The sequence below is a fragment of the Coregonus clupeaformis genome, unplaced genomic scaffold (genome assembly GCF_020615455.1).
Source record: "Coregonus clupeaformis isolate EN_2021a unplaced genomic scaffold, ASM2061545v1 scaf1660, whole genome shotgun sequence".
In the NCBI taxonomy this organism is placed as follows: Eukaryota; Metazoa; Chordata; class Actinopteri; order Salmoniformes; family Salmonidae; genus Coregonus; species Coregonus clupeaformis.
This window is the reverse complement of record NW_025535114.1, coordinates 1-107,132: the sequence shown is the minus strand read 5'-3', so window position 1 is coordinate 107,132 and position 107,132 is coordinate 1. Positions and strand designations below refer to the sequence as shown.

General features: G+C 45.8%; 2 protein-coding genes, 1 long non-coding RNA gene and 1 pseudogene across 6 annotated transcripts; all 4 read left to right on the top strand.

Moving 5' to 3' along the window:
• The first annotated feature begins 24,399 nt into the window (after positions 1–24,399).
• On the top strand, positions 24,400–43,597 carry LOC121565798 (annotated as a pseudogene).
• An 11,582-nt stretch (positions 43,598–55,179) lies between these two features.
• On the top strand, positions 55,180–57,674 carry LOC121565797. Of its 2 annotated transcripts, none has more exons than XM_045218549.1 (4): positions 55,180–56,113; positions 56,396–56,604; positions 56,923–57,010; positions 57,420–57,674. In XM_045218549.1, exons 1-4 carry the CDS (start codon positions 55,285–55,287, stop codon positions 57,602–57,604), a joined length of 1,311 nt encoding a protein of 436 aa, XP_045074484.1. In that variant the 5' UTR covers positions 55,180–55,284; the 3' UTR covers positions 57,605–57,674. The 2 variants fall into 2 exon arrangements, with proteins under 2 accessions (XP_045074484.1, XP_041732150.2); XM_041876216.2 differs by having other exon boundaries at positions 56,351–56,604.
• A 1,972-nt stretch (positions 57,675–59,646) lies between these two features.
• LOC121565799 lies at positions 59,647–64,392 on the top strand. 3 transcript variants are annotated; one of them, XR_006000679.2, is made up of 5 exons: positions 59,647–59,906; positions 60,206–60,318; positions 60,923–61,057; positions 61,407–61,484; positions 64,351–64,392. It is a non-coding gene; the product is annotated as an uncharacterized LOC121565799 (long non-coding RNA). The 3 variants fall into 3 exon arrangements; XR_006000677.2 differs by lacking the exon at positions 64,351–64,392 and adding an exon at positions 63,276–63,470; XR_006000678.2 differs by lacking the exon at positions 64,351–64,392 and having other exon boundaries at positions 61,407–61,697.
• A 4,032-nt stretch (positions 64,393–68,424) lies between these two features.
• LOC121565796 (serine/threonine-protein phosphatase 6 regulatory ankyrin repeat subunit A-like) lies at positions 68,425–71,857 on the top strand. Its single transcript, XM_045218550.1, has 8 exons — positions 68,425–68,460; positions 70,236–70,453; positions 70,636–70,781; positions 70,908–70,990; positions 71,085–71,167; positions 71,293–71,372; positions 71,566–71,645; positions 71,708–71,857. Exons 1-8 carry the CDS (start codon positions 68,425–68,427, stop codon positions 71,855–71,857), a joined length of 876 nt encoding a protein of 291 aa, XP_045074485.1.
• The last annotated feature ends 35,275 nt before the right edge of the window (positions 71,858–107,132 follow it).

Here is a 107,132-nt window from a genome sequence, read left to right as displayed (position 1 = left end):
TATATTTTTTATTTTTTAAGGGGGCGGGGGTAGAAGGATTACTTTATCCTATCCCAGGTATTCCTTAAAGAGGTGGGGTTTCAAATGTCTCCGGAAGGTGGTGAGTGACTCCGCTGTCCTGGCGTCGTGAGGGAGCTTGTTCCACCATTGGGGTGCCAGAGCAGCGAACAGTTTTGACTGGGCTGAGCGGGAACTATGCTTCCGCAGAGGAAGGGGAGCCAGCAGGCCAGAGGTGGCGCAATGCCCTCGCTTGGGTGTAGGGACTGATCAGAGCCTGAAGGTACAGAGGTGCCGTTCCCCTCACAGCTCCATAGGCAAGCACCATGGTCTCGTAACAGATGCGAGCTTCAACTGGAAGCCAGTGGAGTGTGCGGAGGAGCGGGGTGACGTGAGAGAACTTGGGAAGGTTGAACACCAGACGGGCTGCGGCATTCTGGATGAGTTGTAGGGGTTTAATGGCACAGGCAGGGAGCCCAGCCAACAGCGAGTTGCAGTAATCCAGACGGGAGATGACAAGTGCCTGGATTAGGACCTGTGCCGCTTCCTGTGTAAGGCAGGGTCGTACTCTCCGAATGTTGTAGAGCATGAACCTGCAGGATCGGGTCACCGCCTTGATGTTAGCGGAGAACGACAGGGTGTTGTCCAGGGTCACGCCAAGGCTCTTCGCACTCTGGGAGGAGGACACAACGGAGTTGTCAACCGTGATGGCGAGATCATGGAACGGGCAGTCCTTCCCCGGGAGGAAGAGCAGCTCCGTCTTGCCAAGGTTCAGCTTGAGGTGGTGATCCGTCATCCATACTGATATGTCTGCCAGACATGCAGAGATGCGATTCGCCACCTGGTTATCAGAAGGGGGAAAGGAGAAGATTAGTTGTGTATCGTCAGCGTAGCAATGATAGGAGAGGCCATGTGAGGATGTGACAGAGCCAAGTGACTTGGTGTATAGGGAGAATAGGAAAGGAACTAGAACTGAGGCCTGGGGGACACCAGTGGTGAGAGCACGTGGTGCGGAGACAGCTTCTCGCCACGCCACTTGGTAGGAGCGACCGGTCAGGTAGGACGCAATCCAGGAGTGAGCCGCGCCGGAGATGCCCAGCTCGGAGAGGGTGGAGAGGAGGATCTGATGGTTCACAGTATCAAAGGCAGCAGACCGGTCTAGAAGGACAAGAGCAGAGGAGAGAGAGTTAGCTTTAGCAGTGCGGAGAGCCTCCGTGACACAGAGAAGAGCAGTCTCTGTTGAATGACCAGTCCTGAAACCTGACTGGTTTGGATCAAGAAGGTCATTCTGAGAGAGATAGCAAGAGAGTTGGCTAAAGACGGCCCGCTCAATAGTTTTGGAAAGAAAAGAAAGAAGGGATACTGGTCTGTAGTTGTTGACATCAGTGGGATCGAGTGTTGGTTTTTTGAGAAGGGGTGCAACTCTCGCTCTCTTGAAGACGGAAGGGACATAGCCAGCGGTCAAGGATGAGTTGATCAGCGAGGTGAGGTAGGGGAGAAGGTCACCGGAGATGGTCTGGAGAAGAGAGGAGGGGATGGGGTCAAGCGGGCAGGTTGTTGGGCGGCCTGCAGTCACAAGTCGCAAGATTTTATCTGGAGAGAGAGGGAGAAAGAAGTCAAAGCATAGGGTAGGGCAGTGTGAGCAGGACCAGCAGTGTCATTAGACTTAACAAACGAGGATTGGATGTCGTCAAACCTTCTTTTTCAAAGTGGTTGACGAAGTCATCCACAGAGAGAGAGGAGGGGATTCAGCAGGGAGGAGAATGTGGCAAGTAGCTTCCTAGGGTTAGAGGCAGATGCTTGGAATTTAGAGTGGTAGAAAGTGGCCTTAGCAGCAGAAACAGATGAAGAAAATGTAGAGAGGAGGGAGTGAAAAGATGCCAGGTCGGCAGGGAGTTTAGTTTTCTTCCATTTCCGCTCCGCTGCCCGGAGCTCTGTTCTGTGAGCTCGCAATGAGTCATCAAGCCACGGAGCTGGAGGGGAGGACCGAGCCGGCCGGGAGGATAGGGGACACAGAGAGTCAAAGGATGCAGAAAGGGAGGAGAGGAGGGTTGAGGAGGCAGAATCAGGAGATTGGAGGGAGAAGGATTGAGCAGAGGGAAGAGATGATAGGATGGAAGAGGAGAGAGTAGTGGGAGAGAGAGAGCGAAGGTTGGGCGGCGCATTACCATCTGTGTAGGGGCAGAGTGAGTAGTGTTGGAGGAGAGCGAGAGAGAAAAGGATACAAAGTAATGGTCGGAGACATGGAGGGGAGTTGCAGTGAGATTAGTAGAAGAGCAGCATCTAGTAAAGATGAGGTCAAGCGTATTGCCTGCCTTGTGAGTAGGGGGGGACGGTGAGAGGGTGAGGTCAAAAGAGGAGAGGAGTGGAAAGAAGGAGGCAGAGAGAAATGAGTCAAATGTAGACGTAGGGAGGTTGAAATCCCCCAAAACTGTGAGGGTGAGCCATCCTCAGTAAAGGAACTTATCAAGGCGTCAAGCTCATTGATGAACTCTCCAAGGGAACCTGGAGGGCGATAGATGACAAGGATATTAAGCTTAAATGGGCTAGTGACTGTGACAGCATGGAATTCAAATGAGGAGATAGACAGATGGGTTAGGGGAAGAATTGAGAATGTCCACTTGGGAGAGATGAGGATTCCTGTGCCAACACCCTCTGACCAGATGCTCTCGGGGTATGCGAGAACACATGGTCAGACGAGGAGAGAGCAGTAGGAGTAGCAGTGTTTTCAGTGGTAATCCATGTTTCCGTCAGCGCCAGGAAGTCGAGGGACTGGAGGGTAGCATAGGCTGGGATGAAGTCAGCCTTGTTGGCAGCAGAACGGCAGTTCCAGAGGCTGCCTGAGACCTGGAACTCCAGGTGTGTGGTGCGTGCAGGGACCACCAGGTTAGAGAGGCAGCAGCCACGCGGTGTGAGGCGTTTGTGTAGCCTGTGCGGAGAGGAGAGAACAGGGATAGGCAGAGGCATAGTTGACAGGCTGTAGCAAAAGGCTACAATAATGCAGAGGAGATCGGAATGAAATGAACTAAACATCTGGGAAAGGAGAGAGTAGGGCCTCCCTCACCAAAACTCCCAAATATAACTCTCCCAACTTCCACCTCAGAAACTATAATTGTTTCACTGAACCACCCGAATAAAACTCTCCCAACTTCCACTTTAGAAATTAGAATTGTTGTAAACTACAGCGGTTCAATGTTTCAAGGAATAGACTCAACTTACTTTATTCAGCTAGCTAACTATGACGCCATAGCTAACTAGCATGCTAGCATCCAATAACACACAGTTTAGCACCAATACTTGGTTACAACAAACTACCAATAGTGTGTTAACACACTAAACAGATAATTCGTGTCCGTGTCTAGTTCCTTTCATAACGCAGCAATAATTAAACGTTGGCTAGCTAGCACAAATATATTGTATTTAGCTGCTACAGTACAGCTAGCTGGTCGTGTTGGCTAGCTAGCAATGGCTGCTGTGTTGACTTTGTTTTGAAAAACGGCGGCGCTGCGAACAAATGTAGCTGGCTAAAAGGATATTGTATTTAGTTGCTACCGTTGCTAATAGCTACTCGCCAGCTAGTCCAGGAGGTGAGTTAGCTAGCTAGCTAGCTTCGTGCTACACCCGGCACCTCTGAATACAATGCTATCCTACAATAATTACATACAATAACTACCCACAACAACCCACGATGCCTACCTACAATACCTAACTACAATCTAAATACATAGTTTAAGCCTTACTCGACAAAGCCCAAGCTATGTATAAAGCCAAACTTACCCGACGCCAGCTGTCTGGGTGGCAGACAAGAAGACATTGGTCTTCTGCAATCAGTAGCTGTAATTAAGTACAGTAGCTACTAACTACCTAACGTTAATGCCTCAGATAATGAGGTTAGAAAAAACAGCTGAATGGTAGGTAGCTAGTTGGCTTAATTACAGGTACTCTTAAGCTTGAAATAACATTGGAAACAACTATCCACAGTTGTTAAAAGTGACCAGTAGCTACCCGCTAGCTAGCTAGCTTTATTGGTCCAGGTAGTGGGTTAGCTAGCCTCGTGCTAGCCTCGTGCTTCACCGGGCACCGCCAAATACAATACTTACCTACAATAATTACCTACAATAACTACCTAAATAAACTACCTACAATACCTAGCTACAATACCTACCTACAATCTAAATACATGGTTTAAGCTTTACTCAACACCATATAAGAAGCTAAGCTTACCTCCTGCTAGAGAAAACACAACCTCTCCCGACCTCCTCCTCCTCCTTTTGACTGCCCTCAGGAGGGAGTGGGTCCTGTGAAAAGACCTAATGTGTCATCTTTTTCTCAATGTGGCCGTGAACCAGACCAGGCACCATCTGTATCTGAGGGTGGGACATTAAAGAAAGTTTTGACTTTGTTAGAGAAGGCTCTGGTCAGCAATACTCAGCAATACTCAGTCTGTGAGTGGCGCAGTGGTCTAAGGCACTACATCGCAGTGCTAGCTGCGCCACTAGAGATCCTGGTTCGAATCCAGGCTCTGTCGTAGCCGGCCACGACCGGGAGACCCATGGGGCGGCGCACAATTGGTCCAGCGTCGCCTAGGGTAGTGGAGGGAATGGCCGGCTCAGTTCGTAGAGCATGGTGTTTGCAACGCCAGGGTTGTGGGTTCGATTCCCACGGGGGTATGAAAAAAAAGCTAACGTATGCACTAACTGTAAGTCGCTCTGGATAAGAGCGTCTGCTTAATGACTTAAACATGTTAAATGTAGAGGGCACCGTAAACAGTTCCACAAACGTCAGCATGAGTGCGCTGACTGTGGAAGCACTAATCACTGGACCAAAGCTCACTGTCAGATGCACCAGCTGTGCGTCAAGTGCTTTTCTCCGGCCACATGAGCTTTGACTGTAGTGAGGCTGGGCAGCGACAGAACCCTGGATGTGGACAGACTGGCAGGTCTCAGGAAAACTAGAAAGCCTCCGTTCTGAGGAGGGCAATGTGGGGCATTCTTATTTTTCCTCCACTGATGATGATATCCAATCTGTTTATTCTTACTTTTGTGAGTCAGTACCCAAGAACAACACATTCATTTTTCAGAACACAATGAGAATTACTCAGAATGACAGTTTGTTTTACACCACTGTGCTAGTACAGGATAAAGTTGAGCTGAAGGGGATGTTAGATAGTGGGTCCATGGCTACTACTCTGCGCGCAGATATTGTACCTCGGTTGAGGGAGGCAGGAGTGGTAGAGGGGAACTTTCTAGCTCCTTCAGACATCATCCTGGTGGGTTGTGGTGGGAACAAACTAGCCCAGTGGGCATGTGTGACTTAAAAATTCAACTTTATGGCTTCTGTTATGTAGTCCCAGTGCTTGTTGTTGATGGGCAGGTTGATGAACTCATTGTGGGAACTAATGTGTTGAAGTCTCTGATTAGACAGTGAGTTTCTATGTGCTCACGCAGGTGCCCGAGAGCTGTGGCTGCACCCAAGGGCTAAGCTATTGTGTGTTGTCTCTTCTTGTACAGGTATGTCATTTATTTTGTCAGAATTATGTTGTATATCATTTTACTTGTATTGTATAGTGTGTTGTTAGGCACTGAATGTGTGCATGCAGCACCTGTTCTCTTTTGCCTGACCTTCAACTAGCAAGGTGCCCGAGAGCTGTGGCTGCACCAAGAGCTAACATATTGTGTGTTGTCTCTTCGTGTGCAGGTCTAATAAAAATTATCCAACCATCAGAATTCCAGTTGTGGCAGTGTCCTAATTACGTGACCTGCCGACTGGTCAGCTCAAGCCGGCGGCATGTGGATGAGGTGCACGACCTGCGCATGTGAATTTGTTGATGGCTTACTGTAAGTGAATATATACTGTAAACAGTGAAAGTGAATGTAGCATATTCATTAGATACAGGTATTCGTGCTTATTTGTATGTTTTGGATGAATTTGTTTATTGCATTTTTTTTTTTTTTGGTATTTGAATGCACTAAATTACATTGTATTTTAGTGCTCTGTTGAGCCATGGAAGATTCTCAAATCCATAAGACGTGTTATGCTGGGGATTTTAGTGTGGGTAGAGGGAGGGGTGTCCTTCCATTTACACCAATTGTACAGTCAGCTCCTGGGAGTAGAGCGTTTGCTAGTCCTGAGTTTGCAAGCACTGGGAGGGGTAGGCTGTTTGTTCCACCTGACCAGGGTATCCCACCTCTGTCTTTTGATGTACCATCATCCACAGTACTCGGTGATAATGGGACGCCTCCGAGTCAGCTTAGTGACCTTATTAAGCAGATTGGTTCAGAGATAGGAGAATCTATCAGAGCGAGTTTACTGCAGCCTGGGGTTTCAAGTCTTTCTCCTGCCCGTCCCCCTCACCAACCCCAGCAGTTTCCCCTGCCTGAGCAGTGTGGGTCAACCTTTATTGATGCGTCCAAGCTGAATCTGGTTGTGAAGTCAGATGTTAGTGCTCCACCTCTTTTAGGGGTGATGGCTCAGATAAGTACTCTGTCCTGGAGTGGGAGGAGTTAATGGAAGTCTACCTAGAGAAGAGGGGTTACACTGGGTCTGGGAATGTTGGGGAGGTGATGTCTAGGCTCATGGGGAGGGCACGGGATATGACCAAAGTCTGGAAGCGTAACAACCTTGTTGTCACAGATGTTAAGGCGGTGTTCAGTGCTTTCAAGCAACACTTTGGGGATACTGTCTGCTCAGGTATGCCATTAGCTGATTTCTATTCAATCAAACCATATGCTAATGAGGGTCCAATAGATTTCTGGATTAGGCTTAACAAAGCTGCAGAGGCAGCCGAACAGTACCTTGTGAGTGAGGGCAGGACCTTACCCAATCAGTGCTCAGAGTTGGCAGTCATGTTTGTACGCAACTGTCCTGATAAAGAGTTGGCCCAAGTGTTCAAGAGCAAACCCATTCGTGACTGGACAGCCAGTGAGGTACAGGATCGGTTGGATGAACTGTTAAGGGAACGTAAAGCATGTAGAACACAACTTTCACAGCAGGTTGCTGCTGTTTTTGACTGCCCTCAGGAGGGAGTGGGTCCTGTGAAAATACCTAATGTGTCATCTTTTTCTCAATGTGGCCGTGAACCAGACCAGGCACCATCTGTATCTGAGGGTGGGACATTAAAGAAAGTTTTGACTTTGTTAGAGAAGGCTCTGGTCAGCAATACTCAGCAATACTCAGTCTGTGAGTGGCGCAGTGGTCTAAGGGTCACTACCCTAGGCTCTGGTGGTCACTACCCTAGGCTCTGGTCAGCAATACTCAGCAATACTCAGTCTGTGAGTGGCGCAGTGGTCTAAGGCACTACATCGCAGTGCTAGCTGTGCCACTAGAGATCCTGGTTCGAATCCAGGCTCTGTCGTAGCCGGCCGTGACCGGGAGACCCATGGGGCGGCGCACAATTGGACCAGCGTCGCCTAGGGTAGTGGAGGGAATGGCCGGCTCAGTTCGTAGAGCATGGTGTTTGCAACGCCAGGGTTGTGGGTTCGATTCCCACGGGGGTATGAAAAAAAAAAAAGTAACGTATGCACTAACTGTAAGTCGCTCTGGATAAGAGCGTCTGCTAAATGACTTAAACATGTTAAATGTAGAGGGCCCCGTAAACAGTTCCACAAACGTCAGCATGAGTGCACTGACTGTGGAAGCACTAATCACTGGACCAAAGCTCACTGTCAGATGCACCAGCTGTGCGTCAAGTGCTTTTCTCCGGGCCACATGAGCTTTGACTGTAGTGAGGTTGGGCAGCGACAGAACCCTGGATGTGGACAGACTGGCAGGTCTCAGGAAAACTAGGAAGCCTCCGTTCTGAGGGCAATTTGGGGCATTCTTATTTTTCCTCCACTGATGATGATATCCAATCTGTTTATTCTTACTTTTGTGAGTCAGTACCCAAGAACAACACAGTCATTTTTCAGAACACAATCAGAATGACAGTTTGTTTTACACCACTGTGCTAGTACAGGATAAAGTTGAGCTGAAGGGGATGTTAGATAGTGGGTCCATGGCTACTACTCTGCGCGCAGATATTGTACCTCGGTTGAGGGAGGCAGGAGTGGTAGAGGGGAACTTTCTAGCTCCTTCAGACATCATCCTGGTGGGTTGTGGTGGGAACAAACTAGCCCAGTGGGCATGTGTGACTTAAAAATTCAACTTTATGGCTTCTGTTATGTAGTCCCAGTGCTTATTGTTGATGGGCAGGTTGATGAACTCATTGTGGGAACTAATGTGTTGAAGTCTCTGATTAGACAGTGAGTTTCTATGTGCTCACGCAGGTGCCCGAGAGCTGTGGCTGCACCAAGGGCTAAGCTATTGTGTGTTGTCTCTTCTTGTACAGGTATGTCATTTATTTTGTCAGAATTATGTTGTATATCATTTTACTTGTATTGTATAGTGTGTTGTTAGGCACTGAATGTGTGCATGCAGCACCTGTTCTCTTTTGCCTGACCTTCAACTAGCAAGGTGCCCGAGAGCTGTGGCTGCACCAAGAGCTAACATATTGTGTGTTGTCTCTTCGTGTGCAGGTCGAATAAAAATTATCCAACCATCAGAATTCCAGTTGTGGCAGTGTCCTAATTACGTGACCTGCCGATTGGTCAGCTCAAGCCGGCGGCATGTGGATGAGGTGCACGACCTGCGCATGTGAATTTGTTGATGGCTTACTGTAAGTGAATATATACTGTAAACAGTGAAAGTGAATGTAGCATATTCATTAGATACAGGTATTCGTGCTTATTTGTATGTTTTGGATGAATTTGTTTATTGCATTTTTTTTTTTGGTATTTGAATGCACTAAATTACATTGTATTTTAGTGCTCTGTTGAGCCATGGAAGATTCTCAAATCCATAAGACGTGTTATGCTGGGGATTTTAGTGTGGGTAGAGGGAGGGGTGTCCTTCCATTTACACCAATTGTACAGTCAGCTCCTGGGAGTAGAGCGTTTGCTAGTCCTGAGTTTGCAAGCACTGGGAGGGGTAGGCTGTTTGTTCCACCTGACCAGGGTATCCCACCTCTGTCTTTTGATGTACCATCATCCACAGTACTCGGTGATAATGGGACGCCTCCGAGTCAGCTTAGTGACCTTATTAAGCAGATTGGTTCAGAGATAGGAGAATCTATCAGAGCGAGTTTACTGCAGCCTGGGGTTTCAAGTCTTTCTCCTGCCCGTCCCCCTCACCAACCCCAGCAGTTTCCCCTGCCTGAGCAGTGTGGGTCAACCTTTATTGATGCGTCCAAGCTGAATCTGGTTGTGAAGTCAGATGTTAGTGCTCCACCTCTTTTTAGGGGTGATGGCTCAGATAAGTACTCTGTCCTGGAGTGGGAGGAGTTAATGGAAGTCTACCTAGAGAAGAGGGGTTACACTGGGTCTGGGAATGTTGGGGAGGTGATGTCTAGGCTCATGGGGAGGGCACGGGATGTGACCAAAGTCTGGAAGCGTAACAACCTTGTTGTCACAGATGTTAAGGCGGTGTTCAGTGTTTTCAAGCAACACTTTGGGGATACTGTCTGCTCAGGTATGCCATTAGCTGATTTCTATTCAATCAAACCATATGCTAATGAGGGTCCAATAGATTTCTGGATTAGGCTTAACAAAGCTGCAGAGGCAGCCGAACAGTACCTTGTGAGTGAGGGCAGGACCTTACCCAATCAGTGCTCAGAGTTGGCAGTCATGTTTGTACGCAACTGTCCTGATAAAGAGTTGGCCCAAGTGTTCAAGAGCAAACCCATTCGTAACTGGACAGCCAGTGAGGTACAGGATCGGTTGGATGAACTGTTAAGGGAACGTAAAGCATGTAGAACACAACTTTCACAGCAGGTTGCTGCTGTTTTTGACTGCCCTCAGGAGGGAGTGGGTCCTGTGAAAATACCTAATGTGTCATCTTTTTCTCAATGTGGCCGTGAACCAGACCAGGCACCATCTGTATCTGAGGGTGGGACATTAAAGGAAGTTTTGACTTTGTTAGAGAAGGCTCTGGTCAGCAATACTCAGTCTGTGAGTGGCGCAGTGGTCTAAGGGTCACTACCCTAGGCTCTGGTGGTCACTACCCTAGGCTCTGGTCACAATACCAGCATATCAGTCTGTGAGTGGCGCAGTGGTCTAAGGCACTACATCGCAGTGCTAGCTGTGCCACTAGAGATCCTGGTTCGAATCCAGGCTCTGTCGTAGCCGGCCGTGACCGGGAGACCCATGGGGCGGCGCACAATTGGACCAGCGTCGCCTAGGGTAGTGGAGGGAATGGCCGGCTCAGTTCGTAGAGCATGGTGTTTGCAACGCCAGGGTTGTGGGTTCGATTCCCACGGGGGGTATGAAAAAAATAAAAGTAACGTATGCACTAACTGTAAGTCGCTCTGGATAAGAGCGTCTGCTAAATGACTTAAACATGTTAAATGTAGAGGGCCCCGTAAACAGTTCCACAAACGTCAGCATGAGTGCGCTGACTGTGGAAGCACTAATCACTGGACCAAAGCTCACTGTCAGATGCACCAGCTGTGCGTCAAGTGCTTTTCTCCGGGCCACATGAGCTTTGACTGTAGTGAGGCTGGGCAGCGACAGAACCCTGGATGTGGACAGACTGGCAGGTCTCAGGAAAACTAGGAAGCCTCCGTTCTGAGGAGGGCAATTTGGGGCATTCTTATTTTTCCTCCACTGATGATGATATCCAATCTGTTTATTCTTACTTTTGTGAGTCAGTACCCAAGAACAACACAGTCATTTTTCAGAACACAATCAGAATGACAGTTTGTTTTACACCACTGTGCTAGTACAGGATAAAGTTGAGCTGAAGGGGATGTTAGATAGTGGGTCCATGGCTACTACTCTGCGCGCAGATATTGTACCTCGGTTGAGGGAGGCAGGAGTGGTAGAGGGGAACTTTCTAGCTCCTTCAGACATCATCCTGGTGGGTTGTGGTGGGAACAAACTAGCCCAGTGGGCATGTGTGACTTAAAAATTCAACTTTATGGCTTCTGTTATGTAGTCCCAGTGCTTATTGTTGATGGGCAGGTTGATGAACTCATTGTGGGCACTAATGTGTTGAAGTCTCTGATTAGACAGTTCAAATCAAATGACAGCTACTGGCGGGTGGCGGGTACACCAGGTTCCTCTAGCCAGTGTGATGTCAAATCTGGAGAGATGGAGAGGAGACTCCATCCCAGATAAAGTGGGCACCATTAAGTTGAAGAGAGCAGTAACGCTCCAACCCATGAGTGAGCATCTGGTGTGGGGCCGCCTAACCCCAAAGACAAAACTCTCTGTGGGCAGTACTGTTGTTGTCGAGCCCAGCACGTCTCGTTGTGTGAATCGACACATACTAGTGGGGGAGAGTAGTTACGCCTCTGTGGGGGGATGGATGGCTCCCTGTGAAGATTGTGAATCTAACAACATCGGCAGTTACCCTGAGACGAAATGCTAAAGTGGCGGATGTGTACCCTTGCATTGCATTGGAGTATTTTAATGATGTCAAGCAGCAAGCAGCTCATCAGAATGTGGCAAAGGCTCAATGTGACAGATCACATGGCAGTCTGACAGCTAAGAGTTCAGTTGGTGGCAGTGTAGATAATGGCAACAGTACACTGAGGAATCTTGGACTTCAAGGCCTGTCTGTTGAGGAGTGTCCAGTTTCACAGTTCTGGAAAGATAAACTTGTCAACTTAATTGGGAAGTATGACACAGTGTTCTCTAGACATAGCCTAGATTGTGGCGAGGCAAAGGAGTTCTGCCTTCGCATACGGCTGACTGATGACCGCCCATTTCGATGACCTTATCGTAGGCTGTCTCCAGCTCATTACCAAAAACTCAGGGAAACACTGGATGATATGGAGGAAAAGGAAATCGTCAGAAAATCCAGCAGCGAGTATGCCTCACCATTGGTGCTGGTATGGAAAAAGAATGGGGACTTGCGCCTATGTACTGACTTCAGGTGGTTAAATGCCCACACAGTAAAGGATGCTCATCCCCTGCCTCATCAGGCTGATGTACTGGCCGCGCTGGGAGGTAATGCCTTCTTCAGCACAATGGATTTGACATCAGGGTATTACAACGTGCCACTGCATGAAGAGGACAAGAAATACACTGCCATTTCCTCCCCTTTAGGTCTGCACGAGTACAATCAGTTACCTCAGGGCCTCTGCAACAGCCAGGCTACTTTTATGAGAATGATGCTGACCATCTTTGGTGACCAAAACGTTCTAAGTGTCCTTTGTTACTTGGATGATCTGATGGTTTTTGCTAAGACGGAGGAAGAGAGTCTGCAGAGACTTGAGATGGTTTTTCAGCGGTTGCAGGAGCACAACCTTAAACTGTCTCCGTCTAAGTGCAAGTTTCTGAGGAGGTCTGTAAAGTTTTTGGGCCACATCATTTCTCAGGAGGGTGTAGCCACTGACCCTGCTAAAGTTCAAACCATTTTGAATGTGACTGAGAGTGAGATAATGGAAGCTGATGGTGTCACACCGTCTCCTATCAAAATAGGTTCTTTCCTTGGTATGGTAGTATACTATCAGCACTACATTGAGAATTGTTCCATGGTTGCTAGGCCATTGTTTCAGCTAACTACAGGTCAGAAGAAGCCTAGGAGAGGCAAGGGTAGGAAGAGGCCTGGTCCCCCTCGCAGGCTCACTGCTGCAGACTGGACTGCCGAATGTCGACTCGCTTTTGAAGCTTTGAAATCAGCACTAGTTGACCAGGCACTGCTGGTTCATCCAGATTTTTCTCAGCCATTTCTACTTTCCGTGGATGCATCTACTAGTGGTTTGGGAGCTGTACTATCACAAGTGCAAGATGGGAAGGACATAGCCAGGCCGATAGCTTTTGCTAGTAAATCTCTTAATCATGCACAATCCAAGTATCCTGCTCACCGGCTGGAATTTCTAGCCATGAAATGGGCCATTCATGATAAATTCAGCCATTGGCTGCGAGGGCATAAGTTTACTGTGTGGACCGACAACAATCCACTCAAATATATTCTTACAAAGCCGAGACGATGCATGCGAGCAGAGATGGGTTGCAAAGCTGGCACCCTTTGAGTGGCGCAGTGGTCTAAGGCACTGCATCGCAGTGCTAGCTGTGCCACTAGAGATTCTGGTTCGAATCCAGGCTCTGTCGTAGCCGGCCGCGACCGGGAGACCCATGGGGCGCCGCACAATTGGCCCAGCGTTGTCCCGGGTAGGGGAGGGAATGGCCGGCAGGGATGTTGCTCAGTTGGTAGAGCATGGCGTTTGCAACGCCAGGGTTGTGGGTTCGATTCCCACGGGGGGCCAGTATGAAAAATAAAAATGATGTATGCACTCACTAACTGTAAGTCGCTCTGGATAAGAGCGTCTGCTAAATGACTAAAAATGTAAAATAAAAATTATATCCAGTACATACAGTGGGGAGAACAAGTATTTGATACACTGCCGATTTTTGCAGGTTTTCCTACTTACAAAGCATGTAGAGGTCTGTAATTTTTATCATACGTACACTTCAACTGTGAGAGACGGAATGTAAAACAAAAATCCAGAAAATCACATTGTATGATTTTTAAGTAATTAATTTGCATTTTATTGCATGACATAAGTATTTGATACATCAGAAAAGCAGAACTTATTATTTGGTACAGAAACCTTTGTTTGCAATTACAGAGATCATACGTTTCCTGTAGGTCTTGACCAGGTTTGCACACACTGCAGCAGGGATTTTGGCCCGCTCCTCCATACAGACCTTCTCCAGATCCTTCAGGTTTCGGGGCTGAGATCCCCAAAGCCTACAAGAATTCTGATAGTGAAACTCCACTCAGCTGGGATGGTGCTGTGCCTGATGTTGTTAACTTGGTTGAAGATGCTTTGTCAGTCTGGTCTGTGACAATCTACCAGGATTCTGATCAGTCGTCTGACACTACTAGTGTTGAGTCGGAAATTGAAAGTGTGCTGGCTCCGGATATGCTGATCTGTAGTACTCCCCAACCTGAGGTTAGACCTTTGAGCACGGTTGGTGCTGTCCGTGACATTCCTGCTAGGTTTTTGGGTGAGGGTGTTCGGACTAGACTAGGTAGATTTATTAATCCAGTGAATAGGCTAATCCAAACTATGTCTACACAGGAAATGAAACAATTATTGGTTTCTCAGTGACATTTACATTTACATTTTAGTCATTTAGCAGACGCTCTTATCCAGAGCGACTTACAGTTAGTGAATACATATATATATTTTTTTATACTGGCCCCCCGTGGGAATCAAACCCACAACCCCCAACCTTTTCTTTGTTGTGTGTATGTGGTAATCTAAGTGGGTCTTAGAGTGATTTGTGGGTTTGTCTAATATTTTGAAATTCATGTAACTTTGTGTGTAGTTCATCAGCATAAAATGTATTTGGCATTTTTTGTATAGGGTTGAATAAGGGATTAGCTACCTCTTATTTTTCCTAATCCTTCACGGGATAGCTTTCCAGCTGATCGACCATTTGTGGGTCTAGAATTAAGGGACTACACTGGGTTACTCTGTCGCCCTGTGGGTGTGAAATGTTTTTTTTCTTTCTTTGCTTTGTTACCTTCGAGGTAATGTGTTTTGTTTTGTGTTTATAATCTAGTGTAAAACAGTAGGGGTGAATGTAGTAGTGTGATGTTGTTCCCCTAGATTATGCACCAAGTTGCACACAAGGACAGTTCAACTAGGCCAGGTCAAGAGGGGATGTTAATAAGTTAATAATAATAATAATAATAATAATAATAATAATAATTCAATGTGGTTTTTATTTAATTACAGCTGCATATCTAATGTAATTTTTTGGTGTACAAACATTTTTATATATCTATATTGTAAATACACCTAATTGTAAAAGTTGTGTATATTTTGGTTTGGTCCATCGCGGGTTATCTGTATTTATGTACCCTCTTATTGTTCTCTTTTGCCTGTCCTTCAACTAGCAAGGTATGTTGTCCTTGGCGCCGTAATTTGTCAATATAAAACTGTGGTAAAGTTACACAAAGTGCTGTTACGCAACTATAGGTTTTGTTACAATGTGGACAATATAAAGATTTATGTTAACAACTTTCACCAAGCTCGCTAATTTGGGTACCTATTGTAACTCGGGAGTATTTGGGTCAGTGTTTGAGTGAGTTTCTATGTGCTCACGCAGGTGCCCGAGAGCTGTGGCTGCACCAAGGGCTAACCTATTGTGTGTTGTCTCTTCGTGTACAGGTATGTCTTTTATTTTGTCAGAATTATGTTGTATATCATTTTACTTGTATTGTATAGTGTGTTGTTAGGCACTGAATGTGTGCATGCAGCACCTGTTCTCTTTTGCCTGACCTTCAACTAGCAAGGTGCCCGAGAGCTGTGGCTGCACCAAGGGCTAACATCATTTTTTTGTCTCTTCGTGTGCAGGTCGAATAAAAATTATCCAACCATCAGAATTCCAGTTGTGGCAGTGTCCTAATTAAAAGTACACAACGCAGAACGAACCACGCTACATATGCATAATGATGTAGTAAACAACATCGCTCTGCGTGGGAACTTTTGGTGGGGGAAGTAGCCTTTATAAGTCTCCATGGTGGGTAAAGACCATCACTTCGTTGTCTTGTTGGGAATAGTAATAATTTGTGACAGTACGCATTGTATTAGTCTAACGGTTGTTTTTAATTTAGTTTCTCACATTAAACAGACATTTGAGAAGGATTTGAGAAGCGAATTGCTTGCAGTTGTACCTATGAGACACAGACACACTAAAGCTGTACAGTGTAGTTAGAAAAGTCAATTTACATTATTTGCAGATGTGTTCCCTTTTATTTACAAATCGAAAAATGTAACATTTGAAATGAATGTGGCAGAACAGTTAAGCATAGAGTTCCTGTGGAAGTCTTCTCCTTCAGTCTTTTTGCCTCCTATGCCTCGTTTCCTATTAGATGGGATTTTCCCAATGCCAAGTTCACCTGAGACAGCCGCTATCCAGTGTCATGTGTTGCTGAATTACAGATCTCGCTATCCCAATGTCGCTGCTGTCCATGGTGCTGAAATATCCAATCTCGGCTATTTGCATACATAGGACCATCCACACTTGACACCACACACACAAGTTAATGCTAATATCACACACACTTTTGAACATTGCACAACCTGCAACAAGACACTGAAACAGCATTTCAAGTTTGTTTGTTTCTGAATAAAGATGCGAAGAATGAAATCAATGTGTGGAAGGAGATTGGACAATGTATAGGCATTCCCTATAGCTGTATTTGACTGGAGCATGATCAGATTGCTTTGTTTCAGCCAGAATGGAAATTTGGTCTGAGAAACTATGCCCATTATAGCATGACTATTTCAGACAGAATTCACTTAATATTGTCTGTAAAAATATAAATAAGGCAATGTTTATATGACCCCCTTTCAAACATTCACATATTTATCATTTTCTTGCAGATATACAGTGCATTCAGAAAGTATTCATACCCCTTAACTTATTCCACATGTTGTTTTCTTACAGCCTGAATTCAAAATGGATTCAATTATAATATTTTCTCTCACGCAGCTACATACAATACCCCATAATGACAAAGTGAAAACACGTTTTTGAAATTTTTGCAAATGTATTGGAAATGAAATACAGAAATATCTCATTTACATAAGTATTCACACCCCTGAGTCGATTAAAGCTGTGTCTTTCTGGGTAAGTCTCCAAGAGCTTTGCACAACTGGATTGTAAAATATATGCAATATACATTATATAGACAGCCATTTTTTTTTTTGCCATAAGTTTTCAAGCCGAATTAAGTCAAATCTGTAACTAAGCCACTCAGGAACATTCAATGTCATCTTGGTAAGCAACTCCAGTGAATATTTGGCCTTGTGTTTTAGAGAGTGTGCGGAAAAAGTGTGACACCACTCCGGCCCCCCAAGGACAGGAATTGTCCATCCCTGATCTATATGGTAGGAACAGTACCAGACCTGAATGAATGTGTCTGTTTTGAATATTCACGGAGACAGAATGATGTGGTTGATAGCAGAGACGTCATGCCCAAAGGGGGCACAGGGTCACCTGCCCCCTCAGATTTGTGATGTTTAAATTTGTCTTGTTATTTTTTCTCTGTCATACTACTAACCATGAATTTGGCTTTAGCTAGCCCAGATAGGATCCCATTCTCCCAACCTAATAACTACACTGAACAAAAATATTAACGCAATATGTAAAGTGTTGGTCCCATGTTTCATGAGCTGAAATAAAAGCGTGAAATATTTCGTTCGCACAAAAAGCTTATTTTTCTCAAATTGTGTGCACAAATTTGTTTACATCCCTGTAGCGAGCATTTCTCCTTTGCCAAGATAATCCATCCACCTGACAAATATGGCATATCAAGAAGCTGATTAAACATCATGATAATTACACAGGTGCACCTTGTGCTGAGGACAATAAAATGCCACTCTAAAATGTGCAGTTTTGTCACACAACACAATGCACAGATGTTTCAAGTTTTGAGGCAGCGTGCAATTGGCTTACGGACTGCAGGAATGTCCACCAGAGCTGTTAACAGATACGTTTATGTTAGTTTCTCAACCATAAGCCAAGGCGGCTTTAGAGAATTTGGCAGTACTTCTAACTGGCCTCACGACTTCAGACCACTTGTAAAGCAGCGTATGGGCGAGCTGTTGGCTGATGTCAACGTTGTGAATGCTCCATGGTGGCAGTGGGGTTATGGTATGGGCAGGCATAAGCTACAGACAATGAACACAATTGCATTTATCGATGACAATTTGAATGCACAGATATACCGTGGGATAGTGTACGTGCACAAAGTGAGTTTGTAACATGTATATCATTCTTACTTGTTGTTCTTTATATTTACTACCATTGCCTATTGTAAGTTGCCTCTCTGTGTTTTACTGTGTTGTGTAATACTCCGCAGGTAGCATTATGCCATTAATACAGCCCTTCCTTTGTTAATAGCGTTGTTGCTCTACTTGTGCTATCAGTTATTGTGCATATTCATTAGCCCTGTTATCTGTCCATTACAGGACCACTATCATTCCACTACCTTTCCATGTCCATTTCATCCGTGTGTGTCAATAAAGTATCCTTGAATGTAACTCTGAGGTTGCCTTATTCCCCTCTTACCGGGGAGGTGAAAGCGCAACCTGGTCTCAGAACATTTCGTATTATTCTGTATGTACAAAGCTGTGATCAAGCAAAGGGTGGCTACTTTGAAGAATCTCAAATCTGAAATATATTTTGATATGTGTAACACGTTTTTGGTTACTACATGATGCCATATGTGTTATTTAATAGTTTTGATGTCTTCACTATTATTCTACAATGTAGAAAATACACAAGACACAGAGGAGGAGAAACTATCCAACACCCTGGGAGAGAGAACGAGTGACCTCAGTCGAACTCACAGCCAGAAAGATGGGTTAGATACAGGAGAGGAGGAGGTTACCCCGGGATGCCATCACCCCTGCTCCTGTGAACAAGGAATGAGAGGGGAAGCCTTCTAATCAGGCCAATGGGCAGGCGGAGCGAGAGGTCATAGTGATAGTGATTCACACCCAGAGAGAGACAGACAACCCATACAACCTCTTGGCTGAGATTAACCACACAGAGGTAGAGGCAGAGGGCCTTCAGGGCAAGCCAGTCAGCCTGCCTGCTCTGATCCTCAAGTCAATTGTATTTAAATTCATATTCATTAAAGATTTTTAGTCAAGACTTGAAAAGTGCCATTTATTTCAAATGATAATTATTCAGTGTCTGCAACCCTCAAGAACCAGGGTGAGTCTGGGTCCCCCCTTTAACTGGGCAAACACAACTTGCATATTGTCATAGACTAGGCCGAAACGTTAATCTTTTAACCTTGCTTAAATAAAACAATGCATTTTTAATAGTGAGCAAGAGTTTTCTATGATGATTAAAGTTTTTTTGTCGCGCCCTCCACTTTTTTGTCAAATAATACATCTAAAAAAAATGTAATAAGTTAATTATTAAAAGCATTAAAATTGGGATTGGGATTTTTCCCACCTATTTATACAACCTACTCCACAAAGTTTAGAGAAATGTTCTGAAATTAATTAAGAATTAAACAGAAGAAAATCAGAATTGAAGGCAACTATAATGCAAAGAATTTAATGGTATATGGTTCAATCCTGTTTCTGGTCTAATGAATAATTAATATTGTTCCTCCTCTTCCTTGTGGCAAGCGCAGCAGCACACTGCCCTCCAAAGCCTGCAAAAAAACGCTGGACTGCCCCTTTCCTCGCCCTGCATGGAACATCCAGGGTCACGTCCTTGGTGACGTGTGGGGTGACGTCCAGGGTGACCACAGCAACATCCTCTGGAAAGGGACAAAAGCGGGACAGAATGTAAATAAATGCAAACCGTAGGTTCTAAACACTGGCCAGTTGAATGGGATCTTTTATTTCAGCTCATGAAACATGGGACCAACACATTACATGTTATCATGATGAACGGCACCTGTCAGAGTGCTTTCTATAAGTCTTACTCACCTGCTTGGATGTCAGATGGCAGAGTGGCGTAGACGGCCACCATGAGAGGCTTTTCTTCAGGTGTGACGTCCACAATCTCCAAGAGTGAAGAAGCAGGGTATGCATCTGTGTTAGGGGTGAGGTCCACAAGCTCCAGGTGGGAAGAAGCAGGATGTGCCTCTGTGTTTGGGGTGATGTCCACAAACTCCAGGTGGGAAGAAGCAGAATCTGCCTCTGTGTTTGGGGTGATGTCCACAAGCTCCAGGTGGGAAGAAGCCGGGTCTGCCTCTGTGTTAGGGGTGATGTCCACAACCTCCAGGTGGGAAGATGCTGGGTCTGCCTCTGTGTTAGTGATGATGTCCACAACCTCCAGGTGGGAAGAAGCTGGCTCTGCCTCTGTGTTAGGGTTGATGTCCACAACCTTCAGGTGGGAAGAAGCCGGGTCTGCCTCTTTGTTAGGGGTGATGTCCACAACCTCCAGGTGGGAAGAAGCCAGGTGTGCCTCTGTGTTAGGGGTGGTTTCCACAACCTCCTGATAGGAAGAAGCCGGGTCTAACTCTGTGTTAGGGGTGATGACCACAAACTTCAGGTGGGAAGAAGCCGGGTCTGCCTCTGTGTTAGGGGTGATGTCCACAACCTCCAGGTGGGAAGAAGCCGGGTCTGCCTCTGTGTTAGGGGTGATGTCCACAACCTCCAGGTGGGAAGAAGCCAGGTCTGCCTCTGTGTTAGGGGTGATGTCCACAACCTCCAGGTGGGAAGAAGCCGGGTCTGCCTCTGTGTTAGGGGTGATGTCCACAACCTCCAGGTGGGAAGATGCCGGGTCTGCCTCTGTGTTAGGGGTGATGTCCACAACCTCCAGGTGGGAAGAAGCCGGGTCTGCCTCTTTGTTAGGGGTGATGTCCACAACCTCCAGGTGGGAAGAAGCCGGGTCTGCCTCTGTGTTAGTGGTGATGTCCACAACCTCCAGGTGGGAAGAAGCTGGCTCTGCCTCTGTGTTAGGGTTGATGTCCACAACCTCCAGGTGGGAAGAAGCCGGGTCTACCTCTTTGTTAGGGGTGATGTCCACAAACTCCAGGTGGGAAGAAGCCGGTCTCAGCCTCTGTGTTAGGGGTGATGTCCACAAGCTCCTTGTGGGAAGAAGCCAGGGTGTGCCTCTTTGTTAGGGGTGATGTCCACAACCTCCAGGTGGGAAGAAGCAAGGTCTGCCTCTGTGTTAGGGGTGATGTCCACAACCTCCAGGTGGGAAGATGCCGGGTCTCAGCCTCTGTGTTAGGGGTGACGTCCAACAACCTACAGGTGGGAAGAAGCCAGGTCTGCCTCTTTGTTTGGGTGATGACCGCAAGCTCTAGGTGGGAAGAAGCCGGGTCTGTCTCTGTGTTAGGGGTGGTTTCCACAACCTCCTGATAGGAAGAAGCCGGGTGTGCCTCTGTGTTAGGGGTGATGTCCACAACCTCCAGGTGGTAAGATACCGGGTCTGCCTCTGTGCTACGGGTTTTGTCAGCAACCTCCAGGTGGAAAGAAGCCAGGTGTGCCTCTGTGTTAGGGGTGATGTCCAAAACCACTATGTGGGAAGAAGCCGGGTCTTCCTCTCTGCTACGGGTGATGTCAACAACATCTAGGTGGGGAGAAGCTGGGTCAAACTCTGTGTTAGGGGTGAATCCCTCAACCTCCAGGTGGGCAGAAGCCGGGTCTTTCTCTGTGTTAGGGGTGATGTCCACAACCTCCGGGTGGGAAGAAGCTGGGTCTGCCTCTGTGTTATGGGGGATTTCCACAACCTCCAGGTGGGAAGAAGCCTGGTCTGCATCTGTGTTAGGGGTGACAATTAAAATCCTGATTGGCTCTACTACTACAAGGCACCAGGATGTCATGACAAAAGGCATCTGTCAGAGTGCTTTCTATGAGTGCTACTCACCTGCTTGGATATCAGCTGGTAGTGTGGCGGAGAAGGCCACCACTAGGACAGGGGGAACTCGCAGGGTGTCTGCAGTAGGCTGGAAGTAGCTTTTCACCTCGTCCGCCACAAAGGCACAGACAGAGCTCATTAAAAAGGGGTCTTGAGGTCATCCAGGGAGAAGGACTGGCTGATTCTCCCGAGGATCGACCTCACAGAGTCAAAAGCAGCAGCCCGGGAGAAAGGGGTGTGAGGAGAAGAGGCCTTCAACGTGTTGGAGAGCTTCTCCCCTACGGCCACCACCATACTCACAGCCATACCGCTTAGGAGGATGGGGTGATCTGAATGGCCTTCCTCTGGCTGAAGCCACAGGGCCAGGAGGATCCTGGGCACCAGCTCCACCACCACCTGGGATGGGCTGAGCAGGTTGCTACAGGGCTTATTGGACAGCTTGTCCAGAATGCTCCTCACAGCTCTCTCCACGATGATGTGGACCTTGGGGTCGCTGAAATCAACAAAAAGCAGCAGAGAAAGCTAAACGATGTGCAATGTTCACACAGAGAACACTGCCCTAGTTATTTTCTGCATAGCTCCAGATGTGTAGATGAATGGAGCAAGCTGTATGCAGGGCAGTACATGGAACTCACATGTCAGCTCCAGCTGGAGAGGTGGTGTGCATAGAGCGGCGGAGCTTGCAGACAGCCTTGTGCTCCATGTCAATCATTTTTAGGCAGGTGTTTACTTCCCAGGTCTGCCGTAGGAAACAGGAAGTCCCATTAGTGTAATTTCACAACAGATATATTCTGCTGTACTGACTAGTTGTTGAAAGGCTAGAAAGGAGCTCACTGACTGATAGTCTAAGTCTCTAACTCTCATTCTCTTACCAGCCGAGCGAGTTCGTTCCCCTCCTCCAGGGTTTCCTTCCACAACCTTCAAATAAAACACAAAGCATTTCAACTTTCCTGGCTTCCTATTTATCTGTTGTTTATTTTACCCACACCTCCTGGAGTGCTGCTGGTGACAGAGAATGGCAGTGAAGGTGAGAGCTGACGTGGTACTCACCTCTCCCTAAGGGATTTTTTGCCCTGAGACACCAGCCAGTCGCTCATGTGCTCCATGGTGACATGGGGCGAGACCTGGCCTCGACTCTGGAGCAGCAGATAGTGGACCATGAACTTCTTCTGCAAGATGAGGTAAGGTGTGAAACCGTGCCACTAAAGACCATATAATGTGCTTTCAGAAGGGCCTCTCGCAACATTTCACAACTGCTCATGTCTCACAATTTGCAAGTGATATTAAAAACTCTTATGACCATCTTCTCTAAACTGTCTTGAAATAAAACTCTTGTTTTGGGATTAAATCTATCTCTTTTTTTCTGTGGTTACTGTTTTTGTGGGATGAATCTTACCTGTTTATTGTAATATGCTTCCTCCCAGCAGGCCTGCAGAGTCTGAAAATAAAGGCTGCTTCTACAGAATTCCTTTGAAGATAATTAAAACAATTATGCTTTATTAGGTACATTATGCACAGGCATTTACAGTATGCCAAAAGGAATATCTCCTAAGATTACCTTAGTGGGACCATAAGTGAACTCAGGAATGCTCCCAACCCTATCCATGGTCAGAGGGGGACGAAATGCAGCGCTATAAATATACGTGATGCTCTAGAGATAACAGGAATGACTTAAAGTCGCGAAGGATCAATGCCTGTGGAGTCGTCCAATATGCTGCGCTGAGAATTGAGTTGTAGGCGATATTTGGATATGTTTGGCGCAATTTACATGTTTACATTCTATTGCCATGGAGAAATTGAGTTTCTAGAACCTGTTTTCTTCTATGTCTTTATTTCGTGAAATATTAAGATCTTTATTTTGTCATAATGTGTATATGAGGACGTTGGAGCCCGTTCCGATTCATGACGCGGTTATCCAGCTGCATGTTGCATAGACCTACTAATCCAACCTTGGCTTACAAGTTAAATTAAATTAGTATATATGCCTATACAAATCTATTGACCACATCCATTTAAATCAATGATTGTCAATTGAAAATGTGGTAGTTGTGTTATCCTGTTGTGCGTGTCAGGGCTCCTCTTAAGCACGTTATTCCAATATTTCCTAGAATTGACGCAGGTTACACTTTTGCAAAACTACTAGGTTAAAAATAAGAGCATGAATGACAATAAAGGTATGACTTGAATTATATGTGTAGTAGTGTGATGTTGTTCCCCTAGATTATGCACCAAATTGCACACAAGGACAGTTCAAGTAGGCCAGGTCAAGAGGGGATGTTAATAAGTTAATAATAATAATAATTCAATGTGGTTTCTTTATTTAATTACAGCTGCATAGCTAATGTTATTTTTTGGTGTACAAACATTTTTCTGTATCTATATTGCAAATACACCTAATTGTAAAAGTTGTGTATATTTTGGTTTGGTCCATCGCGGGTTATCTGTATTTATGTACCCTCTTATTGTTCTCTTTTGCCTGACCTTCAACTAGCAAGGTATGTTGTCCTTGGCGCCGTAATTTGTCAATATAAAACTGTGGTAAAGTTACACAAAGTGCTGTTACGCAACTACAGGTTTTGTTACAATGTGGACAATATAAAGATTTATGTTAACAACTTTCACCAAGCTCGCTAATTAGGGTAGCTATTGTAACTCGGGAGTATTTGGGGCAGTGTTTGAGTGAGTTTCTATGTGCTCACGCAGGTGCCCGAGAGCTGTGGCTGCACCAAGGGCTAACCTATTGTGTGTTGTCTCTTCGTGTACAGGTATGTCATTTATTTTGTCAGAATTATGTTGTATATCATTTAACTTGTATTGTATAGTGTGTTGTTAGGCACTGAATGTGTGCATGCAGCACCTGTTCTCTTTTGCCTGACCTTCAACTAGCAAGGTGCCCGAGAGCTGTGGCTGCACCAAGAGCTAACATATTGTGTGTTGTCTCTTCGTGTGCAGGTCGAATAAAAATTATCCAACCATCAGAATTCCAGTTGTGGCAGTGTCCTAATTACGTGACCTGCCGACTGGTCAGCTCAAGCCGACCGCCGGAGCTGTGCATGTGGATGAGGTACACGACCTGCGCATGTGAATTTGTTGATGGCTTACTGTAAGTGAATATATACTGTAAACAGTGAAAGTGAATGTAGCATATTCATTAGATACAGGTATTCGTGCTTATTTGTATGTTTTGGATGAATTTGTTAATTGCATTTATTTGTTGGGTATTTGAATGCACTAAATTACATTGTATTTTAGTGCTCTGTTGAGCCATGGAAGATTCTCAAATCCATAAAGACGTGTTATGCTGGGGATTTTAGTGTGGGTAGAGGGAGGGGTGTCCTTCCATTTACACCAATTGTACAGTCAGCTCCTGGGAGTAGAGCGTTTGCTAGTCCTGAGTTTGCAAGCACTGGGAGGGGTAGGCTGTTTGTTCCACCTGACCAGGGTATCCCACCTCTGTCTTTTGATGTACCATCATCCACAGTACTCGGTGATAATGGGACGCCTCCGAGTCAGCTTAGTGACCTTATTAAGCAGATTGGTTCAGAGATAGGAGAATCTATCAGAGCGAGTTTACTGCAGCCTGGGGTTTCAAGTCTTTCTCCTGCCCGTCCCCCTCACCAACCCCAGCAGTTTCCCCTGCCTGAGCAGTGTGGGTCAACCTTTATTGATGCGTCCAAGCTGAATCTGGTTGTGAAGTCAGATGTTAGTGCTCCACCTCTTTTTAGGGGTGATGGCTCAGATAAGTACTCTGTCCTGGAGTGGGAGGAGTTAATGGAAGTCTACCTAGAGAAGAGGGGTTACACTGGGTCTGGGAATGTTGGGGAGGTGATGTCTAGGCTCATGGGGAGGGCACGGGATGTGACCAAAGTCTGGAAGCGTAACAACCTTGTTGTCACAGATGTTAAGGCGGTGTTCAGTGTTTTCAAGCAACACTTTGGGGATACTGTCTGCTCAGGTATGCCATTAGCTGATTTCTATTCAATCAAACCATATGCTAATGAGGGTCCAATAGATTTCTGGATTAGGCTTAACAAAGCTGCAGAGGCAGCCGAACAGTACCTTGTGAGTGAGGGCAGGACCTTACCCAATCAGTGCTCAGAGTTGGCAGTCATGTTTGTACGCAACTGTCCTGATAAAGAGTTGGCCCAAGTGTTCAAGAGCAAACCCATTCGTGACTGGACAGCCAGTGAGGTACAGGATCGGTTGGATGAACTGTTAAGGGAACGTAAAGCATGTAGAACACAACTTTCACAGCAGGTTGCTGCTGTTTTTGACTGCCCTCAGGAGGGAGTGGGTCCTGTGAAAAGACCTAATGTGTCATCTTTTTCTCAATGTGGCCGTGAACCAGGCCAGGCACCATCTGTATCTGAGGGTGGGACATTAAAGAAAGTTTTGACTTTGTTAGAGAAGGCTCTGGTCAGCAATACTCAGCAATACTCAGTCTGTGAGTGGCGCAGTGGTCTAAGGCACTACATCGCAGTGCTAGCTGTGCCACTAGAGATCCTGGTTTGAATCCAGGCTCTGTCGTAGCCGGCCGCGACCGGGAGACCCATGGGGCGGCGCGCAATTGGCCCAGCGTCGTCCAGGGTAGGGGAGGGAATGGCCGGCTCAGTTCGTAGAGCATGGTGTTTGCAACGCCAGGGTTGTGGGTTCGATTCCCACGGGGGGTATGAAAGTATGTAGCCTAGTTGCAGTATGTAGCCTAGTTGCAGTATGTAGCCTAGTTGCAGTACATAGGCTAGTTGCAGGATGTAGCCTAGTTGCAGGATGTAGCCTAGTTACAGTACATAGCCTAGTTGCTGTATGTAGCCTAGTTGCAGGATGTAGCCTAGTTGCAGTACGTAGCCTAGTTGCAGGATGTAGCCTAGTTGCTGTACGTAGCCTAGTTGCTGTACGTAGCCTAGTTGCAGTACGTAGCCTAGTTGCAGTACGTAGCCTAGTTGCAGTACGTAGCCTAGTTGCAGTACGTAGCCTAGTTGCAGGAGGTAGCCTAGTTGCAGGATGTAGCCTAGTTGCAGTATGTAGCCTAGTTGCAGGATGTAGCCTAGTTGCAGGATGTAGCCTAGTTGCAGTATGTAGCCTAGTTGCAGGAGGTAGCCTAGTTGCAGGAGGTAGCCTAGTTACAGTATGTAGTCTAGTTGCAGTACGTAGTCTAGTTGCTGTACGTAGCCTAGTTGCTGTACGTAGCCTAGTTGCTGTACGTAGCCTAGTTGCAGTATATAGCCTAGTTGCAGTATATAGCCTAGTTGCAGGATGTAGCCTAGTTGCAGTACGTAGCCTAGTTGCAGTATGTAGCCTAGTTGCAGTACGTAGCCTAGTTGCAGGATGTAGCCTAGTTGCAGTACGTAGCCTAGTTGCAGTATGTAGCCTAGTTGCAGTACGTAGCCTAGTTGCTGTATATAGCCTAGTTGCAGTATGTAGCCTAGTTACAGTATGTGGCCTAGTTGCTGTATATAGCCTAGTTGCAGTATGTAGCCTAGTTACAGTATGTAGCCTAGTTGCAGTATGTAGCCTAGTTGCTGTATATAGCCTAGTTGCAGTATGTAGCCTAGTTGCAGGATGTAGCCTAGTTGCAGTACGTAGCCTAGTTACAGTATATAGCCTAGTTGCAGGATGTAGCCTAGTTGCTGTATATAGCCTAGTTGCAGTATGTAGCCTAGTTACAGTACGTAGCCCAGTTGCTGTATATAGCCTAGTTGCAGTATGTAGCCTAGTTGCTCTATATAGCCTAGTTGCAGTATGTAGCCTAGTTACAGTACGTAGCCTAGTTGCAGTACGTAGCCTAGTTGCAGTACGTAGCCTAGTTGCTGTATATAGCCTAGTTGCAGTATGTAGCCTAGTTGCAGTACGTAGCCTAGTTGCAGGATGTAGCCTAGTTGCAGTACGTAGTCTAGTTGCTGTATGTAGCCTAGTTGCAGTATGTAGCCTAGTTACAGGATGTAGCCTAGTTGCTGTATGTAGCCTAGTTGCAGTACGTAGCCTAGTTGCAGTATGTAGCCTAGTTGCAGGATGTAGCCTAGTTGCTGTATGTAGCCTAGTTGCAGTACGTAGCCTAGTTGCAGTATGTAGCCTAGTTGCAGTATGTAGCCTAGTTACAGGATGTAGCCTAGTTGCTGTATGTAGCCTAGTTACAGGATGTAGCCTAGTTGCAGTATGTAGCCTAGTTACAGTATGTAGCCTAGTTGCAGTATGTAGCCTAGTTGCAGTATGTAGCCTAGTTGCAGTACGTAGCCTAGTTGCAGTACGTAGCCTAGTTGCAGTACGTAGCCTAGTTGCAGTACGTAGCCTAGTTGCAGTATGTAGCCTAGTTGCAGTATGTAGCCTAGTTGCAGTATGTAGCCTAGTTGCAGTACGTAGCCTAGTTGCAGTACGTAGCCTAGTTGCAGCACGTAGCCTTGTTGCAGTACGTAGCCTAGTTGCAGGATGTAGCTTAGTTGCAGTATGTAGCCTAGTTGCAGTATGTAGCCTAGTTGCAGGATGTAGCCTAGTTGCAGGATGTAGCCTAGTTGCAGTACGTAGCCTAGTTGCAGTACGTAGCCTAGTTGCAGGACGTAGCCTAGTTGCAGTATGTAGCCTAGTTGCAGTACGTAGCCTAGTTGCAGTACGTAGCCCTAGTTGCAGTACGTAGCCCAGTTGCAGCACGTAGCCTAGTTGCAGTACGTAGCCAGTTGCAGTACGTAGCCTAGTTGCAGTATGTAGCCTAGTTGCAGTATGTAGCCTAGTTGCTGTACGTAGCCTAGTTGCAGTATAGGCTAGTTAGTCTCCTGAGTGGCCCAGTGGTCTAAGGCACTACATCCCAGTGCTAGCTGTGGCACTAGAGATCCTGGTTCGAATCCAGGCTCTGTCGCAGCCGGCCGCGACCGGGAGACCCATGGGGCGGCGCGCAATTGGCCCAGCGTCGTCCAGGGTAGGGGAGGGAATGGCCGGCAGGGATGTAGCTCAGTTGATAGAGCATGGCGTTTGCAACGCCATGGTTGTGGGTTCGATTCCCACGGGGGGCCAGTATAAAAAAGATATGTATTCACAAACTGTAAGTCGCTCTGGATAAGAGCGTCTGCTAAATATGTAAATGTAGTGCAGAAATTGCTATTTTTGGAGTACCAAACAACAATCCTTCTCTGACCAATAGACAGCTAGATGCCATTGCCTTTGCCTCCCTGTTAGCCCGCAGAAGGATTTTATTGGATTGGAAATCTATCAATCCTCCCTTAGCCTCTCTTTGGCTCAAAGATCTGAAGCTGTTCCTAAAATGAGAAAAAATGAAGTTACCATTCGAGGGTCAACCAACTCATTTTATTCCTCCTGGGACCCGATGATATCCTATTTTGAACAGCTCCAAACACTTCCTCCAGATTAGTACTCTTGGCCCCACCTTGAGATTACTGCTATATAGGCCTATAAAATCACTTAATCACCTGAAATTGTTAGGCTATTACATTTTTGCTTGAAGTAACGTTGTTGTATACTTTTGTTTTGTTTTCTGACATGTAACTCAATTACTTTCCCTTTCTTTTTAAATGTGTTTGGAGGCATTCTGGGGGAGGGGGAGGTCAAAGGGGGACTAAAAGGGGAGAAATGTACCATGTCTTTACATGTTATCTTTCATTCATTGTGAATACAAAATATATAATTTTAAAGGGAAGGCTTTGAAGCCAGATTTAGCGGATTTTGCTGTTTAGTTTTCCTCAACCTGTGTTTTGTTTCTCTCTCCTCTCCCTGTTAGATGGTGAGGCTGCTTCTCTCCAGAGGAGCCAACATTAATGCCTTTGACAAGAAGGATCGCCGAGCAATCCACTGGGCTGCTTACATGGGTGATGAGTTTACCACATCATTTACATTCTGACTAATGTCCTTTATACCAATGAATGAATGAATGAATGGACTGTGTGTTAGTCTCACAGCTCAGCTGTATGAGCCACGTCTAGTGTGTTATTATGTCAGAATCATGTACTAAGTAGGTTGATTAGATGTTTTCAGTTGTACTAACATGATGTAGGTGTTGCTTATGGTGCTGTGTACCACTGTAAACTAATCTATCTCTCCCTCTCTCTGCCTATCTCTCTGTGTTTGTGTCTCTGTTTCTCTCTTAACCCCCTTACTATCTCTCTCTCTCTCTCTCTCTCTCTCTCTCTCTCTCTCTCTCTCTCTCTCTCTCTCTCTCTCTCTCTCTCTCTCTCTCTCTCTCTCTCTCTCTCTCTCTCTCTCTCTCTCTCTCTCTCTCATTGAGGTGGTGAAACTGCTGGCCTCTCATGGATCAGAGGTGTCCTGTAAAGACAAGAAGGCCTACACCCCTCTCCACTCTGCAGCCTCCAGTGGAATGATCAGTGTGTTCAAGTACCTCCTGGACCTTGGTGTGGATGTGAGTCAACACGCATTCAAATGTGTAGGGGGTTTTCATAATAGTAATGAAGAGAGAGAGGTTAGAGCCAGTGATTTGGACCAGGGGGTTTTCATAACCAAGTAAAGAAGACAGAGAGGTTGGACCAGGGGGTTTTCATAACCAAGTAATGAAGAGAGAGAGGTTGGACCAGGGGGTTTTCATAACGAAGTAATGAAGAGAGAGAGGTTGGACCAGGGGGTTTTCAGAACCAAGTAATGAAGAGAGAGAGGTTGGACCAGGGGGTTTTCAGAACCAAGTAATGAAGAGAGAGAGGTTGGACCAGGGGGGTTTTCATAACCAAGTAATGAAGAGAGAGAGGTTGGACCAGGGGGTTTTCATAACCAAGTAATGAAGAGAGAGAGGTTGGACCAGGGGGTTTTTCATAACAGTAATGAAGAGAGAGAGGTTGGACCAGGGGGTTTTCATAACCAAGTAATGAAGAGAGAGAGGTTGGACCAGGGGGTTTTCATAACCAAGTAATGAAGAGAGAGAGTTTGGACCAGGGGGTTTTCAAAACCAAGTAATGAAGAGAGAGAGGTTGGACCAGGGGGTTTTCAGAACCAAGTAATGAAGAGAGAGAGGTTGGACCAGGGGGTTTTCAGAACCAAGTAATGAAGAGAGAGAGGTTGGACCAGGGGGTTTTCAGAACCAAGTAATGAAGAGAGAGAGGTTGGACCAGGGGGTTTTTCACAACCAAGTAATGAAGAGAGAGAGGTTGGACCAGGGGGTTTTCAGAACCAAGTAATGAAGAGAGAGAGGTTGGACCAGGGGGTTTTTCATAATAGTAATGAAGAGAGAGAGGTTGGACCAGGGGTTTTCATAACCAAGTAATGAAGAGAGAGAGGTTGGACCAGGGGGTTTTCAGAACCAAGTAATGAAGAGAGAGAGGTTGGACCAGGGGGTTTTCAGAACCAAGTAATGAAGAGAGAGAGGTTGGACCAGGGGGTTTTCAGAACCAAGTAATGAAGAGAGAGAGGTTGGACCAGGGGGTTTTTCATAACCAAGTAATGAAGAGAGAGAGGTTGGACCAGGGGGTTTTCAGAACCAAGTAATGAAGAGAGAGAGGTTGGACCAGGGGGTTTTCATAATAGTAATGAAGAGAGAGAGGTTGGACCAGGGGGTTTTCAGAACCAAGTAATGAAGAGAGAGAGGTTGGACCAGGGGGTTTTTCAGAACCAAGTAATGAAGAGAGAGAGGTTGGACCAGGGGTTTTTCATAACCAAGTAATGAAGAGAGAGAGGTTGGACCAGGGGGTTTTTCAGAACCAAGTAATGAAGAGAGAGAGGTTGGACCAGGGGGTTTTCAGAACCAAGCAATGAAGAGAGAGAGGTTGGACCAGGGGGTTTTTCATAACCAAGTAATGAAGAGAGAGAGGTTGGACCAGGGGGTTTTCAGAACCAAGTAATGAAGAGAGAGAGGTTGGACCAGGGGGTTTTTCAGAACCAAGCAATGAAGAGAGAGAGAGTTGGACCAGTGGGTTTTCAGAACCAAGTAATGAAGAGAGAGAGGTTGGACCAGGGGGTTTTCAGAACCAAGTAATGAAGAGAGAGAGGTTGGACCAGGGGGTTTTCATAACCAAGTAATGAAGAGAGAGAGGTTGGACCAGGGGGTTTTCAGAACCAAGTAATGAAGAGAGAGAGGTTGGACCAGGGGGTTTTCATAATAGTAATGAAGAGAGAGAGGTTGGACCAGGGGGTTTTCATAACCAAGTAATGAAGAGACAGAGGTTGGACCAGGGGGTTTTCAGAACCAAGTAATGAAGAGAGAGAGGTTGGACCAGGGGGTTTTCAGAACCAAGTAATGAAGAGAGAGAGGTTGGACCAGGGGGTTTTTCAGAACCAAGTAATGAAGAGAGAGAGGTTGGACCAGGGGGTTTTCATAACCAAGTAATGAAGAGAGAGATTTGGACCAGGGGGTTTTCAAAACCAAGTAATGAAGAGAGAGAGGTTGGACCAGGGGGTTTTCAGAACCAAGTAATGAAGAGAGAGAGGTTGGACCAGGGGGTTTTTCAGAACCAAGTAATGAAGAGAGAGAGGTTGGACCAGGGGGTTTTCAGAACCAAGTAATGAAGAGAGAGAGGTTGGACCAGGGGGTTTTCATAACCAAGTAATGAAGAGAGAGAGGTTGGACCAGGGGGTTTTCAGAACCAAGTAATGAAGAGAGAGAGGTTGGACCAGGGGTTTTCATAAAGTAATGAAGAGAGAGAGGTTGGACCAGGGGTTTTCATAACCAAGTAATGAAGAGAGAGAGGTTGGACCAGGGGGTTTTCAGAACCAAGTAATGAAGAGAGAGAGGTTGGACCAGGGGGTTTTCAGAACCAAGTAATGAAGAGAGAGAGGTTGGACCAGGGGGTTTTCAGAACCAAGTAATGAAGAGAGAGAGGTTGGACCAGGGGGGTTTTCATAACCAAGTAATGAAGAGAGAGAGGTTGGACCAGGGGGTTTTCAGAACCAAGTAATGAAGAGAGAGAGGTTGGACCAGGGGGTTTTCATAATAGTAATGAAGAGAGAGAGGTTGGACCAGGGGGTTTTCAGAACCAAGTAATGAAGAGAGAGAGGTTGGACCAGGGGGTTTTCAGAACCAAGTAATGAAGAGAGAGAGGTTGGACCAGGGGGTTTTTCATAACCAAGTAATGAAGAGAGAGAGGTTGGACCAGGGGGTTTTCAGAACCAAGTAATGAAGAGAGAGAGGTTGGACCAGGGGGTTTTCAGAACCAAGCAATGAAGAGAGAGAGGTTGGACCAGGGGGTTTTCATAACCAAGTAATGAAGAGAGAGAGGTTGGACCAGGGGGTTTTCAGAACCAAGTAATGAAGAGAGAGAGGTTGGACCAGGGGGTTTTCAGAACCAAGCAATGAAGAGAGAGAGGTTGGACCAGTGGGTTTTCAGAACCAAGTAATGAAGAGAGAGAGGTTGGACCAGGGGGTTTTCAGAACCAAGTAATGAAGAGAGAGAGGTTGGACCAGGGGGTTTTCATAACCAAGTAATGAAGAGAGAGAGGTTGGACCAGGGGGTTTTCAGAACCAAGTAATGAAGAGAGAGGTTGGACCAGGGGGTTTTCATAATAGTAATGAAGAGAGAGAGGTTGGACCAGGGGGTTTTTCATAACCAAGTAATGAAGAGAGAGAGGTTGGACCAGGGGGTTTTTCAGAACCAAGTAATGAAGAGAGAGAGGTTGGACCAGGGGGTTTTCAGAACCAAGTAATGAAGAGAGAGAGGTTGGACCAGGGGTTTTCAGAACCAAGTAATGAAGAGAGAGAGGTTGGACCAGGGGGTTTTCATAACCAAGTAATGAAGAGAGAGAGGTTGGACCAGGGGGTTTTCAGAACCAAGTAATGAAGAGAGAGAGGTTGGACCAGGGGGTTTTCATAATAGTAATGAAGAGAGAGAGGTTGGACCAGGGGGTTTTTCAGAACCAAGTAATGAAGAGAGAGAGGTTGGACCAGGGGGTTTTCAGAACCAAGTAATGAAGAGAGAGAGGTTGGACCAGGGGTTTTCATAACCAAGTAATGAAGAGAGAGAGGTTGGACCAGGGGGTTTTTCAGAACCAAGTAATGAAGAGAGAGAGGTTGGACCAAGGGGTTTTCAGAACCAAGCAATGAAGAGAGAGAGGTTGGACCAGGGGGTTTTCATAACCAAGTAATGAAGAGAGAGAGGTTGGACCAGGGGGTTTTCAGAACCAAGTAATGAAGAGAGAGAGGTTGGACCAGGGGGTTTTCAGAACCAAGCAATGAAGAGAGAGAGGTTGGACCAGTGGGTTTTCAGAACCAAGTAATGAAGAGAGAGAGGTTGGACCAGGGGTTTTTAATAACCAAGTAATGAAGAGAGAGAGGTTGGACCAGGGGGTTTTCCTAACCAAGTAATGAAGAGAGAGAGGTTGGACCAGGGGGTTTTCATAACCAAGTAATGAAGAGAGAGAGGTTGGACCAGGGGGTTTTCAGAACCAAGTGACCTGATCAGGAATGTATTGTTTTGTTCTCCCCAACCCTCTCTCTCTCTCTCTCCACTCTTTTCCCTCCCTTGCTCCCTCCAGATAAATTAGCCCAATGGGTACGGTAACACCCCCCTCCACGTGGCATGCTACAACGGGCAGGATGTGGTGGTGAATGAGCTGATCGAGTGCGGCGCCAACGTGAACCAGGTGTACGAGAAGGGTTTGGCCCCACTCCACTTCACGGCCGCCTCGCGCCATGGGGCGCTCTGCCTGGAGCTGCTGGTGGGCAACGGGGCCCTCGTCAACATCAAGGTGAGGAGACCGGATGACCAACACTGTGTCTGAACTAAATAACACCCTATTCCCTATGTAGTGCACTACTTTTGACCAGGGGCCCATAGAGCAAGGAGCCGTGATGACACTGCCTGTGTCCCAAATGGCACCCTGTTCCCTTTATAAGTACACTACTTTGGTTCAAAAAGTAGTGTACTTATAAATAGGGTGCCATTTGGGACGCACACACTGACGCAGCACATGGCTTAGTATTTGGCCCTGGTCTACATTCAAATACCAATGGAATAGGCCTAACAATGCAAACTAAATGCAATCAAGCGCTCCTCCAATACGTGTTTGATTTTGCCTGTGGTCAGCAGCACAGACTGCCGTGTGAACCATCTTTGTCTTTCTATCTGCAGAGTAAAGATGGAAAGACCCCCCTCCACATGACGGCCATCCACGGACGCTTCTCCAGATCTCAAGCCATCATCCAGAATGGTGAGTCGCTGTGAATGCTCTCAACTGAATATATATGAACCAGTAGGCTCTTCAGCATTGTCTTTTGTCTTCAAACCATGATTCACTGGCACAGAGCAATGTTACTTGCAATGTGGTTGAACATGAAGCTTCATGAGGCCTCTAGGGTCAAGTGGTTGACGTGTGTGTGTCTGTGTGTGTGTATGTGTGTGTGTGTGTGTGTTTGTGTCTGTGTGTGTCTGTGTGTGTGTGTCTGTGTGTGTGTGTGTGTGTGTCTGTGTGTGTGTGTGTGTGTTCTGTAGGTGCTGAGATCGACTGTGAAGAAAAGAATGGAAACACACCTCTGCACATCTCTGCTCGCTACGGCCATGAGTTACTCATCAATACACTCATCACGAACGCAGCTGACACAGCCAAGTGAGAACACACACAGTTTCCAGCAAAAATGCAACATGCATCTGCAATTCTGTCATTGACCGAATTCCCGCTTGGAGACTATGCTCAACACATTGTGGTGTGTGGGGGGTTGATAGACAGGGCATTGCAGCATGCTGATGTGTTGATCTGCTGTGGGGTTTAATGAGGACTGTGATGTGGTGCTGTTTCCAATCTTAGCTGAATCAACTGTAAGTCGCTCTGGATAAGAGTGTCTGCTTAAAGTCTAAAATGTAAAAATGTGTTGCAGGCGAGGCGTCCATGGGATGTTCCCCCTCCACCTGTCTGCTCTCAGTGGGTTCTCTGACTGCTGTCGGAAGCTCCTCTCATCAGGCTTTGATATAGACACCCCTGACGACTTTGGAAGGACCTGTTTACATGCTGCAGCAGCTGTTGGGTGAGTGGACTGGTCCAGGCTTTACACCAAGGAATATTTAGTTCATGAACTGGAAAGCCACCAGAAAGAACAAACACATATTCACACTCTTACATTTCACATTGTTTAGCAGTATTAAAAAATCGTATAGATCATTAGTGCGGTATCATTTCTGTATAATGTGGTTCCATGCCATGGTGGTATTGACTTGCGCTCTGGTCTAAATTGTCTTTATATCTTCTTGAAAGAGAAGAGAAACCTGCAAACTGCTCTTGCTAGTATCACTTTTTATTATTGCTTTTATTAGCATTATAAAAACAGTGATACTAGCAAGAGCAGTGTACGGGTTTCTCTTTTCTTTAAGGTTCTCATTGTTACCATCCACCTGATAGCTCAGATGTGAAAGGGCCTTTCTGAACTTGATATCTTGTTACCATCCACCTGATAGCTCAGATGTGAAAGGGCCTTTCTGAACTTGATATCTTGTTACCATCCACCTGATAGCTCAGATGTACGAGGGCCTTTCTGAACTTGATATCTTGTTACCATTCACCTGATAGCTCAGATGTACGAGGGCCTTTCTGAACTTGATATCTTGTTACCATCCACCTGATAGCTCAGATGTACGAGGGCCTTTCTGAACTTGATATCTTGTTATCATTCACCTGATAGCTCAGATGTACGAGGGCCTTTCTGAACTTGATATCTTGTTACCATCCACCTGATAGCTCAGATGTACGAGAGCCTTTCTGAACTTGATATCTTGTTACCATTCACCTGATAGCTCAGATGTACGAGGGCCTTTCTGAACTTGATATCTTGTTACCATCCACCTGATAGCTCAGATGTACGAGGGCCTTTCTGAACTTGATATCTTGTTACCATCCACCTGATAGCTCAGATGTACGAGGGCCTTTCTGAACTTGATATCTTGTTACCATCCACCTGATAGCTCAGATGTACGAGGGCCTTTCTGAACTTGATATCTTGTTACCATCCACCTGATAGCTCAGATGTGAAAGGGCCTTTCTGAACTTGATATCTTGTTACCATCCACCTGATAGCTCAGATGTACGAGAGCCTTTCTGAACTTGATATCTTGTTACCATCCACCTGATAGCTCAGATGTACGAGGGCCTTTCTGAACTTGATATCTTGTTACCAGGAACCTGGACTCTCTGAATCTGCTGCTCAACACAGGGGCAGACATCAACAGAAAGGACAGCTTCGGAAGGTCTGTCTGTGGCATCAAATAACTTTCATATGTGATCTTTATGATAATGGGGAATATAGTATAGGGGCATATAGGAATTATTATGGGAAATGTTGGGCGGCAGGTAGCCTAGCGGTTAAGAGCGTTGGGTCAGTAACCGAAAGGTTGCTGGTTCAAATCCCCTAGCTGACTAGGTGAAAAATGTGTCTATGTGCACTGCAGCAAGGCACTTAACCCTAATTGCTCCTGTAAGTCGCACTGGATAAGAGCGTCTGCTAAATGACGTAAATGTAAAATGTAAATGTCCTCAATAAGCTGTTTCTTTTTATTTGAATGGTGCGTTCTTCTAGGAGTCCTCTGCATTATGCGGCAGCCAATTGTAACTACCAGTGTCTGTTTGCCTTGGTGGGGTCTGGGGCCAGTGTGAACGATCTGTATAAAAGGGGTTGCACCCCGCTCCACTACGCTGCTGCCTCCGACACAGACGGAAAGTACGTCTCACACCTCTCTTACTGTTGTGTGTGTTGTGGTGCCATGACCTTTCACATTTCACTGTAGTCTGGAGAGTATGTTGTGGTGCCATGACTTTCACATTTCACTGTAGTCTGGAGAGTATGTTGTGGTGCCATGACCTTTCACATTTCACTGTAGTCTGGAGAGTATGTTGTGGTGCCATGACCTTTCACATTTCACTGTAGTCTGGAGAGTATGTTGTGGTGCCATGACCTTTCACATTTCACTGTAGTCTGGAGAGTATGTTGTGGTGCCATGACCTTTCACATTTCACTGTAGTCTGGAGAGTATGTTGTGGTGCCATGACCTTTCACATTTCACTGTAGTCTGGAGAGTATGTTGTGGTGCCATGACCTTTCACATTTCACTGTAGTCTGGAGAGTATGTTGTGGTGCCATGACCTTTCACATTTCACTGTAGTCTGGAGAGTATGTTGTGGTGCCATGACCTTTCACATTTCACTGTAGTCTGGAGAGTATGTTGTGGTGCCATGACCTTTCACATTTCACTGTAGTCTGGAGAGTATGTTGTGGTGCCATGACCTTTCACATTTCACTGTAGTCTAGAGTATGTTGTTGGCCGTGTTTGAATACATACTAGTGTTAAATCTGCAGTGTGAAAGCTTGGCCACGTCTCCTTTGGGAAAGTGTCTCTGCTTGCTTATCTGTCTGTCTTGATGTTGGTATAATGATTAGTGAACTCTTGACCTCTGACCTCTAGGTGTCTGGAATATTTGCTGCGAAACGACGCTAACCCAGGGATCAGGGACAATCAGGGCTACAACGCAGTCCATTACGCGTCTGCGTACGGACACCGCCTCTGTCTGGAGCTGGTGAGTCAGAACCACAGGGGACTAGACGCCCTGCATTCACAGACCATTTTGTCTGCGTCCCAAATGGATGTAGGGCCCATAGGGCTCTGGTCAAAAGTAATGCACTATATAGGGAATAGGGTGCCATTTGGGACAGACGTTGATATTCAGTAGGTTTTAAGGTGTGGTTGCATGTTTGTCGTGGCCGCATCGTCACTCTTGATGTTCTTTTTCCAGATTGCAAGTGAAACACCTTTAGATGTGGTAAGTACCAGTTGGTTACTTTTCCTCACACTAGCTTGTTTAAGATACGAATGCAACACCCCAGTATGTCTGCAGGGGCTGGTCACTGAGATTTACAACATGAAACATGCTACTAGACTAACCTTCAAAGTAAATATGTTACAAGTCTAAACTGGCCCGTCCTTGTCTTTCCCCAGCTAATGGAAACCTCAGGGACAGACATCCTGAACGACTCTGATGTCAGAGCTCCCATCAGCCCCCTACACTTAGCTGTGAGTAAAGCCTACCTGCTCCTGTAGGGGTCTCGCCACATGACAAATGGCACCCTATTCCCTATTTAGTGCCCTACTTTTGACCAGAACCTTATGGGCCCAGATCAAAAGTACTGCACTACATGGGAAATAGGGTGCTATCTGGGATACAGGCATGGTGTTGTTTTTCCACGAAAAGTTGATTGTCCAGACACTCACACACCATGTTCCTATCTGTTCCTGATTAGTGTAAAATACATGCATATTTTGACACGGTGATGATGAGGATGATTTCCTTATTTTGCCATTTGAGTTAATCAACCTCCAACAGAGGAGTAGTAGTGTGTTTGTTTCTAAATCTCACGCTTGGCAGGGACCTTCGATGTTGATGCTGGGCGGGAGAAAAAATGGGCACCCGATTTGAGAGACACTGGTCTACTTTAGAGGTCTAGGACTGTTTCTGTTCAGGCATACCACTGGTCTACTAAACAACATTGATTATATTAGGAGTATATTTCTGTTCAGGCGTACCACTGGTCTACTATAGGACATTGATTATATTAGGAGTGTATATCTGTTCTGGCATACCACTGGTCTACTATAGGACATTGATTATATTAGGAGTGTATATCTGTTCAGGCATACCACTGGTCTACTATAGGACATTGATTATATTAGGAGTGTATATCTGTTCTGGCATACCACTGGTCTACTATAGGACATTGATTATATTAAGAGTGTATATCTGTTCAGGCATACCACTGGTCTACTATAGGACATTGATTATATTAGGAGTGTATATCTGTTCAGGCGTACCACTGGTCTACTATAGGACATTGATTATATTAGGAGTGTATTTCTGTTCTGGCATACCACTGGTCTACTATAGGACATTGATTATATTAGGAGTGTATATCTGTTCAGGCACACCACTGGTCTACTATAGGACATTGATTATATTAGGAGTGTATATCTGTTCAGGCATACCACTGGTCTACTATAGGACATTGATTATATTAGGAGTGTATATCTGTTCAGGCATACCACTGGTCTACTATAGGACATTGATTATATTAGGAGTGTATATCTGTTCAGGCATACCACTGGACTTTGCTTCAGACTGTGTGTTTGTTTCCATTCAGGCGTACCACGGCCACCACCATGCTATGGAGGTCCTGGTTCAGTCTCTGCTGGATCTAGACGTGAGGAACAGCCAGGGGCGCACCCCTCTGGACCTGGCTGCCTTTAAAGGCCATGTGGAGTGTGTTGACGTCCTCATCAACCAGGGAGCCTCCATCCTGGTTAAAGACTTCACCCTGAAGAGGACCCCCATCCACGCTGCAGGTACGCATAGGATATCACGTAAGACCTAGAGATTCTGTAATTCAAAAGTTTTCCTTACCAAGATGGACATTTGTTTGGTCATGTTGCTAGGATGCCAATGTCCACTCTAGGGATATTGTATAGCATAGTGTGAAAATGCCCACTACACACTGATCTAAGGTCATATTTTGTCTTTAGCATCTGCTGAGCTAAGCTGAGTCCTAGATCAGCTGCACATTCTTATATCCAGAGCCAGGTACTCATCTAGCAGCCAGGTCACATCATCTCACATTCTTATATCCTCTCTGTTTATCCTCCTCTAGCACCAACGGTCAATCATCTCACATTCTTATATCCTCTCTGTTTATCCTCCTGTAGCTACCAAGGTCCAATCATCTCACATTCTTATATCCTCTCTGTTTAGCCTCCTCTAGCTACCAACGGTCAATCATCTCACATTCTTATATCCTCTCTGTTTATCCTCCTCTAGCTACCAACGGTCAATCATCTCACATTCTTATATCCTCTCTGTTTAGCCTCCTCTAGCTACCAACGGTCAATCATCTCACATTCTTATATCCTCTCTGTTTATCCTCCTCTAGCTACCAACCGTCAATCAGCTCACTATCCTCTCTGTTTATCCTCCTCTAGCTACCAACGGTCAATCATCTCACATTCTTATATCCTCTCTGTTTATCCTCCTCTAGCTACCAACGGTCAATCATCTCACATTCTTATATCCTCTCTGTTTATCCTCCTCTAGCTACCAACGGTCATTCGGAGTGTTTGCGTTTGCTGATTGGAAATGCTGACCTCCAGAGTGCAGTGGACGTTCAAGACGGGAATGGACAGTAAGTCAATTGGGTTTTGGATACAATTCCTGAAATAAAGAGATTTTGACACTAGGTCTACGTCCCAAATGGCACCCTATGCCCTACTTGGTGCACTACTTTAAACCAGAACCCTATGGGCTCAGGTCAAAAGTAGTGTACCATATAGGGAATAGGTTGCCATTTGGGACTCAGCCTGGTTATTACCAGTTTGTAATATGACCTTGTTGTCTTGTGTATCAGAACCCCTCTGATGCTGTCGGTGCTGAGCGGACACACAGACTGTTTGTACTCACTGCTCAACAAGGGAGCCAGCGTAGAAGCCAAAGACAAGTGGGGCAGAACAGCGCTACACAGAGGGGTGAGGAGGAGAGCTGGCTGTATACGCTCACACACAGAAAGAGACGGGGAGGCTCAAATATACATATTATCTTCAGAAAAGTAGTTGTCCATGGGTAGTGGTGTATTCATCCCTGTAGGGGGACCTGTCTCCAGACATCATTTGTAATAATTGATGATTCATTATTATATCATTGATTATTAGTTATTTCAAATCCATTCTTGTCTCCCCGCCCTTCCTCCCAGGCGGTGACGGGTCATGAGGAGTGTGTGGAGGCCCTGCTGCAGCACAGCGCCAGCTTCCTGGTTCGGGACTGTAAGGGGCGAACCCCTGTCCACCTGGCGGCGGCATCCGGACACATCGGGGTGCTGGGGGGGCTCCTACACGCCGCCCAGTCAGTGGAGACCCTCCCCGTCATCACAGACAACCAGGGCTACACGCCACTACACTGGGCCTGCTACAACGGTACGTACTGGACTAACGGAACACTAGATCTTTTCTGATTTTCTCTCTTCAGCACCGTATGTCCCTAATTAGGCAGGCCATCACGGTCGTACTGACTAACTGGACTGTAGCTCTGTTCTCTCCTCCATGAAGTGTACACTCATTCACTCCCTCTTGTGGCTTGAAAAGCATTCGATTGGTGTGGACGGAGCCATGTGGGGGAATGAACAAGGCTACAACAGAATTAGGGGTTATGACTCTCAGTGGAGGACCTTACACTGAAACAGGACTTTGTCAGGGATTGACATAGCATATGTTGTAGCTAAAACATCTTTTGTGACTTCACCATTGTCAGATGTGTAGCTTTCTCTGAGAGTATTGTTGTGGTCTGCAGCGACGTCATCTTTTTCCTGTATGAATCAATCTTCCACTAGGCCATGACACGTGTGTAGAGGTGCTGCTGGAACAGGAGGTTTTCCACAAGACCGAGGGCAACTCGTTCAGCCCCCTCCACTGTGCTGTGATCAATGACAACGAGGGGGCTGCAGAGATGCTGATTGACACTCTGGGGCCGGCCATTGTCAACGCCACTGACACCAAGAACCGGTAACTACAGCACATGACAAAGTCCTTTTCTTCTGGAGAATAATGTTGTCTGGGGAATAAAATGACCTCTGGGGTTGGATGAGGGATTGTAGATTACTTTTAATACATCTATTAGTGATTTTATATTTCTATGGTATAAACAGGGTTAATTGAACAAACTTGTTTATAACAGTCCTACATGATGTCGGTGAAATAAGTTTCCTCTCTCTCCAGGACCCCCCTGCATGCGGCGGCTTTCACGGACCACGTGGAGTGTCTTCAGCTGCTGCTAGGCCACAACGCCCAGGTCAACTCCCCCGATGCCTCCGGGAAGACCTCCCTCATGATGGCTGCTGAGAACGGACAAACCAACGCTGTCGGTACGCAGCCCCCTCTCCTCCGCTTTGCCTCGCCCAGCCGGCTTAAGTTCAACATGTCTGTTTTACATTTTAATAAGTCGCTTCATTTCCTAATTGAGTTTCTTTATGTTTCTCTGTCTGTGTCAGAGCTGTTGGTGAGCAGTGCCAAAGCAGAGCTCACCCTGCAGGATGCAGTCAAGAACACTGCTCTTCATCTGGCCTGCAGTAAGGTGAGCATCCCCACATGAAGATGACGTTCATCTGAACAGTTGGCTCTCTCTGGTTAAAATTTTGGTCTGACATGTTTGACTCTGGTTTTTAAAGGGGCATGAAACCAGTGCTTTGTTGATATTGGAGAAGATTACAGACAGGAACCTCATCAACTCGACTAACGCAGCCTTACAGACGTACGTATGGTTCAGCTGTATTAATTGGGCCAGAAGAATTGGTCCTCTGTAGCTCAGCTGGTAGAGCACGGCGCTTGTAACGCCAAGGTAGTGGGTTCGATCCCCGGGACCACCCATACACAAAAATTATGCACGCTGACTGTAAGTCTCTTTGGATAAAACGCATCTGCTAAAAGGCATCTTATTATTATTATTATAATTGGAAGAAGTGCACTATGTAGTGAATAGTCTGGCATTTGGGAGGTATCCTCATTTGCTGCTGGCTAATCTAACGGTACTTTCTCCTCAGGCCGTTACACGTTGCAGACAGAAATGGTCTGACAGTGGTGGTTCAGGAGCTACTAGTGAAGGGTGCTAGCGTGCGCATGGTCGATGAGAATGGTAAGATCCATAACGCTAACACCGTTTTCTTCTGTACTTCTCTTCTCAATGTGTCCACAAATGTTTCTCTCTAGTCCACTGCTTGGTTATTGTCTTAACTTTGTATCTCCTAGCCTGCTGTTATTTCATGTTTTTCACCAAAAGTGTTGTAGTAAACGGTGTGCTCGAGTGACCCTCTGCTGTTCTGTTTGAACCCCTCAGGTTACACGCCTGCCTTGGCCTGCGCCCCCCAACAAAGACGTGGCGGACTGCCTGGCGCTGATCCTGGCCACCATGATGCCCGTGTCCCCCTGCAACCCGGCGCCCAGCCTGTCCTTCAGTGCCATTAACCACTACACCACCAGCCCCTCCAAGAGTGTGACCTTCGACAGCCTGCCCGTGCTGCGCAGCGAGCACAGCTCCTACTGCAGCTTCAACAACATCGGCCACCGCGACCACGATGGAGGCTTCTACAAGGATGAGGAACTCAACGACTCAGACTCAGAGACGTACTGAGGGTGGTGGTGGTCGCTGCCCAGGAGCGGAGCCAAGGGCAGGCGGATGGACAGTGAAGTGGGGCAGAGGCCACAAACAAATCCACACATACACACCGTGTCTTAAATCACCACAGCCAGCTTTGGGAGGGCACGAGCCGAGACAGTCCGCACAGGAGCCTTAAGAGTCCCGCAGTTGGAGAGAGAGAAATGGAGGGAGGGAGGGAGGGAGAGGGGGAGGCACAACAGGCTGGCTGGCCACACTCATCCTCTCATACCACCAGGTGTCCTTCCAGCAGATACTGGACTTCAGAGGAACTGCTGCTGCTATACCCCACCTTTACCTTTACCCACAAAGGTCCTAAACGGTAGAAACTGTCCAGCCAACAGACAGACGGACACCTTATGACGGCAATAACCTGTAGTCCAAGGGGATAGTAGCACTTCACTGAGTGAAAAACAGACATGGACCAAAAGATGTGGAAGAAGCCTTTTCAAAACCTGTTTTGACAGTAGAAATGGGATTGAGCGTTTTGGGCTGAGAAAAAACATAAGGAGTGATGTTTCATTTAAGTTTTATGAGAGTGATGGTCATGTTTATCCGCACACTAAGACAGTCAGAACGCACCTAGCCTCTTGGCTGTAATCCATGTGGGAGGAGGGGAAATCATTTATTTTTTATGAACAAACATTTTAATAAAATCATTCATGTCTTAAGCTCCTGACCCTCTGTGGGAACCAAAAATCGTAGTCGAGTAATTTCAAAGAATTTCCATCCCCAATGGCACCCTATTCCCTTTATAGTACACTACTTAAGACCAGGGCCCATAGGGTTCTGGTCAAAAGTAGTGTACTCTATAAAGAATAGGGTGCCATTTAGGACGTAAAGTTTTGCATTTGTATGACCAGGACTATTTTACATTTGTGTTATTAAACCTACCTGTCCTTTGCCCTCTAGAAAATATTTTAGAAAGTATACATGTATTAATTATTTATTCTTTCTTGTGATATTTATGTCATCATTTTGTGCCTTCTTTAGTTACTGAGGGGAGGTTAGGAGAGTAGGGGCAGCTGTATGAGCGAAAACAATGATGCACACTAAGTACTACAACGTTTGTGAAAAGCACTGATACTATTCCGAGGCAGAAAACATGCCTCCCTTGGAGAGGAGAAACACTGTAAACCAATCGTAGGACAGCAGCATTTAGATTTTCTTCTGTTGAAAAAAAAATCTATATTATTTGTCTTGGTCTTATAATCAATGTATTTTGACAGGTTTTGCTTGCTTTAACTTCTTCAAAAAAATGAAACCACTCAATCCTTTTATGTGATTGCTTGTTCAAACCCCCGTTTTTGTCTCTTTTTGAAAATCATTTCAACTGGAAATATGTACAATACATATGCTATGTTCGTCAAATCAGGATCAGGAGGTTCACAGTTTTTTTCGTGTCCTTTTTTATTTATTTAAAAGGATGAAACTAGCATGTACATATGAAATAGTGACTGAATTCGAAACTCCCATGAATTCTTTCAGTATCTGAAGATTGCTGTATATTTTATGAGTAATAAAATAAAGAAATGAGTTATGTTATTTAATAATGAACTATGGGTTATCTGTTTTATGTGACAACCGCAGTATCAATTTCTAGGTGACAGTGGTGCTAATCCCAAAAGAAAGGCTACATACAACAAGGAACAAGAAGTCTATTGGCAAAATGATGACAATTGCATGTACCTTGGCCTAACGGTGTGGGTTATGTATTTTATTTTTCATGGCGTCCTCAACATTACAGTTTTAAGGGCAACAATAGCCTACATTTGTTTACAACTCGCAGGATTTCCATACGTGAGCTTTCAACAACACAGAGTGTTGCATCAGCACGAGATCGAAAGTGCGTCAAATCTGTACAGGTCATTGTTACGTCATCACTGATAAACGTTGAAACTGATCAAAAACCGCTGGAGCAGTTCAGTCTAATCCTCCCTAGTGCTGGAGGATTGCGTTTGTTTTCGCTCTGGATGCGCGTTCATTTTGGCAAGGAAATGTGCTGATTTTGCAAGGAGATGGAGAATAAAGAGTTCAAGGTAGGCATGTTATTTATTTTTAAATATTCAATTATATTAATTACTGTGGATTAAATATTGTTTAACAAATGAAATAGTGTGCTATTCATGCTGTAATATCAAACTAGAAAGTCTATGGCCGGGGAGTCATGAGAGTTGGCTAAAGGTACAGTAAGTAGAATCTGCTGTGGGTCAAATGGGGGTCAAAGGTTATGACAGCGCCTTCATAAATACGTCCTAAATGGCACCCTATTCCCTATGTAGGCTAGTGCACTACTTTTGACCAGGAGCTAGTGCACTACTTTTGACTAGGAGCCATAGAAGGGTTGGCTGATGTCACGAAAATGATGCTCGCGCATCGATGGCCGGAAGTCGTGTATCTTGTTATGATTCTGAACCTCAGCTAACAACAAGCTGCCATGTGGGGAATCGTAGCTCTGTGGCATGTTTCAGCTCGTTGTATGGTGTTATTGATACCAAGTCTTGTTTTGAGGTGTTTTGACTGATATCATGTCTATGCAATGGCTAAAATTCGCTACCTAGCTAACCAACAACAACTGTAACAATGTATTTGATACGAGTTCATTGTTCAAATGTATTTATGTTTGCATTAAACATTTAGAGACTAAATATAGTTTACATGTTGTCTAAGTCAAACCCTGTCTATTTTGCCCCATAGTTGCATGCCAGTTTTGTTGCTAAACAACCAACCCCTCTATAGAGTGTTACAGTGGAGGTGTGATAATACCCATAAAACCTAGCGGTCAAACAGGGAAATGGTTCCAATCGTTTTTCCACCATTCATTTTTCCCATAGGCGATTTTAGAAACACATAAAATAAGGGCTGTATTTCGTGTAGGCTTACCCTGTAAATCTCTCTCGGACAAGTTGACTTTTATCAGTATATTCGGCTCTATTTACTCTCAGATTCGAAAATGCTAATTAGCATCAAAGTAGACATCATGCAAAACTACAAATCCCTGCAAGCTCCTGCATGTCATCTCTAGCTGACACCTTTGCTAACGGGTATTGTGTCAATTTAAGACTTGCACTAGACAGTTCACAGAATTGTCCATTTAAAGAAATGCAGCCAATTTATTCATTACTACATTTAGCTAACATTAGATAGTTAATCCAGAGATTCTTACCTTTGCCTCGATCAGCATGATCATCATGGCATTTGTAGTTCTTTATGATAGCAACATTAGCAGCTAATAAGCATTACATTTTTGGGAGGTAAATACAGGCGAATATATTGATAAGTCACCTTGTCCTAGAGAGATTTACACGGTTATCAAAATGTCACACCAGGGTAAGCCTACACGAAACACAGACCTTATTTTAAGTGTTTCTAAAATCCCCAATGGGAAAAATGAATGGTGGAAAAACGATTGGAACCATTTCCCTGTTTGACCACTAGGTTTTATGGGTATTATGACTCATACTGTGGGACTCTATAGGGCTCCAGCCAAAAGAAGTGCACTATATTGGAACTAGGGTGCTATTTCGGACACAAGCATAGATATGATGCATTATTATGTGACCATAGAAATAGAATCACTAGAAAGGATAGAGCCTCTGACCTTGGCAATTTGACTGGTAAACTGAACTGTACACCTGATATGATGTTCTGGTGATTCTATTTCTCTGAATATGATGCATTATGATGTGACAATGAGAGTTGGGTTAATGGTGCTCTCAAGGCAACTGGGAACTCGAAAAAAATAACTAGGTCAAATCATGTCCGTGATCTTCAGGTCGGAAAGTCGGAGCTCTAGAAAGATCCCAGAGTTTCCGACTTGGAATTCCTTTTTACATTTTGTGGTGGTAATTTTACCCCCTTTTTCTCCCCAATTTTTCGTGATATCCAATTGGTAGTTACGATCTTGTTACGATCTTGTCTCATCGCTGCAACTCCCCAGCAGGCTCGGGAGAGGTGAAGGTCGAGTCAGGCGTCCTCCAAAACATGACCCGCCAAGCCGCGCTGCTTCCGACTTGGAATTCCGAGTTGGATGACTGTTCAAAACGATTTTTCCCAGTCGGAGCTTGTTTTTTTTCCCTATTTCCCAGTTGTCTTGAACGCACTGAAGTCGGAAGTCAGAGATTTCCCAGTTGTTTTGAACACGGCAAAAGGCGACACAGTAGGTGACATCTAAACATGACTTTGTGCTGTCTTTCAGAGGTCAGAGGTCAGTGGGAATGACCTCACCCTCATAGACCTGGATGACCCCATCAATGAAGCTGATGTTATGAAGGAAGTCAGGTAAGTGATTTACACTAATGACACATCTGTGACTGGTTACAGGATCACATAGGCCTACAGATTCAGTAGTAGGTCAAAGGTCACCGCCTATGGAGAGGTAGGCCCAGAGCCATGTATTTAGAGAGTTGGGACATTGAGATATAAACTCAGCAAAAAAAGAAACGTCCTCTCACTGTCAACTGCGTTTATTTTCAGCAAACTTAACGTGTAAATATTTGTATGAACATAACAAGATTCAACAACTGAGACATAAACTGAACAAGTTCCACAGACGTGTGACCAACAGAACAAAGGGGGGGGTCAAAATCAAAAGTAACAGTATCTGGTGTGGCCACCAGCTGCATTAAGTACTGCAGTGCATCTCCTCCTCATGGACTGCACCAGATTTGCCAGTTCTTGCTGTGAGATGTTACCCCACTCTTCCACCAAGGCACCTGCAAGTTCCCAGACATTTCTGGGGGGAATGGCTAAATCCTAGCCCTCACCCTCCGATCCAACAGATCCAGGCTCTTCATGGCAGAACACTGACATTCCTGTCTTGCAGGAAATCACGCACAGAACGAGCAGTATGGCTGGTGGCATTGTCATGCTGGAGGGTCATGTCAGGATGAGCCTGCAGGAAGGGTACCACATGAGGGAGGAGGATGTCTTCCCTGTAACGCACAGCGTTGAGATTTCCTGCAATGACAACAAGCTCAGTCCGATGATGCTGTGACACACCGCCCAAGACCATGACGGACCATCCACCTCCAAATCGATCCCGCTCCAGAGTACAGGCCTCGGTGTATCGCTCATTCCTTCGACGATAAACACGAATCCGACCATCACCCCTGGTGAGACAAAACCGCGACTTCGTCAGTGAAGAGCACTTTTTTAGCCAGTCCTGTCTGGTCCAGCGACGGTGTGTTTGTGCCCATAGGCGACGTTGTTGCCGGTGATGTCTGGTGAGGACTTGCCTTACAACAGGCCTACAAGCCCTCAGTCCAGCCTCTCTCAGCCTATTACGGACAGTCTGAGCACTGATGGAGGGATTGTGCGTTCCTGGTGTAACTCGGGCAGTTGTTGTTGCCATCCTGTACCTGTCCCGCAGGTGTGATGTTCGGATGTTCCGATCCTGTGCAGGTGTTGTTACACGTGGTCTGCCACTGCGAGGACGATCAGCTGTCCGTCCTGTCTCCCTATAGCGCTGTCTTAGGCGTCTCACAGTACGGACATTGCAATTTATTGCCCTGGCCACATCTGCAGTCCTCATGCCTCCTTGCAGCATGCCTAAGGCACGTTCACGCAGATGAGCAGGGACCCTGGGCATTTTTCTTTTGGTGTTTTTCAGAGTCAGTAGAAAGGCCTCTTTAGGGTCCTAAGTTTTCATAACTACCGTCTGTAAGCTGTTAGTGTCTTAATGACCGTTCCACAGGTGCATGTTCATTAATTGTTTATGGTTCAATGCATTGAACAACATTTTACATTTTAGTCATTTAGCAGACACTCTTATCCAGAGCGACTTACAGTTAGTGAGTGCATACATTTTCATACTGGCCCCCGTGGGAAACAAACCCACAACCCTGGCGTTGCAAGCGCCATGCTCTACCAACTGAGCTACAGGGGACTAGCATGGGAAACAGTGTTTAAACCCTTTACAATGAAGATCTGTGAAGTTATTTGAATTTTTACAAATTATCTTTGAAAGATCCTGAAAAGGGGACGTTTTCTTTTTTGCTGAGTTTATGTATACATTACATGACACAGTAGATATCCATATGACATCTGGCTCCCCATGGGCAATGTTGACATTTTAAACAATGCTATGTAACTGAACATCTATAATTAGAATGTACTTATAATGAAAGGATAAATGAAAGGCTCTAAGGCGCTAACATTGAGTCCTTTTAAAAGTTGGCAGAATTCTCTAAATATTTGGCTCTGGATAGGCCGAGTCATCTCAAGAGTATTGGAGCCATAGAATTTGAGTGATTCTATTCTAATTCTAGAATGATTCTAATTCTATGATACTAATTCTATAATTGGAACACATCCTCACACTCACATTATAGCAGTGACCTAAGAGAGATTCCCTTTTCTCTATCTAGATCCCATAAAGATCACAGAGAGGCTGAGAGACTAACCAAGTTGGACGAGGCTGTTCTAGAGACAGATACCCCAACTCAGTCACAGGAGGTTGAAGGAGAGAGTGAGTTGGACGAGGCTGTTGCCATCCCATCTGAGTCGCAGGAGGATGAAGGAGATAGTGAGTTGGACGAGGCTGTTGCCATCCCATCTCAGTCGCAGGAGGTTGAAGGAGAGATTGAGTTGGACGAGGCTGTTGCCATCCCATCTGAGTCGCAGGAGGTTGAAGGAGATAGTGAGTTGGACGAGGCTGTTGCCATCCCATCTCAGTCACAGGAGGTTGAAGGAGAGAGTAAGTTGGACAAGGCTGTTGCCATCCCATCTCAGTCGCAGGAGGTTGAAGGAGATAGTGAGTTGGACGAGGCTGTTGCCATCCCATCTGAGTCGCAGGAGGTTGAAGGGGAGAGTGATTTGTACGAGGCTGTTGCCATCCCATCTCAGTCACAGGAGGTTGAAGGAGAGAGTGAGTTGGACGAGGCTGTTGCCATCCCATCTCAGTCGCAGGAGGTTGAAGGAGAGATTGAGTTGGACGAGGCTGTGGCCATCCCATCTCAGTCGCAGGAAGTTGAAGAATTGAGTGAGTTGGACGAGGCTGTTGCCATCCCATCTCAGTCACAGGAGGTATGATGTATTTTTCTATTACATGTATGACATTTCATTGAGATATTTTGTGTTTTAATGACGCAAAATTGAATTCCAGCCTAACTCTGCTTTCTGTTGTCGCCATCAGGATGCAGTGGTGACATTCACTACCGTGACCCACAAGGTCTCCAGCCTCACCCTCAGCAGGGGAAAGAGAAGCTACCCAGACCTACACACCTTTGTGCAGGACATGAAGGACGAGTAAGTTGCTCTTTGGCTTCCCCATGCATCCCCTAGATATGTTCCCTATCTCAATTGCATACTCCTCGTGTCCTCTCTTCTCAAAACCCATTGGATGAGAAAGCCAGAGGTCCCGCCCTTCTGAACTTCTCATCCAATGGGTTTTGAGAAGGAGGCGAGGAGATTGAGAGTCTCCCATAGTCTCGGGCCAATACAAAGGACTCAACGGACCAAATAACCAATCAGGGATGTCTGGGTGTGGCCTAGTTCCATAGAGGTCCATCCATAACGTAGTCTAAGATAATAGAGGTAATGTCCATCCATAACGTAATCTAAAGATAATAGAGGTAATGTCCATCCATAACGTAATCTAAAATAATAGAGGTAATGTCCATCCATAACGTAGTCTAAGATAATAGAGGTAATGTCATGTAGTTCATTGTGTACTTGCATTTATTTACTTTTCAGCCATTGGAATCTGCTGAGTGAGAATATGCGTGCCGGGGTGAGTTATAGTCACCTCTAAAGTAGTTAATGTTGGTAAAATGGACCAAACATTCATTTGTGGAAATCCTGCAGGACCTTTAATCCTGAACCACTGCTTTAATTGACTAGCTTGAGTAAATGGTTCTAAGTTTTATATCAGTGCAGCCCCTTTAACAAACTAACTCTGTATGGTCTTTTAACATTGCAGATGAGCAGACATGAGTTTAGTGCCAAGTGCATGGATATTGTAGCATGGGTGATGGAGTCTACATCCACTGTGGTTGTTCCCGCCCTTGACCTCACCATGCAGATAGAGCTCTCTGATTCGCCAAGCTCTTCTGGATCAGGAAGTAATGAGGCAGGAGAGGTGACCTCTCTTGGCCGCAGCGTCAGATTCAGCTGTAGTGGAGGAGCCAGCAGGTGCACCAGCGCCAGAACTGCCTACAGCACACGCACTCCCACGCCTTTCCCCTCCTCTCACAGGTACCTAGCCCTATCCCCTCCTCTCACAGGTACCTAGCCCTATCCATGCCTCTCACAGGTACCTAGCCCTATCCACGCCTCTCACAGGTACCTAGCCTTATCCACGCCTCTCACAGGTACCTAGCCCTATCCATGCTTCTAACAGGTACCTAGCCCTATCCATGCCTCTCACAGGTACCTAGCCCTATCCCCTCCTCTCAAAGGTACCTAGCCCTATCCTCTCCTCGCACAGGTACCTAGCCCTATCCCCTCCTCTCAAAGGTACCTAGCCCTATCCTCTCCTCTCACAGGTACCTACCCCTATCCCCTCCTCTCACAGGTACCTACCCCTATCCACGCCTCTCAAAGGTACCTAGCCCTATCCCCTCCTCTCACAGGTACCTAGCCCTATCCCCTCCTCTCACAGGTACCTACCCCTATCCCCTCCTCTCACAGGTACCTACCCCTATCCACGCCTCTCACAGGTACCTAGCCCTATCCCCTCCTCTCACAGGTACCTACCCCTATCCACGCCTCTCACAGGTACCTAGCCCTATCCCCTCCTCTCACAGGTACCTAGCCCTATCCCCTCCTCTCACAGGTACCTAGCCCTATCCCCTCCTCTCACAGGTACCTAGCCCTATCCATGCCTCTAACAGGTACCTAGCCCTATCCCCTCCTCTCACAGGTACCTAGCCCTATCCATGCCTCTAACAGGTACCTAGCCCTATCCACGCCTCTCACAGGTACCTAGCCTTATCCACGCCTCTCACAGGTACCTAGCCCTATCCATGCTTCTAACAGGTACCTAGCCCTATCCATGCCTCTCACAGGTACCTAGCCCTATCCCCCTCCTCTCAAAGGTACCTAGCCCTATCCTCTCCTCGCACAGGTACCTAGCCCTATCCCCCTCCTCTCAAAGGTACCTAGCCCTATCCTCTCCTCTCACAGGTACCTACCCTATCCCCCTCCTCTCACAGGTACCTACCCCTATCCCCTCCTCTCACAGGTACCTACCCCTATCCACACCTCTCACAGGTACCTAGCCCTATCCCCTCCTCTCACAGGTACCTACCCCTATCCACGCCTCTCACAGGTACCTAGCCCTATCCCCTCCTCTCACAGGTACCTAGCCCTATCCCCTCCTCTCACAGGTACCTAGCCCTATCCCCTCCTCTCACAGGTACCTAGCCCTATCCATGCCTCTAACAGGTACCTAGCCCTATCACCACCTCTCACAGGTACCTAGCCCTATCCACGCCTCTCACAGGTACCTAGCCTTATCCATGCCTCTCACAGGTACCTAGCCCTATCCATGCCTCTAACAGGTACCTAGCCCTATCCATGCCTCTCACAGGTACCTAGCCCTATCCCCTCCTCTCAAAGGTACCTAGCCCTATCAACTCCTCTCACAGGTACCTAGCCCTATCCCCTCCTCTCAAAGGTACCTAGCCCTATCCTCTCCTCTCACAGGTACCTACCCCTATCCCCTCCTCTCACAGGTACCTACCCCTATCCACGCCTCTCAAAGGTACCTAGCCCTATCCCCTCCTCTCACAGGTACCTACCCCTATCCACGCCTCTCACAGGTACCTAGCCCTATCCCCTCCTTTCACAGATACCTAGCCCTATCCCCTCCTCTCACAGGTACCTAGCCCTATCCCCTCCTCTCACAGGTATCTAGCCCTATCCCCTCCTCTCACAGATACCTAGCTCTATCCCCTCCTCTTTTTGAAGGTATTTCCTGTTATAGGTACAAATATCCATTCCAGATCCACTTAGTGAGAAATACTACTTAGATACTACACAACTACTCTAAAACGTTTACTCTGAATGTTAATGTTTGGTCTGAGTGTGGTTTGAGATGGTTCACAATGCTTCCTTTGAATAACAATAACAAGGTTGAGTTTGTGTCCCAAATTCTTGGATCATATTTTTTTATTTTGTTACCATATACTATTCATTTCTGTTGTGCATTCTGCAGGTCCATGACCTCTTTGCTAAGTGAGAACGAAGAGCGATATGTCTCCTCACCTGAGGGTGGCGATAGAGAGATGAGACACAGACCACACTCAGCACCACTGAGATCTGTGTTTGGCATCTCTGAGGACTCTGTCTTCGACATGGTCCAGAGCGGCCAGTCGCAGGGTGACATCGTACCGCCGCCCAAACGGAGTAGACAGGAGAAATAAAGACCTAGCAAAATGTCAACGGATGGCAAGTTTATGATGGGTATTGTCTAGTTGGTTATAAACCTTCTCAACTCCAGATTGGCTGAGCTAATGCGAAGTGTCAGTCAGGGAACTCTAGTTCTGCTGACTGGAAGTATCTCAGCAAGTCAACAGTTTGCCCAAGAGATGCTAAGCATGGTGACTTCTAAGATGTATTCCCATGCCATAAAGCATATTGCGCTCGGCCACAAGTCTCCCCTTGAGTTAGAGAGGGAGCTTGAGGCCATCTTGGGTCCTCTGGCTGGACAGGTCATAGTCATCATCATAGATAGCATCATCAAGGCTAAAGCCAACGGAGGAAATGAGGGGAGAGCGTCCAGCCCCTTGACCTATTTTCTAACTGCCATGTTCTGGGTGGAAGTGAGTTCAGGTTCCCAGAAGATTTATACCAAAACCCTGGACAAACTAAGGAAGCTGTTCACCTCCCACCATCTCACTGAGGGAAAAAATACTCCTGTGCAAATCGAGCTTTCTGTAACTGGACTACTTGTAACTGAGACCACTGTGCAGGAATCTCCTGTAACTGAGGCCACTTTGGCAGTGTCTCCTGTACAGAAGACAGACAGTAAGACCCCTTCTAAGTCCCCAGCTTCAGCCTACCAGCTCACCCTCGACACCTGCACTAAAGGGGTAATCAAACAGGTGATCTCGGTGATGAGAGGGACACTTCAAAGGAAGACTGCTCCGCTTCCGTTGGGGAGAGCACGTCAAATTCATCCTTCGACTTCAACCAGAAGTTGGACTCGATAATTTCGAAATTGGAGGACCTCTCCATTTCGAGTGATGTGACGTCAGCCGAGATTGCCACACTCACGCGATCTCTTAGTGCAGCCAGCAGAACCTCTAACATTTCCATCCAGAGCTTTCACAGTGCTGAGTTCCGAGCTAAGGCCAAACACATTGTGAGTGAGACCATTCTCAGAGCTGCTAGCAAAGCCAGCCATTCTTTGCTACAGAGCATGCCTAGCACCACCTTCTCACACCATGCGGTTTCTACAGCCGAAGATATAGTAAATATTATCATGCAAGACCTTGAAAGTGTATCCCAGTACACTGTGGACGACGCAGACTCCTTCCCACTAGGAGAGAAAAAGCTGGAGTTCCAGCTCAAACCCAGAGTTGTCTTTGACAACTTATTGGATGCTGCTCAAACCATGTACCACAGAGTAAAGGATAGACTGAACATCTTTTTCTCTTTTCCACCAGTGTCAGTCACCACAGCCAAATATGTGCTGGACTCCGCCCCCTGTGGAGACACTCAGACATTCTAAGTCCGCTGACACTGCTCTTGTTGAGGACAGGAGCCGCCCTCCGTCTGTGAGAAGTGAGAAGCCTTTGTCAAAAGTCTGTTTGGCTAAAGGTCTAAAACCCTTCTGTCTTCGAGTGGCTCTTCAACAGACCACCATGTAATTGACACATGCAGTGAGGATGTCACTCTGCCCACCAGGAGTATGTCAGTTGTGAGCAACAACAGTTTGAAGAGAGCCTCTCCTCTCCACGGCAGTGGATTGAGTGAAAGTTGCAAACCTCTTGTGGCTCTAAAAGACGTAACAGTGGCAGTCAGCCAAGAAGGCTTTAGCAAAACTGCAAAGAAGACGCTCAGCTTGATCCTAAATGTGATCAAGTGTAGAGTGGCCAACTCTGAGAGTTCATCTGTTGGGCAGATTGCAAGTGAGGAGTGTCTGATAGCCACTAACATGTTAGACTCTGTACTGGAGAGCCTTGACCAGTTGCCTGACATGAGCGCTGCCGATGAGATCACAAGGACAGAATCCCATACCTCTATCGCAATGGATGAGACAGGTTCACGGTCAACGCTTGTGAGCCAACAAGAAATAAACATATCTGACACCAATATCATAGTGAAAACTATAATGGACACAATGAAGACGGACGACCCAGAGATGACTTCAGCAGAAGAAAATCTGGATAGGCTCCTGTCAGTTGAAGCCCTTCAAGGTGCGTCTGGCAACCTGATCACAAAGGTCCATGGTCTCATTCAGGAGATAACCATAAACCGCCAGCTTCAATCCATGGTTGGCCACAGAAGCCTCTCTCAACCAGCGCTGCCTAAACCAGCCCTGAGGAAGCTGTCAAAGGACGATGCCTCAGAGCTCATTTACAACTTTGCCCAGACTTCTGTTAGGAGACTCCTGGGGCAGTGTATGGGAAGGCCTATGCCACCATCGGCTGAAATGGTTTTGGATCAGGTCATCAAGTTGATGACAGACGTGGTGATGGACAGCCTGACTTATGTGTCCAAGTCTACAATGGAGGATGGTAAGTGAAAGTACCTCTTTTCATCTGCATAGGACTTAATTGTAACATGCTCAATACATTGCGTTTTATGATGTGAAATTCACTGGTTGTGTCCAAAATGGCACCTTCTTCCATATTTAGTGCACTACTTTTGACCAGACCCTATGGGCCCTGGTCAAAAGTAGTGCACTATAAAGTGAAGAGAATGCCATTTGGGATGCAGTGACTGACTTCAATGGCTGCGTCCTCTTCTCCCAGTTATTGTACACAGGTCGGTCACACTAGCGAGCTCTTCTCACTCAGACACCAGCAATGCCACAAGTGACATCACTCATGGTGTTGTAGCTGACCTTAATGCTACTGAGGAATTCCCTGCCAGGAGCCTTAGCCCGGCTGATGTAAAGGCTGACGGCATGGCCCGCCTTCCCTCTGCCAGAGGGGAAGAGACTAAGAAGAACAGGAAGTGGCGTTTCCTACCGAAAATGCATACGTTTCCAAAGATCATGATTAAGGTAGGGTGCTCTGTGTTTTGAGATTACCTCTGTAAGGCAGGGCTGACATTTACCCTACAGATTCACTACACCCCTATTGTCTCCATTGTCTTTAGGAGGTTGAGTGAGGACGCTGTAATGCAATCCTAATACACATGGGAGAGAGTCAATGGCTATGTCCCAAATGGCACCCTATTCCCTATATAGTGCACTACTTTTTACCAGCGCTCTATGGGCCCTTTTCAAAAGTTGTGCCTTACGTAGCGAATAGGGTGCCTTTTGGGATGCACACTCTGTATTTTACACAGGCTCAGTTGTCCTGATGTGTTTTGTCAACAGCTGTTCAAGACAAAAGGGGAACCGAAGAGACACCCTGAACAGGATGCACTGCCTACCAAACGTCTCAGAGAGACTCATATTTCACAGGGTAAGTGATAAGCATCGATAATGTCATATTGATGTATCACCCTATGACAAGCTTGTTAAAACAGTGACAACAGATACAGGCAGACCGACGGACAGACATGCAGACAGACAGGCAGACTGACAGGCAGACGGACGGGCAGACAGACAGACAAGGCAGACAGAAAGACAGGCAAACAGGCAGACAGACAGACGGACAGGCAGACGAACAGGCAGACAGACAGACAGGCAGACAGGCGGACAGACGGACAGACGGACAGACAGACAGGCAGACAGACAGACGGACAGGCAGACGGACAGGCAGACAGACAGGCAGACAGACAGGCAGGCAGACGGACAGGCAGACGGACAGGCAGACGGACAGACACAAACACACACATTCATTTTCTGATTATGAAATCTTCTTATGACAGATGCTGAGTGTGAGGTTCCAGAGGTTCCATCCACTCCCCCTCCCAAGGAGGACCTGACAACCACACCGGCCCCTGCTCCCCAGGAGTCCCAGTCCCGTAAACGCCCACTCATAGTCAGGGTGTTACACGCTCTCTCCAGAGCCATCTCCAAACCATTCAGAGGAGCTTCTGGGAAGAAGAATTAGCCAAATGCCTGATTTTATTAATATGATATTTTAATCAGAGCCTTTATTTAATAAAACATTACTGCATTGATTTCTGTCTATAGTAGTCTTCATGTATGTGCAAGATAACGGTAAAGTACTTCAAACCACATAGTCAAAAGTATTCATAGTGAAGTACCGTTTATGATTATTGATTGTGGAAATACACATAATACAGAAAAGTTCTTGTCACATATAAAGACAGACATAAAGGAGAACTCCGTAGACCAGTCACATTCTCAAGCCATAACTAAATCCATGAATGGATCTCCTATAAGATGACAGGAGAACATTTGTAACACTTTCTATGAAGCCTATATCTATAATGCATACACTCAAGTCATTTACATTTTACATTTTAGTCATTTAGTAGAAGCTCTTATCCAGAGCGACTTACAGTTAGTGAGTGCATACATTTTTGATTTTTTTCATACTGTCATACACTCATAATGACTTAATTGAGTTAAGTGTTAAGTAAAGTGCAGTTATAAACACATAATGAGGGCTTATTATGTATTTCTTGCAATAAAAAAAGAAAAATGCTACTAGTTTATTAAATATTCATGACTGCTATTGCACGGCTCATGTCCACACTTCTGTACAATAGGGGGCAGTAATGCACCATAACGTTGGATGCCAACTGCCTATAAACCCCACTGAAGAAGAAAAAGCTACTCATGTAATGCATGCTGGAAAGCAGACAAAAACTAATGATTTGCAAGAGATCTAAACACGATTTATAAGCTACTGAACAACAAGTCCAAGAAATCATTGCTAACCGCGTTTGCACTTTGAACAGATTTCTCTACAATAATAATGGAAGATGTGACTGGGGCTCAGCTCATTGCAGAGGCACTAAAAGCTCAGGTGAAGTGTGTGCAATATATATAAAACAGTGTTATACTGTGTAACCGTGTTGCTAATAATATATTAGTCGCTGATCATGTCCTTGGCAGTGAGAATGTAGCACTACGAGTTGTGAAAGTGTGCTATAGGTCATTGCACTGGTATAGCTAACTATTAATATTGTTGTAGAAAAACATTTAAATGTTTATGTGGAATAGTATATGTTAACACCCTTGTTGATGCATGCCAATGTGTGTGTCAATGCAAAGAAAATCTAAACTACATTGTAACAATTCATATACAATTCAGTATGAAAATGTATGCACTCACTAACTGTAAGTCGCTCTGGATAAGAGCGTCTGCTAAATGACTAAAAATGTTTTTAAAAAAAGGTAAATATACTGTATCTACATGTATCTCTCTACAGAATGTAGAATATATGTTTGGAATAAGATTAGTTTGTGATCCACTTGCGTACTCTGCCCACCAGCTGATCCACAGAGGCCCACATATAGTTGAATAGTTGGTGTTCCAGTCATTGAAGTAGCTATGGCAGCTCAAGCCTCAGGAATCAAGTATGTGTGAATGCGCAATGAACAAGCCATAAGCCACCTTTTTATTACTAAACCAGCTCTCCCCAAATCATGTGATATTAACTACCCGTACATAGACTACAGGAGCGTGTAGTGTGTGAGGGTCAGTTTCATAGCTTTTTGCATTGCTAATTATGTCTGCCTGTCTGTCTGACCCTTTGTGTGTCTGTCTGCCTGTCTTCCTGTCTGTCCCTCTGTCTGTCTGTTCCTCTCCAGTCCAGGTGCGTGTCTGGTTGTGTCTGGACCGGGACTCATCCATGCACTTGGTGGAATGGCCAACGCTAACATGAACTGCTGGTATGCTAGAACTCCACAAACAGAAGACCCTACTACTCATGTTCATTGGTCCTTTCAAAAGAAGGGATGCTATCCGCACACTGCAAAAAATGATCTGAGGACTCCAAACTATCTCAGATTGTCAGTTGATGTCATTGTGTGATACCTCTCTCTCTGTAGGCCTGTGATTGTTATTGGAGGCTCCTCCGATCAAAACCAAGAAACCACTGGGGCGTTTCAAGAGTTTCCACAGGTACCGATTCAACCATGATATTTCTGACTTTTGAACATTAGGGGGTTGTTCAGTCTACTCTGACTCCCTCTGTGTAGTCCTCTTCATATCATTTGGTATCACCTGCAATTGTCTGTTTTCTGACCTCTAATTTTCCAGCTTAGCAAGGTACCTTAACTGCTTCATAAGAGCACAGCACAGCCTTAATTGATCTGAATGGAAGGGTGTTTGGTCTGTCTAAGGCAGCACGCACTAGCATGTATGGACGTCCAGGTGCTGTATACGTAGACATATCTGGGGACATGGTCAATGCTAAATTGGACAGGAGCAGAGCCAGGTTAGTGGCCATCACTGTCTTTCATCCATTTAAAATGTATACTAATGTGTTACTGTTGAATATGTATACCTCTGAATTCACATCACCGTAGTCATTTTTATTTTATCTTGTTATACCTTTTAACGTCTGAAGTGAACCAGAAATTAAATTACTTAGAAAATATAGCACTATATCAAAATATTCTCATCAGAGAATAGCAATAAGCCTAGATAGACCTTCATGGTTTATTTACATATGCAATAAAGTTGCTAGGTAACATGTTTAATGTTTGACCTATTATTTATTATTTCCTTTGTCAGAGAGGTGCCCTGTAGTCCACCTCCTCCTGTGAGTATGGCTGACCATATGGCGATCACAGAAGCACTGGCGGTCCTGAAAGGAGCCAAACGGCCTTTACTCATCATTGGCAAAGGTAGGCATTGCTTTTTAATAGCCAGATAATCTGGGGGAAACAGAACTAAAATCTTGCATAATTGCGTCAGATACTTGGATAAGGTCTGGGGAGATGTTAAGAGAAAGATACTAACGCCACTTGCGAACTCTCCACCCCCTAAACGGAAACTCTCTGCAAGTTTCAGGCAAGTTTATGTGCCAAATGTCCCCTCCCGTTCTGAAATTGAAAAGATGCGAGCACCTGCGAAATCGGGATTTGTCCAAATGATTAGTGGTGAAAAATCAGCGTACCGGAACAAAGTTGTCACATCCCAGTCTGTTGACAGACGCTACTTCCAGTTATGTTACGTGCGTCTGTCCAAGAGAGATCAATAGCCAGCTGAGACGCACTGTAACACATATAGCACTGTACCACGGTTCAGTTGAAAACTGGGCCACGGTCAGTCGACAAATGTTGTTGACATGATTTCTCATTCTACCTGTCCGAGAGGCACGTTCGTTCTACATGCTATATTTCTATCTGAACGTTGCACAACGTTTTGCTCAGCTGAATGCATCCCAGTTGTGAAGGCCAGTCTGTTGAAATCCGTGTGGCAGTGCCCTCTGTCTGTGTCCCTCTGCAGGTGCAGCCCATTGAAGAGCAGAGGGGCTCTGAAGGAGCTGGTGGAGGGGTGTGACCTGCCCTTCCTGCCCACCCCCATGGGTAAAGGGGTGCTGCCTGACGATCACCCCAACTGTGTTGCTGCTGCCCGCTCCAGGTCAGCCTCTCCTTCTCTCAGCTGGCATCATATTCATGTACAGACCATTGACTGTATAAGTAGGACCAAGAATTTCCCTGACCATTTGAACGGACCAGGAAACTCCTGAAATCCCTATCTATAACTAGTCTCTCCTGGCCAGGTCATGTCAATGTAAACTGGTGTCAATCAAACAACTACACACTCCTATAACTAGCCTCTTTTCATTACATTTTGTTTTGTCCCTGCTCTCCTCCTCCTCTCTTCCTATCCTCCTCCTCCTCTCTTCCTATCCTCCTCCTCCTCTCTTCCTCCTCCTCCTCCTCCTCTTCCTATCCTACTGGTTCTATGGTCTTGGAGGGGACTGCAGAGCTCTGCTCCAGTCTGATGTTGTGGTCCTACTTGGTGCCAGACTCAACTGGATCCTGCACTTTGGCCTTCCCCCCAGGTTTGACACCCAAGTAAAGGTCATCCAGCTAGGTCAAAGGTTACCAGTAGGGTTTCTTTTTTTTCCTTATTTTTTTCGGATTCCAGATTTTCTGCTTATTCCGTTCTGATTTCTGGAATCTTCCAACAGGGATTTCTGGGAATTTTGGGAAAGTAACTGTAATTTTGCAACCCTAGTCACAGGTCATTTCATAGTGAACTACAGTTCATTGTAACCAGGTATAGAGGAATTTGACTCAGTCTATTGGATTTAGTCTATCAATTATATAGCTTCTCTATAAGTCTTTGTGGTCTCTCCAAATAATGTCATGGCTGTCTTAGTGCTGTACAGTACATCTATATTTAAGCAATAAGGCCCGAGGGGGTGTGGTATATGGCCAATATACCACGTCTAGGGGCTGTTCTTAAGCACGATGCAACGCGGAGTGCCTCGATACAGCCCTTAGCCGTGGTATATTGGCCCTATACCACAAACCCCAGAGGTGCCTTATTGCTATTATAAACTGGTTACCAACGTAATTCGAACAGTCAAAATACATTTCAAATCAAATCAAATCAAATTGGATTGGCCACATGCGCGAAATACAACAGGTGCAGACATTACAGTGAAATGCTTACTTACAGCCCTTAACCAACAGTGCATTTATTTTTAACAAAAAAGTAAAAATAAAACAACAACAAAAAAAGTGTTGAGAAAAAAGAGCAGAAGTAAAATAAAAGAACAGTAGGGAGGCTATATATACAGGGGGGTACCGGTGCAGAGTCAATGTGCGGGGGCACCGGCTAGTTGAGGTAGTTGAAGTAATATGTACATGTGGGTAGAGTTATGTGACTATGCATAAATAATTAACAGAGTAGCAGCAGCGTAAAAGGATGGGGTGGGGGGCAGTGCAAATAGTCCGGGTAGCCATTATTAGCTGTTCAGGAGTCTTAAGGCTTGGGGGTAGAAGCTGTTGAGAAGTGTTTTGGACCTAGACTTGGCACTCCGGTACCGCTTGCCGTGCGGTAGCAGAGAGAACAGTCTATGACTAGGGTGTCTGGAGTCTTTGACAATTTTGAGGGCCTTCCTCTGACACCGCCTGGTATAGAGGTCCTGGATGGCAGGAAACTTGGCCCCAGTGATGTACTGGGCCGTACGCACTACCCTCTGTAGTGCCTTGCGGTCGGAGGCCAAGCAGTTGCCATACCAGGCGGTGATGCAACCAGTCAGGATGCTCTCGATGGTGCAGCTGTATAATTTTTTGAGGATCTGAGGACCCATGCCAAATCTTTTCAATCTCCTGAGGGGGAATAGGCTTTGTCGTGCCCTCTTCACGACTGTCTTGGTGTGTTTGGACCATGATAGTTCGTTGGTGATATGGACACCAAGGAACTTGAAGCTCTCAACCTGTTCCACTACAGCCCCGTCGATGAGAATGGGGGCGTGCTCAGTCCTCTTTTTTTTCCCTGTAGTCCACAATCATCTCCTTTGTCTTGGTCACGTTGAGGGAGAGGTTGTTATCCTGGCACCACACGGCCAGGTCTCTGACCTCCTCCCTCAACGTGACCCATGTTATACGGTCAAATATACCACAGCTTTCAGCCAATCAGCATTCAGGGCTCGAGTCACCCGGTTTATAAAAGGGAACGTGTGTGTGTCAGCCTTAGCATTATGTGGTGGTGCCTGGTTATTTCTGTTGTGTTTAGCTTGAGGTTTGGCCACTCCTCCAGCTGCTGTTACGCACGGCTCTCTTCCTGTCGTGTCGTTGCTGGTATGTTGTAGTAACGTTCCACATAGGTTATTTATGTCAAGGTCAATGTCAAGGTTGATCTGTGTGCTGAGGAGATGGGGAACAACGTGCAACCTGCTGCTGCTCTCCTGGGGGACATCAATACTATTGTCAAGCAGGTAACACAACACAGTCCTGGGGGACTGGAGATCCTGGTTTGAATCCAGGCTCTGTCGTAGCCGGCCGCGACCGGGAGACCCATGGGGCGGCGCACAATTGGACCAGCGTCGCCTAGGGTAGTGGAGGGAATGGCCGGCTCAGTTCGTAGAGCATGGTGTTTGCAACGCCAGGGTTGTGGGTTTGATTCCCACGGGGGTATGAAAAAAAAATGTAACGTATGCACTAACTGTAAGTCGCTCTGGATAAGAGCGTCTGCTAAATGACTTAAACATGTTAAATGTAGAGGGCCCCCGTAAACAGTTCCACAAACGTCAGCATGAGTGCGCTGACTGTGGAAGCACTAATCACTGGACCAAAGCTCACTGTCAGATGCACCAGCTGTGCGTCAAGTGCTTTTCTCCGGGCCACATGAGCTTTGACTGTAGTGAGGCTGGGCAGCGACAGAACCCTGGATGTGGACAGACTGGCAGGTCTCAGGAAAACTAGAAAGCCTCCGTTCTGAGGAGGGCAATGTGGGGCATTCTTATTTTTCCTCCACTGATGATGATATCCAATCTGTTTATTCTTACTTTTGTGAGTCAGTACCCAAGAACAACACAGTCATTTTTCAGAACACAATGAGAATTACTCAGAATGACAGTTTGTTTTACACCACTGTGCTAGTACAGGATAAAGTTGAGCTGAAGGGGATGTTAGATAGTGGGTCCATGGCTACTACTCTGCGCGCAGATATTGTACCTCGGTTGAGGGAGGCAGGAGTGGTAGAGGGGAACTTTCTAGCTCCTTCAGACATCATCCTGGTGGGTTGTGGTGGGAACAAACTAGCCCAGTGGGCATGTGTGACTTAAAAATTCAATTTTATGGCTTCTGTTATGTAGTCCCAGTGCTTATTGTTGATGGGCAGGTTGATGAACTCATTGTGGGAACTAATGTGTTGAAGTCTCTGATTAGACAGTGAGTTTCTATGTGCTCACGCAGGTGCCCGAGAGCTGTGGCTGCACCAAGGGCTAAGCTATTGTGTGTTGTCTCTTCGTGTACAGGTATGTCATTTATTTTGTCAGGAATTATGTTGTATATCATTTTACTTGTATTGTATAGTGTGTTGTTAGGCACTGAATGTGTGCATGCAGCACCTGTTCTCTTTTGCCTGACCTTCAACTAGCAAGGTGCCCGAGAGCTGTGGCTGCACCAAGGGCTAACATCATTTTTTTGTCTCTTCGTGTGCAGGTCGAATAAAAATTATCCAACCATCAGAATTCCAGTTGTGGCAGTGTCCTAATATCGTGACCTGCCGACTGGTCAGCTCAAGCCGACCGCCGGAGCTGTGCATGTGGATGAGGTGCACGACTTGGGCATGTGAATTTGTTGATGGCTTACTGTAAGGGAATATATACTGTAAACAGTGAAAGTGAATGTAGCATATTCATTAGATACAGGTATTTGTGCTTATTTGTATGTTTTGGATGAATTTGTTTTTTGCATTTATTTTTTTCGGTATTTGAATGCACTAAATTACATTGTATTTTAGTGCTCTGTTGAGCCATGGAAGATTCTCAAATCCATAAAACGTGTTATGCTGGGGATTTTAGTGTGGGTAGAGGGGAGGGGTGTCCTTCCATTTACACCAATTGTACAGTCAGCTCCTGGGAGTAGAGCGTTTGCTAGTCCTGAGTTTGCAAGCACTGGGAGGGGTAGGCTGTTTGTTCCACCTGACCAGGGTATCCCACCTCTGTCTTTTGATGTACCATCATCCACAGTACTCGGTGATAATGGGACGCCTCCGAGTCAGCTTAGTGACCTTATTAAGCAGATTGGTTCAGAGATAGGAGAATCTATCAGAGCGAGTTTACTGCAGCCTGGGGTTTCAAGTCTTTCTCCTGCCCGTCCCCTCACCAACCCCAGCAGTTTCCCCTGCCTGAGCAGTGTGGGTCAACCTTTATTGATGCGTCCAAGCTGAATCTGGTTGTGAAGTCAGATGTTAGTGCTCCACCTCTTTTTAGGGGTGATGGCTCAGATAAGTACTCTGTCCTGGAGTGGGAGGAGTTAATGGAAGTCTACCTAGAGAAGAGGGGGTTACACTGGGTCTGGGAATGTTGGGGAGGTAATGTCTAGGCTCATGGGGAGGGCACGGGATGTGACCAAAGACTGGAAGCGTAACAACCTTGTTGTCACAGATGTTAAGGCGGTGTTCAGTGTTTTCAAGCAACACTTTGGGGATACTGTCTGCTCAGGTATGCCATTAGCTGATTTCTATTCAATCAAACCATATGCTAATGAGGGTCCAATAGATTTCTGGATTAGGCTTAACAAAGCTGCAGAGGCAGCCGAACAGTACCTTATGAGTGAGGGCAGGACCTTACCCAATCAGTGCTCAGAGTTGGCAGTCATGTTTGTACGCAACTGTCCTGATAAAGAGTTGGCCCAAGTGTTCAAGAGCAAACCCATTCGTGACTGGACAGCCAGTGAGGTACAGGATCGGTTGGATGAACTGTTAAGGGAACGTAAAGCATGTAGAACACAACTTTCACAGCAGGTTGCTGCTGTTTTTGACTGCCCTCAGGAGGGAGTGGGTCCTGTGAAAAGACCTAATGTGTCATCTTTTTCTCAATGTGGCCGTGAACCAGACCAGGCACCATCTGTATCTGAGGGTGGGACATTAAAGAAAGTTTTGACTTTGTTAGAGAAGGCTCTGGTCAGCAATACTCAGCAATACTCAGTCTGTGAGTGGCGCAGTGGTCTAAGGCACAAGCTTTCAGCATAAGTTTTACAGGTGTCATGCCCACCCGGAGAGCGACGTCCCAGATTGCAATGGTCGCTCTAACCTCTTCTTCGCTTTTTACCCAGTATATATAATCTTCCCAAGATGTGGGTGGCTCCCTCTACTGTCAAATCCCCTGTCTACAACACACACTTCCTGTCTGTTGTATGTGGCGTTACACTAAAACATTCCCTCTTGATACTAAAATAAACATCCTCAAAGGTTCCACTTAAACCCATTAAGAAAGTCATAATCTTAATACACTACATATCCCCCCTTCGAGACGAACTAAAAGTCTCGAAAACAAACAGAATAGGATTATGACAAGTAACAATTTATCTTATTGAGTATCTTTAACATTAAACCAAAAAACATTATTCTCTAGAGTGTAAATACCTTTCCATGAATTATGAATAAATGTTCATGAAGTGTGAATACATTACTATGAAATATGAACAAATCTTTATGGAGTTTGAGAGCGAAAAACTATCTGGCAACCTTCGTTCCAAATCCATCCATCAATCAAGACAGTAAAATTATCTCACGGTCCCTCTGCCCCAGGCAACCACCTAGGTACTCCCGATGAATTCATAAATCTTTATCAATGCATTTGAAACTATGATGCAATTAAATACACATGTAAGCCCCTGCAAACAAAATACTATCCAAAAAAATGTCCACTCAGGCTGGTCGACCCATCGGACCCTATAGTGGACCTCTATCCCTGCCTAGACTCCCTGTCCCTAAGCATTCACGAAATAAACAAAAACATCTAAGATTCCCACATGTATCCAATAACATCAAATATCATTCTACAAAAAGTAATACCTAAGAATATGACACATATTATGTATTACACATGCAAATATGTCTATATTTCATTGCAGACACTGGAATGTAGTTCACTACACTTCATCTCCCCCGTAGTCTCCTCGTCCAATGCATCGTTGATGATGGAATCGGAATCTTTCCACACCTTCCTTGTTCCATCTCCTCCAGTCATTCTCCTTTCATATTGTCCTTGTTTGAGTATTTCAATCTCTACATATTCCCCCAAATGCTTCTGGAAGAAAAGAAAAGACCAAACAGTATCTTTTGCAAAACAACACTTTCAAATTAAACATCAATATCAACTAAGAATATAAAAATTATATATAAATGATGTATGAATCACATTATCCTATTTCTCCCCTTTGATTCATAACATCATACTAAAATCACACTAATATTTAAAAAAATTAAATAAAATTTAATGATCAAATAATCAAAAAGGATATTTATCCATCAATTCTCCATCCAGTCCCACTTCTCCATCTTCATCCAGATCAGGAACAGTCAACAACGGCATCTGAGTGTTGTCTCCAGGCATCACAACTCCAATTTATCTCAATATCATAGCTTTCTCAAAGGTCAGTAACAAATTACAAACATCACACACAGTGCTATCAAAACTGCAACTAAAATCTGAACCATCACTGCTCCCACTGGGCCTAACTGATCTTGAAACCAAGACTTCGCTGCTGACCATCCAGCTCCTTCAGATCTACCAAATGCATCCCTTATATTCTTCAATGCATCTATAACTATCTGGAATCAAAGTATAGGTAATATTATCAATATGATCTGCCAAAAATGTTACACCATACCATGGAAAAAGTCCCCCCTTCTCTCTTAGACTTATCATCCAATGATAGGCTTCAAGACTATGAAATGTCGCCATGTCTCTTTTCACCCTATTTCCAAACCTAGATTCAGATTTATCTGTGTCCGGTGCTACCCCTCTTTTAATGGTAGAAACCTCATAAGGAAGCTTCAACGTTGACATGTAACAACATCCTGTCCATCCATAGGGTAAGAATATATACGCTTTATCACCACAAACCCTCCAAATATCTCTAAACTTCCCAATAGTCACATTGTCAGGCAAAAGCTAATCTTTTAACCATCAAAGTCCTGCTCTTCTTACTAACTGGTACATAAAAAGTTACATTATATTTCTCATTACTACCCTTAAGGTCATGCTTACCCAAAGTTATCATATAATCATCACAATCTGATATTCCCATAAACATACCCTTTACATCATATGTTTTATTAGAATAAAAACAACTTTTAGCCCTCAATGGTTTCACCTCCAATGAATCAGGGTTCGCTGTTACCTGATTTTCCTTCCCATCTAACAAATTCACATAAGTTAATTCACTTAACCCAATAACACTTAAACCTAGGCTTAAACAAATGTTTTGACAACGACATTATTTTATCTGTTAATGATTGTTGCTGATACAATAGCCATGACAAAGCATAAGACTGACACATACTCGATAGAGGCTGAGCGACCGTCTCTAAAATGTAACCCCACGTGTCTGGTGCTGGAATTCTCAACAGACATGGACCCTCAAGATTCCTCACTGATCTTACAGAATGAGCTAGCTGCTGGAACCAAAGATTCCTACCTGCCCATCCATCTTTAATTTTCACAACAGAAGAATCAAACCAATATGCCTTCCATTTAGTTTCTCTCTTCCCTAACGAGCGGTACTGATCAGATACCTCTCCTTGTCTGTCATTAAAATCAAAGACCTCATCCTGTACCTCCATGATAGTATCCTTCACTCTTTCAGATGAATCTATATTGTTCTCTACCACTATCTGCTCTCCTATTTTAACCCTATCGTTACTACCATTGACAGCACTCTCCATCCGTATCATTTCAGAAAAGTTGTTGTTGGTGTCTGTGTCATACTTCCTACATTTGTTACTGCCGTCGTACCATTAATCCCTTTCAAAGTTACCATTAAAGTAGTTGATTTAGTTGATGTATTAACACCCTTAACTACTTCTAGTGGGAAAGCTACCGATATCCTCTGTGTATTATTTACTGTTGGAGTGACTACTGTAATATACTTCTCCTGAACTCCATCGGTGACTGTGGAAGCTTCAACAGATTTCAAATCTTCCATTATAAGCGTCACTTTACGAATTACATAGCCTTTTAAACAATAATTCTTAACCGGAACAAATTTTAATGCTTGCACTAGATAAGTACACATATATTCTCTCTGATCTTTCTCTGTAACATTACGCAAAAATAAATGAACAATCACTCATAACCCTCTTCCACTTCCTTATCGTTGTACAAACTATACTTCCTTTGACTAGGTGCAACAGCTTCTACTTCTGGTCCTGATAACAATACTTCTTCTCCATAATTATCTCTCCATGTGGGAGGAACGTCCCCATCCTAACCCTAATAACAGTCTTTTTCCCCCTAAAATTGGTGCTGGAGCTATTGGTTCCCTTATAATCAAATGCGATATATTTATGGCTTTAATAACTATCAATGTTGAAAGAGTTAAATTGCTTCTCACTGTTGTTTTAATATGCTGAAGTGTTAATGTAATTGTTGTTACTTCATCTATTTTCCCTAAGACTTTTAACTCCTTACTTGTATTTCCCTCTATCACCACTAGTGTCACTTTTTTTTAGCTCTCGGTCCTACCTCTAATCCCTGACTTTCAAACTTTTGATTATAAAAAATACACCTACAATTACCTTGATCTTCCTGCTGGGAACTGTAAGTATAGATACTCAATCACCCTCAATCTTCTCTTATCATTCAGCAACGCATACTTTCTCAATGCATCTGCTCCTAACAGATCTAAACTCCTACCATATCTATCTTCCCACTAATCTCTAAAATGTCCTTCACCACTGTTCTCTCTCTCTTACTACTAACTTTGAAACTTAGCTTACTGTCCTAGAGTTCCTTCAATCTTAGTTTTCTTAACTTTTTAATCTAATCTTTTCTCCTAACCTTTAAAAACCTTTTTTCCACTGATTTATTCACAAAATCCCTTTACCACCAATTTTTTGAATATGTGATTGGGAAGTCCCCACCTGCTTCTGACTTCTTCACACACAGACTTGACAAACGACTAAACATCTTTTAGCCTAGCCTGAAATCTCTTGGTGTAGGAATGTAACCAAGAATAACAGTCACCCCTTTTAACTTAATTTTTCAGACAGATTGTCTAATAGGCAGTCTAATAGATTATTATTAGTTATTTCAAATCCATTCTTGTCTCCCCGCCCTTCCTCCCAGGCGGTGACGGGTCATGAGGAGTGTGTGGAGGCCCTGCTGCAGCACAGCGCCAGCTTCCTGGTTCGGGACTGTAAGGGGCGGACCCCTGTCCACCTGGCGGCGGCATCCGGACACACCGGGGTGCTGGGGGGCTCCACACGCCCGCCCAGTCAGTGGAGACCCTCCCGTCATCACAGACAACCAGGGCTACACGCCACTACACTGGGCCTGCTACAACGGTACGTACTGGACTAATGGAACACTAGATCTTTTCTGATTTTCTCTCTTCAGCACCGTAAACATGTCCCTGAATTAGGCAGGCCATACAACGGTACGTACTGACTAACTGGACTGTAGCTCTGTTCTCTCCTCCATGAAGTGTACACTCATTCACTCCCTCTTATGTTTCCTCTCTCTCCAGGACCCCCCTGCATGCGGCGGCTTTCACGGACCACGTGGAGTGTCTTCAGCTGCTGCTAGGCCACAACGCCCAGGTCAACTCCCCCGATGCCTCCGGGAAGACCTCCCTCATGATGGCTGCTGAGAACGGACAAACCAACGCTGTCGGTACGTAGCCCCCTCTCCTCCGCTTTGCCTCGCCCAGCCGGCTTAAGTTCAACATGTCTGTTTTACATTTTAATAAGTCGATTAATTTCCTAATTGAGTTTCTTTATGTTTCTCTGTCTGTGTCAGAGCTGTTGGGGAGCAGTGCCAAAGCAGAGCTCATCCTGCAGGATGCAGTCAAGAACACTGCTCTTCATCTGGCCTGCAGTAAGGTGAGCATCCCCACATGAAGATGACGTTCATCTGAACAGTTGGCTCTCTCTGGTTAAAATTTTGGTCTGACATGTTTGACTCTGGTTTTTAAAGGGGCATGAAACCAGTGCTTTGTTGATATTGGAGAAGATTACAGACAGGAACCTCATCAACTCGACTAACGCAGCCTTACAGACGTACGTATGGTTCAGCTGTATTAATTGGGCCAGAAGAATTAGAAGAAGTGCACTATGGGAATAGTCTGGCATTTGGGAGGTATCCTCATTTGCTGCTGGCTAATCTGACGGTACTTTCTCCTCAGGCCGTTACACGTTGCAGCCAGAAATGGTCTGACGGTGGTGGTTCAGGAGCTACTAGTGAAGGGTGCTAAGCGTGCTCGCAGTCGATGAGAATGGTAAGATCCATAACGCTAACACCGTTTTCTTCTGTACTTCTCTTCTCAATGTGTCCACAAATGTTTCTCTCTAGTCCACTGCTTGGTTATTGTCTTAACTTTGTGTCATGTTTTCATAAAGTGTTGTAGTAAACGGTGATGCTCTGAAGTGACCTCTGCTGTTCTGTTTGAACCCCTCAGGTTACACGCCTGCCTTGGCCTGCGCCCCCAAAAAGACGTGGCACTGCCTGGGCGCGTCAATCCTGGCCACCATGATGCCCGTGTCCCCCTGCAACCCGGCGCCCAGCCTGTCCTTCAGTGCCATTAACCACTACACCACCAGCCCTCCAAGAGTGTGACCTTCGACAGCCTGCCCGTGCTGCGTAGCGAGCACAGCTCCTACTGCAGCTTCAACAACATCGGCCACCGCGAACACGATGGAGGCTTCTACAAGGATGAGGAACTCAACGACTCAGACTCAGAGACATACTGAGGGGGGTGGTGGTCGCTGCCCAGGAGGGGAGCCAAGGGCAGGCGGATGGACAGTGAAGTGGGGCAGAGGCCACAAACAAATCCACACATACACACCGTGTCTTAAATCACCACAGCCAGCTTTGGGAGGGCACGAGCCGAGACAGTCCGCACAGGAGCCTTAAGAGTCCCGCAGATGGAGAGAGAGAAATGGAGGGAGGGAGGGAGGGAGAGGGGGAGGCACAACAGGCTGGCTGGCCACACTCATCCTCTCATACCACCAGGTGTCCTTCCAGCAAGTCTGGAAGCGTAACAACCTTGTTGTCACCGATGTTAAGGCGGTGTTCAGTGTTTTCAAGCAACACTTTGGGGATACTGTCTGCTCAGGTATGCCATTAGCTGATTTCTATTCAATCAAACAAGAGCTCAAACCTGCTCTTGACAGGAAATGGGATTGAGCGCTTGGGCTGAGAAAACATAAAGGAGGATAGCCATTTGCTTTATGAGAGCAGGCCTTTTGTTCGTAATTCATGTGGGAGGAGGAACATTGCTTTAGTAATGTTACTAATAATATTCATACCTTAAGCTTCCCACTCCTTCAGGAAATAAACGTAGTATTTGTTTTCATGAGAAATTAAAGAATGACCACGTATACTTTTTTATATACAATTACTTTGATCAGGGCCACAGGCTCCCGGGTCAAAAGTAGTGTAATTTGGCAAAGCAATAGGGTGCTATTTGATTTGGTATTTACAGGAGATGACAGATTTTTATACTATGCTATTGTTCTGGCCTGTTCCTTTGCCTTCAGAAAATATTTTATATAAATTATTAATTACGTATCTTTTTCTGTGATATTTATGTCATTATTTTGTAGTTTCTTGTTGAGGTTAGGAGAGTAGGGGCAGTTGCATGAGTCGGTAATACGATGCATTGGCACATAACGCTGTGAAAAGCACTGATACATTCTCGGTGTTATTGCCCAGGGGAAAATATTCTTTGGAGAGGAGAAACATCAAACAATCGACAGCAGCATTTGTATCTTTCTTCGTTGAAAAATAGCATATATTATTCATAATCAATGTATTTCCGGACATGTAGCCTTGCTTGCGCCACTTCTTCAAAAATGAAACATCAATCTTATGTGATTGCTTGTTCAAATCCCCTTCGCTGGTCAATGCACCGGAATATGTACACACATATGCTATGTCGCAATCAGGATCAGAAACACAGTTTTTCGCCTTTTCTTTTTAAAGCGATGAAATAGCATGTACATGAAATAGTGACACCGAGTCTCCCATGAATTCTTTCGGCATCTGAAGATTGCTGTACGATTAAAGAAATGAGTTATGTTATTTATCAATGAACCATGGGCCACGTGACACCGCAGAATACTTCTGCGATAAAAAGAAAGCAGTTACATGTGCGAACAAGAAGTCATTGGCAAAGTGATGAATAGCCGTATGCCCATGCCTAACGGTGTGGTTATGTATTTGTTTTTTGCGTCCTCAATACGTTAGTTTTAAGGGCACACGCCTAAATTTGCTTCATAACTCGCAGGAGCTTACACGTATTTTCAACAACACAGAGTGCCGTACCTACAGAGCCGAAAGCGCGTCAAATTCCGTACAGCATTGTTGCGCGTCATCACCGATATTGAAACGATCAAAACCGTTGAGCTGTGCTGAGATTGCGTTTGCTCTTCGCTTGGATGATGTTCGCTCTTGGCAAGGAAATGCGCCGATTTTGCAAGGAGATGGAGAATACCACTGTAGACATGTTATTTATTTTTAATTTACTGTATATTACTGCAAAATATTATTTATTAATTTATTTATTTAATAATATAATAATTACAATTATATTAATTACTGTGTAATATTGTTTATCAGCTTGAAATAATGTGTTATTCATGCTGTAATATCAACTAAAGTATATCGTGGGAAAGTCATGAGAGTTGGCTAAAGGTGATAAATAATAAATAAGGTTATGATATATCTTCACAAATTCAACCAAAATGGCTTCATTCCCATGAAGGCGTACTACTTGACCAGGAGCAGAAGGGTTACTGACGTCACAACGATAAAGCCGCGCACGCGGTCGGGAAGCGCATTTTTGTTATACTTACCAGCTAATCAACAGTCAGTTACGTGGGAATCGTGTTTCATGGCATAAAGCCAGTCGTTGTACAGTGCCATGATACCATGGTTTCTTTTGAGGCGCTTGATACGTGATACCATGTTCATGCACGACCAAAATTACCTAAGCACCAATATCAACTCAATAATGTAGTTGAGACGAGTCATTGTTCGCATTATTTTACTAACATTTAGACAAATATATTTCATGTTGCCTAAAGTCGGCCCTGTCTATTTGCCCCATTGTTGCTTGTTGTTTTGTTGTTAAATATTCAATTCTCTGAGGAGGCAGATAATACGTTCCAGCTGTCAACAGGGGAGAGTCTATCAGCTTCATCATTAATTTTTCCCATAGGCGATTTTGTAAACACATAAAATATTTCATTTTTATTTATTTTATTTTATTTCACTTTATTTAATCAGGTAGTTATAACAGGTTCTCATTTACACCAAGTACTCGGCCAAGATAAGTAGCGAATAAACAACACAGAGCTGTATGCTGGGCAAAAACAAAGTCAGAAATACAACAGAAAAATACAGCATAGTGTGCAATGCAAGCAGTTGCGAGGTAAGGCACAAATAAGCTATAGCAAATAACACAGTATTAACACTGGACTGTTAGATGTGCAAGAGAATATGTGCAGTTGCTGAGGAAGAGCAAAATAAATATCAATATAGGATGAGGCTATGGGCTACTCAGATGGCTGTGTGCGGCGATCGGTAAGGTGCCTGACAACCGATGCCAGTTGCTGAGGGAGCACCTTCCAGCCTGGGTGACTTTTTTGCACCCGTTCCCAAAGCCAACTCTTGGCCATTCCTTTCCAGTTCTCTCTGCTGCCAATGACTGGGAACGAATTGTAAAAATCTCTGGCAAGCTGGAGACTCTTATCTCCCTCAATAACTTTAAGCATCAGTTGTCAGAGCACCTTACCGATCACTGCACCTGTACACAGCCCATCTGAAATTAGCACCCAACTACCTCATCCCTATATTGTTATTTATTTTGCTCTTTTGCACCTGCAGTAGCTCTATTTGGCAATAATCTCTTGCACATCTAGCATTCCAGTGTTAATACTATTGTAATTATTCTGCACTATAGCCTATTTATTGCCTTACCTCCATAACTTGCTACATTTGCACACACTGTATATATATTTTCTGTTGTATTTCTGACTTTATGTTTTTACCCCCATATGTAACTCTGTGTTGTTTTATTGCACTACTTTGCTTTATCTTGGCCAGGTCGAGTTGTAAATGAGAACCTGTTCTCAACTGAGCTTACCTGGTTAAATAAAGGTGAAATAAAATAAAAAATAAATAAAATAAAATATTTTATGTTTTCTAAAATCGCCTATGGAAAAATTAATGGTGGAAAAAACGATTGGAACCATTTCCTGTTTGACCGCTAGGTTTTATGGGTATTATCACACCTCCTGTAACACTCTATAGAGGGGTTGGTTGTTTAGCAACAAAACTGGCATGCAACTATGGGGCAAAATAGACAGGGTTTGACTTAGACAACATGCTAAACTATATTTAGTCTCTAAATGTTTAATGCAAACATAAATACATTTGAACAATGAACTCGTCTCAAATACATTGTTACAGTTGTTGTTTGTTAGCTAGGTAGCGAATTTTAGTCATTGCATGGACATGATATCAGTCAAAACACCTCAAAACAAGACATGGTATCAAACACCATACAACGAGCTGAAACATGCCATAGAGCTACGATTCCCCCACATGGCAGCTTGTTGTTAGCTGAGGTACAGAATCATAACAAGATACACGACTCTCCGGCCATCGATGCGCGAGCATCATTTTCGTGACGTCAGCCAACCCTTCTATGACTCCGGTCAAAAGTAGTACACTAGCCTACATAGGGAATGTGCCATTTTTGGACGAATTTATGAAGGTGCTGTCATAACCTTTGACCCCCATTTGACCCTACTGTACCTTTAGCCAACTCTCATACTCCCCGGCCATATACTTTCTAGTTTGATATTACAGCATGAATAGCACATTATTTCATTTGTTAAACAATATTACACAGTAATTAATATAATTGTAATTATTATATTATTAAATAAATAAATTAAATAAATAAAATATTACACAGTAATTAATATAATTGAAGATTTACAAAATAAATAACATGTCTACCTTGAACTCTTTATTCTCCATCTCCTTGCAAAATCAGCACATTTCCTTGCCAAAATGAACGCGCATCCGAAGCGAAAACAAACGCAATCCTCCAGCACCGCTCCAGCGGTTTCGATCAGTTTCAACGTTTATCAGTGATGACGTAACAATGCTGTACAGATTTGACGCACTTTCGATCTCGTGCTGATGCAACACTCTGTGTTGTTGAAAGCTCACGTATGGAAATCCTGCGAGTTGTAAACAAATTTAGCTATTGTTGCCCTTAAAACTGTAATGTTGAGGACGCCATGAAAAATAAAATACATAACCCACACCGTTAGGCCAAGGTACATGCAATATTCATCACTTTGCCAATAGACTTCTTGTTCCTTTTTGTATGTAGCCTTTCTTTTGGGATTAGCTACCACTGTCACCTAGAAATTGATACTAGCGGTTGTCACATAAAACAGATAACCCATAGTTCATTATTAAATAACATAACTCATTTCTTTATTTTATTACTCACAAATGTACAGCAATCTTCAGATACTGAAAGAATTCATGGGAGTTTCGAATTCAGTCACTATTTCATATGTACATGCTAGTTTCATCCTTTTTTAAAGAAAAAAAAAGGACACGAAAAACCTGTGAACCTCCTGATCCCTGATTTGAGCGAACATAGCATATGTATTGTATCATATTTCAGTTAAAATTATTTTCAAAAAGAGACAAAAACGGGGGTTTGAACAAGCAATCACATAAAAGGATTGAGTGGTTTCATTTTTTTGAAGAAGTTAAGCAAGCAAAATCCTGTCAAACTACATTGATTATAAGACCAAGACAAATAATATATATATATTTTTTTCAACAGAAGAAAATCTAAATGCTGCTGTCCTACCATTGGTTTACAGTGTTTCTCCTCTCCAAGGGAGGCATGTTTTCCCCCCTCGTATGCCTCGGAATAGTATCAGTGCTTTTCACAAACGTTGTAGTACTTAGTGTGCATCATTGTTTTCGCTCATACAGCTGCCCCTACTCTCCTAACCTCCCCTCAGTAACTAAAGAAGGCACAAAATGATGACATAAATATCACAAGAAAGAATACATGAATTAATAATTTACTTTTCTAAAATATTTTCTAGAGGGCAAAGGACAGGTAGGTTTAATAACGCAAATGTAAAAGTCCTGTCGCTCACATACAAATGCAAAATCTATAATGGCACCCTATTCTTTATAGAGTACACTACTTTTGACCAGAACCCTATGGCCCTGGTCAAAAGTAGTCTCTATAAAGGGAATAGGTGCCATTGATGGAATTTCTTTTGAAATTTCTCATGAGAGCAAATACTACGATTCTTTGGTTCCCGCAGAGGGTCAGGAGCTTAAGACATGAATGATATTATTAAAATGTTTGTTCATAAAAAATAAATGATTTCCCTCCTCCCACATGGATTACAGACAAGAGGCTAGGTGCGTTCTGACTGTCTTAGTGTGCGGATAAACATGACCATCACTCTCCTCGAAAACTTAAATGAAACATCACTCTTATGTTTTTTCTCAGCCCAAAACGCTCAATCCCATTTCTACTGTCAAAACAGGTTTTGAAAAGGCTTCTTCCACATCTTTTTGGTCCATGTCTGTTTTTCACTCAGTGAAGTGCTACTATCCCCTTGGACTACAGGTTGTTGCCGCCATAAGGTGTCCGTCTGTCTGTTGGCTGGACAGTTTCTACCGTTTAGAACCTTTGTGGGTAAAGGTAAAGGTGGGGTATAGCAGCAGCAGTTCCAGGTCCAAGTCCAGTATCTGCTGGAAGGACACCTGGTGGTACGAGAGGATGAGTGTGGCCAGCCAGCCTGTTGTGCCTCCCCCTTCCCTCCCTCCCCATTTCTCTCTCTCCAACTGCGGGACTCTTAAGGCTCCTATGCGACTGTCTCGGCTCGTGCCCTCCCAAAGCTGGCTGTGGTGATTTAAGACACGGTGTGTATGTGTGGATTTGTTTGTGGCCTCTGCCCCACATTCACTGTCCATCCGCCTGCCCTTGGCTCCCCTCCTGGGCAGCGACCACCACCCCCTCAGTATGTCTCTGGAGTCTGAGTCGTTGAGTTCCTCATCCTTGCAGAAGCCTCCATCGTGGTCGCGGTGGCCAATGTTGTTGAAGCTGCAGTAGGAGCTGTGCTCCCTGCCCAGCACGGGCATCGAAGGTCACCACTCTTGAGGGCTGGTGGTGTAGTGGTTAATGGCACTGAAGGACAGGCTGGGCGCCGGGTTGCAGGGGGACACGGGCATCATGGTGGCCAGGATCGCGCCAGGCAGTCCGCCACGTCTTTGTTGGGGCGCAGGCCGGCAGGCGTGTAACCTCGAGGGGGTTCAAACAGAACAGCAGAGGGTCACTTCAGGAGCATCACCGTTTACTATAACACTTTTGGTGAAAAACATGAAATAACAGCAGGCTAGGAGATACAAAGTTAAGACAATAACCAAGCAGTGGACTAGAGAGAAACATTTGTAGACACTTGAGAAGAGAAGTACAGAAGAAAACGGTGTTAGCGTTATGGATCTTACCATTCTCATCGACTGCTAGCACGCTAGCACCCTTCACTAGTAGCTCCTGAACACCACCGCCAGACCATTTCTGGCTGCAACGTAACGGCCTGAGGAGAAAGTACCGTCAGATTAGCCAGCAGCAAATGAGGGATACCTCCCAAATGCCAGACTATTCCCTATATAGTTACACTTCTTCTAATTCTTCTGGCCCAATTAATACAGCTGAACCATACGTACGTCTGTAAGGCTGCGTTAGTCAGTTGATGAGGTTCCTGTCTGTAATCTTCTCCAATATCAACAAAGCACTGGTTTCCTGCCCCTTTAAAAACCAGAGTCAAACATGTCAGACCAAAATTTCAACCAGAGAGAGCCAACTGTTCAGATGAACGTTCATCTTCATGTGGGATGCTCACCCTACTGCAGGCCAGATGAAGAGCAGTGTTCTTGACTGCATCCTGCAGGTGAGCTCTGCTTTGGCACTCCTCACCAAGCAGCTCTGACACAGACAGAGAAACATAAAGAAACTCAATTAGAAATTAAGCGACTTATTAAAATGTAAAACAGACATGTTGAACTTAAGCCGCTGGCGAGGCAAAGCGGAGAGGTCGATCACGCGTTGGTTTGTCCGTTCTCAGCAGCCATCATGAGGGAGGTCTTCCGGGAGGCATCGGGGGAGTTGACCTGGGCGTTGTGGCTCTAGCAGCAGCTGAAGACACTCCACGTGGTCCGTGAAAGCCGCCGCATGCAGGGGGTCCTGGAGAGAGGAGGAAACTTATTTCACCGATATCATGGTGGACTGTTATAAACAAGTTTGTTCAATTAACCCTGTTTATACCATGAATATAAAATCACTAATAGATGTATTAAAAGTAATCTACAATCCCTCATCCAACCCCAGAGGTCATTTTATGTCCTCAAGACAACATTATTCTCCAGAAGAAAAGGGACTTTGTCATGTGCTGTAGTTACCCCGTTCTTGGTGTCAGTGGCGTTGACAATGGCCGGCCCAGAGTGTCAATCAGCATCTCTGCAGCCCCCTCGTTGTCATTGATCACAGCACAGTGGGGGGGGGCTGAACGCAGTTGCCCTCGGTCTTGTGGAAAACACTCCTGTTCCTGTCATGAGCACTCTCTCTCCCTGGTAGCAACATTAATTGCATTCAATTATCTTCCACTCTGCTCACCTCCCTCTCTCTACTCAGCCTAACTAGCTCCACCTGCCCTGCTCTGCTCTTGTTACCTGGCCAGCTGCACTGCATTTCCCACTCACCATCCTCACCTTGCCTCACTCTGTTCTAATTACTCTGCCAGCTGAACTGCATTTCCCCACTACCTCTCCCAGTATATCAAGCCCTGGTTTTCAGCCAAGCCCTGTCAGATCGTCTTCAAACCCGGACCAGTAACCTGCCTGTCTGCGCTCTGACTCCTGTTTGTGATACCGATCCTTTCTTGACTGCCTCCTTGTTCTACTGCCCCGTCTATCCCAACCTGCCTTCTGGACCTCGACTACTCTCCGATCTTCAGCCCCTCCGGTAACTCGTTTCTGCCTTCTGTCTCTCACCACGATATTTGCCCAGCCCTGATCTGTACTTCTGCCTGCCATTCATATTGCTGTTGTGTGTGTGTGTTCCCCAGGTCTCCGACCACCAGATGAGCGTGCCCAGACGTTTCACCACCCTCGGCCCGATACGCCGCTCCATCACTGGGGAACACACACACTAAGCACTTGGACTGGACACCCCCGGGACATTTGGTGACCCCGGAGCACAGGTACCCACAGGAGGACCCTGAAAGACCCCTGACACCCCTGGGACTCCTCTTCCCGCCTGTAACCTTGAATAAAGAACTCTGAATTTGAACTTGCGCTCTTGGGTCCTCTTCTGCTCGTGACAGAACGATCTGACCATCATGGACCCAGCGCACTCCCTGACCACGATGGAGGAAGAGCCAGAGAGGACTGCCCTACAGCGACTGGAACGCTCTGAGGGAGACATAAATCGGATGGCTGGCGACATCGCTTCCCTTCTCCAGCTATTCAACCAGCAGCAACAACAGTTCCAACTGCAGCAACAACAGCTAGCCCAAGCCCTGCAACTACTCTCAAGCCCGGCTACTCCACCTGCACCCCCCCCTGGTCCTTTTGTTCCTGTACCACCGATACTCCTTCATCCCTCCGCTGGAGGTCCCAATGCTGCAGGCCCGGCAGTGCTGCCACCAGATCCCCACGCTCCTGAACCAAGGATTGGGAACCCGGAACGTTTTGATGGCAACCAGAAGCAAGTAAGACCATTCTTGAGCAGCTGCCGAATCCAGTTTGCACTACAGCCCAGGACTTTCTCAACAGAGGGAGCCAAGGTGGGGTATGTCATCACACATCTCACCGGTCGAGCTCGGTTGTGGGGAACGGCGGAATTCGACCGGCAAACCCCAGCCTGTGCCTCCTTCAGTGCCTTTGAGGAGAGATGTTAAAGGTCTTTGACCTAGGCTCGCCAACAGCCGAAGCGTCACAAGCTCTGCTCACCATCCGTCAGGGCAATCGGACAGTGGCAGACTTCTCCGTTGACTTTCGTACCCTGGCCAGTCAAAGCTCGTTTAACCCAGAGGCACTGGTGCAAGCCTTCCTCCATAGCCTGGCGGACTATATCAAGGACGAGCTTGTTTCCCATGACCCGCCCTCAACGCTTGATGCCGCCATTGACCTTGCCGTTCGCATTGACCGCCGTATACAGACCCGGGAGGAGGGAGAAGGGCCGTCTCAGTCAACCTGCCATCCGTGCTCGGGTCGATACCGCTTCTGTCCAGCCCCTGCCTGTCAAGTCCCATAGCCAACTCAATCAGCCTGAGCCCATGGAGATTGGCCGTGCCTCTCTGACTCCCCGAGGAGCGTCGGGCGCCGTCTAAGCTCCAACCTTTGCCTCTACTGTGGTGGCGAGAATCACCGTGTCGCTACTTGTCCGGCAAAAGCCGCAGCTCACCAGGTGTAGGGGAGATCCGGGTGAGCTCAACAAGCCTTCAGTCTCCCTCCATCCGAAAGACCCTGCTTCATCTCCGCCTTCAGCTTTCTGACAAGACTCATACATTGGCCGCCCTTGTGGATTCCGGAGCCGAAGCAAACATCATGGACCCTGAGCTTGCACAGCAACTGGGCGTGAACCATCATCAACTGACACAACCCATTCCTGCACGAGCCCTGGATGGGCATCATCTTGGCACTGTCACTCATATCTCCGCCCCTGTGACAATCCTGCTGTCAGGAAACCACCAGGAGTCCATCCAGTTTCACCTCCTACACTCACCTGGCCAACCACTCATTCTTGGATACCCGTGGCTCCGTCAGCACAACCCCCACATCGACTGGGAGACAGGAACAGTCCGTGAGTGGGGAAGGAGTTGTCACCAGACCTGTTTAAGGGGGCCACCCTGCCCGTTCACCGGGGAAGGATCTAGCGCTACCTCCGACATATCCAATGTTCCGGCCTGTTACCACAGCCTGAAAGAGGTGTTCAACAAATCCAAGGCGACATCTCTACCCCCACACAGACCCTATGACTGCGCGATTGATCTCCTGCCTGGCACAGCACCTCCCAAGGGTCGTCTGTATTCACTGTCAGCCCCGGAAAGAAAGGCCATGGAGGACTACATTAATGACTCTCTTGCCTCCGGGATAATTGGACGTCGTCTTCCCCGCAGGAGCGGGATTCTTCTTTGTCGGCAAGAAGGACGGTTCTCTTCGTCCATGCATAGATTACCGGGGTCTGAACGACATCACGGTTAAGAATCGCTACCCACTGCCCTTACTTTCGTCTGCCTTCGAACTGCTGCAGGGAGCCACTGTATTCACTAAGCTGGACCTTCGCAATGCCTACCATCTGGTGCGGATGAGGGAGGGAGACGAATGGAAGACAGCGTTCAACACACCAACCGGCCACTATGAATATCTCGTCATGCCCTTCGGCCTCACCAATGCCCCAGCAGTTTTTCAAGCCCTAGTGAATGATATCCTCAGGGACATGCTAAATACGTTCGTATTTGTGTACCTTGACGATATTTTAATATTCTCAAAGACTCTGTCAGAACACACGCACCACGTCCGGTTGGTCCTGCGCCGCCTGCTGGAGAACTCTCTTTTCGTGAAGGCAGAGAAGTGCGAGTTCCATGCCAAGACCGTTTCATTCCTGGGGTATGTGGTGACCGAGGGCAGCATTCAGATGGATCTCACGAAGGTGTCGGCTGTCACTTCCTGGCCAGTTCCTGAGTCTCGGAAGAAGTTGCAACAGTTCCTGGGCTTTGCCAACTTTTATAGGAGATTCATCAGAAACTATAGCACAGTGGCTGCACCCCTCACGGCGCTAACCAGCACTAAACAACCGTACCAATGGACATCAGCTGCTGATAAGGCCTTCAATATCCTCAAGACATGTTTCACTTCTGCTCCCATCCTCCAGATGCCAGATGCAGCAAGGCAGTTTGTGGTGGAGGTAGATGCTTCGGACGTGGGAGTGGGTGCAGTGCTTTCTCAAAGAGCAGCTGAGGATGGCAAGATGCACCCCTGTGCCTTCTACTCCCCGTCGGCTAACCCCTGCCGAATGCAACTACGACATTGGGAACCGCGAGCTGTTGGCTGTCAAGCTCGCCCTTGAAGAATGGCGGCACTGGTTAGAGGGGTCAAAGGAACCATTCGTAGTGTGGACAGACCACAAGAACCTGGAGTATATCCAAACAGCCAGGAGGCTGAACTCCCGTCAACAGCGGTGGTCTCTGTTCTTTACGCGCTTCAATTTCACGCTCTCCTACCGCCCGGGATCTCGCAACATCAAACCTGATGCTCTTTCCCGGATGTTTCAGAAGGACGAGACCACCGCCATGACAGCTCCCATTCTTCCCAGCCACTTGGTCGTAGCGGCCCTCACCTGGGAGATCGAGAAGCAGGTCATGGAGGCTCTTCGGGACCAGCCAGGTCCAAGCACCAGCGCCCCCAACCGTCTGTTTGTTCCAGCAAATCTCAGGTCACCTGTGATTCAGTGGGGGGCACGAATCCCGCTCTGGCCTGTCATCCCGGCATCACTCGCACCCTTCATCTGGTCCGCCAGCGGTTCTGGTGGCGGGGGATGAGACGGGATGTCCGAGAATTCATCCGAGCTTGTCCCACTTGTAACCGAAACAAGACTCCCAACCAGCCTCCTGCTGGGTTGCTGCAACCCCTACTCATACCCAAGAGGCCCTGGTCCCACGTTTCACTGGACTTTGTTACGGGCCTTCCGCCCTCTGACGGACACACAGTCATCCTTACCATTGTTGACCGCTTTAGTAAGATGACCCACTTCGTGCCCCCTTCCCAAACTACCCTCTGCTAAAGAGACCTCCCAGGTGGTCCTGGAACATGTGTTTCGTATCCATGGCCTACCCCAGGATATAGTGTCAGACCGGGGCCCGCAATTCTCAGCAACCTTTTGGAAGGAGTTCTGTCATCTCCTTGGGGCCACCGCCAGCCTATCGTCTGGATTCCACCCGCAGTCAAACGGCCAGACTGAACGCATGAACCAGGAGCTGGAGAAGGCACTGAGGTGTGTGGCTTCCCAAAATCCCCGGGGCCTGGGCTCAACACCTGCTCTGGGTGGAATATGCCCATAATTCACTCACCAGTTCCTCCACCGGGCTCTCCCCCTTTCAGTGTGTCTACGGGTATCAACCTCCACTGTTTGCCAGCCAGGAGGCGGATGCCACCTGTCCGTCTGCTCTTGCGTATGCCCGCCGCTGCCGCCGCACTTGGGCCCAGGCTCGCACTGTGCTCCTGAAGTCTGGAACCAGCTACGCCGTCGGTGCCAACCGACGGAGGACCCCAGCACCTACTTACCGGGTTGGTCAGAAGGTCTGGCTGTCTGCCCGGATCTGCCGCTGCGGGTTGTATCACGAAAGCTGGCCCCTCGCTTCATTGGTCCTTTTCCTGTGCAGAAAGTCATCAGTCCAACGGCGGTCCGACTTCAGTTGCCCGCTTCCATGCGGGTCCACCCCACCTTCCACGTCTCCAAGGTCAAGCCGGTCCATGAAAGTCCCCTGGTCCCTGCAGCTCCGGCGCCACCTCCTCCGCGCCTCGTAGATGGCGGTCCTGTCTTCACCGTCCGGCGGCTGCTCCGCTCTAGGCGAAGGGGTAGGGGTCTCCAGTACCTCGTTGATTGGGAGGGATATGGTCCAGAGGAGAGGACCTGGATCCCGGCCAGGAGGATAGTGGACCGGACCCTTATCACTGACTTCCACCGACTACATCCTGATCAGCCTGCAATCCGTAGGGGGCCGTCCAAGAGGGGTTCCTAGCCGTCCGGCCCGCCCTGCTCCTGTCTCAGTGCCTGTCCTGTCTCCCGACCGTGACCCTCCAGCTCCTTCTGAGGATGAGGAGATTCACTCGGACCGCTCGGAGGAGTTCTGACCCGCCGCCTGCTCCCCTCCACCCTCCCGGCATGATGTTGTTCTTGGGACTTCTGGGGCCGTCCCTTGGAGGGGGTCCTGTCATGAGCACTCTCTCTCCCTGGTAGCAACATTAATTGCATTCAATTATCTTCCACTCTGCTCACCTCCCTCTCTCTACTCAGCCTAACTAGCTCCACCTGCCCTGCTCTGCTCTTGTTACCTGGCCAGCTGCACTGCATTTCCCACTCACCATCCTCACCTTGCCTCACTCTGTTCTAATTACTCTGCCAGCTGAACTGCATTTCCCCACTACCTCTCCCAGTATATCAAGCCCTGGTTTTCAGCCAAGCCCTGTCAGATCGTCTTCAAACCCGGACCAGTAACCTGCCTGTCTGCGCTCTGACTCCTGTTTGTGATACCGATCCTTTCTTGACTGCCTCCTTGTTCTACTGCCCCGTCTATCCCAACCTGCCTTCTGGACCTCGACTACTCTCCGATCTTCAGCCCCTCCGGTAACTCGTTTTCTGCCTTCTGTCTCTCACCACGATATTTGCCCAGCCCTGATCTGTACTTCTGCCTGCCATTCATATTGCTGTTGTGTGTGTGTGTTCCCCCAGGTCTCCGACCACCAGATGAGCGTGCCCAGACGTTTCACCACCCTCGGCCCGATACGCCGCTCCATCACTGGGGAACACACACACTAAGCACTTGGACTGGACACCCCCGGACATTTGGTGACCCCCGGAGCACAGGTACCCACAGGAGGACCCTGAAAGACCCCTGACACCCCTGGGACTCCTCTTCCCGCCTGTAACCTTGAATAAAGAACTCTGAATTTGAACTTGCGCTCTTGGGTCCTCTTCTGTTCGTGACAGTGTTTTGGGTAGAAAATGACTCTATATCTATGCAGGACCTAACTTGTACAGTTTCATCTATTTTAAAAACCAAGGAGGTAAAAATGCCAGTCTTCTCTTTGAGTGCCCTTGAGTGCACCTCAATTTAAAGAGGTATATCAATTCAACCATTTGAAATGGATGTCCATTCAATTAAGAACATATTATTCTTATTAGAAATGAATCAGCTACAAATTAGGTAGGCGTACTTGTTTTTTTTACACAACCTACTCTTTTGGTACATATTTATTGAGATAATTGATTACAACATATGTTGGTGATTAACACAGAGAGAGGTTTTTTTCTGTCATCAATAGAATGCATTAGCCATTAGGCTGGCTCACTACAATTGTAACATGACATCTCAGGTGTCAGGATGAAGCATTTTCTCACAAAAAGAGGACTCAAGCAAACTATCTCTCTTCAACAGTTTCACTAGTCATGTTAGGTCTACTTAAAATGTCACATTCATACACAAGTAATTTGAAAATAAGTTATACTACTGAAACACATTCACAATAAGTTATATTACAACCTACCTCTGAAGTAAGCAGTGTGTTCTCTCACTAATGAAATAGGACATTAATAATTTGTCAGTGGTTAGTTGAATCAGTCTCTTTGCACTGTTCAGTTTGTCTGTGCAACAGGTAACCTTCCAGAATCGGAATCTTGTGATGTCACAATGGAGTCCCCATTGCCATGGTTACCCACACCAGCTTTCATGTGTTATCAAATGCTGGCACAATTTAGTTTATTTATTTTAGATTTTTTGTACCTATGCAGCACAGTCATACCTAATATATACAATGAATCCATATAACCTAATTTTTTATTAAAATAAAATGCTGTAACTCATGTAAAATGGTTGACCATTCAAACGACATGTGTTTTGCCTAATTAAAAGTCTATATGTTTTAGATATCATAAATAGCAGCCAGGCTTACTTAGGTTGTTTGTTCGATCTCAGCCTACCACTAATGCCAATATTTTTCATCATCATCATCATCATCATCATCAATGAAATACATAGGCTACCTTACTACAGTAAAACAAGTCTTCCATAGTCTATGTCACCTCAGTAACAAAGTTCCAAAAAAGAAATGAGGGTTCAAGAAAACATCTCTCTTCAATGGCCTCAGCTATTAGCCATATGATCAACAAGGTCAACTGCAGCACTAAAATCAAGAAGCAGCTCATCCACAAGTTTATCTTGGTCAAGTGATCTGAGCCATTGATCGATTAAATCAACGAGAGCTGTTGCAGTCGAGTGATCCTTACGGTATCTTTACGGTACGCATGCTCATAGAGGGATAAAATTAGCTGGATGTGTAATTATATAGGCCCAAAAAATGTAATTGAAGAGTAGGTGTCATTGATGTTTAGCATTTAAGTTTAATAAATAATTAAATAAAGAAATCAATATCAGCTGACTATAGAAAAGTATTGTTTAAAATTATGTTTGAACATTTTCTTATCCGTGTCTTTCCAGTTGATATAACCAAACAGACAACCTTTGTTGCTCAAGAGCGCCACACATTCCTCCATTCATTCTCTATCATATTCCCTCCATCAAATTCCTCTATCATATTCCCTCCATCATATTCTCTCTATTATATTTCTCTCCATCATATTCCACTCCATCATAATACTCGCTATCATATTCCCTCTATCATATTCCTCTTTATTTTTACAGGGAATCCAAATTGAGACCAGTGTCTCTTTTTCAATGGTGCCCTGTGTTATATCAATTAACAATCCAAACAGCTTAAACAGATAAAATTACATACAGAGTAGAAAATATATAGAGCAAAATTATTAGACTTGAACACATACATTTCACAATGAACAGGTCTTGTATTTAACCAGTTGAGCTGACAACCATTTTGCACTGTTTCACTAGGGCTTTAGTCATCAATCTAGCAAGAGGGAAATATTTTATTAATGTAGTGGTGTCCCTCCCCCCCAGGAAGCTACGACCTTTAGCTTTCACCTGGAATTGTTCATTTATGTCTGAGAAAAAAACACTTTCCAAACCATATGATCTAGTACACAAGAAAAGTATAATACAACCTTCTTTACTACTTTGCCAAACATTTCATGACATTAGTGAGAGTCAAAATCTGTAAAATTTGTGAATGTCTAAATTAACATTTGGGCAATTTGACCAGTGTACATCACTCCTATAGACAATGAGAGATGGGCTATGTAAAGGTCTCGATTTTGTCGTTCTGAACAAATGTTTGACTTCCACACAAAATTACTTCTTGACTTATTTTAGGTTTAAGGAAGTGTGTAGGTTTAAACTATTGCTTTAAAGGGAAGAGAGGGGGGAGGAGGAGAGAGCGCGAGAGATGGGGGGAGTGGGAGAAAGAGGGAAGGAGGGGGAGGAGGGGGAGGAGGTGGAGGGCAGCTGTGTCCGACACACCATACTTACACCTGCAACAGGTAGGCCAGGGGGCGGGACCTGTAGGTGAGACTCATAACATGATAAGGGGGGGCAGGTGAAGAAGGGGTGTTGCTGGAGTCAAGGAAGGGAGGGTGTTCCTACGAGCCCCCCTGCCAGCGAGACGGGGAGCAGGGAGGAAGTCTGTCCATGGAGCATTTCTGGGTCATTGGGTCGCCTCCAATGAGATTAGATCACCCTCTACAATGTAAAGCAGTTTGAGTACTGGGGGTTCTCTGTATAAATCCAAGGTGAAACCTCCAGGGGCTAGCCTTCTCTCAGCGGAGAGTCTGCTCTGGGCTGCCTGCGAAAGGTGCTCCTCTGTGGGAAAGAGGAGAGAACAAGAGGCCCCAGAAGAGATCTCCTTATGGTAGTGATGGACAGATCAACTCTCCTTGTTATCTTCCACCTCTTCCTCTTCCTCTTGCTCGGCCTTCTCCCTCCTTTCCTTCTTACAGTCTTACAGTCCTTCTTACAGTCATTATCTCCCTTTCCTCCTTCCTCTCCTCCCTCTTTCTCTTCCTCTACCTTCCTCTCCCTCCTTCCCTCTTGGTAAACCTTGTTTAGTCGAGCCAGATTGTGGATAGCTAGCCATGGTTTAGACCACTGTCGCTGTCTGGGTGGGGGGGGGATACAGGACTGGTCCACTGGACTCAGCTCACATGGGGAGAACCTGCTGCTGCTGCCACTCCCCTCTTACCTGGGATGAGATCACGCTTTGGAGGAAACCTGGCACCATCCCTACGGGAAGCATGGTGGTGGCAGCATCATGCTCCGGGAGGATTTTCAGGGACAGGGACTGGGAACACGCCCCATTCACATCGACGGGGCTGTAGTGGAGCAGGTCGAGAGTTTCAAGTTCCTTGGTGTCCACATCACCAACAAACTATCATGGTTCAAACACACCAAGACAGTCGTGAAGAGGGCACGACAACGCCTTTTCCACCACAGGAGACTGAAAAGATTTGGCATTGGTCCCAAGATCCTCAAAAAGTTCTACAGCTGCACCATCGAGAGCTTCCTGACCAGTTGCATCACCGCCTGGTATGGCAACTGCTCGGCATCCGACCGTAAGGCGCTAGAGGGTAGTGCGTACGGCCCAGTACATCACTGGAGCCAAGCTTCCTGCCATCCAGGACCTATATACTTGGAGGTGTAAGAGGGAGGCCCAAAAAATTGACAAAGACTCCAGTCACCCAAGTCATAGACTGTTCTCTCTGCTACCGCACAGCAAGCGGTACCAGAGTGCCAAGTCTAGGTCCAAAAGGCCCCTTAACAGCTTCTATCCCCAATTCATAAGACTGCTGAACAATTAATCAAATGGCCACCCGGACTATTTACATTGACACCTCCCCCTTTGTTTTTACACTGGTAATAGGAATCTGAATCGGTTTCCTTTTCTTTTTACCTTGCTTTTGTTATTATTATTTTTTTTTTTTTTTTTTTTACATTTCGTAAAATGTTATAATTACAAAAACATTTCATTTTAATTTCAATTTAGTAACATACTGTATCATTCAAATAAATATTATTATTTGTCTAATCATATTTTGCCAGCTAACTGGGTGGCAGGCTGCAATCAGTAGCTGTAATTAAGTACAGCAGCCACCAACCATCTAACGTTAATGCCTCGGATAATGAGGTTAGAAGAACAGCTGAATGGTCGGTAGCTAGCTGGCTCAATTACAGGTACTCTTAAGCGTGAAATAACATTGGAAACAACTAACCACAGTTGCTAAAAGTTACCAGTAGCTACCCACTAGCTAGCTAGCTTTGTTGGTCCAAGTGGTGGGTTAGCTAGCACTCGTGCTTCGCCGGGGTCCACCGAATAGAATACTTACCTACAATAATTACCTACAATAACCTACAATAACTACCTAAGTAAACTACCTATAATACCTGACTACAATACCTACATACAATCTAAATACATGGTTTAAGCTTTACTCAACAACATATAAGAAGCCAGCTTATCTCCTGCTAGAGAAAACACAACCTCTCCCCGACAACCTCGAGGCAAGAGACCTTTCTCTTTTCTCGCCATCTTTCAACTTCTTATTCAGTTCCTTATTTTTCTCTTTTTCCTCCATCTTTAAAAATGTGACTTTCTGCTTGAGGTTCATGGCCAGAAAGCCCACTCTTCCCAGGATGGTCTCTGCTCTCTCTGATGAAACCGCCCCATTGGAGCTCTTGGAATGGGCACGGTCCGCCTCACTCTTCAAACCCTCCCTCGGGCTCACCTCCTCCTTGGCGCCCTCTCTTCACTCTCAATGTCAATGCCTGTCCAATAATCCTAACAGGAAGACATTGACTCTAGATGTAATATTGTTCCAATGTGGCACATTCAATACACATTTGAGTGATCAACATACATTGATGGCCTCATGGGGCACACAATTTAGAGGACAGTAATTGAGGTAACTTGTTTATTTGTATCCCAAACCGATTTTGTAATAGCCATAGATGTTCTTCCTGGGTCCACACCAAACGTAATACAAATGTTAACCCTAGTAAGGGGTGATGTTTTATACTATGAGCATAGATTAGCAGGGTTGGGGTCAATTCAATTTCAATTCCAGTCAATTCAGGAAGTACTTAATTCAATGCTTTGAATTGAAATGGAACAGACCCCCAACCCTGTAGAGTAGAAGTGTAAAATAGGACACCTACCTTTGCCTTTTTCAGCGTCCAGGGCCTGGGTTCCTCATCCTCTGACCTGCATATGGAGGCTCTCACTCTAACAGGCGTCTTAGTGGCCATGCAGAGCAGAGGGGTTGCCAGAGTTAAGTTAGCATCTGGGACCAGCTGGTGAGCATGAGGGCAGCGATCCACCTCTTCACTAGTGCCCTTCCCTTTCTGCTCTGGCTGCTTGTGGTCCTTGTCATGGATGCATGCCAGGCTTGGAGGAAGTGCTAGGACAGGGCTTTTATCACTCATCAGTTCCTCTCTTGACAGTGGATGCAACTGCACTTGCCTCTGTGTTAACTGAGCACTATGTGGTGTCCTCAACTGTCTCCTCTGGCTGCTTGTGGTCATTGTTGTTGTGAATGCATTGCAGACCTGGAGGACTTTTATCATCCCAGGTGTAAATAGCAACAGTTGCCTCTGTGTCGACTGAGCACTTTGTAGTGCACTCAACTGTCTTCCATAGCGGTTTGTGGTCATTGTTGTGGGTGCAGGTCAGGATTAGAGGCAGTGTTGCAGGTGCAGGAGGACTTTTTTCAGCCAAACACTCCTCCGTGTGGACAGTGGACACAGAAACGGCTGCTTCCCTGTCAACTGGACACTTGTTGGTGTCCTCTACTGCCTCCCCTGGCAGAGTGTGGACAGTGGAGACGGAAACGGCCGCTTCCCTGGACACTTGACTCTTGGTGGTGTCCTCTACTGCCTCCTCTGGCTGCTTGTGGCCATTGTCTAGAATGTGTGGCAACTTTGAAGGCAGCATTGGAGCCGGGCTTTTATCACCCAACAGGTTCTCTCCTGGACAATGGATGTGCCTGCAGTGATCGCTGTGGTAACGGAGGACTCGGTGGCATCCTCTTTTGTCTCCTCTGTCAGTTTGTGGTCAGAGTCTCGGATACATGGCGAGCTTGGAGGCAGTGCTGCAGGGTCAGGAGGGCTTTGATCAGCTGCCATGTCCTCTTTGAGGTGAGTGGACACATCATTGTTTGTTTCACTGATAACTGGACACTTGGTGGTGTCCTCTACTGCCTCCCCTGGCAGTTTGTAGTCAACTTCAAAGACAAGTGGCAGACTTGGAGGCAGCATTGGGACAGGGCATTTAGCTGCTGATCTGTACACTCCAAAATCAACAGTAGCTGTGCCTGCAGTGGTCTCTGTAGCAACTGAGACCTCATAGGTATCCTCTACTGTCTGCTCTGATGGCATGAAGTCATCGCCAAAGACTGTTGGCAGGCATGTAGGCAGCACTGAAGGAAGACTTCTAGCTGCCCATCGATTCTCTCCCTTGACAGTGGCTGTGGTAGCAGTGGTCTCTGTGGCAACTGGGCACTCTGTGGTTGAAACAGCAGGCTTAGAGGTTTCGAGGAAATTGAATGAATTGCCAATGAACCGCTGAGCCAGGGGTGGGAGGGAGTAATGATAGAATCTGTCCTCTTCCTCAACATTAGATATTGCCACTGGAGCAACTGAGACCTCAGTGGTGCCCTCTACTGCCTGATGTGGCTGCATGGAGTCTTCGCCAAAGAAGTGTGGCAGGTATCGATGCAGCATTGAGGAAAGATGTATATCTGTCCATAGGTCCTCTCGTATACCTGTAGATACGCCTGCAGTGGCCTCTGTGGCAACTGGGCATTCAGCAGACTGGCAGGTTTCAGGGACAAAGTATGAAAATACAATGAACCGCTGTGCATCCTGGAGCGCGTATGGCAAATGGAGAGGGGGGGATGCAACATGGTAGGTATAGGCCTCTGATTGGTGAAAGCCAGTGGTGGGAGGGAGTCAATACAGGGAGCCATGAACTCAGTGAGAGGACAGTTGCTCACATCTCACACATTCTGCGTGAGAAAAGAAACAGACATGATGAAAGTGATCACATTCAGTACATACATACATACATACATACTGTATGAGTCAGCACTACTTACTTATACATCATATATATATATATATATATATATATATATATATATATATTATATATATAGTGTCCTCTAAGATGCTCTGCACCAGTCTGTCCCAACCCTTGGTCCCCTAGCCAATGGGCCAGCTAAGTGTAAAAATACATGCCCCACACCCAGCATAACATTTGACATTTTAGCCATTTATCCGACGCTTTTATCCAGAACGACTTATAGTTAGTTAGTGCATTCAACTTAAGGTAGCTAGGTGAGACAACCACATAATCCTGATATGAGCGTCTATGATAGAACGGTTGTTTATTTTTTATGACCAGACAACCATAAGAACTGAGGACATAAATTCACTGAAACAGACAGACACGATACAACACATTTAGACAAGAACAGTTATAAGCATTGCCATGGTGTAGCCTAATACAAAAAGAAATAAGGACAAAACATTGTTAGCTTACATTCCATGGCATATGGAACATTTTGCCCTTACAATAACTTATATTTGCTTTAATTTAATATTGTTAAACAGAACTCTTGTCGACTTTGTCAAAGTTGGTCTTGTTACCTCCTCAATCAGTCTTGGCATTTTCCTCGCCTTGAACCAAATCCTCTTCATCTTCTTCTCCTGATCCTTCTGATTCTGCAAAACCAGAGCCAACCTGGCTCCCAGCTCCATCACGTAGTCTGTCTAGATCGCCCTTTCCTCCAACCGACACTCACCCCTCCTCTGTGTCAGCGTTGAACCCTCCATGTCTTCCTCTTAGCTAACAATAACTCTGGAAAATACACAACGTTGTAGTAAGTGGGTGTTGCTAACCAAATAATAATGCATCTCTTTACAATGTGCACACGTTTTCTTCCCAGCTACTTACAATTAATCAAGTGAGAATCCTGATCCAGATATGTTTAGGCAATAGGCCTATCTGAATTACTAGTAAAAAGTTGGCTACTGGAAAAGCGACCAAGTTCAAATGAATCGATTTTGGCTGTTCTTATCATTTCGTGAACAATATCCTTCATGACATCATCATTGTGATGCAAGGCGTTGCCATGGCAGATGAAAAAGCACAACACAGACTTTAAAAAAGCAAACTTCAGGGTCTTTCTGTACCTTACTATTGAGCCTTATTCAACCCCTCATGTAGCTCTACTCCATATTGGGCCTGGTTCTCACAAACCACACTAATCACTTCCATCATATCATTGAAAACACTGTGTTTTGGGTAGAAAATGACTCTATATCTATGCAGGACCTAACTTGTACAGTTTCATCTATTTTAAAAACCAAGGAGGTAAAAATGCCAGTCTTCTCTTTGAGTGCCCTTGAGTGCACCTCAATTTAAAGAGGTATATCAATTCAACCATTTGAAATGGATGTCCATTCAATTAAGAACATATTATTCTTATTAGAAATGAATCAGCTACAAATTAGGTAGGCGTACTTGTTTTTTTACACAACCTACTCTTTTGGTACATATTTATTGAGATAATTGATTACAACATATGTTGGTGATTAACACAGAGAGAGGTTTTTTTTTCTGTCATCAATAGAATGCATTAGCCATTAGGCTGGCTCACTACAATTGTAACATGACATCTCAGGTGTCAGGATGAAGCATTTTCTCACAAAAAGAGGACTCAAGCAAACTATCTCTCTTCAACAGTTTCACTAGTCATGTTAGGTCTACTTAAAATGTCACATTCATACACAAGTAATTTGAAAATAAGTTATACTACTGAAACACATTCACAATAAGTTATATTACAACCTACCTCTGAAGTAAGCAGTGTGTTCTCTCACTAATGAAATAGGACATTAATAATTTGTCAGTGGTTAGTTGAATCAGTCTCTTTGCACTGTTCAGTTTGTCTGTGCAACAGGTAACCTTCCAGAATCGGAATCTTGTGATGTCACAATGGAGTCCCCATTGCCATGGTTACCCACAGCAGCTTTCATGTGTTATCAAATGCTGGCACAATTTCGTTTATTTATTTTAGATTTTTTGTACCTATGCAGCACAGTCATACCTAATATATACAATGAATCCATATAACCTAATTTTTTTATTAAAATAAAATGCTGTAACTCATGTAAAATGGTTGACCATTCAAACGACATGTGTTTTGCCTAATTAAAAGTCTATATGTTTTAGATATCATAAATAGCAGCCAGGCTTACTTAGGTTGTTTGTTCGATCTCAGCCTACCACTAATGCCAATATTTTTCATCATCATCATCATCATCATCATCAATGAAATACATAGGCTACCTTACTACAGTAAAACAAGTCTTCCATAGTCTATGTCACCTCAGTAACAAAGTTCCAAAAAAGAAATGAGGGTTCAAGAAAACATCTCTCTTCAATGGCCTCAGCTATTAGCCATATGATCAACAAGGTCAACTGCAGCACTAAAATCAAGAAGCAGCTCATCCACAAGTTTATCTTGGTCAAGTGATCTGAGCCATTGATCGATTAAATCAACGAGAGCAACACGCATGCTCATAGAGGGATAAAATTAGCTGGATGTGTAATTATATAGGCCCAAAAAATTTAATTGAAGAGTAGGTGTCATTGATGTTTAGCATTTAAGTTTAATAAATAATTAAATAAAGAAATCAATATCAGCTGACTATAGAAAAGTATTGTTTAAAATTATGTTTGAACATTTTCTTATCCGTGTCTTTCCAGTTGATATAACCAAACAGACAACCTTTGTTGCTCAAGAGCGCCACACATTCCTCCATTCATTCTCTATCATATTCCCCTCCATCAAATTCCTCTATCATATTCCCTCCATCATATTCTCTCTATTATATTTCTCTCCATCATATTCCACTCCATCATAATACTCGCTATCATATTCCCTCTATCATATTCCTCTTTATTTTTACAGGGAATCCCAATTGAGACCAGTGTCTCTTTTTCAATGGTGCCCTGTGTTATATCAATTAACAATCCAAACAGCTTAAACAGATAAAATTACATACAGAGTAGAAAATATATAGAGCAAAAATTATTAGACTTGAACACATACATTTCACAATGAACAGGTCTTGTATTTAACCAGTTGAGCTGACAACCATTTTGCACTGTTTCACTAGGGCTTTAGTCATCAATCTAGCAAGAGGGAAATATTTTATTAATGTAGTGGTGTCCCTCCCCCAGGAAGCTACGACCTTTAGCTTTCACCTGGAATTGTTCATTTATGTCTGAGAAAAAAACACTTTCCAAACCATATGATCTAGTACACAAGAAAAGTATAATACAACCTTCTTTACTACTTTGCCAAACATTTCATGACATTAGTGAGAGTCAAAATCTGTAAAATTTGTGAATGTCTAAATTAACATTTGGGCAATTTGACCAGTGTACATCACTCCTATAGACAATGAGAGATGGGCTATGTAAAGGTCTCGATTTTGTCGTTCTGAACAAATGTTTGACTTCCACACAAAATTACTTCTTGACTTATTTTAGGTTTAAGGAAGTGTGTAGGTTTAAACTATTGCTTTAAAGGGAAGAGAGGGGGGAGGAGGAGAGAGCGCGAGAGATGGGGGGGAGTGGGAGAAAGAGGGAAGGAGGGGGGAGGAGGGGGGAGGAGGTGGAGGGCAGCTGTGTCCGACACACCATACTTACACCTGCAACAGGTAGGCCAGGGGGCGGGACCTGTAGGTGAGACTCATAACATGATAAGGGGGGCAGGTGAAGAAGGGGTGTTGCTGGAGTCAAGGAAGGGAGGGTGTTCCTACGAGCCCCCTGCCAGCGAGACGGGGAGCAGGGAGGAAGTCTGTCCATGGAGCATTTCTGGGTCATTGGGTCGCCTCCAATGAGATTAGATCACCCTCTACAATGTAAAGCAGTTTGAGTACTGGGGGTTCTCTGTATAAATCCAAGGTGAAACCTCCAGGGGCTAGCCTTCTCTCAGCGGAGAGTCTGCTCTGGGCTGCCTGCGAAAGGTGCTCCTCTGTGGGAAAGAGGAGAGAACAAGAGGCCCCAGAAGAGATCTCCTTATGGTAGTGATGGACAGATCAACTCTCCTTGTTATCTTCCACCTCTTCCTCTTCCTCTTGCTCGGCCTTCTCCCTCCTTTCCTTCTTACAGCTACAGTCCTCTTACAGTCATTTTCTCCCTTTCCTCCTTCCTCTCCTCCCTCTTTCTCTTCCTCTACCTTCCTCTCCTCCTTCCCTCTTGGTAAACCTTGTTTAGTCGAGCCAGATTGTGGATAGCTAGCCATGGTTTAGACCACTGTCGCTGTCTGGGTGGGGGGGGATACAGGACTGGTCCACTGGACTCAGCTCACATGGGGGAGAACCTGCTGCTGCTGCCACTCCCCTCTTACCTGGGATGAGATCACGTTTGGAGGAAACCTGGCACCATCCCTACGGTGAAGCATGGTGGTGGCAGCATCATGCTCCGGGAGGATTTTCAGGGACAGGGACTGGGAACACGCCCCATTCACATCGACGGGGCTGTAGTGGAGCAGGTCGAGAGTTTCAAGTTCCTTGGTGTCCACATCACCAACAAACTATCATGGTTCAAACACACCAAGACAGTCGTGAAGAGGGCACGACAACGCCTTTTCCACCTCAGGAGACTGAAAAGATTTGGCATTGGTCCCAAGATCCTCAAAAAGTTCTACAGCTGCACCATCGAGAGCTTCCTGACCAGTTGCATCACCGCCTGGTATGGCAACTGCTCGGCATCCGACCGTAAGGCGCTACAGAGGGTAGTGCGTACGGCCCAGTACATCACTGGAGCCAAGCTTCCTGCCATCCAGGACCTATATACTTGGAGGTGTAAGAGGGAGGCCCAAAAAATTGACAAAGACTCCAGTCACCCAAGTCATAGACTGTTCTCTCTGCTACCGCACAGCAAGCGGTACCAGAGTGCCAAGTCTAGGTCCAAAAGGCTCCTTTAACAGCTTCTATCCCCAATTCATAAGACTGCTGAACAATTAATCAAATGGCCACCCGGACTATTTACATTGACACCTCCCCCTTTGTTTTTACACTGGTAATAGGAATCTGGATCGGTTTCTTTTCTTTTTACCTTGCTTTTGTTATTATTATTATTTTTTAAACTTTTCTTTTTACATTTCGTAAAATGTTATAATTACAAAAACATTTCATTTTAATTTCAATTTAGTAACATACTGTATCATTCAAATAAATATTATTATTTGTCTAATCATATTTTGCCAGCTAACTGGGTGGCAGGCTGCAATCAGTAGCTGTAATTAAGTACAGCAGCCACCAACCATCTAACGTTAATGCCTCGGATAATGAGGTTAGAAGAACAGCTGAATGGTCGGTAGCTAGCTGGCTCAATTACAGGTACTCTTAAGCGTGAAATAACATTGGAAACAACTAACCACAGTTGCTAAAAGTTACCAGTAGCTACCCACTAGCTAGCTAGCTTTGTTGGTCCAAGTGGTGGGTTAGCTAGCACTCGTGCTTCGCCGGGGTCCACCGAATAGAATACTTACCTACAATAATTACCTACAATAACCTACAATAACTACCTAAGTAAACTACCTATAATACCTGACTACAATACCTACATACAATCTAAATACATGGTTTAAGCTTTACTCAACAACATATAAGAAGCCAGCTTATCTCCTGCTAGAGAAAACACAACCTCTCCCGACAACCTCGAGGCAAGAGACCTTTCTCTCTTTCTCGCCATCTTTCAACTTCTTATTCAGTTCCTTATTTTTCTCTTTTTCCCTCCATCTTTAAAAATGTGACTTTCTGCTTGAGGTTCATGGCCAGAAAGCCCACTCTTCCCAGGATGGTCTCTGCTCTTCTGATGAAACCGCCCCATTGGAGCTCTTGGAATGGGCACGGTCCGCCTCACTCTTCAAACCCTCCCTCGGGCTCACCTCCTCCTTGACGCCCTCTCTTCACTCTCAATGTCAATGCCTGTCCAATAATCCTAACAGGAAGACATTGACTCTAGATGTAATATTGTTCCAATGTGGCACATTCAATACACATTTGAGTGATCAACATACATTGATGGCCTCATGGGGCACACAATTTAGAGGACAGTAATTGAGGTAACTTGTTTATTTGTATCCCAAACCGATTTTGTAATAGCCATAGATGTTCTTCCTGGGTCCACACCAAACGTAATACAAATGTTAACCCTAGTAAGGGGTGATGTTTTATACTATGAGCATAGATTAGCAGGGTTGGGGTCAATTCAATTTCAATTCCAGTCAATTCAGGAAGTACTTAATTCAATGCTTTGAATTGAAATGGAACAGACCCCCAACCCTGTAGAGTAGAAGTGTAAAATAGGACACCTACCTTTGCCTTTTTCAGCGTCCAGGGCCTGGGTTCCTCATCCTCTGACCTGCATATGGAGGCTCTCACTCTAACAGGCGTCTTAGTGGCCATGCAGAGCAGAGGGGTTGCCAGAGTTAAGTTAGCATCTGGGACCAGCTGGTGAGCATGAGGGCAGCGATCCACCTCTTCACTAGTGCCCTTCCCTTTCTGCTCTGGCTGCTTGTGGTCCTTGTCATGGATGCATGCCAGGCTTGGAGGAAGTGCTAGGACAGGGCTTTTATCACTCATCAGTTCCTCTCTTGACAGTGGATGCAACTGCACTTGCCTCTGTGTTAACTGAGCACTATGTGGTGTCCTCAACTGTCTCCTCTGGCTGCTTGTGGTCATTGTTGTTGTGAATGCATTGCAGACCTGGAGGACTTTTATCATCCCAGGTGTAAATAGCAACAGTTGCCTCTGTGTCGACTGAGCACTTTGTAGTGCACTCAACTGTCTTCCATAGCGGTTTGTGGTCATTGTTGTGGGTGCAGGTCAGGATTAGAGGCAGTGTTGCAGGTGCAGGAGGACTTTTTATCAGCCAAACACTCCTCCGTGTGGACAGTGGACACAGAAACGGCTGCTTCCCTGGCAACTGGACACTTGTTGGTGTCCTCTACTGCCTCCCCTGGCAGAGTGTGGACAGTGGAGACGGAAACGGCCGCTTCCCTGGACACTTGACTCTTGGTGGTGTCCCCTACTGCCTCCTCTGGCTGCTTGTGGCCATTGTCTAGAATGTGTGGCAACTTTGAAGGCAGCATTGGAGCCGGGCTTTTATCACCCAACAGGTTCTCTCCCGGACAATGGATGTGCCTGCAGTGATCGCTGTGGTAACGGAGGACTCGGTGGCATCCTCTTTGTCTCCTCTGTCAGTTTGTGGTCAGAGTCTCGGATACATGGCGAGCTTGGAGGCAGTGCTGCAGGGTCAGGAGGGCTTTGATCAGCTGCCATGTCCTCTTTGAGGTGAGTGGACACATCATTGTTTGTTTCACTGATAACTGGACACTTGGTGGTGTCCTCTACTGCCTCCCCTGGCAGTTTGTAGTCAACTTCAAAGACAAGTGGCAGACTTGGAGGCAGCATTGGGACAGGGCATTTAGCTGCTGATCTGTACACTCCAAAATCAACAGTAGCTGTGCCTGCAGTGGTCTCTGTAGCAACTGAGACCTCATAGGTATCCTCTACTGTCTGCTCTGATGGCATGAAGTCATCGCCAAAGACTGTTGGCAGGCATGTAGGCAGCACTGAAGGAAGACTTCTAGCTGCCCATCGATTCTCTCCCTTGACAGTGGCTGTGGTAGCAGTGGTCTCTGTGGCAACTGGGCACTCTGTGGTTGAAACAGCAGGCTTAGAGGTTTCGAGGAAATTGAATGAATTGCCAATGAACCGCTGAGCCAGGGGTGGGAGGGAGTAATGATAGAATCTGTCCTCTTCCTCAACATTAGATATTGCCACTGGAGCAACTGAGACCTCAGTGGTGCCTCTACTGCCTGATGTGGCTGCATGGAGTCTTCGCAAAGAAGTGTGGCAGGTATCGATGCAGCATTGAGGAAAGATGTATATCTGTCCATAGGTCCTCTCGTATACCTGTAGATACATCTGCATGGCCTCTGTGGCAACTGGGCATTCAGCAGACTGGCAGGTTTCAGGGACAAAGTATGAAAATACAATGAACCGCTGTGCATCCTGGAGCGCGTATGGCAAATGGAGAGGGGGGGATGCAACATGGTAGGTATAGGCCTCTGATTGGTGAAAGCCAGTGGTGGGAGGGAGTCAATACAGGGAGCCATGAACTCAGTGAGAGGACAGTTGTTCACATCTCACACATTCTGCGTGAGAAAAGAAACAGACATGATGAAAGTGATCACATTCAGTACATACATACATACCTGTATGAGTCAGCACTACTTACTTATACATCACATATATATATATATATATATATAGTGTCCTCTAAGATGCTCTGCACCAGTCTGTCCCAACCCTTGGTCCCCTAGCCAATGGGCCAGCTAAGTGTAAAAATACATGCCCCACACCCAGCATAACATTTGACATTTTAGCCATTTATCAGACGCTTTTATCCAGAACGACTTATAGTTAGTTAGTGCATTCAACTTAAGGTAGCTAGGTGAGACAACCACATAATCCTGATATGAGCGTCTATGATAGAACGGTTGTTTATTTTTTATGACCAGACAACCATAAGAACTGAGGACATAAATTCACTGAAACAGACAGACACGATACAACACATTTAGACAAGAACAGTTATAAGCATTGCCATGGTGTAGCCTAATACAAAAAGAAATAAGGACAAAACATTGTTAGCTTACATTCCATGGCATATGGAACATTTTGCCCTTACAATAACTTATATTTGCTTTAATTAATATTGTTAAACAGAACTCTTGTCGACTTTGTCAAAGTTGGTCTTGTTACCTCCTCAATCAGTCTTGGCATTTTCCCCGCCTTGAACCAAATCCTCTTCATCTTCTTCTCCTGATCCTTCTGGATCTGCAAAACCAGAGCCAACCTGGCTCCCAGCTCCATCACGTAGTCTGTCTAGATCGCCCTTTCCTCCAACCGACACTCACCCTTCCTCTGTGTCAGCGTTGAACCCTCCATGTCTTCCTCTTAGCTAACAATAACTCTGGAAAATACACAACGTTGTAGTAAGTGGGTGTTGCTAACCAAATAATAATGCATCTCTTTACAATGTGCACACGTTTTCTTCCCAGCTACTTACAATTAAGCAAGTGAGAATCCTGATCCAGATATGTTTAGGCAATAGGCCTATCTGAATTACTAGTAAAAAGTTGGCTACTGGAAAAAGCGACCAAGTTCAAATGAATCGATTTTGGCTGTTCTTATCATTTCGTGAACAATATCCTTCATGACATCATCATTGTGATCAAGGCGTTGCCATGGCAGATGAAAAAGCACAACACAGACTTTAAAAAGCAAACTTCAGGCTCTTTCTGTACCTTACTATTGAGCCTTATTCAACCCCTCATGTAGCTCTACTCCATATTGGGCCTGGTTCTCACAAACCACACTAATCACTTCCATCATATCATTGAAAACACTGTGTTTTGGGTAGAAAATGACTCTATATCCATGCAGGACCTAACTTGTACAGTTTCATCTATTTTAAAAACCAAGGAGGTAAAAATGCTAGTCTTCTCTTTGAGTGCCCTTGAGTGCACCTCAATTTAAAGAGGTCTATCAATTCAACCATTTGAAATGGATGTCCATTCAATTAAGAACATATTATTCTTATTAGAAATGAATCAGCTACAAATTAGGTAGGCGTATTTGTTTTTTTTACACAACCTACTCTTTTGGTACATATTTATTGAGATAATTGATTACAACATATGTTGGTGATTAACACAGAGGAGGAGTTTTTTTTTCTGTCATCAATAGAATGCATTAGCTATTAGGCTGGCTCACTACAATTGTAACATTACATTTACATTTTACATTTTAGTCATTTAGCAGACGCTCTTATCCAGAGCGACTTACAGGAGCAATTAGGGTTAAGTGCTTTTGCTCAAGGGCACATTTACCCCATTTAGCAGACGCTCTTATCCAGAGTGACTTACAAATTGGTGCATTCACCCTATAGCTAGTGGGATAACCACTTTACAATTTTATTTTTTATTTTCTTTTTTTTTTTTGGGGGTGGGTTGGGGTACGGGGGGTAGAAGGATTACATTATCCTATCCCAGGTATTCCTTAATGAGGTGGGGGTTTCAAATGTCTCCGGAAGGTGGTGAGTGACTCCGCTGTCCTGGCTCGTGAGGGAGCTTGTTCCACCATTGGGGGTGCCAGAGCAGCGAACAGTTTTGACTGGGCTGAGCGGGAGCCATGCTTCCGCAGAGGAAGGGAGCCAGCAGGCCAGAGGTGGATGAACGCAATGCCCTCGTTTGGGTGTAGGGACTGATCAGAGCCTGAAGGTACGGCGGTGCCGCCCCCTCACTGCTCCATAAGCAAGCACCATGGTCTTGTAACGGATGCGAGCCTCAACCGGAAGCCAGTGGAGTTGCGGAGGAGGGGGGTGACGTGAGAGAACTTGGGAAGGTTGAACACCAGACGGGCGGCGGCATTCTGGATGAGTTGTAGGGGCTTTAATGGCACAGGCAGGGAGCCCAGCCAACAGCGAGTTGCAGTAATCCAGACGGAGATGACAAGTGCCTGGATTAGGACCTGTGCCGCTTCCTGTGTAAGGCAGGGCCGCACTCTCCGAATGTTGTAGAGCGTGGATCTGCAGGATCGGGTCACCGCCTTGATGTTAGCGGAGAACGACAGGGTGTTGTCCAGGGTCACGCCAAGGCTCTTCGCGACTCTGGGAGGAGGACACAACGGAGTTGTCAATCGTGATGGCGAGGCCATGGAACGGGCAGTCCTTCCCCGGGAGGAAGAGCAGCTCCGCCTTGCCAGGGTTCAGCTTGAGGTGGTGATCCGACATCCATACTGATATGTCTGCCAGACATGCAGAGATGCGATTCGCCACCTGGTTATCAGAAGGGGGAAAGGAGAAGATTAGCTGTGTATCGTCAGCGTAGGCAATGATAGGAGAGGCCATGTGAGGATATGACAGAGCCAAGTGACTTGGTGTATAGGGAGAATAGGAGAGGGCCTAGAACTGAGCCCCGGGGGACACCAGTGGTGAGAGCACGTGGTGCGGAGACAGCTTCGCCACGCCACTTGGTAGGAGCGACCGGTCAGGTAGGACGCAATCCAGGAGTGAGCCGCGCCGGGAGATGCCCAGCTCGGAGAGGGTGGAGAGGGAGGATCTGATGGTTCACAGTATCAAAGGCAGCAGACAGGTCTAGAAGGACAAGAGCAGAGGAGAGAGAGTTAGCTTTAGCAGTGCGGAGAGCCTCCGGGACACAGAGAAGAGCAGTCTCAGTTGAATGACCAGTCCTGAAACCTGACTGGTTTGGATCAAGAAGGTCATTCTGAGAGAGATAGCAAGAGAGTTGGCTAAAGACGGCACGCTCAATAGTTTTGGAAAGAAAAGAAAGAAGGGATACTGGTCTGTAGTTGCTGACGCCAGTGGGATCGAAGTGTTGGTTTTTTGAGAAGGGGTGCAACTCTCGCTTCTGAAGACGGAAGGGACATAGCCAGCGGTCAAGGGGATGAGTTGATCAGCGAGGTGAGGTAGGGGAGAAGGTCACCGGAGATGGTCTGGAGAAGAGAGGAGGGGATGGGGTCAAGCGGGCAGGTTGTTGGGCGGCCTGCAGTCACAAGTCGCAGGATTTTATCTGGAGAGAGAGGGGAGAAAGAAGTCAAAGCATAGGGTAGGGCAGTGTGAGTAGGACCAGCAGTGTCATTAGACTTAACAAACGAGGATCGATGTCGCCAACCTTCTTTTTTCAAAGTGGTTGACGAAGTCATCCACCGAGAGAGAGGAGGGGGGAGGGGGGGGATTCAGCAGGGAGGAGAATGTGGCAAAGAGCTTCCTAGGGTTAGAGGCAGATGCTTGGAATTTAGAGTGGTAGAAAGTGCCTTAGCAGCAGAAACAGATGAAGAAAATGTAGAGAGGAGGGAGGGAAAAGATGCCAGGTCGGCAGGGAGTTTAGTTTTCTTCCATTTCCGCTCCGCTGCCCGGAGCTCTGTCTGTGAGCTCGCAATGAGTCATCGAGCTACGGAGCTGGGAGGGGGAGGACCGAGCCGGCCGGGAGGATAGGGGACACAGAGAGTCAAAGGATGCAGAAAGGGGAGGAGAGGAGGGTTGAGGAGGCAGAATCAGGAGATTGGGGGAGAAGGATTGAGCAGAGGGAAGTGATGATAGGATGGAAGAGGAGAGAGTAGTGGGAGAGAGAGAGCGAGGCTGCGGCGGCGCACTACCATCTGTGTAGGGGCAGAGTGAGAAAGTGTTGGAGGAGAGCGAGAGAGAAAAGGACACAAAGTAGTGGTCGGAGACATGGAGGGGAGTTGCAGTGAGATTAGTAGAAGAGCAGCATCTAGTAAAGAAGAGGTCAAGCGTATTGCCTGCCTTGTGAGTAGGGAGGGACGGTGAGAGGGTGAGGTCAAAAGAGGAGAGGAGTGGAAAGAAGGAGGCAGAGAGAAATGAGTCAAATGTAGACGTAGGGAGGTTGAAATCCCCAAAACTGTGAGGGGTGAGCCATCTCAGGAAAGGAGCTTATCAAGGCGTCAAGCTCATTGGATGAACTCTCCAAGGGAACCTGGAGGGCGATAGATGACAAGGATATTAAGCTTAGATGGGCTAGTGACTGGACAGCATGGAATTCAAATGAGGAGATAGACAGATGGGTTAGGGGAAAAATTGAGAATGTCCACTTGGGAGAGATGAGGATTCCCGTAAGCCACCATCCCTCTGACCAGATGCTCTCGGGTAGCGAGAACACATGGTCAGACGAGGAGAGAGCAGTAGGAGTAGCAGTGTTTTCAGTGGTAATCCATGTTTCCGGCCAGCGCCAGGAAGTCTAGGGAATGGAGGTTAGCATAGGCTGGGATGAAGTCAGCTTTGTTGGCAGCAGAACGGCAGTCCTGACTGAACTCCAGGTGTGGGGTGCGTGCAGGGACCACCAGGTTAGAGAGGCAGCAGCCACGCGGTGTGAGGCGCTTTGTGTGGCCTGAGCGGAGAGGAGAGAACAGGGATAGGCAGAGGCATGGTTGACAGGCTGTAGCAAATGGCTACACTAATGCAGAGGAGATCGGAATGAAATGAATTAAACATCAGGAAAAGGGAGGGAGTAGGGCCTCCCCGCCAAAACTTACACCTCAGAAACTATAATTGTTTCACTGAACCATCCAGATAAAAACTCTCCCAACTTCCACTTTTAGAAATTAGAATTGTTGTGAACTACAGCAGTCAATGTTTCAAGGAATAGACTCAACTTGCTTTGTTCAGCTAAGCTAAATATGACACCATGGCTGACTAGCATGCTAGCATCCAATAACACACAGTTTAGCACCAATGGCACAGCCACTACATGCCAGCACAATAACACACAGTTAGCACAATGGCACCATGCTGACCAGCATCTAGCATCCAATAACACACAGTTTAGCACCAATACTTGGTTACAACAAACTAACAGTAAGTGAGCCAACACACTAAACAGATAATTTGTGTGTTAACGAATTACGTGGCTAGCTAGCACAAATATATTGTATTTAGCAGCTACAGTACAGTTGGCTGGTCATGTTGGCTAACTAGCAATGGCTACTGTGTTGACTTTGTTTGGAAAACGGCGAGCTAGCCACGCGCCACACCACAGCCACCCACAACAGCCCACGGTGCCTAGCTATGACGCTTTAGCCAACAAGCATGCTAGCATCCAATAACACACATTAGCACCAATACTGGCTAACAACAACGACCGATAGTGTTTTAACACGCTAAACAGATAACTCGTGTCTGTGTCTAGTTCCCATCATAACGCAGCAATAATTAAACGCTGGCTAGCTAGTACAAATATATTGTATTTAGCTGCCGGTACAGTTAGCTAGTCGCGATTGGCTACTGTGTTGACTTTGGATGAGACACGCTAGCTAGCTGCTGGCTTTGCAATCCCCGGCATAGCCGAATATAATGCTAACCTACAATAATTCATTCACAACAGCCCGCGAAGCCCACTTACAATAACCAACCACGTTCTAAATACATAATTAAGCCACACTACGCAAAGCCCAAGCTATGTACAAAGCCAAATCTTACCCGACGCCAGCTGATATTTTGTCTTCTGCAACCAGCAGGCGTAAATAAGCACAGTAGGTACTAACTACCTAACGCTGATGCCCTCAGATAATGAAGTAGAAAAACGGCTGAAAT

Excerpts from the sequence above, each read along its gene's own strand:
- LOC121565797 (XM_041876216.2), top strand. The coding sequence starts at position 55,285 with ATGTCAGTTGTGAGCAACAACAGTTTGAAGAGAGCCTCTCCTCTCCAC. Across the intron at positions 56,114-56,350 it reads CAAGTCTACAATGGAGGATG|TTATTGTACACAGGTCGGTC; the intron begins GTAAGTGAAAGT and ends CTCTTCTCCCAG. Across the intron at positions 57,011-57,419 it reads AGAGACTCATATTTCACAGG|ATGCTGAGTGTGAGGTTCCA; the intron begins GTAAGTGATAAG and ends TTCTTATGACAG.
- LOC121565796 (XM_045218550.1), top strand. The coding sequence starts at position 68,425 with ATGACAAAGCATAAGACTGACACATACTCGATAGAG. Across the intron at positions 70,454-70,635 it reads ACACTGGGCCTGCTACAACG|GACCCCCCTGCATGCGGCGG; the intron begins GTACGTACTGGA and ends CTCTCTCTCCAG. Across the intron at positions 71,373-71,565 it reads GGGTGCTAAGCGTGCTCGCA|GTTACACGCCTGCCTTGGCC; the intron begins GTCGATGAGAAT and ends TGAACCCCTCAG.